This window comes from Geotrypetes seraphini, chromosome 5 (assembly GCF_902459505.1).
Source record: "Geotrypetes seraphini chromosome 5, aGeoSer1.1, whole genome shotgun sequence".
NCBI lineage: Eukaryota > Metazoa > Chordata > Amphibia > Gymnophiona > Dermophiidae > Geotrypetes > Geotrypetes seraphini.
Genome location: NC_047088.1, coordinates 9,440,572 through 9,549,226, shown reverse-complemented (window position 1 = coordinate 9,549,226; position 108,655 = coordinate 9,440,572). Strand labels below are relative to the sequence as shown.

Below are 108,655 nucleotides of genomic sequence, written 5' to 3'. Positions count from 1 at the left end.
CGTCCAAGTGCCGATAATCAAACCAAATTTTTGGATGTAGCCAGGGACTTTTTAGGCCTCTCTATGCCGCTGTGTGCCCAGAGCTGAAAGGGGCGTGGTGTGGTGTGGTGGTGAGGGCGGGATGTGGGTCGACCTACACTTAGTCATCCTGCAAGGATAATCAAATGTTTCATGAGACTTCCTAGACGAAACTTATACATTGTGAGTTAGACGATGTAAAAGCAGGTCTAAGTGCCAAAAAGGTATCTGAAGTGACCAGATAACCACTGCAGAAACAAAGTAAAGACCCCCAAACACTCCCCCGGTGTTCACTGACCCCCTCACACACCCACAAAGACCAGAATAGAAACGTGCGTACCTGTATCCGGAACATCAGCACCTGTTATAGGAAAGCCTAGTAGAGCTGCACACAGGTGTCTTAAATAGCCTGGAGGGGGGGGGGAAGGGGGCTAGTGAACCATAGTAAGGAGGACCCAGGCTCATAAGCCACTCTAACCACTACATTTATGGTGGAACATATGAACCTACCAACCCCTCCCCCCTTCCAAACCCTACTCTACTTCCATATAGGTGGCACCTGCAGTCCATAAGGGCTATTGGGGTTGTAGACAGGTGGGTACACTGCAGGGGTAGGCAATTCCGGTCCTCAAGAGCCACAGGCAGGCCAGGTTTTCAGGATTTCCACAATGAATGTGCATGAGATAGACAGAATGGCATGCACTCCCTCCTTGGTTTGCATTGTAGATATCCTGAAAACCTGACCTGCCTGTGGCTCTCAAGGACCGGAATTGCCTACTCCTGGTATAGTGGGGTTTGGGGGTCTCACCACAGCTTATAAGGGAGTTTTGCTGAGATGTTTATGTGGCACCCTTTTTGTGAAGTTCACAGTGGTGCCCTGTAAGGTGCCCACTGCTCTGTTGCCATGTCTGGATGGCCAGTCCATCACAATGCTGGCCCCTCCCACCTCCAAAAGTTCTTGTTCTGTGCATTTAGGACTTAGACAAATTTTGGGTTAAAAATGTGGTATAAAGATAAACGTAGTAGCGGTCTGGATGATTAAACACCTGGTAGGCGATTTTTTTGAAAAAAAAAAATTGACGTACTTTTCGAGAATGGACATTTTCCCCCTGCCCCCTACATCCCAATCGAACTTAGGTGTATGTTTTGATTATGCCACTTCACTGCTATTTCCACCTGCATCGTGAGGTCAAAGAGCTTTATGGCTATAGAAATATGACAGCAGTTAAAGGCCAAATGGTTCATCCACGGCATCCACTATCTCCTCTCCCTATTGGCTAAGACTCAACACTTGCATTGTGATGTCATAGAACTTTCTGATTATAGAAACATGATGGCAGATAAAGGCCAAATGACCCATCCACAGCGTCCAGTATCTCCTCTCCCTAAGAGATCCCACATGCCTGTCCCACACTTTCTTGAATACCACAGTCCTCTGTCTTGGGCACAGAGATACAAGAAAGAGACAAGGCTGAATATTGAACTCTTTATTCCAGTCTCAGGTTTTGTAATTGTAAAGATTTTTGAGTGTCCATTAAAAACACAAGTATTTCATGTGAGCGGGACTGTTGGAAAGTAATGCACAGTCCTTTCCACAGTGGACAGATAGGTAACCCGGCATTGGATCTTCTTGGCAGCCCCTTCTGAAGTAATAATTCGTTAGAGCTCACCACTAGTCCCTGCTTTCTGGTACTAATTATCTCACTTGCTTTGGCGTTGTCCACTCACACCTGGGCCACCTTTGTTTACAGTGCTGGCTGTGGCTTTTGTGGTCATCACCCCCTGCCCTGCAGGGTTAGTCCTTGACCCCTGTCTGCAGATGGAAGTCTCGTACCTGGAATCATTTCTTTGATTATTATCATACACAATCAGGTGCTTTTCTCATCCAGCTTCCTTCTCTGCCTTTTGCCGGCAGTTCAAGAGTTCACAGTCACTAGGTCTGAATTTCTCTAGCACACACTCTTAAAAAGTCCTTTTTATAGTCCAAGATGACGCACAAGGCTGGTTAATACCCCTATGCCATGGGGTGACTGAGAAAGCACTGCTTCACTTCTACTTCACAAGCATCCAGGACCCTTATTGGCCCCAACCACTCAATACGCAGACACAGTGCCCTGACTTCCCTACCACTCTCTGTGACTCCTCTCAGGGAGCAGCGTAAAGATAACTGCTGAAAGGAGGCAGCTTGGAATCGCTGGCGCCCAGTTCCTTCATACAGAGGGCACCGTGCAGCTATCGGCGGAGTCTGGGCCGGGCCCTGCTTCATGTGGGAGGTGGATGGCCTTCATGGGCTGCCACTCTTCAGTAGGGTTGGTGTGCATGGAGACTAGCGTGAAGCTCATTTTGATCTCCAGCTGGCGCTTCTTCTTCTGCAGGCACTGCTTCAGCCTCTCCTGGAAGGATGGGGTGGTGAGGGTGTACAGAATGGGGTTCAAAGCGCTGTTGATGGGCAAAATGAAAATGACCACCCAGGAGGTCACTATACCTGTTCCACAAAAAAAGACATTTAATAGACTGTGAAGGGGATTCGAAAGACAGTACAGTTGTGCAAAGGAGCCACTTCAGGGGAGTTCAAAAACCAAGAAAGTGATATTTTAAGCAGGAGAAAGAGAGTCTTTAAGTGCCTGTTTAACTGTATATTGCCTCAAAACTTCTAAAGCAGACTGAAGGTGCAGGAGAGCCTGAGATGGGCTGAAGAGCATCTAGCCACACATTATTCCTTAAACCTGTGGTGCAGTGGTTAAAGCTACAGCCTCAGCACCCTGAGGTTATGGGTTCAAAACCCCGCTGCTCCTTGTCACCCCGGGAAAGCCACTTAATCCCCCCCTTGCCCCAGGTACATTAGATAGATTGTGAGCCCACTGGGACAGATAGGGAAAAAATGAATACATTTATGTAAACCATTTGAGCTCCCCTAGAAGAACAGAATAGAAAATTGAATAAGTAAACAGTGTGAAAAAGTTTCAGCCTCTGATAACCAGAGCTGCTATTGTGATGTCATAATGCCTCATTCCACCAATAAGAGCCAACCTGGATTGTCCTACACTTGGCTCACTTTTGCTACATTTTGATTTCTAGAGTGGCGCAGTGGTTAAAGCTACAGCCTCAGCACCCTGAGGTTGTGGGTTCAAATCGTACACTGCTCCTTGTGACCCTGGGCAAGTCACTTAATCCCTCCATTGCCCCAGGTACATTAGATAGATTGTGAGCCCACCAGGACAGACAGGGAAAATGCTTGAGAACCTCCCCTGGGAGAACAATATAGATAATAGACTAAATAAAGCACAGGGTACAAAGAAACTAAACTAAACTAAACTAAATCTTGGGTTTATATACCGCATCATCTCCGCAGATGGAGCTCGACACGGTTTACAAGATTAGGGAAGGAACGGAACTCCAATGGAATTATATAAGTAAGAGAGAAGAGAGGTTAGGTGCGAGAGTGCCACGAAGGGGACGGGGTTACGTTTTGGAGAAGACCTGCAGATGGTCTGCTCTGGATACAGCAGAACTGCCCCTGTTAGCCAGATGTGTAAGTAGGCTAGGCTGTGACGAGCACTGAGCTCCACGGGGTTTCCGATCTGAACCTGACCTTTCTATGCCTACCTCTGCCTGCTCTGTAGACCCCACTGGCTACACCTGGTACAATTAAAGTGTTTCACATTTACTATATGCCCCTAGTGGGGTAATTGAGGGTTAAGTGAATTGCCCAGGGTCACAAGGAGCTGCAGTGGGAACCAAACCTCCTGGTTCTCAGTTCACCGCACTGACCGTTAGGCTGCCTCTTCAACTCACAAAAGTAGCAGCCACCGTGCCCATCTGCCCACCAGAAGCATAGCCAGCTTTTGTTATCAGGGGGAGCAAACCTTTTGCAAAAGGGGTGCCAGTGCAAGGCCGAAGGGCCAATCTACATAGGCACCATGTCATTCAAAATCCATTTGGAGGGGACAACTGCTTCCCTTACACCAGGGGTGTCAAAGTCCCTTCTCAAGGGCCGCAATCCAGTGGGGTTTTCAGGATTTCCCCAATGAATATGCATGAGATCTATTTGCATGCACTGCTTTCATTGTATGTTATGCATATTCATTGGGGAAATCCTGAAAACCCCACTGGATTGCGGCCCTCGAGGAGGGACTTTGACACCCCTGCTCTAGAGCAAAAGAATCTCCTCAGTGGTGTTACGAAGGTAAGTGGTGGTCGGGGTGGTGGCACTCCTCTCCCACCCTCTTCTGCACCCCCACCGCTCCTTCATGACCCCCCCATATCTTTTTAATTTTCCAAGCATGAGCAACATACACAAACCTGCCTGCATCATGTCAGCTATCCCTCTGACATCACTTCCTAGGGGCGGGGCCCGGAAGTGATGTCAGAAAGAGGCAACATCAACACGGGCAGCAAGTTTGTAATGTTGCATGCGCAGGGAGAATTAAAGAGGTACAAGGGAATTGAAGGGTTGCACGCGCATGGCACGAGGGTCGGGAAGGAGCAGGAGGTGCTCGGAGAGGACAAGTACCTCGCTTGGGGCGGACCACCCTCCTCTCTCTAAGAGATCCCTATGCCAAATACAAATTGCTCATCTCTCAACATGGAAAGCAGCTTTCTCAATATTGAAGGGGGTGGGAGGTCTCGGAACCCTCTGGCACCCACACAGCTGGACAGCATAGACTGGCTGAAGGTCATTCTTAAAATTCCACACTCGCTGCTTCTTGCCTTCCCACCTGGTACTTCCACCTGCATGAGGGAGATGGTTTTCAGCAGGAAGATGGGGATCCAGCAGAGGGCGTCGGTGAAGACGATGAAGAAGAAGCGCTTGGCGATGGCCACCTCCCGTGACAGGACACTGCGCTCCACCGTCTTTGCTCTCGTTTGGTGGATGGAGTAGAACATGCTGGTATAAGAGACAACAACGATGATGAAGGCCAAGAGATTCAGACCTAGTGCAAGGAAAGCAGAAGACGTCCTGAGTGTGAAAAAAGGGGAACGATGCACGGAAAATGTGACCTTTCTCTAATACAAGCAAACCCTCTTCTTGTTTATTATACAGAAACATAGAAAATGACGGCAGAAAAGGGCCACGCCCATTTAGTCTGCCCACATGAAGAGATCCCATATGCCAATCCCATCTTTTCTTAAAATCTGGCATGTTGCTGGCCTCGATTACCTGTAGTGGAAGATTATTCCAGCGGTCAACCACCCTTTCGGTGAAGAAATATTTTCTGGTGTCGCCATGAAATTTCCCACCCCTGATTTTCAGCGGATGCCCTCTTGTTGCCGTGGGTCCTTTAAGAAAGAAGATATCTTCTTCCACCTCGATACGGCCTGTGATATATTTGAAAATCTCAATCATGTCTCCCCTCTCTCTGCGTTCCTTGAGTGAGTAAATCTGCAACTTACCCAGCCGTTCCTCATACGGAAGATCCTTCCTCTGTCCCTAAGCTCCTGTACCTGGATCACTGGTAGGTTAAGTGAGTTGCCCAGGGCCATAAGGTTGCTGTAGTAAGAATCAAACCCAGTTTCCCAGGTTCTCAGTTCACTGAACTAACCATTTGGAAAGTCCTGCCTATGACCCGAAAGCCCAGTGAAGGTGAGAACTAGAAATGTGAAGTTTCATTGCCCCCAGCAGCCTTATACTAGTTTATGACTTAGCTCCGAGGTGGGTTTAATGATATTCTCATGTCTCAGAAGTATAGTGCTGTAGTCTTTTCCTGCCATGACATGTGAGCAATGCATTATGTGTAATATAGTCTCATCCATACTGCAGCCATCCCTTCTGACCTGTATAAGCTTGGTTTCTAGTGGTCTTTCATCTGCAAGACCTACCTTTTTCTCTCAGCTAAGCTTGAATGCTTTCTCTCACTGTTGTACTTCCTGGTCACTTCAACATGGGTCAGCAAAAGTGTGGCCTCTCTCTGTGACCTGTTGTCAAGCTCTGTTCTTATTGCTCACTTCTCTCCCCATCCACCACCCCTAACCTTAGGAGTACTCCCTGAGAATAGGGTTACCATATGGCTCCAGAAAGAGGACAAATTGAGACATCCAGGCTGCATTTTCATTGCTTTCAATGGAAGTAAAACCCGGATGTCATTTAAGAGTCTGAGGACAGCAGAAGCTTATCTGTTTGCTCAGGCCTTTATGTGGAACTTTAGGTGGGACCTGGGAGGAGGAGTTTGTTTTTATTGTGCTTTGAAGTGAGTCCTGTGTTGTTTTACGCTGGTGAGTATTGTATTGGTAACTAGCTGATGCCCCAGCGTTGCACGGGTATTTAATTATAGCAATAACACTGTAAATGGATTCAAATAAAGATACTTTATAGTGGTGAATGAAATTATTTTTTTACAGCTTAATAAAAAGTACAATATTCAAATTATAATGTGAAATATTTGACAAAATGAATACAATACAACTAACGCAAAACGTGATTATAAACAACATTTTTAGTTTCACCTCCTGGAACAAGAACATATAAATTGTTGGGTGAACCCACCCTTGAGCAAGCAACATAGAGTTGTGGGCCGCGAGACCCCCAGAATATATCACCTCAGGTAGTGAGGGATCTGCATACCAAGTTTCGTTCAAATCGGTCAAGCCGTTTTTGAATTATAGTGAGAATGGCAGCTGTTTACATTTTTTCCATTGACATGAATGGGTGAAATCTGATTTTCTGTTTGTAGCTCCGCCCACGTGTGCAGGTGGGCCGCGAGACCCCCAGAACATATCACCCCAGGTAGTGAGGGATCTGCATACCAAGTTTCGTTTAAATCGGTCAAGCCGTTTTTGAATTATAGTGAGAATGGCAGCTGTTTACATTTTTTCCATTGACATGAATGGGTGAAATCTGATTTTCTGTTTGTAGCTCCGGCCACGTGTGCAGGTGGGCCGCGAGACCCCCAGAACATATCACCCCAGGTAGTGAGGGATCTGCATACCAAGTTTCGTTCAAATCGGTCAACCCGTTTTTGAATTACTGTGAGAATGGCAGCTTTTTACATTTTTTCCATTGACATGAATGGGTGAAATCTGATTTTCTGTTTGTAGCTCCGGCCACGTGTGCAGGTGGGCCGCGAGACCCCCAGAACATATCACCCCAGGTAGTGAGGGATCTGCATACCAAGTTTCGTTCAAATCGGTCAACCCGTTTTTGAATTACTGTGAGAATGGCAGCTTTTTACTTTTTTTCCATTGACATGAATGGGTGAAATCTGATTTTCTGTTTGTAGCTCCGCCCACGTGTGCAGGTGGGCCGCGAGACCCCCAGAACATATCACCCCAGGTAGTGAAGGATCTGCATACCAAGTTTCGTTCAAATCAGTCAAGCTGTTTTTGCGTGATCGCAGCACATACACACACACATACATACACACATACATACCTCCGATTTTATATATATAGATCACATAGATCAGGTTAATCATCACATGTGCAGTCTACAAGTCCCAGGACATAAAATCCGCTAATTATTTACCTATGCAATTGGTGCACTTTCTTTTCTGACACTCGAGTGTCACTCTCAACTAGTCCCCCCATCCCCCCTTTCATCTGCTTGCCTCTGGGTTTCTCATTCACTGCTTCTCTTATTCTGTCCCCATTTTTATCACATGCACCACTTGTCTTCTCCACCGGTTCTCTCGCAGCTCCCTATCCGCCATACTGTTCTCAGTTCCAAATTGCAGTCTTCACCTGCAAGCGCATTCTCCGCCTGGCACTCTCCTTCCTCATCTGCTGTGCTTTGCATTCTCGGTCCCAGACCTTTCCCGCTACAACCTGCTCTAAACAGGCACCTCACGCCTTCACGTTTTCTTTCCCATGGGCCCGCAGCTTCGCAAAGGTCTCCCTTTCGTGGGAGTGACGCGCACAACTAACTTTGCAAGAAACATCTACAAATTCTCGGTTTTCACCTCCACAGTAACAGAGACTCTTTTGATCCACCGCCAGCTTAGACAATCGTCCTCCTCACCTGCCCCCTCTAGAAGTCCCAGATTCAGTCACTGCCCACCTTCCACAGACACCTGGAGGCACCTTTCTTCAAACTTGCTTTTCCGAACTCCCTGAGCTCCTGATCATTCACTGTTTTGGTATTCAGACTCTTCCTTTTTACCAGGAACTTATTTCGTACATTGTGTATGAGGTTCCTGCACCAAGGATACCTTGTAAATCCTTATTAGGGTTACCATATTTTTGCAGGAAAAAACATTTCTGCCCCCAACCCCAGCCCCACACAAACCTTGTCTCTTTGGGGGCCGCGTCTGGAGGACATCTGCACGTGCAGCCCCAATCTCAGAGCTTTTCAAAACCCAGACAAAATGCCGGGGTTTGGAATGCCGTCTGGATAAATCCAGACATCTGGTGACCTTGATCCTCATACAAATAAGCAAGCAAATACATATTTTCCGTGACTGTTCTATAACCTGTTTACTGGAAGAGTCTCAACAGCAGAACAATTGGTGTTTAGAGAAAAATGAGGTCAGAGAAAGACCATGAGGTCCATCCATGCCATCTGCTATCCCTACCTCTCCCTTACAGGTCCTATTCACACGTCCCAAGCTTGCTTGAATTCGGATACGATTTCTGTCTCTACCGCTTTCACTGGGAGGCTGTTCCGTGAATTCACCACGCTTTCCTGAAGAAGTATTTAATCAGGTAACTTCTGAGCCTGACCCCTTTCATCTTCATCCTACGCCCCTTCATTCCAGGGCTTCTTTTCAAATGAGGCTTGCATTTACGCCATAGAGGTATTTAAACATCTCTCCTACACAGCAACCACACTTCTCCAGAAATAATACAGTGACAATATTCTGCCTTAGGTATGAGTGTTATTAGAATACTAGTAGAATATTTTCCTGTACTCAGGAACATCCTTCCTTACCTAGGAATATACTGGCAGCGTACTCTCTGGCTGCCTGCTTCTCTGTCACTTCAGAATGGAGTGGGAAACAGACTCCATTCCTGCCATAAAAGTTGCCAAATGATTCCTGGCTGAAGAACGGGATTATGCTTATGAGGAAGCCCAGTGTCCAGATGGCAGTGTGCGTGGAAAGCATCTGCTTTTTCCCCACCCGGTGATGGTTGAAGGGGAAGACGATGCAGAAGAACTTCTCCAGGGTCATGTAGGTAAGGAGCATGACCGAGACCTCTGAGGACAGCATGGCCAGCGAGCCGATCATCTTACACTGGTTGCTCTCCATCCAGGCGTGAGCGTACTTGTTATATTCCCCGTGATATTTCCGGTCATAAGCCCCGATGAAGAAAAGGTAGAGGCCCATCAGACAGTCTGCACCTGCATTGCCAAACAAGACAAAAATCATGTACACTTTTAGGGAGGGAGGCTACAGAGGCTGAAAGGAAGGCTCGGTTAGGGTTTGGGAACAGGTCAGTCAGAGCTTTAGGACAACTAAAGGGAACAAGTAAGATTATGGGAGGCCTCAAACCAGGTAACAAGGAACAATCAGGGTGGCCTAAGAAATCGGTGTCAGGTCAAAAGCGCGCTGGGACAAAGGCGCGCCCAGACAATTGAGCGCAGCGCGGAGGCGCGCGCCGCTCTAAATTACTGTTTTTAGGGCTCCGACAGGGGGGGGCGTGGGGGGAACCCCCCACTTTACTTAATAGACATCACGCCGCGTTGTGGGGGCGTTTGGGGGGTTGTAACCCCCCACATTGTACTGAAAACTTCACTTTTTCCCTGTTTTTAGGGAAAAAGTAAAGTTTACAGTAAAATGTGGAGGGTTACAACCCCCCAAATCCTCCATAACGCCGGCACGATGTCTATTAAGTAAAGTGGGGGGTTCCCCCCACGCCCCCCCCTGTCGGAGCCCTAAAAACAGTAATTTAGAGCGGCGCGTGCCTCTGCGCTGCGCTCAATTGTCCGGCCGCGCCTTTGTCTTTCGCGCCGTTGTCTATCCTCCCATAATTCTGACTGATTTCTTGGTTCATAGACAACGGCGCGAAAGACAAAGGCGCACCCGGACAATTGTACCTGCAGCAAAGGAGGATTGAGTGACTTGCCCAGGGTCACAAGGAGCATTGCAGGCCTTGAACCCATAACCTCAGGACACCAAGGATGCAGCTCTAACTAGGCCACGACTTCCTCCTTATGACCCTTGTATGTGTGAGCGTGTATGGGAGAGGGAGAGAGGGGGTGGTACACAGAGTTCTGGGGGGGTATAGAGAAAGGAAGGGGGGTAGTTTTCATAGCACTGAGATTTGATGGACCGGGTTTGTGTGAATGAGGAGGGATGTGGTTGTGAAACACCATGATTTTGAACTTGAATATAGTGTCTAGGGGTAGAGGGTGGAGATGGATATAGTTTTAGTTACTGTACCTATTATATATTTTAATTAATTGTAAACCACTTGGATATCACCTGGATTAGTTATATATCAAATAAGGCTGAAACTTGAAGCATGGGGGTGTTGGTACGTCATGACTAGAGAAAAGAGGCTGAAGCAAGCTCAACAGGCATTGACGGTGCAAAGAAGCATCAAATGGATTGATTGGCGCAACCCAATGCCATAATAATAATAGCTTTATTTATATCCCGTCATACCTTTCAGGTTTTTATGTCCCTTTCCATATGCGATATGGACTAACTACCTCCTCAAATTAGATCGTGTTTATTCCTTCAGATCTTTCGCAAAACCTTAAAAAAATGGATCTTTCTTTGTGATCTAATTATGTAAACCGAATCACGCTCCTATTCTTAGGAGATGATTCGGTACATAAGACTAAGAATTAGATTAGATTAGGTGCGGCTATGCTTTTCAGGCCAGGCTTGTTTTGATGGTTTACGTGCCCCCGACGCAGGCAGCTAAACTTAAAGGAACAGGACAATGATGTCTATCGGCATGTTTTTATATTTTGTTATTTTTTTGGGATTATCTGCTGGTCGACTACATTAGATTGGGCCAATCAATCCATTTGCTGGTACATCATGGCTTGAGTACAGAGATTAATGAATAGTGGATAGGAGGTGGGTGGGGGAGGGGGTGGTACAACGTGGCTTATGGCACAAAGATCTGATGAATATAGTGTGTAGAGCATGACAGTACACTCTAATTTATTTATCGATTTGATGTACTGCTTTTTTGTAAATGAGTCAAAGCAGTTTATCTTGCTGCCATCGTTTTCTGGGCTGTATTTGGGTAGGGGGCGAGGGTGGTACGCGCTAACTTACAGCACAGAGATTTGATGGACAGGGTGTGGCAGCAGTTCTCTGTAACAACGAAGGACCTCATGCAGATAACAAACAGGTTCCCAAAGCACGTGACACACGCCATGACCCAGACAAAGACTCGCAGAACAATGTTGGCCAACAGGTTTTCAAAGGAGGAGATGCCATCGGTGTTGGGTTTGCAGCTCCGGATGTGCGGCGCATGAGAGCAGTACTGGAACCTCTTGAAGTAACTGCAGACAAAGCGCCAGAGTTAGTGCGGACTTAGCGAGAGACTGACGGAGAGTTACCAGATTGCTGGAAATAAGGCAGAGTCGAGATAAGCACCACACCACCATAATCATGGCGCCACCATGAACCAGGCAAGAAACACAATTACTGTAAAACAGTGTTTCTCAACTCGGTCCTTGAGTAACCCCCTTGCCAGTCAGGTTTTCAAGATATCCATAATGAATATGCATGAGGTACATTTGCATAAAATGGAGGTAGTATATGTAGGATTACCAGATGTCTGGATTTCCCCGGACATGTCCGGGGTCTGGAAGGCTTTTCAAATCCCGGCACTTTGTCCGAGTTTTCAAAAGCTTCTAAAATCACTGTTGGGTAGAACGGTATGCGCGGATGCCATGTGATAACGTCACTGCTTCTCTGTACTGACTCAATCGCCCACTGAGCGATTGAGTCGGTGAGTTTCCATGCAAATGATTTGCATGCAAACTTGATAGTGAATCAATCGCTGTTTGAAAATCGGTCAACAGCAATTGAGTCACTCTAGTGAATCTGAGCCTTGGCTGCCCCAATGTTAAGCAATTAGTGGTCTGTAAAAATCACTGCTAACTGGCTAAGTTGACCCTTTGCTTTAACTCCAGCCCAGCCCAGTAGTTGGCTAAGTGCCACAGAATATCAGCAGGGTTTAACCAGGTAGGAGCCTCTTCTTTTGAATATCAGCCCCATGGTGTACAAGAGCAAAATCTGTGGCTCCTGCCTACGAACATTTACTGTGATGACAACATGGAAGGGTTCAGAAGTTAAATATCCAGGTAAGTTCTAAATGAATGTGATTGAGAAGGACCCCAAAATAGCAGGAAGAAGCTCCAAAAGGAAAGCTCTGACAAACTCATCAAAGAAAGCGCTCTGTGGAACCCTCTGATCCCCCTTCCTGGCCCTTCTTCCCTTTACGTACATGTGGGAGAGATTCACCAGTCTGGCAAACATGCGATTCTGAATGTTTGGAATTTCCACTCCTTCAAGACTCCTACAAGAGAAACAGAAACACAACTGGTATCTTAATGTACAGCCCCCTCCCAATTCCCTAAGGGTCTGCAGACTCTGCACAGCAAGGCCAAAGGTGAGAATGGGTGTGTCCATTGCAAAATCTGAGAGGAACTTGCTGTATGTATGTACTTGTTAATGACCACAGCTTATAGGTGCTGGGTCTGTGTGCTGGAGTACCCCAGCGTTGAAAATGCATCTTCATTGTGTCCAGGGAGGGATAGCTGGCACTGAGCTCATTGAGTTTTGAAATGGTGATTTCTTTGCTGCCACTAACTGATTATGTAACGAGGTACCTGCTGGGTCTGAGGAAGGCATTGATGTAGATAGATGAGGTGAGATTCTATGACGGCTCAGTTACTCCCTTGAGCTTCACTGGGATCTGCTATAACTATAAGCCTTTGTGAATAAAGGCAGGGTTGAATGGGACACAACATAGAAGGAATAAAAGACATAGGGTGTGAAGACATAGGGTTATCATATGGCTCCAGAAAAAGGAGGATAGATTGAGACATCCGGGTTTTACTCCCTTTGAAAACAATAGAAGTAAAACTCAGATGTCTCAATCCATCCTCCATTTCCTGGAGCCATTTGGTAACCCTATTAGAAGGTCTTGGGACTCTGTGCCTTCCCCGTCTCACACCCTGCCCGGTTACTCAGTAAATTAGAAAAGACACTCTGGACGTGGGCGAATAATTTGAGGAGAAGAATATTTAAACTTCAAGTCTGTACTTAGACCCCCAGACATTATCCCACTGAGGTGCAGTGTCAGCTTCCTTGGCAGGGCTGGTAAAAAAAATGCTTATTCCTTCGCCTTGTTGCAAAATGTAGTGGACTAGAGCCAGGCTTGGTATGAGCAGGTATGAGGAAAGAGAGTCGTTCTGCTATGTGCTTAAATTTATTTGGTGTCTCATTACGCACCCCTGCAGGGAAGCTGAATATATTACTCAGTTTTCTTCATTTGTAGGGTATTGACTCCTGAAGACCTCAAGTCTTAACTGCCTAAAACCTCCCTTAGCCATCCAGTTCCTTGATAACCACCAGAGGGAGAACTCATACCATCCAAAAGGATTGCCAGCTTGATGATAACTTCTTGGTCTTTTTCTGCCTCTTAGAATCTATTCACCCTCTCTTAGCTCATCTCTCCATGCCCCGTTTTCTTTGCTCTTCTCTCCATATTCCCTTTCTCTTTCCTCCCTTCCTCCTTCTCTCTGTCCCACATCTCCCTTTTCTTTCCTCCTCACTTACTACCCTTCTATAACAAGTTCAGGACTGCGATTATGGAGACTTACAAGGACTGGAGGTGGGTCAAGCTGTCAAACTGGTCCTCATGGATCTGCTTCAGAGGATTAAAGGAGATGTTTCTGCACAGAGACAGAGGGGCTTATTAGTGAATCTTGCAGAGCTTCAGGGACAAGAACCATTGCAACCATGATAACAAACGGTGAGATTGCTGGATTTATAGAGTGGTCTCCACTCTCCACGTTCTCATTCTGCACACAGGACGCCTCCCTACAGGCAGGATGGTCTTGAATGGACCATCTTCCTGTGCATGAAGAGACTGTCGTATCAATATTGAGCCAAAGCCAGGGGCCAGCACTGAAAATCCAGGTCTACCCACATAGCTATCCTGAGGGTGTGAGTTTGATCCCCACTGCAGCTCCTTGGGACTCTGGGCAAGTCACTTAACACTTCAATGCTCCAGGTATAAAATAAGGACCTGTCTAAAATATGTCAACCGCTTTGACTGGGTAAACCGCATGGAAAAAAACGGTATATGAAGTCCCACCCCCTCTACCACTAACTAGGCAGGGTCCTGACCATCTGGTTAGATATTTGGACACTAACACTAAGCATTTCCAGTGCCCGTACACAGTGGCGTAGCGAGGGAGGTCGCTAGCGATGGACTCTTCTCCGCCACTTGGGCACCCTCCAGACCCCCGCACACCTCTTGAAACGTTCGCCGGCATGAACAGCATCTTCTACCCGCTGCTTGCGCCAGTATCAGCTCCCTTCTGACAACACGTCCTGGTCCCTCGACCAGGAAGTGACATCTTTAGGGAGCCGACACCGATGCAAGAAGCTAGTAGAAAATGCAGCTCACACCGGCACACTTTTAAAGAGGTACGCGGGGAGGGGAGGGGGAGACGTGCCAGTACCCCCCCCCCCCTGAAGATGGCACTGAGTGGTCTGCTTCTGTTCCCCTTACACCACTGTCTGTAAAACTCTTGACTCACCAGACTGTGTCCTGGACCAACCTGGCATAGCAAATACAGTGCTGCAATGGTCAGAGGGGATATTCTGTGGCATTGCCAGGCTATGTTCTTAACGTCAGACCACCTGAGGGAGTTTAGGCTAAACTTCAAAGACCTACAGCAGTGGTATTCACTTCCACTCCTTGACGGCTGCAAACAGGTTGGGTTTGCAGCGTATCCCTAACAAATCTGCACAAGACAGATTTACAGGTCCACTCTTTCAACAGCATACAAATCCATCAGGTGGTAATTCCCTGGAAACAGCTTGAACTATGAGGAACTATATGACAATCCACTTGTGACCAAATTATGGCTGCAACCTGTACTAGTAGTCTCCAAAACTACCACTAGAGGGCATGGCTGCTATTGTGAACCTGAAGCCCGCACAGGCAGTAGTGACTGGGGATCATACTCTAGACCACCAGGACACCTTACAGGGAGGAGGGGTAGATGCTCATCAGGATGACATGCTTGGGGCAGTGTAGTGAGATGAAGGGAGATCATGAACAGGGCACGGGTTTGGTGTTCCCGTCTCCCGGGCACCCTCTGTGGCTGCTACAAGCAATCCGGCAGTGGAGACACTGGACTGCCTTGCCGCTATTCCCAGAACACTCACAGTAGCTGGAGATCTTGCAGTTGGCTGAACAGAAGTGGATGGAGCCTCTCTAGTTGGTTGGCCGACACATCTCTGGAAGAAGAAGTAGGAAGGATTAAACCAAGGGAGTCACTGGGTCACCAACTAGACTGAGGCCATGAAGGGCAGGTGTAGCCAGTGATGTAATAAGGGGGGGGGCAGGGGGCACTGTCTCAATGGGGGCATCGGCACCTCTCTGTCCCCCACCCCCATCCCACCTCATTCCTCTGTAGATCTTCACCAACATGAGCAACTTCTCCTGCCTATTGCTGGCGCTGGCCAGGTTCCCTCTGAATCACTTCTGGGTCACAGGCCAGTAAGTGACATCAGAGGGAAACCCACCGCTTGTATGAACAGCATCCTGGAGAAGCTGCTCGTGCTTGCAAAGATTTACAGAGGTACGTGGCGGAAGGGAGAACATAAGTGTGTTTAGTGGGGGAGGAGCACAGAAGGAGTGGTGGGAGGAGAGGAGGGTGCAGCCCCTCCCCCCGGGTGCTTTACATTTCATTCCATGGATGGACTTTGACTTCTACAGTAGTTCATTTAAGAACAGCAAGAGAAGAAATCCAGTGGTAAAACCAGGACTGGCTCAGTCTGTGCCTCTACAACAGTGGTTCTCAACCTGGTCCTCGGGACACACTTAGCCAGTCAGATTTTCAGAATCCGCATGAGGTCAATTTCCAGTTTATGCAAGTTTTGTTGTGGGTATCCTGAAAACCTGACTGGCTGATTGTATCCCGAGGAATTGGGTCGACACCAGTGACTACCACAATGACAGATTGCTTCGTGGAAATTTCCCTCAAGAAGTTTCATTATGGTAATCCTGAAAACCTGCAGGAAAGGGCTAGGGCTAGCTGGAAAATCATCATCAAGGTTTAACAAAGCACAGTACCGGGGTTCTGGTTGGTATCCCTCGTCTCTGGCCACCTCCTTCTCAGCATTTTATTTAATCTGTTTCCCCAGGGAGCTCAGAATAGTTTACAGTCAGGTACTCAAGCAGTTTTCCCTGTCTGTCCTGGGGGGCTCACAGCAACGGGGGATGAAGTGACTTGCCCAGGGTCTCAAGGAGCAGTGTGGGATTGAATCCACAACTTCAGGGTGCTGAGGCTACAGCTTTAACCACTGCACCACACTCGTCCCCAAAGCATTTACACTGATTTGGGGATGGAAAGCCAGCTTCAGCTCACTCGGGAGAGACTCTGGTTAGGGTTTGTTGGAGTTTACATTTCTGGAGGAAAATCTAAACTTCACTGGGGAACTGTTTATGTCTTTTGCACAAGTTATTGCTTTCTTAACTTACGAGGGTTGAATGAAAGGTAAACTGCCTCTATCACACATTTCTGCTAAGGATGGACACGTTTTTGAAAGCTGTTGCAAAAGGATGCACTTCTTGTGTCTTCAACCAGTTGTTCACAGTCCTTTCCAAGCTATTCCTTCAATTTTGAAGAAAAGATGAAAATCAAATGGTACTTAATCTGGGCTGTGTGAGGCCCAGTGTTGTCATGTCGCTACGAAATTTTCTTCTTGTGCTACCAAATTCTTCTCAATCATTCTTCCAGGGTTTTCAGGGTTGTAATATAACGCTTTGAGTAATCCTCCAATTGTCCTTTCTGGGTTTATCAGCCTCTCCCCTGTGAGACTCATCCATTGCAGCCACAGACTGTCCACGTCATTTTTGATCACACAAATCAGCCCTCACCAGTCCACGAGCTTTACAGGTTTTTGGCCCAGTCACGCACAGTACTCACATCAACACAGTCATCGCCAGAAACAACCTGCATTTCAATTGGAGGGACTCCTTCAGCAATCAGAAATTCTATCACGGCACATTTGCTTAAGTCGGAGGAAGAGTTTTTACTGCATGCTATTATTTCACAAGCAATAGAAAAACAGCCTCTTCACACAGACCCTTCTTGAGGCGAAGGAAGTGCGTAGTGCTTCAGTGCTGCCCTCTGCTGATGAAATATGGAGGTGAAGGCATTACTTTTCATTCAGCCCTTGTATTATCTGTTTTAGCTCCTATCTGGACATTGCTGAACTCTCCTCTTGCACATGCAGAATTATGGGCATCTTCTACCCTGCATTATCGCCAAGCCCCACTTTACAGATCTTCCTTGCATTTGTCTGATTTGGTTTTGTACTAGGAATAACTGTGTATTCGTGTCCACACTGAGAAAAATCACAGAACACAACTACATATAGGTTGAAGACTCACAGCTCCACAAGCTTGGTCAGCATCGAGAGTGCCCCCTGCTGGATTTTCCTTATCCTATTTCCATGCAGAATCCTGAAAGAGGAGAGAGAGACACACACATAAGCTGGAATCTGTATAGATGGACAAGTGGTTGCTGTTAACAGGCAGATGGTTTGAGGCATAGTTTGGGGTGGGCATGAGAGGCAGCAACCATTCCCACTCTCCAATGTTGCAGGTGCTGATGTTGAATTGGTTCCCCTCCTCCTGCTGCAAGTATGATGGCTTTGCCTTGTCCCCTCCCCCACCAAAGTAAGTAAGCAAGCTTACAGGAAGGGTAGGGGGGACTGGATTAGTGAAGGTCTTGGGGTACTATGAAGGCGATTAAGGGTAATGGTGAGCACAAGATTTGAGTAAGGGAATAGTGAGGAGGGACATAAGTGTTTCAAGGTTTGATTTAACTCTTCTAAATACACAAAAGCCATAGCAGAGAGGCTGAATGAATTCTTTGCTTTAGTCTTTATGGAAGATGTAAGAGCTCTAACTGAACCAGATATGGTTTTCAAGGGCGACAATGCAGAGGAACTGAAAGAAATCTTGGTGAACTTAGAAGATGTACTGAGCCAAATCCACAAGTTAAAGAGTGATAAATCACCTGGTCCGGATGGTATACACCTCAGGATACTGAAAAAAAACCTACAAGATATTGCTGATCTGTTGTTAGTGATCTGTAACCTGCCATTAAAATTGTCCATAGTACCTGAAAATTGGAGGGTGGCAGCGTAACACCAATTTTTAAAAAGAGTTCCAGGGAAATTAGAGAATGGAAAGCCAACTTCAGTGCCGGGCAAGAGAGTGGAAACTATTATAAAGAATAAAATTACATAACATGCAGACAAACATGGTATAATGGGTCAGGATCAGCATGGGTTCAGCCAAGGGAAGTCTTGCCTCAACAACTTGTTTCATTTCTTGGAAGGTGTGAATACATGCGAGCCAGCTGATGTAGTGTGTCTAGCCTTCAAGTCTGTTCAGTTCTTTGGTTTTAATAGCTAATGGCAATCTTTATTTTCTCTTCAGATCCAATAAATCTTTTGCCCTTAACAGTGAATGCCTTCATTACCATTGAATTTATGAGGCGTACGTGAAGTTTTTGCAAAAATGGTTTGATATGGTCATTATAAAATGACACGGTGGAAGTTACCTGCGGCTAGCCGCAAGTAGCCGCTGGTAACCCGCCAAAATGGTGGAGGGGGGAAAGGTGCTCACCGCAGGTGCGGAGTCAAGGCCATCCACCGCCCCGTGGAGCGGTGAATGGCCTTCTCCCCGCAGTTAAGGGAAGGAACACACGCGGTCACCGATCGCACGTGGCCCCCTCCCTCCTTCCTACTTTCCTACGAATCTATCTCCCTCCCTCCCCCTTACCTTTGCGGCACGTTTTAAGGTTTCAGGGTTCTTGTTGAAAGCCACCGGAGCCTACGTGCATCGCGTGCAACTTCCAGTTGCGTCAGAGGAGAAGCTTCTGCCCACACATGCAGGCGATGCACATAATCTCCGGCAGCTTTCAACAAGTACTCTGAAACCTTAAAATGCGCCGAGAAGGTAAGGGGGAGGGAGGGAGATGCATGGACCGCGCGAGGAGTGCCGAAGGGCAGTGAGGTGGCGAGAGGGAAGGGTGGATGCTGTGGAGATGGGGGACGGGGCGGTGAAGGGGATAGCGGGGACGGGGCGGTAAAGGGCACGGTGTTCTGGTGACGGAGCAGTGATGGGGACAGATTTTTTCCCCTTGTCATTCTCTAATGGTCATGTCACTTGCAACCTTTTATCAGCCCATGTCATGGCTCCACTTCTGTGGACTGGGCAGAAGTGGCTCTTGGTGGGATGTTCCTTGTGAAACCTTAGAAAGGGAGCTCAACTCTAAATGCTTCTTGTTTTCAGATGATGAGAAGAAGGTAGAGGTTTGTGATCCAGAACTCAACAATCTCTTTACACAAAACCAACTGGGCAGTTGGCTTTTATCCGGAATTTGTTTTCTCACTACGGCCTTGTTCAGGTCATGGAAAAATCTGAGAGCAGGGAAGACGGAGCCATAAGGAAGGCAAAGTCTCTAAATGAAGTATAGGCAGCTCTGCTCCCCCTTAATCAGGCTGACAGCTTTATGAGGAGATGAAGCAGGCTCCCTCCACCAGAGGGGCTCAGCCAAATTTCTGTTCCACTCTGCTATGTGTGTGCAGGTGGGGGAGGGACTATCCTGTGGAGATGGGACCAAGAGCTAAAGAGAGAGGCAAAATTGTTCATTTTTTTTCCTCCTCATACATAATTTGGAGAGAAGGCACTGGTTTTGTAAATTCTCCAGCAGACAATTTAACAGCAAAGCAACCTGACTCTGGTGAGGAGGGATTTTGCAAAACTTTAGATGTGAAGCCACTGAACCGTTAACAAACTATTTCTGCAGGATCTGTGAGACACAATGCTAAACTGAAAAGTGGTCCATTTCTCAAATAATGCCCCTGTTAAAAACCATGATGATTCAGCTGAACACTTCTCCCTCCGTATTTGCGGTTTCGATTATTCACGGTTTTTAGCTTGCTGGCTCCTCCTCCCAAATTACATCAGCTTGCATAAAGAAATCGCTGATTCCAAGCGTTTACAGAGAAAATCGCCGATTCCCAGCACTTTCTTCACCTTGTTTTGCCTCTCCTTCAGGAACAGGCCGGGCCTCCCACCATATTGTTCGCGGTTTCACTACATTCACGATGGTTTTTAATAGAAAACAGCAAATAACATATAAAAAGGTTATTCACGGTTTTTCTGTATTTGCGGTTCTGTTAATCCTCTATCATAGCGAATACGGAGGGAGAAGTGTACATCCATACTGTCCTTTTTGTTGTATCTATGATAGCATTATTGATTAATTGTTAATTGTCATTATATCGCTTTGTTGTTTTGCTTTTTTTCCCTCTCTACCTTTTCTTTTCTCATACATTTGACTCATGTTATCTTTTACTGTTGTATTCATTTATGTATGATCTATTTAAAGGTCAATAAAACTCAAAAAAAGCTGATTTCTCTGCCTTCAAAGTTCAAAGATTCTCTCCTGTGATGGAACATTGTTTTTGTAGGAAGGTGTACTGAATCCATCTGTGGATTGTGAAAAATTGCAGGCGGATCTTAGGAAATTGGAAGACTGGGCATCCACATGGCAGATGAAATTGAATGTGGACAAATGCAAAGTGATGCACATTGTGAAGAATAATCTGAATCACAGTTAATGGATACTAGGGTCCACTTTGGGGATTAGCACCCAAAAAAAGGATCTGGTTGTCATCATAGAAACATAGAAACATAGAAGATGACGGCAGAAAAGGGCTCCAGCCCATCAAGTCTGCCCACTCTGCTTACCCACCCCCTGTCTATGCCCTAATGACCCAATTTCCTTATCTTGACCCTCGTAGGGATCCCACGTGGGTATCCCATTTATTCTTAAAGTCTGGCACGCTGTCTGCCTCGATCACCTGCACTGGAAGCTTGTTCCAATGATCAACCACTCTCTCTGTGAAGAAATACTTTCTGGTGTCTGCAGCAGCCACTCTCTCCTCCTCTCCCTATTGGCTAAGGCTCTTAACATTTGCATCTCCTCTTCCTATAGGCTAAGGCTCTTTACACCTGCATTGTGATGTCATAGAACTTTCTGATTATAGAAACATAGAAACATGATGGCAGATAAAGGCCAAATGACCCATCATAGAAACATAGAAACATAGAAGATGGCGGCAGAAAAGGGCTACAGCCCATCAAGTCTGCCCACTCTGCTTACCCACCCCCTGTCTATGCCCTAATGACCCAATTTCCTTATCTTGACCCTCGTAGGGATCCCACATGGGTATCCCATTTATTCTTAAAGTCTGGCACGCTGTCTGCCTCGATCACCTGCACTGTAAGCTTGTTCCAATGATCAACCACTCTCTCTGTGAAGAAATACTTTCTGGTGTCGCCATGAAATTTTCCGCCCCTGAGTAGACAATACGATGAAACCTTCCGCCCAATGTGCGGCGGTGGCCAAAAAAGTATACAGGATGCTGGGAATTATTGAAAAAGGGATGGCTAACAAGACTAAGAATGTTTTAATGCCCCTGTATCACTTCATGTGCGACCTCATCTAGTCTACTTATCTCAAAAAAGATATAGTGGCGCTAGAAAATGTTCAAAGAAGAGCGACCAAGATGGTAAAGGGGATGGAACTTCTCTCATATGAGGAAAGACTAAAATGATTAGGGCTCTTCAGCTTGGAAAAGAGACAGCTGAGGAGAGATATGATTGAAGTTTACAAAATCCTGAGTGGAGTACAATGGGTACAAGTGGATCGATTTTTTTTCACTATGTCAAAAATTACAAAGACTGGGGGACACTCAATGAAGTTACAGGGAAATATTTTTTTCATTCAGAGAATAATTAAGCTCTGGAACGTGTTGCCAGAGATTGTGGTAAGAGCGGATAGCGTAGCTGGTTCTAAGAAAGCTTTGGACAAGTTCCTGAAGGAAAAGTTCATAGTCTGTTATTGAGAAAGACAGGGGGGAAGCCACTGCTAGCCCTGGATTGATACCACGGAATGTTGATACATCTTGGGTTTTGGCCAGGTACTAGGAACCTGCATTGGCCACTGTGAGAACGGACTACTGAGCTTGATGGACCATTGGTCTGACCCAGTAAGGCTATTCTTATGTTCTCAAGTTTCACTTTTTATTTATTTATTTTGTTTTATATCCCATCCTCCCAGAAAACTTAGGGTAGGCAACAAGTGAACATACACCGTTTCAAAACAGAAGATAGCCTATCTAGTATCTAAGGACATAGAGGGTTACAGCAATCGACAACACATGATTGAAACAATCTATATCACAAGATGGATCAAACAGATGAGATAATTGGGCTGTGGACATGAGGGGTCTTGGGGACACAAAAGGTCTTTAGTTTACATATGGCAGTGCTCAGGGCTCCAATACAAGAAACCTTACTCAGTGCATTTAAAGTGCTTTTCTTTTGAACCTTTATAAATAAATTTTTATTTCCAATTTCATTTTCTTATTATTATTGTCATTAACGTGTGATTTTGGAGCTTAGGGTTGGAGAACAAGGTCTGCTGAATGGAGGCATGGGTTTTCTTGTTATTCCAGAGTGCAATGCATGTGTTAGTCCTACCCCACCTGCTGGTGAATTTCTGGTACTACTCCGTACATCAATCTTGGCCCTCTGTTCTTACTGAACACAGGAGCACTATTTCTGTGTATGAGTGGACTGGCATGGGCAGAGATGGGTGGGAGTGGGGGGAGGGGAGTGTACTCACAGCACGGTAATGCACTGCTGGAACACTGATCTCCTAATGGTCTTCATCCGGTTCCCCTCCAGATCCCTGCAGTGACAGGAATAAATGTGGTCAGTTTCAGGGGTCTCTCAGCTTGATTCGCTCCCTCTTTGGATTTACAGTCGCTCTGCTGCTCCTACAATGGATTAGGATGATGCACAAGGCCCCCGAGATACAGAGCAGACAAGAACTCAGACTCAGACACCAGGTTGTCCAAGTTCAGTCTTTGAGGACTGCAAACAGACTAGGTTTTCAGGATTTTTGAATGCCCGCTACATCTGTTCTATGCAGATCTCTCATGAATATTCATTAGGGATATCCTGAAAGCATGGCCTGTTTGCAGGACTGAACGTGGACAAAGAGACCCATAAGTTGAAAGGTCGACTGTCACTATGCTCAGATCTGGCCAAGAATCTTGTGAGATAAGTGAAATCAAGTTGGCACATAACAGCATGAGTAAATAAAACAAATCGCCAGCGGCAGCAAGACCAAATGATATATCAGTAATAAACAGGGGTCCTGTCCTTACTGCAAGGCGAGGACCCTCCCCCTCCCCCCCTCCGTGCAGAGGACCAGTTCTTATTGTGACTACTGCTGGTGACACCCCTCTACTAACTACATTCCTTAACATTTGCTGGGATATACAGCTGTATCACACTCTCGCTGAGGTTGGCTTACTCCATGAGCCCAGGTTGCATATGGACAGGCACTACTTCGTCTGTAAGTTGTCCGGGTTTTGAAAAGCTTTCAGCTGGGAGCAGTGTCGGGAGGGCATCTACGCATAGCGTAGATGCAACACGGTAACATCATGTGCAGACATGCATGCATGTGATGCCATTCTGACACTGCTCCGAACAAGTAAACAGGTTGAGGGGGTGGGGTGGAACTAGGGGGCCTGGGGGCGTGGCCATGGGTCTGGATTTTACTTCCAAAGGGCTGCTGATTTCATATCCTTACCACGATTTCTGTAGCTGCTCTGAGCTCTATCGTAGGAATCCTGTCCCTGGAGATCTCCAGAAATAAGCTGCTTCCTTCCCTCAGCTATAATCACCTCTGAGGATGGAGCCCATGGACTCAAACCCCAGCCTTGTGTTGCACTAGAAGCAGTGCTGCAGCCCACAGAGAATTAAGAATCCAGAGGGCAGAGGTTAACACATTAACATAGAAAGATGATAGCAGATAAAGGCCAAATGGCCCATCTGGTCTGCCCATCCGCAGTAACCATGATCTCTTTCTCTCTCCGAGAGATCCCACGTGCCTATCCCAGGCTTTCTTGAATTCAGACACAGTCTCTGTTTCCACTACCTGTTCTGGGAGACTGTTCCATGCATCTACCTCTCTTTCTGTAAAAAAGTATTTCCTCAGATTACTCCGGAGCCTATCACCTCTTAACTTCATCCTATGCCCTCTCATTCCAGACCTTCCTTTCAAATGAAAGAGACTAGACTCATGTACATATATATCACATAGTTATTTAAACATCTCTATCATATCTCCCCTCTCCTGCTTATCCTCCAATGTATACAGATTGAGATCTTTAAGTCAGTCCCCATACGCCTTATGATAAAGACCACATATCATTTTAGTAGCCTTCCTCGGGACCGACTCCATCCTTTTTATATCTTTTTAAAGGTGCAGCCTCCAGAATTGTACACAATATTCTAAATTAGGTCTCGCCAAGGTCTTATACAGTGGCATCAATACCTCCTTTTTCCTACTGGCCATATCTCTCCCTATGCAACCTAGCATCCTTCTAGCTTTTGCCGTCACTTTTTTAACCTGTTTGGCAACCTTAAGATCATCACATACAATCACACCCAAGTCACCGCTCTTCTGTCGTGCACCGATTCACCAATGGACTGACGTTAATAGATTAGCTCTCAAAGTTAATAAATCAAATGTTATGCTCTTCCCCTGGAAAGATGGTCGTAAGCTCAAGTTCCCAATTACTATCAAGGGTTCCATCCTGCAGTCGATCAGTAGCATTAAGATCCTAGGGGTTATTTTTGATTACAAATTAACTTATAATGAACATATTATTAGTATTGTTAAATCAACCTTCTTTGGACTACGTCAAATTCATTCAGTTTCGAAATTCTTATGCCCTAAATCACTTAACACACTAATTCAGTCTCTGGTGATTTCAAAAATCGACTACTGCAATGCTCTATTTAAAGGAATTGCCCAAAAAGAAATCAGATGTTTACAGATCATTCAAAATGCTTCAATTAAACTCCTAACGAAAGCTACGAAATTCGACCATGTGACACCTCTCCTTAAGAAAGCGCATTGGCTCCCAGTTGCTCACCGCATAACTGCCGACTCTCAAATCTCTTCTTTATAAAACTCCCGCCTTCATTCACAGATTATTGATTCCCCACACTCCAACAAGATTACTTAGGTCAAACGGCCAACATCTATTAATTGTTCCCTTTCTCAAAAATATTAACACACGGCGGCAATTCATCTTTTCTGTCACAGCCCCCCAAATATGGAATTCCCTCTCTATTTACGTATGGGAAGAACGCAATTTAGACAGATTCAAGAGCAAGTTAAAATGCTTTCTTTTTAAAGATGCATTTGACAGCTAGAAATCTAGATTAGGAGCCTTAATTGAATCTTAGTTCCCAATTTTTTTTAAACCCACTGCTCTCCCCCCTCCTATTGTTTTTTCCCTTACTCGTCTTATTTACTTCAATAATAATAATAATAACTTTATTCTTCTATACCGCCACAATCATGCGACTTCTAGGCGGTTCACACCGAAGAGAGCTGGACAATCAGCGAGTTACAATATGCAGATAGTCAGTGACATTACAGTATGCAGAATCTTAAAAATAAGCGAATTACAGAATACAATTTCTTAAGAATTTTCTAGGCGGTTCACATCGAAGAGAGCTGGACTATCAGCGAGTTACAATATGCAGAATTTTAAACATGTATTTCTTTCCCCATTTTTTCCTTTTGTATTATATGTTCTGTCAGGTTAGTCGTATTTATTTGGTTTGTTTCCCCCATAAATTTGTAACTTTACTGTTTTGTACATCACTTAGAATTTAATAAGCGATTAATCAAATCCATAATAAACTTGAACTTGAAACTTCACCCCCTAAATTGTACTGTTCCCTTGGGATTTTGGAGCCCAAATGCACGACCTTGCATTTTTTAGCATTAAATTTTAGCTGCCAAATTTCAGACCACTATTCAAGATTCGCTAAGTCTTTCTTCATGTTATTCACACCATCCAGCATGCCTACTCTATTGCAGATTTTGGTATCATCCAAGGCAAATCTTACCCGACAACCCTTCCATAATATCATTCATAAAAATGTTAAAAAGAACAGGCCCAAGAACAGAACCTCGAGGCACACCACTGGTAACATCCCTTTCCTCAGAGCGATCTCCATTGATCACCACCCGCTATCACCTTCCACTCAACCAGTTCCTGACCCAGCCCGTCACTTCGGGGCACTCAATTTATTTATTAGACGTCTGTGTGGAACACTGTCAAAGGCTTTGCTAAAATCTAAATACACCACATCTAACGTACATCCTGTATCCAATTCTCTGATCACCCAGTCAAAGAAACTGATCAGATTTGTCTGACAAGACCTACCTCTAGTGAATCTATGTTGTTTCTAGAGTCCTGTAATCCACAGGATTCTAGAAACTTGACCATTCTCTCTTTTAAAAGTGTTTCCATTAATTTGCATACCACATAAGTCAGACTTACTGGCCTGCAATTCCCTACTTCTTCCTTCCTCTGTTGTGGAGAGGGACCACATCTGCCCTTCTCCAGTCCTCGGTTACCACTCCTGACTCTAGAGACTCATTGAAAAGGTAAGTCAGCTGAGCCACCAGAACTTCCGCAAGTTCCTTCAGCCCCATCGCTTTGTCTACCTTTATTTTAGCTAGCTCCTATGAACACAACCCTCTGAAAATCAATCAGGGTCTATTACTCTTCCATCCCTATTCACATTTGTCTTCTGCGGTCCTGCTCCTGGCGCTTCAGCCATGAACATAGAACAGAAATATTTATTAAGCAATTCATCCTTTTGTTTATCAGCTTCTACATATTTCTCCCCTTCATCTTTGAGCCTCACAATGCCACTTTTGCACTTCTTCCTATCACTGATATTTCTAAAAAAATGTCTTGTCTCTTCGTTTTACCGTGTCAGCTATTTTTTTCTTCCATTTGCATCTTTGCTTTCCTGACTACACGACCAGCCTCTCTTAACTTTTCCAGATATTTTTGCCTGTCTTCCTCTTTCTGCTTCTAAAATGTTATTTTCCTTACAGACTCCTCTACGATTGTATAAGTTTATTCATTTAGATATAATTTATATTCTAATATGGAGGTTATTTCAGAAGCATGTGTACATGTAACTAGCACATTCACAACTTTTATTCTTTCCTCATATTCTTTCTTTATCATCTTGGTCGCTCTTAAGAACATAAGAACATAAGAAGTTGCCTCCACTAGGTCAGACCAGAGGTCCATCGCGCCCAGCGGTCCGCTCCCGCGGCGGCCCATCAGGTCTATGACCTGTGAAGTGGTTCCTGACCATTTCTATAACCTACCTCTGCTTCTATCTGTACCCCTCAATCCCCTTATCCTTTAGGAACCTATCTAAACCTTCCTTGAACCCCTGTACTGTGCTCTGGCCTATCACAACCTCCGGAAGCGCGTTCCATGTGTCCACCACCCTCTGGGTAAAAAAGAACTTCCTAGCATTTCCCCTTTCAATTTCTCCGAGTGACCCCTAGTACTTGTGGTTCCCCACAGTCTGAAGAATCTGTCCCTGTCTACCTTCTCTATGCCCTTTGAACCTTTTCTAGTGCTGCTATATCTTTTTTGAGATAAGGAGACCAAACTGAATTCAATACTCAAGGTGAAGTTGCACCATTGAGCGATTATAGAGGAATTATAACACTCACCCCCCTCTTCTCGAAACTGCACTGAATGGCCTGTACTGCTCCCGACGCTCATAGAGTTCAGTGCGCCATTCAGTGTGGCTCTCTGCGCTAGAAACTGCTTGTTTACCATCCCTTTTCTAATAATTCCTAGCATCCTTGTTTGCTTTCTTGGCCGTCGCCACACATTGAGTGGAAGGCTTCAGAGTATTGTCCACGATGGACCCTAGCATCCAGTAACTGTGATTCAGGTTATTCTTCCCAATGTGCATCACTTTGCATTTGTCCACATTAAATTTCATCTGCCACTTGGACACCCAGTCTTCCAATTTCATAAGGTCTGCCTGCAATGTTTCACAATCCGCATGCGTTTTAACAACTTTGAACAGTTTAGTGTCGTCTGCAAATTTAATCACCTCACTCGTCGTTCCAATTTCCAGGTCATTTATAAATAAGTTAAATAACACCGGTCCCAGTACAGACCCCTGAGGCACTCCACTGTTTACTCTCCTCCATTGAGAAAATGACCATTTAAGCCTACCATCTGTTTTCTATCCGATAACCAATTCCTAATCCACAACTGAACTTTGCCATGACTCTTTAATTTTCTCAGGAGCTTCTCATGAGGAACTTTATTAAAAGCTTTCTGGAAATCTAGATACACTACAATATTTGAAAGTCAAACTAGTTCTTCCTTCGATTTCAGAGGGTTAACTGACAAGAGTTTCAGGATGCGCTTGATCTGTTTCTGGTTTGCCATCATTGTGATTCAGACTGAGATGAAAACCTGTCACTAAAGATTTTCTGCAGGCACAGAAAGGGGAAAGTCATGTAAGTGGACACAGAAGCAGAACCATCGAAGCATTGGTGAAGGCAGGGACTCTGCTTCAGGATAAGGGTGCTGTGCCCTACCTCTGGGCTACAGGCTGCTAAGTGTACAGTGACAAAATAGTTAGGACATGGGGTGTGGAGACAGGACAGGAAAACATAATGGCTGGTTTGGATGACTGTAGCTATATAGATGCCCTGAGACAATCCCATATGCACAGGAAAAAAAAAAAAGAAGAGCTTGCAGAATGTCTCAAGGCGGGAGACAGTAAAAGCAGGAAAGATCTGAGATGCACTGGGAAGCTCTGAGATTTAGACCAGCTGCACGGGTCCATGAGCATTGAGCCACTCTGAATGGGAGAGGGCCCCTGGGAACTTACAGCCAGTTCAGCTGAGGCATTTCTGCGCAGATGGAGCTCTTCGGAAGTTCACTGATGGAGTTGTTTAGCATGTAACTGGTGAGAGATGGAGAAAAGGTATAACCACAGAGAAACAGCGCTGCGTACGTCTAGCAAGTGTTTAAATGATAGGATATTTGAAGATGAGGAATGGCACATTTTTCTTTCCTAATACGTGTTCCTCTCTACCTTGAAAGAAGGCAAGAAAAGAGGCCATTTTGAATGTCCATGTCACTGGCTGTTTGATTGGGTGTAATAGGTGACCCCCAAAACACTCTGGGGTGCTGGAATCAGAATCCCACAAGTCATGGCCACTTCAGTGTGTGCACACTAATTACCATAGACATAACAGAGACATTTACTAGAAGCAAATCAGATTTTTAAAATTAAGAGTGATATTTTGACCCCCCTTTGTATTTTAATTTCAAAGTGAATTTTTTTTTTTTTTCAAATAATAAATAAATAAAGCACAGAACAGGGGACTAGGGAGGCCTTCAAGGAGCAGAGAGATGTTCTGCTCTATTTACGAAGTAAAGTCAAATGACTTACGAGAAACATGAAAAAACAATTCAGAGTGATTTAACTGGTCAGAAACAGTTCCTAGCTAGCTAAAAATCACTCGTTTTTGGTGGCAGTTAACCAGTTACGTCCGCTGAAAATGTCCGGTTAGCTCCTATTTCTAAACTGTCTATTTTGGGGGCATTCCAGGAGCAGAGTCAGCACTTAACCAGTCAAATTATAGAAATAGGACCATATAAACTTCAGTCCTATCTTTACACAGTGTGCCATAACTGGTTACGTGTTTAACCAGCTATGGTTTGGCTGGCTCTGTAGACCCGGAAATTCAGCGCTGCAGCATGGCCCAGCATTGAATTTCTAGGCATAATGCCAGTGGCGGACATAGTGGTATAGCCAAACAGCCAATCTGGAGCGGGCCTGAGCCCAAAGTGGACAGGACTCCCCCCCTAGGTTTACCATATGGCTCCACAAAAAGGAGGATGGATTGAGACATCCAGGTAGGGAGAACGAGAGGGTGGTCTCTAAAGTTAAAAGGGGATAGATTCCATACAAACGAAAGGAAATTCTTCTTCACCCAGAGGTTGATGGAAATCTGGAACGCTCTTCTGGAGGCTGTTATAGGGGAAATCACCCTCCAGGGTTTGAAGACAAAGTTAGATAAGTTCCTCCTAAACCAGAACGTACGCAGGTAGGGCTGGACTCAGTTAGGGCACTGGTCTTTGACTTAAGGGCCGCTGCGGGAGCGGACTGCTGGGCACGATGGACCACTGGTCTGACCCAGCAGCGGCAATTCTTTTGTTCTTATGTTTTACTTCCATTGAAAGCAGTGGAAGTAAGGAGGACAGAATGAGACATGTAGATTTTGGAAGTAAAACCTGGATGTCTCAATCCATCCTCCTTTTTCTGGAACCATATGGTAACCCTATTCACCCCCCTCCCCCCTCCCCTGGCCTATGTAGCAGTCTCTAACCATCCCCCAGCCCATGCAGGGAAAGAGACAGACTGCATGGGCTAGGGGTGGGAAGGGAAGGGAGGAAAAGAGAGAGGGTGGACAAGCCTAAGCCCAAACTGCTGGCTGAATATTGACCTCCATGATACCAGGGAGATTTGGGATTGATTCACAGTCCAGCTTCTGCATCTCGTGCCAGCCAAAGTTGGAGATGCTGCATTCATAGCCCTGGGGAGAGAGATTTCCTTCTACATCATGCAACAGCAACATCTAGTGGCTGGACTTAGAATGCACATATATCATCTGCAAAGAGCCATGTTCTGTGGCTCTAGCCAAGGGCTGTCACTATAATGGCTGGATTAAATGGCACAGAGGTGACATGGTAGGAAAACCCCAGGGTTAGTGGTGCTATAGCTGGTTCCAATTGGGCTGGAGAAGGAAGAAAGCTACCAGGTCCATAAAACAAAGAACAGCATAAATGTGACAGGGCCTAGATGCAGGAAGTGTCGCTCCAAGCTGAGGGGTCAGGAGAATTTTGCTTCACTATACTCTGTACCTCAGGATCCAAAGATCCCCCCCCCTGCTGTTCAGAGGGGGGCAACACAGTACAAGTCAATGAGAAGAGAAACTCTGCCATCTCACTACTATCCCCAGCAAAGGACGCTCGCTGTAATACTTACAGGAAATATAGCGACTGCAGTCCTGTGAAAGAGCCTGCTGTTATCTTGGTAATTTTATTATTGTCTAAAATACTGGGATAAAAAAATAAACAGATACAATGAAAGTGAGACATCAGGTTTCTGAGATAAGAAATGCCTCTGCTGAAATGAAGCACAATCCAATCTCAAGCGTAAAGCACTGGAGGAAAGGCAGAATTCAAACCCTCCAGCGGAGGAAGGAGAAGAACGGCATTTTAAGGAAAACTATGAAACACACTGAACAGACCAGCTGGGTTTTGATTCAAGAGCTGTCAGCGAGGGAACTGAACCGAGTAGAGTTGGTGGCAGGCTGTCCAGAAGGATGGGCTGAGGTACAGCTTGTGGAGGTAATTTATCTCCCTGTCAGGTTTACGATATCAAGACTCATTTGACAAACCTCTAATCTGAAGGGCTTCTTATCTTCAAGTGCAATTTATTCTTGATTTGAACATTCTACTCTCTAGAATAAACCTGGAGCACCCAATAATTAATGACTAAATAATCAGTATAAGACATTTTAAGGCTCCCTTTTACTAAGCTGTAGTCGAGGTTTCTGGAGCACTAAATGCGCCAATGCTGTTCCGACACTCAGAGGAATTCTATGAGCGTTGGAGCAGCGTTAGAGCTCCGGGCTGCGGTAGAAACCTCTACTACAGCTTACTAAAAAGGGATGGGGGGAGGGGGTAAAATAGGAAGGAACCCGCCAGCAAGAATCCCTACCAGGCATTGTCCTGGGACAAAGATTTAAATTTCTTAATTACGACTCCCAAGACTTACTTAGATTTCAGAAGGCATATCTGTTCACCAAGTATACAGAAAACTAAGTCATTTCATTCAATTGCAACAACTTTCTCTTTTGTAAAGCGCAGAGAGCTTCACAGTCCTGCGGTATATAAGCGAAATGTTATGTTGCCACAGATAGCAAAGTCTAAACCCTTCATTAGAATGTGCAAATTAGGTGCTCTTAATGAGGCTTCAAAGATCAACTGACAACATCCCATTTATAGAATGTGGAAAAATACCCTCTGCTTAACAAAAACAATCTACCCCTCCAAGTTAGCTTATCCCAAGTTGATCTTAAGCGTAGTTCTTTAGGTTAGTCAAAAAGTGTAGTCCCAACCTGTGTCAGTTCTCTCAGTACAGGGGTGGCCCTATCATAACTTCTCTTCCCTAATTGATTCCTTTGCAAGTCTACTTCCCTCCCCCATAGGTCTTTGCCCAGCCATAGGAGCAGCAGCAGACAGCTGTTCAGGCCTGTGGGCAAGGGACTGAGCCAGTCCAGGCTGTGCTCAGAGAATGGTTAAGCTCTGGAACGCATTGCCAGAGGTTGTGGTTGAGAACCGCTGCTCTAGAGAGAGCGTGTGAATCTTGTGTTGGATTTTGATTTTGGAGAAACAGAACGTCTGCAGATCACATGGTTGAAGAGAGGATGTCAGGATCTTGGTGAAGCCCTGAGCTCTCGGGGGAAGTGTACAACCTCACGCTTGAGAGTTTCCAATCAGTGAGGGCAAGGAACCTTACTGCCTGGAAAGTCAACACACAAATGTTAAGGACAACATGAGACCTCTGAAGCAGAAAGGCTTTCTGGAAGTCTGGTACTGCTCTGGCCTCTCCCACCTCTTCTGGGAGACTGCTTCATGCATATATGAGTCTTTCCTTATTGAAGTCACAGCCTGATCTCTTGTTCTAGAACACTCTTTCCACTGAAAAAAACCCAGCTGCTTCTTGCATACTTTTCAGGTATATGGGTGAATCTATCATTTCCTCCCATTCCCCTTTTAGATAAAGACCTGGAAGGGTGAAAAAGTCCCAGGGGGATATTTTAGGGTCCTTACCCTTCTAGGCCTTTATCTTGATCAAGACGGCCTGATACAGAGGACCTTAATGCAGCATATAACCAATACATTGGGCTTAATCTAAGAAGAGACCCTTACAGCCATTCCAGTTCATGGAGATCCTTGAATACTCCGGGCTTAAGAGCAGTAATGCGATTGTGACTCAGAAATCTAGGGGGTAAAAAATATAAAAAAAATATCAAAATCAGGAGTTTGTGTCATGAATGCCATGCTACTACATTTTCCAGATTAAGTTACACATCTAGAGATTTGCTAAAGCTTTGTCGCCATCTGGTGGAAAGAAGGTGATAACAGTTAATTAGTGTTCTCCAAACTGCTTGTTTCTTTATTAGCAACAGCAGATCCAGAGGAAAGCAACCTTCCCTACCACCATGAGCCATATTTGAATCTTTACCTGCTGTAAGGCCACACAAATAGTAGTCCAAATCCTGAAACACATTTGAAAAGATGTAGTGAAAGCTGGGGCTTGTTTATGGACACTTCCAGGTGGATCCAAGACATTCATTATGAGCACTTTTTTAAACTAGATTCAAATTCAGGAAACTTTATTGACCTGATAGTTTGTGCACATATTGAAAGGCACTTTAGGAGGACATCTAACTCGGAACAGAGACGTCCAAGTTGGTACTTACCAAGGGCGCTTCTTATTTAGAACTAGGTTTGTCAACAGTAGAGCCTGTTCTAAAATACGGGAGAAATGGAGGTCCATGTGCTGATCACGTTCAGCATGAGCATACATTTTACAGATTGGAATATCTAACATGAATGGTGCAAAACAAGGGACATGGCTGTCAATATGGCATCGTATCTAGGGTTACCATATGTCTGGGAAAACCCAGGCGTCCTCTTTTTAGAGGACTGTACAGCTGCCCAGAGGGATTTCCCAAACCTGGCAGTTTAACAGGGTTTTGGAAGTCCTGAGCTCGGAGGCTGCATCTGGAAGCCTTTGCGCATGTGTGGCCATCACCGTGATGACATCATATGCACGCGCACATGCGTGTGACATCATTACGTCAATGTCCACGCATGCGCGAAGGCTTCTAAATGCGTCCTTCGAGCTCGGGGAGGTTTGTGTGGGTGCGGGGCAGAAGGAGGAATAGAGCGGAGCCAGAGGGGGAAAAGGCGGGACTGGGGGGTAGAACAGGTGGGGCCAGGCATCCTCTTTTTTCAAAGAGGAAATCTGGCAACCCTAATCATATCCATATTACAAAATGGCCATATAGAGGTCCATGTGCCAGAACTTGAACATTTATATCAGCCATTTTAGTACCTTGAAGCCCAATATCCCCTGTCAATTAGGCATTTTGGGCAGGGGGATTAAGGGAGTGACTTCCTTTAATTTCCCCGCTTCTCCCTGGAGAAGCGGAGACTTAGAGGAGACATGATAGAAACCTTCAAGATCCTGAAGGGCATAGAAAAAGTAGACAGGGACAGATTTTTCAAATTATGGGGAACCACAAGTACAAGGGGGCACCGGAGAAATTGAAAGGGGACAGGTTTAGAGCAAACGCTAGGAAGTTCTTTTTCACCCAGAGGGTGGTGGATACATGGAATGCGCTTCCGGAGGCTGTGGTAGGCAGGAGCACGTTACAGGGCTTCAAAGAAGGTTTGGATAGGTTCCTAGAGGACAAAGGGATTGAGGGGTACAGATAGGAGTAGAGGTAGGTTATAGGGATAGGAGTAGAGGTAGGTTATAGAAATAGTCAGGGACCACTGCTCAGGCAATAGGCCTGATGGGCCGCCACGGGAGCGGACCACTGGGCGAGATGGACCTCTGGTCTGCCTCAGCGGAGGCAACTTCTTATGTTCTTATGTTCTTAAGTGTTTCTCAAATCAGAGCATTTTTGTCAGGGGCAGCAGTCTAAATACAGGTGTCCATCTTTTTGGACATAGAGGTCCCTGATTCTTCTGAAATCAGACTGGGACGTCCATATTTTGACCTCCTCTCTAGTCCTGCCCAAAACATGCTCAAACCAGGCCCTGCTCCTATATGGATGCACTGCAGTTCTAGACATCCCTATCTCAGCTTTATAAAATCAGGATTTGGATGTTTCGGGGTATCTAAAACACAAAGAGATCTTCTAAAACTATGGGCCATTGCCACAGTAATTCAGGAGCGAAGCCAGTCTTTGCTCTTAAGGTATTATCCCTAGGTAGGGTAACCAGATATCTAGATTTACCTCTTTTTAGAGGACTGTCCAGGTGTCCAGACGGGATTTCAAAACCTGGCAGCTTGTCTAGGTTTTGAACAGCATTGAGCTTGGGACCGCGTCTGGAGGGTGTCTGTGATGCGTCATCATCACATCTCTGCGATGAGTCATCCCATCACATTCACACATGCGCAGAGAGCCTCCAGACAGGGCCCCAAAGAGACAAGGTTTGTGTGGGGCCAGGGTTGGGGGAGGGAAGAATTGGGCGGGGTTGTGGGCAGAACAGGGCGGGGCTGGGGGGCCACACATCCTCTTTGTTTGAAGAAAATTCTGGCAGCCCTATCCCTAGGGTTAGAGTAACTCAGGCAATTAACAGCCATACTATGATTAGACAGGCACCTTCGTTGTAGACTAAAACGTCTCAAAAGTACTCACAGCTTCCTTAACTTGAAGAGCCCAGAAAAGGCTCGGGAGGAGATGGCATGAATCCTGTTACGCTGCAAAAGGCTATTAAACAGAAAAAAAATCCATTTTAAAACATGAAGCACTTCTACAGCATTATAGGCTAGAGCTGACCATATTTGATAATTCCCAAGGAGTGTTCTTACCTATGTTCTCATTACAAAGCATTTTGGGATCAGTAGTTCTGGTTTTCCTATTGAAGAAGGTGTTTATTATGGAATGAGATAAAACCCAGCAGCTCTTTTCAGACTTTGTTCCCAATCAGAAGCAGAGGTAACAATTGTAGAAAGGAAGCATTTAAGCAATCAATGGGGTAAAGATGTTGTCGCCAAGGAATGAGGCCTAGATGTTCCAAAAAATCACATAAAAAACCAATGGGCTGCTATCACAGCCATTATAGTAGCGATTTTAACAAAAGCGAGTCATTCTCCAAAAAATGCTCATGCAAATGAAGTTGGTGGAGAGGAGCGAAGACTCATTATATTTGCATGTGCCCATTGTTGGTTATAGTGATGGGCACATATGCCAAATAAATGAAAAACAAACAAACCCCACAACAGTTGGAGAGATGCCCAATGTCTCCTGCCACCAACCGATACATGCCCCTAGCAGCGGGAGAGATGCCCAGTGTCTCCCACTGCCAACCAACACCCTCGGCAGTGGGAGAGATGCCCAATCTCTCCCACCCAACCAAAACACCCTACCCCGCAGTGGGAGAGATGCCCAGTGCCTCCCACCAACAACCAACATCCCCCAACTCCCCTCGGCAGTGGGACAGATGCTCATGCTCTTCTGCCGCCATGCAACCCCTCCCCATGTCTTCAAGGACCCCCACCCTCTCCCCCTTACCTTATTTTCATATGAATGGCTGAAGGGATGCCTACTCCCTCCAGCCAGCTGGCCTGCTTCTTCAAAATGGCGGGCTTTTCCCTCCCCGGTGCATCATGGGATGCACCAGGGAGGGGCCTGAAGCTCTGATTGGCCCAGGTTGTATAAGGCCTCTCCTATGGGTGCTACGCCACTGTCCTTATCTGCCTTGTTTTGCAGTGATTCACATTAAATTTCATTTGCCCTTTCCCAGTTCTCCAGTCCTGGAAGGTGAATGCTGCAGCTACGGCTGGGTTGACTTTAGGGTTAAGCAACAAAAACAAAAAGAGGGGTCCAACCTTATCTGCAGAAAAAACACCAACCAGGAACAAACAAAACAAACTGCAGATATGTGTACAAGATGCAGGCAAAATTTATTGTGACAATAAAAATCTATTGAAATAAAACACCTTTTACCAAACAAGGTGTTTTATTTCAATAGATTTTTATTGTCACATTAAATTTTGCCTGCATCTTGTACACATATCTGCAGTTTGTTTTGTTTGTTCTTGACTTTAGGGTTACCATATGGTTCCAGATAAAGGAGAACAGATTGAGACATCCAGATTTTACTTCCAATGCTGTCAATGGAAGTAAAACCCTAAATTAGGGTTACCATATTTTTCTCCAGGAAACCTCAGACACATGACCCTACTCTTTTCTGCCTCCAGACCCTCCCTATTTTGCCCCAGCCCTGCCCAGTTCTACCTCTAGCCCCGCCTCTACAAAGCCTCCTCTCTTCTTCCGGATGAGCCCCAGCCGTGTCTGGAGGGCCTGAAGCATGTGCGGATGTGTGTGACATCATCTGTACATGCTCAGAGGCCCTCCAGATGTGGCTGGAGCTCATTGGGGCTTTCTAAAACCCGGACAAATGCCAGGCTTTGGAAAATCCATCTGGGCCATGTTTGGATTTTCCCGAACATCTGGTAACCCTACCCTAAATGGATGGCTTATCCTCCCTGAGCCTCTTATAAAGGGTTCCTCTAGGCCAGTGATTCCCGACAGGGGCGCTACCGCCCACCGGTGGGCGCTGAGAAGTCTAAGGGGGGCATTTTGTGTCCAAGTCATATTGAGAGGGCATTGAGGACCAGCCACTGCCCCCTTGAGCAATTGACGATTCCAATGGCCACTGATGGCAGCACTATCATCTTTGTTTTGATTCTTCAACTTTTTAACGCTTCAACTTTTTGCTGCCATGGCAACGTTCTCACCAAGTCCCGCGCGACTGCCCCAACGCATCTCCTCTGACTCATGCCGCCCAGGCGGAAACAGGACGTGTTTCAGATGAGAAGCTGTAGGGTAGTCGTGCGGGACTTGGTGAGAACGTTACCATGTCCAGACACCTCAGAAAGAGAAAACTATGAAGAGCGCCCGTGAAGGTGAGGAGAAGGGAGGAAGGTGGCCCGATGAGGGGAAGAGGTTGAGTGGCGCTGAAGGGAAGTGAGGAGGGGTGAGAGAAGGAAGCAGACGCTGAAGGGAAGAGGAGAGAGAGGAAGAAGAAGATGCAGGATGGAAGTTTCATCACATCAAGCTCAGCTCTCTCACTAATGTTATATTCATTTTTTTAATAACATTTTTTAAATCATACTGTGAGCAATACGTCAATATTGTTATCATCTTCTAATAAAAGAATTTAAAAAATTTGTCCTTGTTTTTCAATATATAGTATGTAGAATATTGTTTACCCAAGGGGGTGCTATCAAATCATTCACTGAAAAAGTGGGCTCTGATTCAAAAAAGGTTGGGAACCTATGCTCTAGGGGCACTGGAAGGAGATTTCGGATAAATTCTGGGCTAGATCTCATCAGTGCAAGAGTTCCGAGTATTGTGGAATCAGTTTTCTTATTCTGTTATTTGCATAGAACTGGAAGGTTTTGCGGAATAATAATAAAGTGTTATGTTATATAACACCTTCCAGGGGAAATGCTGGAAATACCTTCAGTTTGAATTAATGAGGGCCAGTTCAACTCTTTACTGGCATAAAGGAGAGCCTCCGAGCTGCCTGGGAAGGAGTTCTTACAGGGGAAGAGGCAGGACCCAGAGCCAAGCACTGCACATATAATATCCTCTATTATTTCACCACACACACATTGTATTCCTTGTATACTTACAGAGCCTTCAGGCCTTGGTATCTGATGAACTGGTGGTCAGAGAGTAACTTGATTTTATTATTCTGAAGATTTCTAAATAGAGAAACAAAAAAAAATAGAATCATATTTTTTTAAATATATAAAAATGATACCTAGAAGCTTGCTTCAAAGACTAGCTCAGTCCCCTGAACTCCTGGTGCAGAATCGACCCTGTCTCATGAGAGCCCTACAGCCTCTGGGGTAGCTGTCAGGGAACGGTTTGCTGAATCCAGCATCCTGCCTCCGGTAGAACCCAATTTAGATTGCAATTACATGGCAGACACAAAAAGGAGATCTATTGCCAAAAGCCCCTCCCCACACACACACCCCCTTCTTCAGAGCGGAAGAGTGGAAATGGGAAGGCTTTGGGAGGAGAACGGGAGTTTTAAGTGTAGTGGGGGTTCCCCCCACACCCCTCAATGGGAGTGTGAGTGTGTTGGGGAGGTTTCCCCCAAACCCCCCCAGACCACTAACGTGAAGGCATAGGGGTGGTGAGTGGGCGATGCACATATCTCCTGCGCTCAAATGTTGGGGCGGAAGTGTAGGCGCGCGTGCATTTGTCAGGCCACTGTTGGAAACAGGATACTGAGCTTGATGGACCTTCAGTCTGTCCTAGTATGGCGATTTTTATGCTCTTATGAACTGCAGGGCTGTTAATAAGTAGGGTTACGAGAAGTCAAGGTTTCCCTGGACATGTCCTCTTCTTGAGGCCTTTTTATATTACTCTTTTTCTCTGGGGAAACTGGACATCTAGAAACCCTACAGTAGTGGTCTTCATTGCAAGGCCTACAGAGACCTTCTGGGAGGCTCACACACCTATCAGGAGTCTCCTCCTCCCCTGGTGAGATCCGGTGCTTGCTCACCATTCTCATTCCCAGCAGTGCAGCTCTGTCTCTTTGGGTAGCCTGCACTATGAGTGAAGTAAACACACTGCCAGCGACCCTGAAGCTTTTCCTCCACTACTGCTTCCAATTCCTACATAGGCAGGAAGCAGTAGCAGAGAGAAAGCTTCTGGGTCACCGACGACATTGTGTTTAATTCACTCACGTTGCTGGTGGTCTGAAGAGTTACAACAGCACCACTGGGAAGAATGGTGAGCAAGCACTGGATCCCACAGGAGGGGAGGAGAATAGCATGGGGAGGTTAAGAGAGATGCTGGACCATGGGGATGGGGAGGAAAGGGGCAGATAGAGATGCCAGACCATGGGAGAGGAGGGGAAGGAAATGGAAGGAGAGAGATATCAGACCACTGGAAAGGAAAGGGGGGGGTGAGGAAGAAGAGAGATGCCAGACCAGGGAAAGGAAGGAGGTGGGAGAGATTCCAGACTAAGGCAGGGGGAGTGAAAGGGAAAGACAGAGAGATGCCATACCACAAAGGGGGAGGAAGGAAAGGAAGGAGGGGAAAGAAATGCCAGACTGTGAGAAGGAGAGGATGAAGATTCCAGACCATAGGAGGGGGACATGGAGAAGACAGATGTCAGATCATAGGAGAGGGAGGAGATGGTACACAGGGATGGAAGGAAAAAGGGAGAGAGAGGGAGGACATGATACACAGGGATGGGACTGGTGGGGAAGGGAAGAGAGATGGAAAAAATGCTGTTTATGGATAGATTGGAATGGGGGAGAAGAAAGAAGGAGGAGATGGCATAAATGGATTGAGGGGAAGGGCAGAAAAAGGGAGGAGATAGTGTACATGGATTGAGGGGAAGGGCAGACATGGAAAAATAGATGTGACGAGGAAGTACAAAAATGGAAGAAAGTTGACTATTAAAAGTTAATGCCAATGATGGATGTAGACTTACTCCATCCTATATGTCTATGGGTAAAATACTGTTTCTCTCAGCAGATTGATTTGGTTTCTAAACGCTCAGAGATATGAAACTCTAATGTGGAGCCGAAGCCTCCGAGTTCACCTTCCAGTCATAGCGTCATAAATTATAATCAATCTCTGAGACAAAATAGTAAGTTCCCTTATTCTTCTATAGTCTCTTGTTTTTATATATTTTTTCTTCTTTTTCTTTTACTTATATTTATTTCTTCTTAATTCTTCTTACCCAATTAAAGTTGTAAAGTAATAAAAAATCAGATGACGATCATTAATCAGATACAAATCTCAACTTAACTTTAGTATATTCCGTGGTCCAATCAATCTGCGGAGAGAAACAGTTTTTTAGCCATAGACATATAGGATGGAGTAAGCCTTATTGTTTGGACTTTAAGCACTTGACTTATCTCCTGTTCAAATTGCATTACTCTGTGCTTAGTTAAAGATGGATGTAGGGCAGAAAGTGAAGGAGAGAAAAGCAGCAAATGGATAAGGCGGCTCTGGAAACAGAGTTAAGAGCACAGACAGAAGGAAGTGAAACCAGAGACGAGGAAAAGATGAATAGAAAAATAAAATCACCAGACAACAAAGGTAGGAAAAGCGATTTTATTTTCAATTTAGTGATTGAAATGTGCCAGTTTTCAGAATTTACATCTACTGTTCATGTTTTGCACTGTTCAGGACGAAATGCATTTCTTTCTGTTTCTCTGTTGTACTGCCTGCAGAGCCTGGCATCGTAGGGTTTCGTTTGGGTATATTAGGACTTTAAGTTTGTGGTCTGTGTTCTGCATGTGTGACCAAGGCCAGGTGATCTGGTAGGAATGAAGGTTGACAAGCGTTATTGGTGTCATGGCCCCAAGTAGGAAGAGATTTGTTGGCAGTTTGTCTGGGTTTTGGAAGGCCCTGAGCTCAGGGCTGTGTCTGGAGGGCCCCTGCACGTGTACAGACATTGACGAGATGATATCACAATCATGTGAGCATGAGCATGATGTCACGGTGTGTGAAGGCCCTCTAGTTCTGTCCGGAGCTCGGAGGAAATGTGTGGGGGCAGGGCTGGAGGCAGAACGGCACAGGGCCATGTGTCCTCTTTTTAAAAAAAAGGAAATCTGGTAACCCTATTAATAAGTATTTTTTGAAACTGTTTCATGGTAGTTCTATTATAAGTTTCATTTTGCTGATTTTGAGTTTACCTTATTCATTAAATTTATGTTTATATTTGGTCTTTTTAGTAATGTAATGGTGTTACCAAATTGTAAGTTTTATGTTGAATTATATTAGGTGAATCTCTTCACAAGACAGTAAGTAAATAATGTAAGGGTCAGAATTTGACTGTAACTTGAATAGCCAACACTAGGGATAATATCTTCAATAACTATTTACAAATCCCTTCCACAACACTCAGAATTCCTACGAGATTAACAGTCTCAGGGTAGTGAAGGATCCTTCCAGAGGCAAGTCTGGAGACTAGAGATGTCTCTCCCTTGGGTGTAGTTCTTCTGCTGGGCTATTTTAGCATCTCTTATCGCTTTCCCTTCTTTCTGCTCTTCTCAGGCACTGTTAGAAGATGGGATCGCCATGCTGCAACATTTTGATAGACTCCAGGTCAGTGAGTGTTAGGTCTAGACCAGTTTTTCCCCCAGTAACGAGGCTACTGCAGCTTGGAGGATTCATATTTCCAGTGCAAAGGCTTGGAGGTGCAAGCCAAGCCAAGACCCTCCCCTATATCAGCCCTGTCTTCTTTCCAAGGGCTGGACCCTCCCAACCAGTCAGTTACACAGGGAAGTTACAGGGGTTTGTTAATTAAAAGTCAACATCTGTTTCTCTGGTATTGCTGATCAGGCTGTCTGGGTACCTATCTAACTCTTAAAGTACCAAGAATTCTACCACAACTACTTTTTACATATTATTTCTAAAGTGCTACCAGCAGGATCCTGGCTCCAGCAATACTTTAGGACGACACCTCACTTTTACCTCAGATGTCACTTAAATCCTCTGCTCTTAACATAGAATCCCATCCCTTCAAGGCAGGTGGCACTGCCATCACAAGGCGTAGAAAGCAGGCCTGGGCCAGGGGCAAGAGGACATCCCTGCAGCCTGGGGACCTTTTCTTCCAGCCTGCTTTGCTCTGCTGTTCCAAAACCTTCTGCTTTGACTGCATCAAAGAATCTCAACTCAGGGAAGTGAGATCTATGGCGATGTGGGTCGAGCTGCGCAGGGTGTCCAGCTGCGTTTGTGCTCATGACCTCAAACGCTCTGAGTGGTACCGAAAACAGAAATGCACGCTGATCATCTCCAGCATTGCTGCGGACAAATCTATTTCACGTTTAACGCCACTGGGAGAGCTGCAGGTGCAGAAGCCCAGGCTGTGTAGGAAGCACACGCTGGAACTGGGAATAATGGGAACTGGAAAAGCCAGAAGTGCGTTTGATGTCACTGCTGTCACTTTCAGATGAGGCCCTAATGCCGCTTCTGCCTTTTCAGGAGGAAGGAGGTACTGAATTTAAATGAAATCAACCTCTGTCCCAGCATTAGGGATCTGACTTTTACAATCAAATGATAACACAGCAAAATTCAACAACATCAAACAAAAAATGGTTAATAAAGTCAAAACATATTTCTTTAAGAAATATCAAGGCAACTAGAGACATGTACCCAGCTGCTAGCCTAATTTTGTCCCACAATATGTCTGCCAAATGCCCCCAGCCTTCAGCAGTTTCATTTAATTGGCCTCTAATTGGATGTCCACTAACTTGGTGCGTGCCCTAAGGCCTCTATACTGTCAAGAAAGTTTAACATTCTCTGATGTTGCTGGAATATTCTTCCTCCATGACTTCTAGGCCATTGCCCGGGGCGCTGATCAAAGCTGGCTCATCAGTCTCAGCTATCAGAGTTAATGAGCTCAGGAACAATCCCTTCTGCACGTTGACGTGAAACAATTCCACTTACAGACTGGCTGTTGGTTGTGTGTAAAGAGAAAAGAGGACAGACAGCCAAGAGAAGAGCTGGGATTAGAACAGACAGACACAGAGACACAAGGGGTCAGCGCAGAAAGCGTCTGCAAGTCCAACCACGGGGCTACTGAGGAAAGGCTAAAGCAGCTAGGGCTCGTCAGCTTGGAGAAGAGATGGATCAGAGACAGTGGCGTAGCGAGGGTGAGAGGCCCCTCCCCTTCCCTTCCCTTCCCTTCCCCCGCATCTCTAGCTGTTCACCGCCATGAGCAACAAGAACTTCAACATGCTCCTCGCGACCCCGTCGGCTCTCCCTCTGACGTCACTTCCTGTGCGCCACACCCAAATTGCAGCCTGACTTCTACTGACCTTCCATAAACATTTAGGGCCAGATTCCGTAGGCAGCGCCTAAATTGGGCAGCCATCTACAAGAACGGCACTGGCTGCCTGTCGTTCACGCTTAGGCGCCGTTTAAAGAATCATGCCTAGGCATTGCCTACCAGAAAATTCAGGCATCTGCAATGCAGGCCAGGGGGTGGGAGGTCTGTTTTGGTGGGGGTGGGCGGTTGTGAGGGGGCTCAGAATTAAGGAGAAGATAAAAATACTGATCCCCCTTATGCGGGTCCCAGCCAACTTTCAGCCGACACATTACATTGCATTAGTGACTTCTATTCCGCCAATACCTTGCAGTTCTAGGCGGATTACAAAAGAGGAGAACTGGACATTTCCAGGGGAATTACAGAATAGGGAACTGAGTCTTTGCCGAGAAATTTACAAGATTGGGAATAGTTAAGGTGAGGTATTAGTTTGTCTTGATACATTTTCTGAATAGCAGGGTTTTAATTTCCTTTCAGAATGTTTTGTAATCAGTCGTTGTTATCAGTATGTTGGAGAGGTGGTGATCTAGTTTCGCTGCTTGCGTTGCTGGTAGGCTGTCATACATCTAATTGCGTAGTGTGCCTTTAATTGGGGGGTGAGTAAATGGGGTCTGTGTCCCGGATTTGTTCCGGTTTAGGCAAACATTCAGGTAGGTGGCTGCTGAGACGTATACTGTATATTCAATGCAGTGCCTGAACATGGCCCTTGGTTTCATAGGCGCCAGAACTGTGGCCTCCCCCCAAATTTTAACCCTGGTGGTCCAGGGGAGCAGCGGGCAGGAGCGAGCTTTCCAGGCTCCTGCCTGCTGCTAACCTGGTCGGTGGCAGCTGATTTCTTCTGCCGCTGAGTGGCAATCAGCTGGAGCGCACTTTGGCACTGCCTGTTCGGCGCTTAGCGGCTTCTTTGACTGGTTCCCGTTCCGCTGCCTATGCTTGGTCTAATTTAGCCAATGAGGGTCAGTGTATAAAAAACGCAGACCACCACCAGCTCCCAAATGAACAGAATGTGTTAAATAGTGAGGAAGGGCCGTGGCTTGCTGGTTGAGCTGCAGCCTCTGCACCTAGTGGCTGTGAGATCAAATCCTGGTGCTGCTCCCTGTGACCTTGGGCAAGTCACTTAATCCTCCAGTGCCCACCGCTTTGAAATGCCAAAGCCACAAAAAGGCGGCATCCAAGCTCCCTTTCCCTAAATATGCTTTACAGGGGGATGATGTTTTGTAGAATTAGCCCTGAATTGTCTGAGAGTGCTGGATGGATAACAGATGAAATATTGATAATCTCGGCCTGCATCATCGCCAAGTCTCTCCCGCCATCTTATGAGCAGCTGTTGCTGCTCTGGGGATCGGTCAACGAGAGGAGGAAAAGGTCTAAACTGCCTGCAAGTACAAAGATTAGTACCCACAGAACTGCAAACAAGGGTAATGCCCCTCAGAGTTACCATCTGGATTTTTCCGTCAGCCGACACTAGCCTCATCTCATTTCCCCCTTTTACATATCGCTGTGTCCTGTTAAGTGTGATGCACCTTTACCTACTGAAGGCCAGAGCAGTTTTCACCTGCAGGATTTTTGCTACCTGCCTAGAAATTTTTGATATGCGATTAATCAAGTGTTTTAATAAGCTTGAAACCTGATCTACTTGAAAGGTTCCCTCTCCGTGGTTTGTTTTTGGTCTAATTGTGGAAGAAAAGTCATCGTTCCCCGCAGTAGCTGTACTAATACAGTGTTTTTCATTCTCAGTCCTCAAGGGCTGTCATTGGGTCAGGTTTTTAGGACATTCCTGATGAATATGCATGAGAGAGATTTGCATGCCTACTTCCTACATTGTATGCAAACCTCTCCCATGTATATTTATTAGGAGCATCCTGAAACTAGGGGCGTAGCCACGAGCAGGCCTACATAGGCATTGCCCACCCAATTTGGGCTTAAGCCCGTTCACCCAGCAGATACAGGCTGCTGGCAGAAGATCCTACACACTACCAGTGGCTGACCTGGAAGCATTTCCTCTGACGTAAAATGCAATTGCATCAGAGGGAAGGCTTCTGGGTCAGTAGCATGTAGGAACCATTGCTAGTGACCTGAAGAATAGGTACACAATCTGGAGGGGTGGGAAGGGAGGGAGAGTCTGCTGCATAGGCTGGAGGGAGTAGGAAGGGAGGGAGAGAGAGAGTCTGCTGCAAGGGATTGGAGAAGGGAGGGAAAGAGAGTGATGTCCACCAACCTTGGGCTCAGGCCTGCCCAAAATTGGCTGGCTACACCACTGCCTTAAACCTGACCCCTTAAGGGCTGGGAATGAAGATCTGTACTAGATGGTTTGGATAGGCTGGAGTGGGCTTTGACAGTATCGTGTGGACTTCTATGGTCTATGTCCCAGAAATGCCAAAGAGATCATTTTAATCATGAATTAATGAGTGTGACTGTTAGGCAGACTGGATGGATGGTTCACTTCTTTATCTGCCATAATTTAGTAGGTTACTAAGATAGGTAGACAGCCCTATGTCATCACAGATCAGCATGGGCAGTCCTGGTTTTATCTCATGACATTTGTGGATGTGTGGTTTTCACTTTTCTAAGAACAGCAAGTATGCAAACGGACACTTACAAATACCAGCAAGACCAGTTGAATGTTGTTCCAAAGGTCTGCAGTCACTTGAGCACCAGAGACTCAGAAACCAGTACCTGCGACAGTGGTGGAGAATAATACAGATGAATTCTGCTGCCCCCTATATTTTCCCTGTGGTCTCCTTCATATTCCCATCCCTTTGAGATCCCAGAAAATCCCTGTTTGTCTCCGGGGGTGTCCAAATGACCCCGAGTCAATTACTCACAGAATTGTGACATTGGAAGAAGCAGAAGGAACCATGTGCAGGTTCCGAAAGGAGCAATTGGTCATCTTCCCCGAACACTGGCATTTTTCTGGGATGATATCCAGCACTGAGAAGGAGAAGAACAGAAAGCAGTGGCCAAAATTACTGTACAGTAGGGGTTAGATTAAGGAGTATGGGCTGCTGAATCCATTCACATTTCATTAGCTACAAGGATAGAAAGGACCCGTATAACCATTAGGCAATCTAGGCAATTGTCTAGGGCAGCATCTTCTAGGACAGGGATCTAAGTTCAAACCCAGTCCCGAAGGTCCACAACTCAAGCTGGCTTTCAAGACTTCCAGGATTGCTTCCTGAACACCAGGTTGGGTTGTAGACCTTTTCTAGGGCATGGCACAAAGCTGAGACAAAAAAAAGACAAGAGGTCCTGACAATCGCATCAGCTCCAATCCACCGGTGCTTACTTTTACCTACAGGGAGGCTTCAAATAGTCCATTTAACTGAGCACATAGCTTTTATGAGTTACCTTCAAGCTACAATGAACAGAGCTTGACAAATAAGCAGCAGAACGTAAGGCAGCGTATTTGACGTGTAGATACCACAGAAGCAAGAAGTCGGTCTCAGCTTCTCAGAGGGGGGTATCAGGCAGCTGCACTTCTGGATTTCATATACAACCAGATTCATGAAGGTTAGGGTCTGGATAATCTATTCTAATCTGACATGAGTACTTTTTTTTTATTCTGCTTTACTAAATGGCTCAAGACAGATTACAATAGAAAAAAAAATTGGGAAATCCCTATATATTAGACACAACTATGAAACTTCAGCCCCAGTGGTGTAACGAGGGTAGGAAGCGTCCCACACCATCTTCCTTCCCTGCCCCCCATACTTATGCCCTCCTTTTCCTCATGTACCTCTTTAAATCTTGGCCAGTGCCAGCAACTTTCAAGCTTACAGAGCATGCCAATGATGGCTTTCTCTCTGATGTCACTTCCTGGCCCCGCGACCTGGAAGTGAATCCAGAGGGGAGCCAGGTTGGCGAGCAGCATACCAATGAAGTTGCTTGTACTGGAAAGATTTAAAGAAGTACCTGTGGGGAGGGTGTGTGTGGAAGGAAGGCATGAGTATGGGGGGAGGGCAGAAAGGTGCTGGCACCCCACCAAGACAGTGCCTGAGGAGGTCCATCCCCCTGCACTACGCCACTGGTCAGCCCATATCTCTAGTCCTCAAAAGCCCAACCATTTAGGATCTCAGAAGGAGGCCCTCTCCCCTGTAAGCGCTCCACATTTTTTATTTTTGTCTTCCTGTTTACACATACGAAAACAAAGATGAGTAAGAGAAGGCAGAATGTGGTTAATAGAAGGTTCCAAGGCTGATGACAGCCTACTTTTGTCAGTGAAGCATAGTGGAAATAAGAGAGAAAGATGCTGGACAGAGGGGAGAGGGAGAGATGCTGGGCCATGGCAGGAGCAGGAAGTGACTTGGGCATGATTAGCAGCCAGCAGAAAATCGCCAGAACAGTCTCTTAGGTGCTCAATGTTTAAGGCTTTCGCTTTATACTTACTGCAGTCTCCAGCTTCCTCTTCCAGAGTTGATCCGCTTCCTCTGGAACTCAGAATGTCATCCATTTCTTTCGGCCATCCATAGATATCAACTAGATAGAACAGAGAAGGAAAAAAGGGAGGCAGTTTCATTCACAGCAAGGACAGCAGAGTTCCTCCGTGATTAGTTTTATAAGCGATAATGCAGAGGGGACAGCAGATAAGGTTTAGTAGACAATGTGTCTAATATTGTTACAGGATGGACATTTCTACAAAGGAAATTAAAAAAAATGAGAAGAAATCTCAAAGAACTTGAAGAATGCTCATGTGTTTGTCGTGTAAGATTTAATACAACGCAGTTGGTTTTAAGAAAGGTTTGGACAAATTCCTGGAGGAAAAGTCCATAGTCTGTTAGTAAGACATGGGGGAAGCCTCTGCTTGCTCTGGTTCGGAAGCATGGAATGTTGCTACTCTTTGGGGTACTAGAATCTTGTTACTTTCTGAGATTTCGGAATCTTGCTATTCTTTGAGATTCTGCATGGAATGTTGCTACTCTTTGGGATTTGGCCAGGTACTAGGGATCTGGATTGGCCACCGTGAGAACGGGCTACTGGGCTTGATGGACCATTAGTCTGACCCAGTAAGGCTAGAGACCCATGCACTCGTGGTTTGGAGATCCCAGGGAGCAGTGCCTGATGGGAGATGAAGTACTGATGTGACCTGAGCAGGGGAGAGACCGAAGGCACAACATATTTGGTGTTTTTTAAGGCAGCTGAACAGTGTGCCAGATCAGAGCTAGGATGTGCAGGAGGAGAGACATTAAAAAAGGGATGAGAATGTCTTGCTAGAGGTCACAGGTAAGCCCTGAACTGGACTACTGTGCCTGGTCTTACCTCCAAAAGATACAGCAGAAAAATACCAGAAAAAGGTACCCGTACAATGCAATAATGTTCAGGAAAATGTTCTATCTAGCGTATGGAAAGCTGTCTTGGTGTGGAAGGAATTGTGAGTCTGCAAGGTGCGAGTGCAGGTCACAGCAGTTGTGTCTCTTGCTTGCGACTTCGCCTAACTTCCCTGCACTACTTTACATATATCACATAGTCGACAATCAGCATTTCCTAGATTTAGCTCTGTACGGACCCTGAAAGTGGTGTTTCATATACACAGCTATAAGTCTTCCTTTCAGAGTGTAAACACAATTCACATCCATTGTACAGCAGCCTTCTTTGAAAAGAAATTTATTCCCTGCTTCATCCCTGCACCATGAAGTCTTTCCTCCCGTCTCAATGAGAACTAAGTGCCAGTCCCTCATTGCCCCCAACACTCCTGCCTCCTTGTCCTGTCGGAGAGTGGTCAGCATCAAAGACCGTAGCCTTTGGGTTGGGTGACCTCTGCATGACACCACTTTACACAGTGCTGGCATCGTGCTACCAATTTAAATGGCCATCTGCCTCTCTGAAGAGTGAGGAATGAAGCTGGATTTGCCAAATTTTCTTATCTTTCAGAGCATGGATTCCTTGTGAATATGCAGAACTGTAAAATGTGAATGTTTGACATGTCCTTCCTGGCAGGAACTGGGACCAAGTTAACTCTGTCCATGCTGGCATGCGCTGTGCATATCCACAGCTGGACCTGTCTCCCCTCTTCTCCCCCTCACAAATATCCCCTCCACTATCGAAAACTGAAGTCAAATTACTACAAAATGCTACATAGAACAATCAAGCTGACAGAATGCTTCAGTCACACATGGCAGGAATAGCTTTGGGGGGTGCAACTAGGGCAACTATCCCCTGGTGAGAGAGAGCCCTAAGCCAGCTGGAAGCTAAAGAAGCACAGCTTGGGTTTTGCAGTCCCCAGTTATAGAAACACATAAACATGATGGCAGATAAAGGTCAAATGGCCCATCTAGTCTGCCCATCCACAGTAACCATTATCTCTTTCTCTCTCCGAGAGATCCCACGTGCCTATCCCAGACCCTTTTGAACTCAGACACAGTCTCTGTCTCCACCACCTCTTCTGGGAGACTGTTCCATGCATCTATCACCCTTTCTGTAAAAAAGTATTTCCTTACATTACTCCTGAGTCTATCACCTCTTAACTTCATCCTATCCCCTCTCATTCCAGAGCTTCCTTTCAAATGAAAGAGACTCGACTCATGCACACTTATGCCATGTAGTTATTTAAACATCTCTATCATATCTCCCCTCTCCCACCTTTCCTCCAAAGTATACAGATTGAGATCTTTAAGTCTGTCTCCATATACCTTACGATGAAAACCACACCATTTTAGTAGCCTTCCTCTGGACCAACTCCATTCTTTTTATATCTTTTTCAAGGTGTGGCCTCCAGAATTGTCCACAATATTCTAAATGATGTCTTACCAAAGTCTTATACAGGGGCATCAATATCTCCTTTTTCCTACTGGTCATACCTCTCCCTATGCACCCTAGCATCCTTCTAACTTTCGCCGTCACCTTTTCAACCTGTTTGGCCACCTTAAGATCATCACATACAATCCCACCCATGTTCCGTTCTTCTGTTATGCTCATAAATTCTTCACCCCCTAAATTGTACTGTCTAGCACTAGCTCTAGCAGGATACATATTTCAAATCTGATATATTCTAATCTTAAAATTGAAAATAAAATTATTTTTTTCTACCTTTTATTGTCTTGTCATTTTATTCTTCAAATCATGTTGGTCTTAGGCACTGGTCTCTGTTTTCTTTTGTCTTCTCTTAACTCACTTGCCAGGGTCTCCTGACCATTTGACATTTCTTCTTTCTCCATGCTCACCATCCATCTTCTATCTCTAGTAGCCCTCACACTGTCTCTCCCTGAATGCCGGCAGCAAAAAACAAACAAACAAACACAACAAATCTGCGACTCTCCTGTGTTGGCCCCTTCTGCCTCCCGGGGCGGCCTACCGGCCAGCTGGAAGCTTCCTGCTTGTAGCGCTACTCTGGGACCTTCTTGCCGCAGAGTCCTTCCTTCCAATGTAAAGTTACATTGGAAGAAGACCTTTACCAAAGATAGCCTTTACCAAAGGATCACAAATAGAAATTGAACTCAGCAAATATTACAACACTGGAGAAATAAAAACAGATATGCACTTCTTTCTGTAGGGGGCCCAGGTCCGCCACAAATTAACCATTTCCCTTGCTGTGGCTGGCGGGGATCCCCAAACCCTGCCAGTTGAAGACCACCTCCTCCAGTCTGGCAGCTAGCGGAAATGTCTCTGAGCTGCCACCAGATGTAGAGCTTGGATAGTTCTGACTGCTGAACTAGAGGAAGAGATCTTCAGCCGGCAGGGCTTTGGGAAGCCCATCAACTTAGGTATTTATATTTTGTATTTGGGTAGGATGGGAAGAAAATTTAGTGCCTACCATTTTATTGGACTAATACATTTCTCAATTAGCTTTCAGAGGTCAAAACCTCTTTCTTCAGGTGTGTTACAGCACACCTGTCCCGACCTGAGGAAGGGTTTTGGTTTCTGAGTTAGTCAAAAAATGTATTAAAATTAGTCCAGTAAAAAGGACTTATTTCCATTTTCTATTTATAATCGTTTATGAACACAGCTACAATACTACTTTATCCTAAAGCAAATAAATAAAAGAAATATAATTTTTTTTCTACCTTTGTTGTTTGGTTTCTTCTTTCCTCATCTTCTCATCATTCTCTTCCTTCCATCCACTGTCTGCCCTCGCTCTGCCTCTTCCATATGGCATCTGCTCTCTTTCTATGCCTCTTCCAAAAATTGTCTCCCTCCCTCCTCCTCAATGGATTGTAGCATCTCTCTCTTCTCTTCTCTTTTCCTCCCCTTAGATCTGGTATCTGTCTCCTTCCTCCTCCCAGATCTGGTGCCTGTGTCCTACCCTTTCCCCCCTGCTCTGGCATCTCTCTCTCCTCTCCCTTCCTTTTCTTCCCTGGTCTTCCCTCTCAATTTATTTTCTGTCTCTGTCTAGATTAAATTCTTTCTTACTATTCAGACCTCAATTCCCCTCTTTTCATTGTGTCTATCTACAGCTTGCCACCTCGTTCCCTCTCCACTTCCAGTATCTAACTCTGTCCTCTTCACCCAATCCAGCATGTGCACTTTTTTTTTCTCCCTCCAACTTCCATCCAGCTTCTGCCCCCTCCCTTTCTCTCTCTCTCCCCCATTCAATATCTGCTCCCCTCTCTATCCTCCCCACATCTTTCCAGCATTTACTCCCCTCTCTCACCCCTCACCACTTCCATTCAGCATCTGTCCCCCTCTTTCTCCACACAAAAAACCTAAAGTGCCACTCAACCTCTTCCCCTTGTTGGATGACGTAGTGCTTTCCCAAATCAAAGTTTTGTCTCTCAGAGAGGCTCTGACGTGGCAGCCATTCTCACTAGTTGCATGCGGCTGCCCCGTAGCTTCTCCTCGGATGTGATCCGGTGGAAAGAACTGGTTTGAGAGAGAAAACTTTGGTTCGGAAAAGTGCCACAAAGGTGAGGGGAAGGGAGGGAGATGCCTGGATCATGGGGCCCCCTAGAGCTGTGGGGCCCAGTGCAGCTGCCTTGTTTGCCCTCCCCTAACGCTGGCCCTACCAGGGTCACCGGGATTTGATCTCACAAGTTCTGCAGGAAGAGGCAGCAGCTCTACCAGCGAGCCAGTCAGAAGAAAGAAAGATAGGAGTATGCCTGGAGAGAATAATTACCACAGTTTTCCTCATCAGCACCATTGGTACAGTCCTGAATGCCATTGCAGTGTAGCAGCTGGGGTAAGCAGACAGACAGATTGCCACAGGGGAAGTGTCCAACAGGGCAGCTTTCACTGTCCAGACTGGAAGAAATCATCAAAGTCTCTGAAACCAAAACAAGAGAAGGGTCTGAGGAATAAAGTACAATATGCAAGAATCTTTTAGGAAAAGCTCTGGGAGCAGGGCCAGTGCAAGATTCTGATGCACCATGAGAAGGGCCAGCCCTGCCACCAAGCAGTCTGCTTAGGACAATATGGCCATGTTTCACCCCCTTAGACAAGACATTTGCTTCAGAGGGTAGGGTGGCAGGTCAAGGCAGATCTTCAGAAGAGGCCTGTGCTGAAAGGCCCTGTCCATGCTGCTTCAGGCCTGAGAAGAGCTATGTCAGTGGCAGGCTTAGCAGGGGGAAGAGAATAGATGATGAAATGCTAGAACCGAGGGGGAGGGAAGGGGAGACGTTGCATTATTGGGGAAGGGTGTAAAGCACTGAGCTGTACCCGGTTCACCTAGGCAGTGTGTTAAGATACCTTTTGACTGGCACTGCCTGACTCTAAGTGGGGCAAGCACAAAGGTCCGAGCAACCTGGTAATGAAAGCTGGGTTGGGAGTGACTTTCTTTTGCAGGGCTAAGCTCAGTACAATAGCATGCAAATCATATGCAAATCATATGCATGCTAATTGTACTGAGTAGCCCGGTACAAGAGGGGAGGAGCATAACATAATTTATCCCCTCCTTTATCAACGCGTAGTGCAGGTTGTAGTGGCAGTAACTGCTCCGACGCTCAAAGGAATTCTATGCGCGTTGGAGCAGTTACCGCGTTAGTAAAGGAGGGGGTTATTTATTTATTAAAAAAATTTACATGCCGTATAAATCCTCTACAGTTTACATAGCAACATTCATAACTATTGGACAGTACATACATGTTCAATAATAGAAGGAAAAAACTCTTTGCTGTAGGAACATGGATGACAAAACAAACTTCATCCTCCTAGAAAACAGCAAAACTCCAGCCTTAACAAACCTAGTAATAAACTCGATCTCATGCCCCATTCATCCCACGCTAAAACTTCTTGGATTACTGATTGACAGAGGCTGTACCATGCAACCACAAATCAACAAAATAATAAAAACTATGAGAAACCTAAGACAAGTTCGAAAATTCTTTGACAGAAAACAATTCCAACTTTTGGTACAATCTCTTATCCTTGGATTAAAAGACTACTGCAACATGTTATACCTCCCCTGCCCAGCGGACATGATAAAGCAACTACAAACAATACAAAATACAGCCCTAAGACTCATCTACTCGCTGAAAAAATATGACCACATCACAGAGGCATACCACAACTCACACTGGCTCCCAATACAAGCAAGAGTACACTTCAAATTCTATTGCCTACTATACAAAGCTATTAACGGAGACAGCCCAGCCCACTGGAACAATCGACTAATTCAATCCACATCAACCAGACACAGGAGAACCCACTCACTATTCACACACCAATCGGCCATATACGGACATAGACCATGCATGCGGTCCCAGCACCGACCCCTGCAGAACTCCGCTCGTGACCCATAGCCAGTCTGAGTAGTGGCCCTTTACTCCAACCCTCTGTTTCCTGCCTGCCAGCCATCATCTGCCCTCTTCTCTTTCCCCAGTTCCATCATCTGCCCCTTCTCCCCACTTCCATCATCTGTCCCTTCTCTCTCTTTCCCCCCACTTCCATCAGCATCTGCCCCCTTTCGCTCCCTACAACCCAATTCCATGCAGTATCGTTCCCCCTTATGTCTCTTTCCCTGCAATTCCTTCAGCATCTGCCCCTTTCTCTCCCTCCACCAAGCATCCATAGCACCCTGACCCCCTTTGTCACCCTTCAGCATGATTCCATAGCACCCTGACCCCCCTTTGTCACCCTTCACCATGTTTCCATAGAACCCTGACCCCAAATATGTCAAACGAAGAAAAATGTACGACAACCTACTAGCCACCAGAGCAGCAAAGCTGGACAAGCAACTCACAAATCTGCTATCCTCGACCACAGACTATACAAAACCTTCAAAAAAGAAACAAAAACCCTACTTTTCAGTTACGGCTCCTCTAGCCTGGAACGCCTTGCCAATTTATTTAAGAGAAGAAAGAATTTTAGATAAATTTAAGAGCAACCTTAAGGGATTTCTTTTTAAAGATGCTTTTAGTGATTAATTGATTTTTTTTACATTTTATATTGAATCTTTTTTCAGTCCATATCAAATTTCCGTACCTCTCCCTATTGTTTTTATCCTTAAATGTTTCTTTTATATTGAATTGTATTTCTATCCATTACCTTACCTATTGTTGTCACATATGTTTATTGTTCTATTGTATATGTTTAGTCATGTTACGTATTTCAGACTATTTTGATTTGTTTTAAGTTGTTATAAATATGTATTTTTTACCCTAAATCTGTAATTGATGATGTACATCGCCTAGAACCTTGAATAGGTGATTAATCAAATCTTATCATAAACTTGGATTTATAATAAAATACATTAAACCTCTATAACAGAACCAGACCCGCCCCAAGCTTCACCCACAACACTATCTACAGAGCAAATCAAAAAGTATTCAAACCACTCACTAGGCATTTACTAGTATCGTGACAATTCTCGTGTAATCCCCCTTGAACCGCAAGGTAACGGCGGAATAGAAATCACTAATGTAATGTAATTGCAGGTAATTCCATTACACAATATCTCATCATAGGAAAGCATTTGCATTTCAGCATTTCCTTGAACCCTAATCTGACTGCACGTAAGCGCCAGAACTCCTGGCAAAGCTTTGCACCCCCCACTGACAGCCATTCACTTGTATATCGCAACTACCAGTGCGGTTAACAACATAATAAAATGGTGAATTATAATCCCAATATTTTAAAAACAAATGATCAAATAAGTATGTTTTTAACAGTTTTCTAAAAGCTGGATACAAATTAGAACTTAGGGCCTCTTCTATCAAACTGCGTTAGCACTTTTTAGCACAGAGAGCCTAATCTTTGCTCCATGAACTTTTGACAGCACTATATGGATAGTGGGTTGAAAATAGAGAATGACACAGGGACACATTTTTCCCTGTTCCCGCAGGAACTCAATTTCCCCGTCCCGTCCCCATTCATTTTGTCACTGTCCCTGTCCCATTCCTGTAAGCTCAGCATTAACCGCACAAGCCTCAAACACTTAGGATGTGCAGATGAGGACGGAGCTTAGGCATTGGTGGAATGAGGCATTATGACATCACAGTCTGAGCGCTAGAATGTTGCTACTTAGGATTTTAAAGCGTTTGACGCTTGTGCAGTTGAGGACAGAGCTTAAGAACATAAGAGCATAAGCAATGTCTCTTGGGTCAGACCTGAGGTCCATCGTGCCCAGCAGTCCGCTCACACGGTGGCCCAACAGGTCCAGGACCTGTGCAGTAATCCTCTATCTATACCCCTCTATCCCCTTTTCCAGCAGGAAATTGTCCAATCCTTTCTTGAACCCCAGTACCGTACTCTGCCCTATTACGCTCTCTGGAAGCGCATTGGCTAAGGCTCTTAACATTTGCATCTCCTCTTCCTATAGGCTAAGGCTCTTTACACCTGCATTGTGATGTCATAGAGCTTTATGGTTACAGAAACCTAGAAACATGATGGCAGATAAAGGCCAAATGGACCATCCACAGCATCCACTATCTCCTCCTCTCCCTATTGGCTAAGGCTCTTAACATTTGCATCTCCTCTTCCTATAGGCTAAGGCTCTTTGCACCTACATTGTGATGTCATAGAGCTTTATGGTTATAGAAACCTAGAAACATGATGGCAGATAAAGGCCAAATGGTCCATCCGCAGCATCCACTGTCGCCTCCACACCCTATTGGCTAAGGCTCTTAACATTTGCATCTCCTCTTCCTATAGGCTAAGGCTCTTTGCACCTGCATTGTGATGTCATAGAGCTTTATGGTTATAGAAACCTAGAAACATGATGGCAGATAAAGGCCAAATGGTCCATCCGCAGCATCCACTGTCGCCTCCACACCCTATTGGCTAAGGCTCTTAACATTTGCATCTCCTCTTCCTATAGGCTAAGGCTCTTTGCACCTGCATTGTGATATCATAGAGCTTTATGGTTATAGAAACCTAGAAATATGATAGCAGATAAAGGCCAAATGGTCCATCCGCAGCATCCACTATCTCCTCCTCTCCCATATGAACATAAGCAATGCCTCTGCTGGGTCAGACCTGAGGTCCATCGTGCCCATCAGTCCACTCACGCGGCGGCCCAACAGGTCCAGGACCTGTGCAGTAATCCTCTATCAATATCCCTCTATCCCCTTTTCCAGCAGGAAATTGTCCAATCCTTTCTTGAACCCCAGTACCGTACTCTGCCCTATTACGCTCTCTGGAAGCGCATTGGCTAAGGCTCTTAACATTTGCATCTCCTCTTCCTATAGGCTAAGGCTCTTTACACCTGCATTGTGATGTCATAGAGCTTTATGGTTACAGAAACCTAGAAACATGATGGCAGATAAAGGCCAAATGGACCATCCACAGCATCCACTATCTCCTCCTCTCCCTATTGGCTAAGGCTCTTAACATTTGCATCTCCTCTTCCTATAGGCTAAGGCTCTTTGCACCTACATTGTGATGTCATAGAGCTTTATGGTTATAGAAACCTAGAAACATGATGGCAGATAAAGGCCAAATGGTCCATCCGCAGCATCCACTGTCGCCTCCACACCCTATTGGCTAAGGCTCTTAACATTTGCATCTCCTCTTCCTATAGGCTAAGGCTCTTTGCACCTGCATTGTGATGTCATAGAGCTTTATGGTTATAGAAACCTAGAAACATGATGGCAGATAAAGGCCAAATGGTCCATCCGCAGCATCCACTGTCGCCTCCACACCCTATTGGCTAAGGCTCTTAACATTTGCATCTCCTCTTCCTATAGGCTAAGGCTCTTTGCACCTGCATTGTGATATCATAGAGCTTTATGGTTATAGAAACCTAGAAATATGATAGCAGATAAAGGCCAAATGGTCCATCCGCAGCATCCACTATCTCCTCCTCTCCCATATGAACATAAGCAATGCCTCTGCTGGGTCAGACCTGAGGTCCATCGTGCCCATCAGTCCACTCACGCGGCGGCCCAACAGGTCCAGGACCTGTGCAGTAATCCTCTATCAATATCCCTCTATCCCCTTTTCCAGCAGGAAATTGTCCAATCCTTTCTTGAACCCCAGTACCGTACTCTGCCCTATTACGCTCTCTGGAAGCACATTCCAGGTGTCCACCACACGTTGGGTAAAGAAGAACTTGCTAGCATTCGTTTTGAATCTGTTCCCTTTCAACTTTTCTGAATGCACTCTTGTTCTTGCAGGAATGGGGCAGGGACAGGAAAAGAAGTCTCTGGGGAGAGGGAAAAATTTGTCCCTGTCATTATTCAGACAGTGTAGCAAGGATGGAATGAGGACCTCTATCTCTAGTCTGCAGTTCTCTGTGACATTCAGCCTCAATCCCTAGAGCTAAGCAATTTCAGCTAGCACAAGGGCTGTCCTAATTGCTATCCAGAGTGTACATGAATATCACCAGTAAATGTACAGCCCAGCAATCCTATGTACATTCAGTGGCACTGCAAACCACAGAGGCTCAGTAATATATAGGCAGTCCCCGAGTTACAGACACCCAACTTAAGTACAACTTGTACTTAAGAACGCAGTTGCGGCTTCACTGAGCAGCATTTCCAGCGGCACAGACTCCTACACTTCTCAGGAATGATGCATGGCCGCATTATGAACACTGGTAGGGACAATTTGGCCCTTTTGTCAGTTGGGAGCAGAAGTAAGAAGCAAGAATCTTAAAATCTACAAGTTCTGAGTTATATACAAATCCGACTTAAGAACAGCTTTAAAAACGTAACTTGTTCTTAACCTGGACACTGCCTGAAGTAGCAAATACACAATGAGCCGAGTATTACCATATAAATTGTAGAAATTATTCCTTATTGGTATACCAGTAAAGAATAATTTCTATGATTTATGGTGCTAATGTATTCTTTGCCGTTCACTGAACACACGGCAGCACTGAAAATTTGTGAATGATTTAAATGTTATGCTCGGGGTTTATATATTGATATATTGATAACAACATATATTTCAGAATCATGTCACAGTGCCTAAAAATTTGTTATATGTAATTTATGGAAGTAAACTTCAAAGAAAAGACATACATTTTTTAATGAAACCTGGTTAGCATTGGCTGAAGACTTTCAGAAATCCATCATTTGCCAGCAAATTTTCAAACTTTGTGGGAGGTGTCACAGCCGAGGAGAGCCTTGACGTCAGAGGGTAGACCTCTAGCAAGGAGAATACTGTTCGGTTTGTTAAATCTAGAACAGCAATGATGTCCGTGGCGGGAGTGAAACTATGGAATTATCTCCCTGGCATTCTGAGGACCTGTTCTGACGGGTCAAAGTTCAGGAGAATGTTAAAGGCCGAACTATACTGTATGCTGAGGCTTTTCTCTGAACTTTGCTGTGATCATTGTAGATTGATTTTCACTTCCTCTAGTTTTGGAGGTTAACTTTGAGGGGGCTATGGAAGTCGGTGAGTGTATTGTAACTGAAAGAGTTGTCAGAACCACTTCACAGGTCGTGGACCTGATGGGCCGCCGCGGGAGCGGACCGCTGGGCACGATGGACCTCTGGTCTGCCCCAGTGGAGGCAACTTCTTATGTTCTTATGTTCATATATGCTGTCTTGAACTATTGTGAATGTTTTACTGTTAACCGCTTAGGTACATGCAGCCTAGAAACAAATAAATAATGATATGGCTGGCTGGGACGAACCAAAACGATTCACCCGCACGATGAGGTGCCGCTGAAAAGTTCTCAGCCCAACCAACAACGTTGGGGCAGTCTCCATCGAGGGCTATACACTTAGGCCCTGATTCTCCAAAGTGCATCCCGATTTTAGGCGTCCTACAGCTGTCTAATCAGCCAATCGGGATGCACGTTTTTTTTAAAAAAATGCTCCCCAGGCAAGCCTGAAGGCACCTCCGGGAGCAAGATGCCTAAGCTCGTCTAAGGGCCTTAGGCGGGCCTTAGGCTGAACCTAGGCGGCCCTACGCATCTCCCTAGTAGAGGAGAAGCTTAAAATCAGGCCTTAGATTAAGTGGGGATGGGCGGACCCGCTATGCCTAAGGCCTGATTGGTCCAGGCTTCTAGAGCCTGGGCCAATCAGGCCTTAGGCTTCGGAGGGATGGGCCGGGAAAGGGCGGGCCCGCTTCATTTCAATGAGACGAGGCGTGCCTGCCGGCTCAAGACGTGCAAGACCCTTCTAAGAACAGGTTTGGTGGAGTGGAGGTTTGGGGGGGTTAGCGCCAGGGGGGGGGTGCGTCTTCGGGCAGGAGGGATTGGGCACCCTCCTGCCAGCTATCGATATTGTCGGGGGGGAGGAGGGGATCGGTAATGTCGGGGGGGGGGTTGGTAGTGTCGGGGGGGTGCGTCTTCGGGCAGAGGGTTTGGGCACCCTCCTGGTCAGGGGGCCGTGGCCCGCTATACTTATAGCGGCAGAGAGATCCCTTGCCGCGATAAGTGTAGCGGGCCGTGTCTAATCTAACCCGTTTCTCTAACCCGCGTCTGTAACATGGACGCCAGTTACAGAATCGGGGTTTAGTTTAGGCCGATTCTGAATAGGACGCCTCTCCCGGGCGTCCTATTCAGAATCAGGGCCTAGGTGTCTTGCGGGCCTCGCCTTCAATATAGGCGGCCTGCCTGGGGAGCATTTTTTTAAAAAAACGTGCATCCCGATTGGCTGATTAGACAGCTGTAGGACGCCTACAGCTGCCTAAAATCGGGACGCCCTTAGTCCAGTGATTTTCCACTTTTTTTTCGTTTTGTCGGAAAAATACAGAGCGAAAAAAGTGGAAAATCTTTAAACCCGCGGGTTAAAACCACAGGCTCGCATTGCGGGGAAAGGCCAGGGCTGCGCATGGGGCAGGGAGCAGGAGAGTCGGGGGCTCTATGAGCAATTGGATCCGGATCAACACATCAGATTCTTACCACAGTCTGCACCTTTTTAAAGTATGGCAAAAGGCAGAGAGGCAGGAGATTCGGGGCAAAGCAGGACGGCAGGAGAAAATTGCGGCAGAGAGTCAGGGCGGAGAGAGCAGGAGAGTCGGGGGGAGGAGGGGGGAACAGAGAGCTGGAAAGTCAGGGCAGACAGCAGGCAGAGAGCAGGAGATGCAGTCGGAAAGCCGTGAACGACTGGTCCCCAGCAGTCGCCTGTTTGTGATTGGCCAGCCCAGTCGGTGTTGCAGGATTTTTGTTAGTGAATCACTGCCTGCCTACATTTGAATGCCGTTCCCCCTCATTTGCATGCGTGGATTGGAGGATGATCGGGACAGAGGTTAGTGAATCGGTTCGCTAGTGATTCTAGCCCGAAATATAAGTATAAATGTAATCAATTACAAAATTCTCGCGCTACCAAGTATAACAAAAAGTGGGTTTATAGGCAGGACTTGTTGAAAGTCTCTTTGACAGGTCTGCTTTCTAGGAAACGGAATTCTCCAGCTTATTCTTCCACAGTAGAGAAGACTATTATTCTGTGCTTCATAATCTTGACACAAAGTATACGGTAATAGGGCTTTTGTGCGTAGGGATGTGGTATGACTTACACTTTTCTGTAATGCTGTTTCTCAACTTCTTCAAATCCTAAGCAAACAGATTTCAACCGAGCATCCCTGAACTCTGATCTATAGGGATTTTGAAACAGACATTCCAAAAACTGACATACAGTGTTCCCCTGGTCATTCGCGGTCGGCGATTTGCAGTCCCAGTCAATCTCAATATTTTCCGACTGCGAATGACCGGGCAGGAGAGGGCAGCCGGAGCACCGGCGAGTGAAGGAAATCACTCGCGGTATGCTCCGACCACCTCTTCCTGCATTAAAGTCGGGCCTCACCAATCAGAAGCTGCTTTGACATGCAGCTCCTGATTGGTGAGGCCCGACTTTAGTGCAGGAAGAGGCAGTCGGAGCATACTGCGAGTGATTTCCTTCACTCGCCGGCGCTCTGGCTGCCCTCTCCTGTCTCCCCCCGCTAAAAAACGTATTCGCGGTTTTTCAGCATTCACGGGGGTTCCTGGAACGGAATCCCCGCGAATTCCAGGGGAGTACCGTATATTCCAATCACAAAATAAAATGGCTTTTTCTACCTTTGTTGTCTGGTCATTTTATTTTTCTAATTGTGCGCTTAATTTTTAGGAACACTCACAGTCCACCCATGCTCCTCCCCTGGCTACACCCCCTTTTGAGATCACACATTAGAATTGGCGTACACCATTTTAAAGAGTACACCAGCCAAGTTGTGCATGCAACATATGGTGCTATATACAGAAGTGAGAGCCTCGGTTATGTCCCGCCCATGCGCTACCTCCGTGTACGCCCCCTTGCAATTATGCGCTATGTAAATTAAGTGGGTATTTGCAGAGTAGCACTTCAGTGCCATGCTAGCATCTAAGCAGGGCTGAGAACTTTTCAGCGATCCCTTGTACTGTGATGTCATAATGCCTCATTCCACCAATGCCTAAGAGCCAACCTCATCGGTGATATCACAATGGCTTGGTTTCCCTATACTTGGCCCATTTACTAATGTGGAATAACTTGTAAGTTTCCTGGCACCACATCATTCTCTTCTTGGCTGTGCTGAGAACTTTTCAGTGGCCCCTCGTTTGTAATTTTTAAATACTGAAGCCAATTTTTATAATATGCAGTTGCTGTGTGAAAACTGAGCAGTATATTTATTATTAGTAACAGACCTTTTATTGGGAAACAGAACTCGCTGGATTACACTGAAAGTAGCAAATTATCTCCGACTGGTGACACGCAGAATCCAGCAATACAGTGCAGAATAAAAGACCAGACATTGCACACAGAAGAGACTGCTACCCTGTCATATCCGCTCCCTCTGGGGCTCGCTGTTTGCTAAAAGCATGAAACACCATTGATATGTGCTAGAAATCCTCATGCATCAGATGTGTGTAAAGGGTAATAAATGAAATCAGAACAAAAAAAAAAGAAAAATTTAATACATTTTTACCTAGCTATAAGCAGCTAAAACCCCCTAATACAGAAAGTGTAGGAGAGGAGGAAGCAAACACAAAATTTTTTTTATAGCAATATCATATTTCACATCAAGTAATTACACAAAATAGAACCTATCGTTTTATATATAAAGAAAATAATTGAGAAGAAGGAAAAGAACAACACACCAGAATCTACGAAAGTGTGCAAAGTAGAGGCTGCAAAATGTAAAACCATAAGAAAACAAAGCATCGAGTTTGCCCTTCCTCCCTATTCTTAGGAAAGCTCTTCATTAGTCTTACGCACAGTAGGGGATACAGGAATCCCAGCTGTCACCCTGTAGAAGCCAGAAAAGAATATAATTGCGAAGGATCAAGAAAAACACACTTCGCTGCTTAAACCTTGATATATCAAGACCCAATAAACATAATGTAAAAATAACGCAGCCATTATAAAGCTGGCACTGGTCAATGTTTTTTATGTCTGCCGTTGGCTGTATTCCCAGATATCCCTATTTAGGGAAGCTTTTTTTTCTTTTTAATAGATGAGGAGCTCTGTTTAATAGGGAGAAGTATGTGCTGGATAAGTAATTTCATGTCATATTAATGTTTGCTATTTTATATTATTGATTTCATTTGTATTTTATGTTTGTAATCTTGTAATCTAAGTTCCCTCTAAGCTGAGCATACGAGCAGTCGCTCATTCATAAAATACTTGCAAATCTGGAAAACTTTTCAAACTTGTTGCTCACATCAGAAACAATTTGCCTGCACCTGGTGGTGGATGCCTGGAATGCGCTCCCGAGAGAGGTGGTGGAGAGGAAAACTGTGACTGAGTTCAAAGAAGCGTGGGATGAACACAGAAGATTTAGAATCAGAAAATAATATTAAATATTGAACTAGGCCAGTTACTGGGCAGACTTGCATGGTCTATGTCTGTATATGGCCGATTGGTTGAGGATGGGCTGGGGAGGGCTTCGATGGCTGGGATAATTTAGAAGGGCTGGAGTGCGCTGCTTTGATGGAGACTTCAGTAGATGGAACCTAAGCACAGTATCGGGCAGAGCTTTGGTTTCTGGCCCAGCAATAGCTAAGAAGGAAAATTTAAAGAGTAGGTAAGGTTGGGCAGACTAGTTGGACCATTTGGGACTTTATCTGCCGTCATCTACTATGTTACTATGTTCCCATTATCAATCTGGCCGCAGCATTTTGTACTATTATTGGGAGGATCAGCAATCGGTATATGAGACTGTAGCATTTGCTTGTTGTCGTTATTAATATTGGTTGGAATTTTAAGTATTTCTACGCATACTTAAGAACGTATTACTAGTTTGCTGTTTTTAATTTATTTTTAGTTGAAAAATAATTTTTAATAATTTTTTTTAAAGCAGTTTTATGTACTCCTTCTTCCTTTACTGTTCTTTTTTATAATTAAAATTGTCGTTCTTTGACTTTTCCATTTCTCTTTGTTTTATAGCCTGTATACCGCGGTATAAAAAATGACTTTAAAAACAAGACTTAGAGGAGACATGATAGAAACCTTCAAGATCATGAAGGGCATAGAAAAAATAGACAGGGGCAGATTTTTCAAATTAAGGGGATCAACAAGTACAAGGGGGCACTCAGAGAAATTGAAAGGGGAGAAGTTTAGAACAAACGCTAGGAAGTTCTTTTTCACACAGAGGGTGGTGGATACATGGAACGCGCTACCGGAGGATGTGATAAACAAGAGCACGCTACAGGGGTTCAAAGAAGCTTTGGATAGGTACTTGGAAGACAAAGGGATTGAGGGGTACAGATAAGAGTAGAGGTAGATTATAGGGATGGGATTAGAGGTAAATTAATCAGGGATCACTGTTCAGGCACTAGGCCTGATGGGCCGCCGCGGGAGCGGACCGCTGAGCAAGATGGACCTCTGGTCTGACTCAGCGGGGGCAACTTCTTATGTTCTTATGAACATGTGGTGTGAGTGGATGGTCAGTTGATATAGTCATTAAGGGCCAGATTCTGTATACGACACCCACATTAGGTGCTAGTAGGGGCTCTAATCAAGGATGCCTAGTGACGCCTATCTTCGGAATCTGAACGCTAATTTTTTTAAATTTGGCTTAATTGGTGTGGTAATTGACCATGCCAGTTTTCGGCCAATCCCTCCCAAAATTAAATTACCAATTAAGAGTTCTGTGCGGAACTCTTAGGATGCATAGTGACGCCTACCTGAAAAGTAGGGGTGGGGTGGAGAACAGGTGGGGTAAACTTAGGTGCCAGTGAATAAACTTGGCTGAATGTACCGGAGCCTACCTCTATGGCACCTAGCAATGCCAAAGTCTGCTTAAGTGTCACTATGTGTGATTCTATAAGCGGTGTCCAGCAACTGATTGACAACCGCACGGAGCGTGCTTAGGAGCCCTAATGGCTCGGGAGAAGATCCAGGCTTCCACATGCTTCCTGAAGTAGAGCTGGTCTTGAGTTAGACATAGCCCCTTAGAATAAATTACAGAGTGTGAGAGCTACTCCCATGAAGGTTTGCTGGCGGGTGTCACTTCATACAATTTGCTTTGATGGAGGCACAGATAGCAACCCAAATCATAGCTACCAGATGCTAGGGTCCACCTTGGAGGTTAGCACCCAAGAGAAAGATCTGGGAGTCATTGTAGACAATATGCTGAAACATTCCACCCAATGTGCGGTGGCAGCCAAAAAAGCAATCAAGATGCTAGGAATTATTAGAAAATGGATGGCCAATACGACTAAGAATATAATGCCTCCATGTCGTTCCATTGTGCGACCTCGCCTGCAGTATTGCATTCAATTCTGGTCGCCTTATCTCAGGAAAGATATAGCAGAAGTAGAAAAGGATCAAAGAAGAGCGACGAAGATGATAAAGGAGACGGAAGTTTGGTCTTGATATACCGCTTTTAAATGCAAATATATACAGAATTACAATTATAGAGAAATTGAAAAATATAAAAATGGTAGGAAACAAACTAACATGAACAGGAAAGACTGAAAAGGTTAGAGCTCTTCAGCTTGGAAAAGAGACAGCTGAGAGAACAGAGAAGCGCTGCAGGACCTCAGGAAACTTGCCTGTCTCTAGCATTCAAAACACAGTATTGAAGCAATGCCCCCTACTGGCAGTAATGCAGTTGGAGGACTCCTGCTCAGGTTAGGGAACAGTGCAGTAACCCTAGCCCATGCAGCTCTGCTCTAGGTATGCTTAATACTACCCCTCACCCCCTTTGCAGGTCCTTAAGAAACAACCCCTTTTATGGGTAAGAAAGAGACCTGAGGATCAGTATCTTAAAGAAACTGTTTCAAATCAATTCCTATCAAAACCCAAAAGAGAAATGTGACCATGATAGTTCTTTGTAAAACTACTTGAAATTCCAGTGAGATTAATTCACAAGATAAATTTAATTCAGCTTCTGCGTCATTCGTTATTGATTGCAACTGCTTAACTGGAAGATAACAAACCTTCTCTATGTGAGGGAAGGCTTTCTTAGGAATTAGTAAACACCCATGCAAAGGCTCTGAGGCTGCGATATTTCAGGAAGTTTGCCATATTTTCCAGTCTTCTCTGCATTCCAACATTGTCCTGAATTTATTGAACATTAATCTCTGTTCATTCAGTTTCTTTTTTCATTTCTAAAGTACTTTTCTGTGTGTGTGTGTGGGGTGGGGGTGGGGTGGGGGGGGGAATCTCCAGTGTTACTGTAAATCTTCCTTAGGGAATGGCAAAGGGTTACGTCCTCAGGGTGACTTGAAATTTCAGATGTCTCTGCTGATGCTACCGTTAGGTTCATGGAAAAAGGGAAAAATCCAGCCTACTTCTCACAATACTCTTACATGGCAAGTGACTCTCCTAGAGGTAGAGAACAAAGGATGAGATGGTGATTAGAGAATGACATAGGGACAAATTTGTCCCCATTTCCGCAGGAACTCAATTTCCCCATCCCTGTGAGTTTCTGTCGCCGTCCCTGTCCCATTCCTGTTTTAACTGCACAAGCTTCAAACACTGTGTGGTGGACGGAGCTTAGGCATTGGTGGAATGAGGCATTATGACATCACAATCTGAGCTCTAGATTGTTGCTACTTAGGATTTGAAAGTGTTTGAGGCTTGTGCAGATGAGGACGGAGCTTAGGCATTGGTGGAATGAGGCATTATGACATCACAATCTGAGCTCTAGAATGTTGCTACTTAGGATTTTAAAGTGTCTGAGGCTTGTGCAGATGAGGACGGAGCTTAGGCATTGGTGGAATGAGGCATTATGACATCACAATCTGAGCTCTAGAATGTTGCTACTTAGGATTTTAAAGTGTTTGAGGCTTGTGCAGATGAGGACGGAGCTTAGGTATTGGTGGAATGAGGCATTATGACATCACAATCTGAGCTCTAGAATGTTGCTACTTAGGATTTTAAAGTGTTTGAGGCTTGTGCAGATGAGGACGGAGCTTAGGTATTGGTGGAATGAGGCATTATGACATCACAATCTGAGCTCTAGAATGTTGCTACTTAGGATTTTAAAGGGTTTGAGGTTTGTGCAGATGAAGATGGAGCTTAGGCATTGGTGGAATGAGGCATTATGACATCACAATCTGAGCTCTAGAATGTTGCTACTTAGGATTTTAAAGGGTTTGAGGCTTGTGCAGATGAGGACAGAACTTTCAGGAACGGGGCTGGGACAGGAAAAGAACTCGTGGGAATGGGACGGGAAAATGAGTTCCCGGGTCACTCTCTAATGATGGTTTCTCAGTCCCAGTTAGCTGGGGTTTGGTTTTAGAAGTTTACAGATTGATAATTAATTGAAGATCAGAGTTTTTTTATGAATGTAACAAAATGTAATTTTCCCGCATTGAAATAATTCAGTTCGTGATCTGACAAACGAGCAACAGAAGAAACAATGAACATGTACTGCAATGTGAAAAAAGCCTGCCAGTCCCTGCCAGTGACTCTCTTCTCAGTGGCATTGCTCATGGTACACTTTATGGGCAAGATGCACTTATAATTGCGCTGCTTGTCAATTTGCTGGTAAATATATAAACAAGTGCTAGTGAGGACGAATTAGGAGCATTGACTCACTGAATATAAGAAAGGATGGAGAATAGATATTCTCTTTCCATTAGATGTCTGCTTTAGATTGGTCAATGGACTTAGATCTCACATCAATCTGAATAAATAATGATTATTCACTTTATACACTGCATAAATACATTGTAGTGTCAAAATGATTACAATCACAATTTCAATAAAAAAAATATTACAAATATACAGTACCATTATAATAAAATCTACATCTCATCAACCAGGAAAAGAGTGTTTTCATATGTTGGACCTCTTCTCTGGAACCCTTTTCCTGGTTGTTGTAAGCCTAATAACATCAGGGCCTGGGAGTTGAGGAAATTCTTTTGTGAGAAACTTAAATCGCGACAAGTTGCCAGAGAAGTAACCTGGGCGTCCCAAATGATTTGAATTGCATACCAAACACAAGGTCTTCAAAGTAAGACAAGGCTGCCACAGAAGGTACAATACTGGTATATGAAAAGATCTCAGCCCAACCAAGTAACTTTCTCAATTCTGAGCTTTATTTTGCCACTGGAGCTGAAAAGAGTGGGATCTTATTTCGTTAAGTGCCAATTTGCAGAAACAAAATTCTATGTGTTGACATTGTTTCAGATCATTGAGTAAACCATATCCACGTCATTCTCTTCCTGGTTGGGCTGAGAACTTTTCATCAGCCCTTCCTACGATGGTAGGCTAGATTACTGTAATTCTCTTTTGATTGGTTTGAGTAAAATCAGCCTTCAGCGTTTCCAGTTGGTTCAAAACACAGGAACAAAGAGATCTACTCATATTACAAAGGGGGGGGGGGTGAAAAGTTCTGAGTTCTCAGCCCAACTAACAAGAGAAAGATGTGAAGCCATGAAGCTTACAAATGATTCCACACTTTTCTTGACATTTTTCATTAAATTCATATCATTGAAACGAAAACGGTCAGGAAAAGTGTGGAAGAACTTGTAAGCTTCATGGCTTCACATCTTTCTCTTCGTGGTTGGGTTGAGAACTTTTCAGTGCCCCTCATAGTGACCAGTGGATGCACCAGCTTTATCAGGTTGCTTTTTGGTCAGCACCAATTTCAGTTGTCGTATCATTTGAAGAAAAAAAAGCAAGATGTTACAGGTTAAACTTCAATATATCATCATATCAAAAACCCAGAAGACAATATTTCCCTGTGTGGTGGATGTATAATTTTGATATTTCAAATGATATTTCACCACTGAATATCCACATACTACTTTAAAGTTTCATGTTTTTTGTGCTTGATTCTATAAATGCGCCCAACTTCACCAGTCAGCGTAGTCGTCAATCAACCACACGATGCCATTTAAAGAATCACATGTAATGGTGCCTAAGTGGGCCTAGGTGGCCGCTACGTATCCTATTGGTAGGCGCATTACATTAGGCCAGGGTTTTCCTAAGACAATGCCTAGCGAAGCCTAAGTCATCCAAGCCCATTGTCTTCCCCTAATCACGCCTACTTTTCAGGTAGCTGTTGTTAGGTTCACTAGGTGCATTGACTTAGGCGTTGGTAGGTGTTGCACTGTATTCCACACAACTTAAATTGTTTTTTAATTTTTTAATCATTTTTTAATTGCATGGCCAATTACCACACCAATTAAAAAGTATCATAACATAATAAATGATGGCAGATAAAGACCCAAATGGTCTATCTAGTCTGCCCAGTTGGTACATGGTTAAGTTCAATTGTCTTTGTTCATTGACGTTTTGGGGTCATAGACCACAGAAGTCTGCCCAATAACGTGACCAGGTTCCAAGCACTGGAGTCGCCATCGAAGCCTACTCCAGCCCATCCAAACCATCCCAAATTACTGGAGAGCCCATCAAAGCCCTAAGCTAAATAGCTATATGCTGGACACAAACCGTTCAAGTCTGCCCAGTACCGGCCTTAGTTCTTCTAACTTTACCCTGCATTTTCTGATCCGAGATCCTCTGTGTTCGTGCCACGCTCTCTTGAATTCTGTCACTGTTTTCTTTCCCACCACCTCCCTTGGAAGGACATTCCAGGCATCCACCTCACTCCCCTCTTCCATCTTCCAACCAAAATCTGCTTGCCATCCCTCCTTTAAGACATATTAATACTACGAGAAACAAAATCTTTTCCGTTACTGCCCCCTCGCTCTGGAACTCAGCCCCGAACTATTTAAGAGAGATTAGCACTATCGCTAAGTTTAGGTCCAGTCTAAAAACTTTCTTTTTAAAGATGCCTTCGAGGTCTGACCTCCCTTTTAAGGCTGTTTTAGCCCATTACTGCCCCAGCCTTTGGCTGACCCCTCTGTCCCCTCGCCTTTTTGGGTTTTTTTTTCCTTTTTTTTATTCTTTCCTATCCAAACTACTGTAGTTCCTATCCTGTTCCTTTCGTGCCAGCTGTCAAGTTAGGCCTGTACGACTGTTTTTCTGTGTTGTTGATTTCTTTGTCCTATCCTGATTTATTATAACTACTGCCTTGAATTTTGATAATAAACTTGAAACCAGGTGCCGTTATAGAATTTCCCCCTTTGTGCATAAAGTGCGTCAATAATCATGTGTGAAGTTAACTAGGTAGCAGCAGAGTTAACTCACACGGATCGGAACCTGTCAAGATATTCAGCAGCTGAGTATGGCAGTATCCGGACAGTGCCGGGGCTGTCCAGGAGAGTCAGTAGAACAGGCAGTCAACAGACGACTGGAGGATAGCGAACGTCACCCCAATTTTCAAAAAAGGATCGAGAGGGGAACCGGGCAACTATAGACCTGTGAGTCTTACGTCTGTCCCCGGCAAGATGGTTGAAGCACTGATCAAGGATAGCATAGTCCGGCACTTGGACGCACACGACTTGATGAAACCCAGTCAACATGGATTCAGGAAAGGGAAATCATGTTTGACAAATTTACTCCAATTTTTTGAGACCGTGAACGAGCAAATTGATAGTGGGAAGCCGGTGGACATAATATACTTGGACTTCCAGAAAGCGTTCGACAAAGTTCCACACGAAAGACTTCTCAGGAAACTACAAAGCCATGGCATAGAGGGGGATATACAAAGATGGATAGGCAAATGGCTGGAAAACCGAAAGCAGAGAGTGGGCATAAATGGGAAGTTCTCCGACTGGGAGAAAGTGACTAGTGGTGTACCCCAGGGCTCGGTACTTGGGCCGATCCTTTTTAATATTTATATCAATGACCTGGAGGAAGGAACATCCAGTGAGATCATCAAGTTTGCAGATGATACAAAACTATGCCGGGCGATCAGATCGCAGGAGGATAGAGAGAAACTCCAGAGCGACTTGTGTCGGTTGGAAACATGGGCAGAGAAATGGCAGATGAATTTCAATGTGGAGAAATGCAAGGTAATGCATTTAGGCAATAAGAATAAGGAATACGAGTATACAATGTCAGGTGCAACTCTGGGGAAGAGTGAACAAGAAAAGGACCTGGGTGTACTGATAGATAGGACCCTGAAGCCGTCGGCACAATGCGCGGCAGCGGCAAAGAAGGCAAATAGAATGTTGGGCATGATAAAGAAAGGAATCTCGAGTAGATCGGAGAAAGTTATAATGCCGCTTTATAGGGCAATGGTCAGACCCCACTTGGAATACTGCGTCCAACATTGGTCTCCCTACCTAAAGAAGGATATAAAACTGCTGGAGAGGGTGCAGAGACGAGCAACAAAACTGGTGAAGGGTATGGAGAAACTGGAATACGAGGACAGACTTATAACACTAGGATTGTTCTCCCTTGAGAAAAGGAGACTGCGTGGGGATATGATCGAGACCTTCAAAATACTGAAAGGAATCGACAAAATAGAGCAGAGAAGATTATTTACATTGTCCAATTTGACACGGACTAGAGGACACGTAATGAAGCTAAGGGGGGACAGGTTCAGGACTAATGTCAGGAAGTTCTGCTTCACTCAGAGAGTGGTTGACACCTGGAATGCCCTCCCAGAGGAGATTATGACGGAATCGACCGTCCTAGGCTTCAAGAGCAAACTAGATGCATATCTCCTTAAGAGAGGCATATAAGGATATGGTGGACTATAAATTAAGCCAGGTGTACACCTGGCAGGGCCTCCGCGTGTGCGGATCGCCGGACTTGATGGACCGAAGGTCTGATCCGGAGAAGGCAGTTCTTATGTTCTTATGTTCTTATGTGATTTTTCAGTTCACTAAATGGAGAAATATCCAGTTAAAGTTAGGAGAGCAAAATGGCTGTCCAGAGTCTGCCTGGATAACCGCTGGTGCCCATCCAATCCTCGAATATTCAGCACCAGTTTCCAGGGATAGTCCAGGGCTAAATATTCAGCTCGATAATGATTGCAGAGGACATCGAGAAGGTCATTAATATATGTAAACTGCCCCTCACCTGAATTCCCCAAATCTGGCCCCCTTTCTAGACAGAGAATTTGGGAAGTATAATCATTTATATGTCCTAAGGAACTTGTGTGGCTGATGCTTCCACCGCCTGCAGCATACGTGTTTACACTGCGTCTTTTTGAATTATGATTCCATTTTTGTCTCCACCACCTGTCCTCGGGGCTTTCTTTCCTCTTTTCCTTAGACCCTTACAGCTTCCTTTCCACTGTATTAAACCGTCCAAATATCTCACCCATTTCTTTCTCCTCATCCCATATGTTTATTTGATGCAGACACTGTACCATTTTGACGGTTCTTCTCCGGACCACCTCTAGCTTTTATCTCGATCCTTGATTTTTGTGATATGGCCTTTAAAACTGAACGGAGTATTCTAAGTGAGTCATCTTCAGAGACCTGTGCAAAGCATTATCACCTCCTTTTTGCCTCTCTGTGGAGCTGAGCATCCCTCTGGCCCTCTCTACTGCTTTGTCACATTTGCTTTTTTTCTGAAAACCATCAGACACGATAATCACAAGATCTCTCTCAAGGTCAATGTGCATCATTTTATTATATCACTCATTTACCCCTTCACACAAAGTCCCTTTGGAGTTTTGCACCTCAAATTCATCACTCTGCTCTTATTTTCATGGGTCACTTCTTAAGCTTCTGTTCCCTTAGAAGTGTCCATTCAAAGATATACAAATTTTTCCTTCTAACTCCTCACAAAGACGTTGAAAAAAATACCATAACTGAACCCTGAGTAGATCCACTAATTACGTTTCTCACCTCTCTAGTCTACCTCTTAATTTCTAATTCAGTCACCTTGCGACCTAGGCTGTTTATCTGGGGCAGTATTAAAAGCTTTGTTGAAATCCATGTAAATCATATCCATCCTGTGCCCAGTATGGCAATTCTGGGTCAGACCAATGGTCCATCAAGCCCAGTAGCCCGTTCTCACAGATACCAATCCAGGTCCCTAGTACCTGGCCCAAACCCAAGGAGTAGCAACATTCCAGCATCTCAAGGAATAGCCAGATTCTGGAACCTTAATGAGAGCAACATTCCAGAGCTGAGATTGTGATGTCATAATGCCTCATTCCACAGTGCCTCAGAGCCAACCTCAGCAGTGATGTTACAATGGCTTGATTGTCCTATACTTGGCTCACGTAAGAATATAAGAATAGCCTTACTGGATCAGACCAATGGTCCATCAATTCTCTAGTCACCCAATTGAAAACATCAAATAGATTCATTTGACCCAATCTGAGCCAGACAGCCTTGGATCTGATTTATTTAGTTGGAACAGACATCATTTCAGTAGTAGTTCAAGGCGAGTTACATCCAGCAACAATAGGTAATTTCCTGTCCATGGAGGGCTCACGCTCTAAGGGTCTTTTTACCAAGCGGTACTAAAAAGTGGCTCGCGCTATCCCCAGTGCTGGTCTTTCCTCATTGGGTACCACCCTATCTTGACCTTCCACAGGCAGAGCAAAGTCTAGTAGAGAGTAATAAGAAGGAAACAAAAAACCTGCCCTTTTAGGGTCTCCTTTACTGCTGACCCAAGAACTGGAAGATTCAGTGTACAGGGACAGACTTAAAGGTCTCAATATGTATACTTTGGAGGAAAAGTGGTAGAGGCAAGATATGATAGAGATGTTTAAATACAAGGGTCATTCAATCATTTATCTACCTCCTAAGGAAAGAGTTTTCAATTTTGGGTGTTTTATTTTTCATTATAGTCCCCAATAGCTCCATACACTTCAGTCACTTTTCCTGCAATGACTTTAACCCCTTTGAAAAGAATAATTCTGTTTGACCTTCAAACCAGGATGCCACAGCTTCCTCGACATCTTCATCACTTGAAAACCGCTGTCCACCGAGAGGTTTCTTCAAAACTCAGAACGGAAAATAATTTGAGGGAGCCAGGTCAGAACTGTAGGGTGGATGGTTCAGCTGCTGAAACCCACATTCTCGTATGGCAACCTGTGATTGTCATGACATATGCACCGGCGCATTGTCATGAAGAAATAGCACACCTGCTGTGAGTTTACCTCATCTTTTCTCCTTGATTGACTCCCACAAAGCGATCATTGTTTTGGCATAACTCTCCCTGGTTATGGTTGTTTTGTGTGGCATAAACTCCAGAAGCAAAAGTCTTTCATCAATCCAGAAGACAGTTGCCATAAGTTTGCCTGCAGATTTTTCTGTCTTGAACTTTTTTGGGGGTGGAGGGGGTGGGGGGTAACTTGTGCTTCCACTACATTGACTCCATTTTGGACTCAGGATCTCTGTGATAGACCCAAGTCTCATCCCCAGTTACCAAACAATGAAAAAAAATTCTCTTAGTCTTCACGAAGCATCTCCAAGTTCTCCTGACAACACTAGAGCCTCATGGCCTTCTGACATGGCATCAGTATTTTTGGAACCCACCTTAGACATGCCCAAATTTTCATGAATTATTTTCCAAATTGTAACTGCTGAGATTCAGGAAACCTTAATTCATCTGACAAAATTAAATCCTTGGCTTTTTTGCAAATTTCTGTGAAAGTTGCTTCCACAGGTCAACTTCAATGGACTCTCCATCCCACTTAAACTGCTTGCTCCAAAATTTTACTTTGTAGGATGATGAGGCAGACTCACCATAAACTGCAGTCATACATTCATGGATCTCCTTTGGCTTTTTCTATTCTTTTGTGAGAAATTTTATCACTGAACGATGCTCCAGATCTAGCAGTTTTCTACTTGATTCGCATGAGGACTCTCCTGACATCCTGCTCTTGGAAAGTTAGACTCGCACTGAGCTGCAACTGTCCATGAGTAACCTCGCGACATGTCACAACATGCTTGCTACTTTCGTTCATACTCGGGTAGAAAAATTATTGAAAGCCCCTCATATGTTTCCTTGGATGCACTGAAATCAGAGAATGCAGGCCAGGGTTTTGAAAGCCTGCATTTCCAGCGCCTAGTCTTTCACGCGAATTGTGGCGCATTTCCGGCATGGACCATGCTTACTTTAGTTATAGGCACTGGCAGGAGCCTCCGAAGCCAAAATTACCGCACCGCTTCGGGAGGTACAGGTAAGCGGCTACGTTTTTTAGTTAAATTGGATGCTAAGTGGATTTTATGGACCCCATCTAACTTAAAGCGCCTTCGCAGTGGCTGCTAAATTCTGACACGTTGTTAATTGTATCATTTGAATGAAGTCATTTTCCTGTTTTTAACTCAACCATTTTTAACACTAGGTAGTAATGCTGAAATGTCTGCCATTAAATGTTGTTTAATAGTAATTCCTTAATATGATCAGTAAATAAATGCGTAAAATTTCTCATTGAAATTCAAAGCAGTTGCTAAGAAAACTGTGAAAATCTCTTTTTTGCCTCACCCTGAAGAACAGAGCACAGAGCAGATACTATGTAACCAGTAATTAGTGTCAATTAATACTTGTTAAAATTAATTATTGAGTGTTATCACAGTTAAGCCAATTACTGTATACATATATCTGAATTCTGTGCCTAAAATTTGTGGGCCCAATTTTGGGTGATCTACATATTTTGGGTGATCTACATAAAATTCAAGTCACCCCCTCAGTGTAAGTTAGGACTACCTGTGATGTGCTGTCATCTCTGTGAGGGAGGAGGACCCAGAGCAGAACATGTCATAGAGGTTAATGAATGACCTTCAAAAGAGGGTTTTAATCCTGGAAGCCACATCTTTCCGCACAAAGGAACTCAGTAATGAGCTTTGCAGGCCAGGACATTAAAGAGGTGTGTGAAAGCTTCTGCCTGTAGTTTATATTCTGAGAACAGAGCACTTAATTTTAATTGAGGAGACAGTACATCTGGTGTTTCTCTGGGGAGAGAGGGAAGGACAGCTTTTCTGGGAGGGGATGTTAAGATCCACAGATCTCCCGCAAATGTCCACAGATGTCACCCCCAAAGTAACCTCAGCTGCAAGGCGGTGAGCTGCTTCCTGGCGAGAGAACTTTCAGCTTTCTCCAGACTGCTTCGGGTTTGCCATCTGGCTCGAGTCTTCTCAGGACATGCGGATCCAGTCCTAACTGGTGAAAGTCTTAGCTGACATTTACCCCTGGATTCTAACAATGGCGCCCAAATGTGCGTGCTCTTGAGATCCGCATGCAAATTAGTTAACAAGCCCAGCATTAATAATCAGTAATTGACTGCTAACAATCAATTATAAACATTAATTGGCACTGATTTGGATTTGCGCATGGATCTGGCAGTGCGTGATTGTGTAACAATCTACAGTCAAGGCCTCTGGCACGCAACCCCAAAGGGAGCAGGGCCATGAGAGGGCCAGAGGCATTCCACAAATTTGTAGGCAGTGTTACAGAATCTGGGGGGTATGTACCCCCACGTTGACTGCCAGGATTTACACCGAGTTTCAGCTAATGTTCTCCAGCGCCTAGTTTTCAATGCCATAATAGCTGGATCTGGGGTGACCGAATTGCATCCTTTCCACTCACCCCCATCACCCATGTCCCACTTATGTTCAACCACATATGACTCTAGAGAGCCCCAACCATAGAGTCTACAGTAATTAGGCACCAGACACAGTTTTGGTGGAAAACTGGCCACAGCTTTGTTTATATGGAAAAGGCAATTACTACTACTTCTACTCTCCATTCAGTTGTGTCCGACCCTTGGGTACTCTATTGGCCAATCCTCATCATGCTTCCCTGTTTTCCATGGCTTCTTTCAATTGCTTGACGTTCATTCCCTTGTCATTCTTGATGGTATCCAGCCAACAGGCCTTTGGTCTCCCCTGTTTCCTTTTGCCACTGACCATTCTGAGTAGCACCTCCTTTTCTGGTGAATTCGCCCTCATCAAATGTCCTAAAGAGGTCAGTTTCTCTCTAGGGACAATTCTGGGCTTATATGATCAAGAGCATCTTTGTTGGTGATCCTAGCTGTCCATGGGATTTGTAGAAGTCTTCTCCAGTTGCCGTGTCAGCTAGAGCCTGAGGATAGAAACATAGAAACATAGAAGATGACGGCAGAAAAGGGCTATAGCCCATCAAGTCTGCCCACCCTACTGACCCATCCTCTTAAGTCTATACCTAGCGACCAATATTCCAGTTCGACCCTCGTAGGGATCCCACATAGGTATCCCATTTATTCTTAAAGTCCAGCACGCTGCTGGCCTCGATCACCTGCGCTGGAAGCTCATTCCAACGGTCAACCACTCTTTCTGTGAAAGAAATACTTCCTGATGTTGCTATGAAATTTCCTGCCTCTGAGTTTGAGCGGATGCCCTCTAGTGGCAGAGGGTCCCCTGAGAAAGAAGATATCATCTTCCACCTCGATACGTCCCGTGATGTATTTAAATGTCTCAATCATGTCTCCCCTCTCCATACGTTCTTTTAGAGTGTAGAGCTGTAGTTTGTTTAGTCTCTCCTCGTACGAGAGACCCTATAGCCCCGAGATCCTCCTGGTGGCCATCCGTTGAACCGATTCGATTCTAAGCACATCTTTACGGTAATGTGGCCTCCAGAATTGTACACAGTATTCCAGATGAGGTCTCACCATGGTTCTGTACAATGGCATTATGACTTCAGGCTTCTTGCTGACAAAGCTTCTACTGATACATCCCATCATCTGCCTTGCTTTAGATGAAGCCTTCTCCACTTGATTGGCAGTTTTCATGTCTGCACTGATGATTACTCCTAGGTCTCGTTCCGCCGAAGTACAAGTCAAAGTTTCTCCATTCAAGGTGTAATTTCTGCATGGATTACCGCTACCGAGGTGCATAACCTTACATTTCCCTGCGTTAAAGCCCAGCTGCCAGGTCGAGGACCATCTTTCCAATGTAAGCAGGTCCTGTGCCATACTATCCTGTAAATTACATTCCCTTACTATATTGCATAGTTTAGCGTCGTCGGCGAATAATGTTATTTTACCCTGAAGCCCCTGAGTCAGATCCCCTATGAATATGTTGAAAAGGAGTGGGCCCAGGACTGAACCCTGCGGTACTCCGCTGGTCACCTCCGATGTTTTAGAGAGGGTACCGTTAATCATTACCCTTTGAAGTCTTCCACTTAGCCAATCATTGACCCAAGTAGTTAGTGTTTCTCCTAACCCCATCGATTTCATTTTGCTCAACAGCCTGCGGTGTGGGACGCTATCAAATGCTTTACTGAAATCCAGGTACACGATGTCCATAGACTCTCCCAAGTCTAGCTTCCTTGTCACCCAGTCAAAGAAGCTGATGAGATTAGATTGGCAGGACCTACCCCCGGTGAATCCATGTTGATTGGGATCCCGTAGATTTCCCTCAGACAGGATCGTGTCTAATTTGCGTTTAATTAAAGTTTCCATGAGTTTACACACTATTGATGTGAGATTCACCGGTCTGTAATTCGCAGCCTCTGCCCTGCAACCCTTTTTGTGCAGAGGAATGACGTTGGCTGTTTTCCAGTCCAAGGGTACTCTCCCCGTGCTTAGGGAGAGATTGAAGAGTGCGGCTAGCGGTATCGCCAGGACATCGCACAACTCTTTGAGCACTCTTGGGTGCAGATTGTCTGGTCCCATGGCTTTATTTACCTTTAGTCTTGACAGTTCGCTGTAAACTTCACCTGGTGTGAACTCAAAATTCTGAAACGGGTCATCCGCACTTGACTTAGCCTCTAACTGAGGACCGTGTCCTGGTGCCTCGCAAGTGAAGATAGAGCAGAAGTATTCGTTCAGTAGTTCAGCTTTATCTGAATCTGCTTCCACGTAATTCCCATCCGGTTTGCTAAGGCGTACTATCCCGTCTGTGTTCTTTTTCCTATCACTAATATACCTGAAGAAGGATTTGTCCCCCTTCTTAATGTTCTTTGCTAGAGTTTCTTCCACACGAAGTTTGGCCTCCCTAATTGCTGTTTTGACCGCTGTAGATCTGGTCCTATATTCCATGATGGCTTCTCTTGTTTCCGTACGCTTGTAGGAAAGAAATGCTTTTTTCTTCTCCTTAACAAGGTGCGAGATCTCTGCGGTGAACCATTGGGGTTTATTGTTTCTTTGTCGTTTATTTACTGATTTTATGAAGCGGCTAGTTGCTTCATGTATGGTTGATTTCAGTGTTAACCACTTAGCTTCTACATCATCGGTCTCCACTTGGTCCTGCAGCGTCCGATGGATGAAATCTCCCATGCGTGCGAAGTCTGTGCCGCGGAAATGGAGTACCTTTGTTTTTGTGTTTGATCTAGGGAAGCCTTTCCTAAGGTTGAACCATACTATGTTGTGGTCACTGGAGGCTAGCGTATCTCCTACTGAGACCTCTGAGACGCTTTCCCCGTTGGTGAGTACCAGGTCGAGGATCGCCTGGGCCCTAGTGGGCTCCATCACCATTTGTTTGAGACGGGCTCCCTTTATGGAGTTTAATAGCCTCCTACTAGCGCTGGTTGTTGCTGAAAGTGTGCTCCAGTCTGTATCAGGCATATTGAAGTCCCCAAGTAGTACAGTGTCTCCCCTTAGAGTGATATTCTCAATGTCTTCAATTAAGTCTGTGTCCATGTCATCCAGTTGTCTAGGGGGTCTGTATACCACACCAAGATACAGGCACTTTTCTCTGCCTCTTGCCAGGTTTACCCAGAGGGATTCCCCTGTGTATTTGACATCTGTAATCCTGGTGGTTTTGATGTCCTCTTTAATATATAATGCTACCCCCCCCCACCTAACTTACCCTCTCTGTCCCGACGAAGTAAGTTGTAACCAGGTATAGCCATATCCCACCCATGAGAGTCCGTTAGCCAAGTTTCAGATATCGCCGCCACATCTAGGTCAGCATTCCTTATTTCAGTCTCTAATTCTAGAAGTTTATTACCTAAACTGTGTGCATTAACATACATAGCCCTCCACTCTTTATGTTTGCTAAATCCCTTTGATACTTTTTCTTTTTCTACGTGAGTTGGTGTGACCCCTAGAGAACTGTTTGCAGTGTGGGTACTTACCTCAGAGCTTTGACTCATCTCATCAGGATAGTTCCTTACTGCGCTGGTATGTGAGTGGGTACCCTCCATGCTCCCTTTTTCTGGTCACCTGACCGGAAGCAATTTGCTCACTTCCAAATAACCGCTCATCACCTGATGAGCTAATACCCTGTAGCTCGGGATTACGGCAGCTGCGACAACCCAAGGCTCCAGCACCCCCCTTGAAATGAGACCCTGATACAAGGGGGTGGGTGAGAGGGAAAGTCGCCTCTGAGGCACAGGGAAGAATCCCACACCTCGGCGGCAAGAGCTTTATATCCACCACACCCATAATTCCCTGCTCCTTCCTCCCTTCCAATCCCTTTGAACTTATTTGCATGAAGCCAAATTTTAGCTTGCATTTACCTACCGCCCCCCCCCCCCCCTCTTCAAATCCACCCTTCCTAACAGGCCTTCAAGAGGAACTCCATGGGCGACTAACTTGGGCCACCCAGTCCATTTTTATAGTTGCCCATCGAGACTATAGTAGTCTTCAATGCCATTTACTGAATCTGGGTCAGGAATTCGGATTTTATCCCCACCCCCATTTAAAAAAAGCACTAAGAAAACAAGCAATGAGGCATTAACATAGAACAAAAATCTATTCCAGAGAAAGGAAAATGGTAAAACCAGAGGGCATAATTTGAGTCTGAGAGGTGGTAGATTCAAGAGTAATGTTAGGAAATTCTTCTTTACGGAGAGGGTGGTTGATGTGTGGAATGCGTTCCCGAGGGAGGTGGTGAAGAAAACAGTGGCAGAGTTCAAACAAGAGTGAGATGAACACAGAGGATCTCGAATCAGAAAATAATGGGTCTACATTGAAGGAACTAAGGCCAGTACTAAGGCGTGTGTCCTGTATATGGATATTCAGTTGAGTGTGGGCTGGGGAGGGTTTCGATGACTGGGATGGTTAAGATGGGCTGGAGTGAGCTTTGATGGAGATTCCAGTAGATGGAACCTAAGCACACTACTGGGCAGAGCTCTGGACTTCTGGCCTAGAAATATCTAAGAAAAAGGACCATTTCGACTAAATTAATTTATGGAGCATGTATGGTTGGGCAGACTGGATGGACCACTCGGGTCTTTGTCTGCCGTCATTTACTATGTTACTGTGTAAAAGAGGAACCTGAGAAGGATGTCACAGAGACCCACTGCATAAAGTGAGGATGAGGTCAAGGCTTTTCTATTATCCTCCTTGAGCTAATACCGAAAAGCCAGGAGCTAAATCCAAATCCCCCACCAAGACCTGCACGGCCAATTCTGCATTCTCACAGGATTCTTCTAGGATGGGTGATGTTGACATAATCATGATTTTTTTTAGTTTAATGAGGAAACTTTCAAGGGAGGGGAACCCTAGGGGCATGAAAAAGCTTTTTCTTTGGGGGGGGGGGGGGGGGGAAGGTATAGGTTTGCAAGGCTGAAAGTTTCCCTAATGCATGTCCCTGCATCAGCCATGAATCACACTTAAACTGTGCTATAATGTAGTCTGTGTGCATGGATACTTTTTTTTTTTTCATTTTGTTGTGCTTGGTTTTGTGTCACTTCTATGTTTAAACGTGCTAAAGCCATGTAGCAAGACAGTAACAAAGGGGGGTTCTTGGCAAATGTCACAAAACCCCAAATAGCACGAGATCTCTCATAGTTAAAAATGGCAGCAGATCCCTTTTGTAATGCAGTTGTGAATTCAGTTCAGCTTCTGCCTCTCGACTCAGACAGTTTCACTTAAATATTCTGATATGATCACATTTTGCCCATAAAATCCCGACCTGACAGAGGAGGTTTTGCTCTCCAGAAACTTGTCATAAAGTGGTCCAGATTTAGCCATCCGATGGTAAGCGTTTTGCTCACTGCCCATGGACCTGTCTGGGCTCTGACTTTGACTATCCAGTTCTTTCCAAGCCAGGTAACAGATAGCTGCTTCAGTCGATATTCAGCACTTAAGTGACCATGGGTTACTGTCAGTGTTATGGCGAGGGAGGTTGGTACCTGGGGCGGTGGTGCCCGGAATCACCACGCCGTGCACCCCCACTCTTCCCTGACAATTAGGCGCCCCCATGTACCTCTTGAAATGTTTACAGGTGCGACCAGCATAAGAACATAAGATCAGCCTTACTGGGTCAGACCAATGGTCCATCAAGCCCAGTAGCCCGTTTTCACGGTGGCCAATCCAGGTCACTAGTACATGGCCAAAACCCAAGGAGTAGCAACATTCCATACAGAATCTCAAAGAATAGCAAGATTCCGGAATCCCAGAGAGTAACAAAAGATTCCAGAACCCCAGAGTAGCAACATTCCCTGTTACCGATCCAGGGCAAGCAGTGGTTTCTCTCGTGTCTTTCTCAATAACAGACATAGTAACATAGTAGATGACGGCAGATAAAGACCCAAATGGTCCATCCAGTCTGCCTAACCTGATTCAATTTAAATGTTTTAATTTTTTTCTTAGCTATATCTGAGCAAGAATCCAAAGCTCTACCCGGTGCTGTGCTTGGGTTCCAACTGCCAAAATCTCTGTTAAGACTTACTCCAGCCCATCTACACCCTCCCAGCCATTGAAGCCCTCCCCAGCCCATCCCCCACCAAACGGCCATACACAGACACAGACCGTGCAAGTCTGCCCAGTAACTGGCCTAGTTCAATCTTTAATATTATTTTCTGATTCTAAATCTTCTGTGTTCATCCCACGCTTCTTTGAACTCAGTCACAGTTTTACTCTCCACCACCTCTCTCGGGAGCGCATTCCAGGCATCCACCACCCTCTCCGTAAAGTAGAATTTCCTAACATTGCCCCTGAATCTACCACCCCTCAACCTCAAATTATGTCCTCTGGTTTTACCATTTTCCTTTCTCTGGAAAAGATTTTGTTCTACGTTAATACCCTTCAAGTATTTGAACTTCTGACTCATATCTCCCCTGTCTCTCCTTTCCTCTAGTCTAGGGTATACATATTCAGGGTTTCCAGTCTCTCCTCATACGTCTTCTGGCGCAAGCCTCCTATCATTTTCGTCGCACTTCTCTGGACCGCTTCAAGTCTTCTTACGTCCTTCGCTTTTCCTCCAGGAACTTTTCAGAGCCTTTCTACAAACCAGCTATGTTGTCCGCTCTTACCACAACATCTGGCAATGCGTTCCAGCGCTTAACTATTCTCTGAGTGAAAAATGTTTTCCTCCTATTGGTTTTAAAAGTATTTCCATGTAATTTCATCGAGTGTCCCCTAGTCTTTGTCATTTTTGACGGAATGAAAAATCGATCCACTTGTACCCATTCTATTCCAGTCTGGATTTTATAGACTTCAATCCTATCTCCCCTCAGCCGTCTCTTTTCCAAGCTGAAGAGCCCTAAGCTTTTTAGTCTTTCCTCATACAAGAGGAGTTCCAATCTTGGTCGCTCTTCTTTGAACATTTTCTAGTGCAGCATCTTCCACCCGTTGCTTGTATAGGCGTCGGCTCCCTTCTGACATCACATCCTATTCCATGACCGGGAAGTGACGTCAGAAGGCGAGCAGCAAGTGGAAGATACTGCTTGTGCCATCAAACATTTAAAGAGGTACGTGGGGGACAGAGAGGAGGTGAGGCACTGGCAGCCCCATAATGACGGCGCCAGGGGCAGTCTGTCCCCCACCCCTTGCTTACTACATCACTAGTTACCATATAAAAATAGACAGACTTTTATGCAATTCTATTTATGCTGTCAACCTGGTCATTTAAGCGCCCAAGTGCTGTCTCGGCTCCCAGAACTTCCCCAACAGAGCCAGCTTTGTGGCCAGCGCTAACCGCAATATTCACAGTTAAGTGCCACTGAAAACTAGTGACTAGCCCCGACCAAGCAATTTAACAGCTGGCTCAGTAGTTTTGAATGTCAGCCCTAAATGTTTTAAATTAATCCAATAGAAAGGTATCACCTTTTATTAGCAGTGAAACATAAAAGTTAAACCACGCAAGTGTCCATAGTGTCCCCACAATTAACCTTTGAATGTCAGCTTTGAAATGCCAAAGCCACAAAAATGCGGTCTACAAGTCCCCATTCCCTTCGCTTTTATGAGGGGACTTCCTGGGCCGCTGTAATCTTTACTCTGCCAAGAGATCACAGTGCTTTCTGCTAGATAACACTGAACCTATTTTCACCGATCTGTGATAAGAATTTTTAATCTGTCAACATCCGCACTGTCTGCAGCTCTTCCAGAGTCTTTTGTAGGGGAAAACACCCTCCAGGGATTCAAGACAAAGTTGGACAAGTTCCTGCTAAACTGGGACGTACGCAGGTGAGGCTGGACTCATTTAGAGCGCTGGTCTTTGACCTGGGGGGCTGTCACGTGAGCGGACTGCTGGGCAGGACCCAGCAGTGGCAATTCTTATGTTACAAAACATGCAGAATTGTACATCAAATGCATTTGAGTGGAGGAGTAACTATGGTTAGTGCAAAGGACTTCTGATTCTAGGGAACAATTCCCACTGCAGGGAAGTTACAGGGAAATACTTTCAAAACCAATAGGAGGATATTTTTTTTTCACTCAGACAATAGTTAAGCTCTGGAACACGTTGCCAGAGGTTGTGGTAAGCGGATAGCGTAGCTGGTTTTAAGAAAGGTTTGGACAAGTTCCTGGAGGAAAAGTCCATAGTCTGTTATTGAGAAAGACATGGGGGAAGCCACTGCTTGCCCTGGATCGGTACCATGGAATGTTGCTACTCTTTGGAATTCTAGAATCTTGTTACTCTCCGGGATTCCGGAATCTTGCTATTCTTTGAGATTCTGAATGGAATGTTGCTACTCTTTGGAATTCTAGAATCTTGTTACTCTCTGGGAATCCGGAATCTTGCTATTCTTTGGGATTCTGAATGGAATGTTGCTACTCTTTGGAATTCTAGAATCTTGTTACTCTCCGGGATTCCGGAATCTTGCGATTCTTTGGGATTCTGAATGGAATGTTGCTACTCTTTGGGTTTTGGCCAGGTATTAGGGACCTGGATTGGCCACCGTGAGGAAGGGCTACTGGGCTTGATGGACCATTGGTCTGACCCCTTATGCAGCTCCTTGTGACCCTGGGCAAGTCACTTAATCCTCCATTGCCCCAGTACAAAAACTTAGGGGGTCTTTTACTAAGGCCTGCTAGCCGATTTAATGCGTGCTAAATTCCATTATATTCTATGTCACACTGGATATAGTAGAGGGTGTGTGTTGTCGTAGCTTAAAGGGCAAAGAAGTCAAAGTAATACTGTATAACTGGATAAGACATCTCAGTATGCAAATAAGCAAAATATATATCTGACTTGTAAAATAAGTAAAGTGTTCACATACACTCAGAATTGTGAAATGTGACCAAGAGCGTTAGCTCCTATAGCCAAACCCACCGCCCCATCACTGTGTAGGACTTATTTTGAAAATGACAGACTGTTCAAGTGCTCAACTAATTTTCAATGGCAAAAGAGAGAAAGAAGTTCCCACTTAGCTTTCAACTGGGTCAGCAGGTCCCGACATGGACCATGTTTCGAAATTCTTTCTCAAGGGGCCCAGAGGGTGATGCAAACTGCTCAAAATGCCAAGGAAATAAGGGTAGTGTGATACGGGCAAAACACCTTGTGATCATATACATAGCGTAACTTTATTTCACTGCTTCATTCATATGACAGCTAAGGACATGTTAGCATTTAGCGTGTGCTAAATCCTAGCACACATTAGTAAAAGACCCCCAGAGATTGTAAGCCCACTAGGGATAGTCATGCTAGTGACTGCCACGCAGCAAAAGCCCTGTAAATCCCTATGGGTTTAGGGGCAGTTATCACAGTGGCAGCCACTAGCATGGCCTTATTAAAGGGAGGTGGGGATGTACCTGCATATAATGTGTACAGTGCTGTGTATGTCTAGTAGCCATTTAGAAATGGTTAGCAGTATTAAAGACAAAATAAAATTAAAATACAATATATAAAAGACAACTTGGGTTTCTCTGACTAGGGACTGTGTTATACGGGATGCAAAGTGCTGGAATGTAGCAGTTAATTCTCCAAGCAAGGCCGAGATTAATGTCCTCTGCATCTACAAACATAATAAATATGTCAGAGGTTCAAAAGATGCACCTAAGTGAGGGAGGGAAGGATGAACCTCTGAAATGAAGCTCTGGTTCCTTTGAGAAAGGGAGGGAGGGAAGGAGGGAGACCTTGTGAGAAGGAAGAGAGGGGTTGATGCACAAAACTATATCTAAGAGACACTGACCACACAGCTTTCCACATAAAATTAATGTGCATGCAAATTTCTGCCACGTTAAAATTGCACATCGCAAAATGTCCCACTTCTTCACACACTGACAGAAGGAGGGGGAGGGATATTTAAAAAATTGATTTTTGTCTGCATCAATCCCACTATTCCTGGTAGCCTCCTGTCCTCTTGCCAGACCCAACCCTCCTGCCCCTGACTTAAAAAGAAACTTCTAGTGTCTAGTAACATCCCCAAACCTTCTGACATGATCCTCCTTTTCATTGACAACTTTAAAAAATTCCCCTGGTATCTATTGGCAACCCTCCCTCCTGCGATCCAACTCCCTGTCCCCACTATTTAAAATAAAAATTCCCTAGAGTCTAGTGGCCACCTAGAGTATCAGATAAGGGAAAAATGTCCTTATTTGGCAGACTGGCCCCACCGAGTGTGGTCAGGTGCCACCTTTTTCTAAGAGGCAACACCGGAGGTAGGAGCAGGTGGCCATTGCTTCTGCCTTTTCGAGATACACTATGGGTAGGGACCTGGGGGACCCAGGAACTGGGTGCCATTAGATAGCCAGGAATTTATATTTTTAAGTCATGGGCAGGGGAGCTAGACTACCAAGATGCGGGGCCAATGCAGAAAGCTATATTTTGGGGGCTGGGGTTTGAGTCTGGGGATCTCCTTACCCTTCTCTGCTGCCTTAGACCTGGTGGTGGACATCAGCATGGACCTTTAAAATGACTCTGCATTGCTATGAATTAGGTAATAGCCACCTTCCCATACATTCTGGTCTGCCTACTAAGGTGCGCATTAACTCCCCCTTTTTACAAAGCTGCATTAGACTTTTTTTATCTGTGGCTGTGGTGGGTGACAGGTAGCAGGAGAGAGTAAGATAAATGGTTACTATGGATGGACAGACTAGATGGGCCATTTGGCCTTTATCTGCCATCATGTTTCTATAATCAGAAAGTTCTATGACATCACAATGCAGGTGTAAAGAGCCTTAGCCTATAAGAAGAGGAGATGCAAATGTTAAGAGCCTTACCCAATAGGGAGAAGAGGAGATAGTGGATGATGTGGATGGGCCATTTGGCCTTTATCTACCATCATGTTTCTATGTTTCTATAATCAGAAAGTTCTATGACATCACAATGCAAGTGTTAAGAGCCTTAGCCAATAGGGAGAGGAAGAGATAGTGGATGCTGTGGATGAGCCATTTGGCCTTTATCTGCCATCATGTTTCTATAATCAGAAAGTTCTATGACATCACAATGCAAGTGTTAAGAGCCTTAGCCAATAGGGAGAGGAGGAGATAGTGGATGCTACAGATGGGCAGACTTGATGGGCCAATTGGCCTTTATAAGAACTTAAGACTAACCTTACTGGGTCAGTCCAATGGTCCATCAAGCCCAGTAGCCCATTCTAACGGTGGCCAATCCAGATCCCTCGTAGGTGGCCAAAACCCTAAGAGTAGCAACATTCCATTCAGAATTCTAAAGAATAGGAAGATTCTGGAATCCCAAAGAGTAACAAAAGATTCTGGAACCCCAAAGAGTAGCAACATTCTATGCTACCAATCCAGGGCAAGCAGTGGCTCCCCCCATGTCTTTCTCAATAACAGACTATGGACTTTTCCTCCAGGAACTTGTCCAAACCTTTCTTTAAACCAGCTACGATATCCGCTCTTACCACATCCTCTGGTAACATGTTCCAGAGCTTAACTATTCTCTGAGTGAAAAAACATTTCCTCCTATTGGTAGTAAAAGTATTTTCCTGTAACTTCATCGAGTGTCCCCCTAGTCTTTGTAATTTTTGAAGGAGTGAAAAATTGATCCCCACCTGTACCCATTCTACTCCACTCAGGATTTTGTAGACTTCAATCCTATCTCCCCTCAGCCGTCTCTTTTCCAAGCTGAAGAGCCCTAACCGTTTTAGTCTTTCCTCATACGAGAGGAGTTCCATCCCCTTTACCATCTTGGTCGCTCTTCTTTGAACCTTTTCTAGTGCCGATATATCTTTCTTGAGATAAGGAGACCAGAATTGAACGCAACACTCCAGGTGAGGTCACATCATGGAGTAATACAGAGGCATTAAAACATTCATAGTCTTGTTAACCATCCCTTTTAAAATAATTACTAGCATCTTGTTTGCTTTCTTTGCCGCCACCGCACATTGGGTGGAAGGTTTCATCCAGTAACTGTGATTTGTAAGATACTGCATGAATCCCTGGACCTGTTGGAAGAGTGTGTCAATCAAAGAGGAGGGCGGGCCAATCACATGTGCTGTAAAGGAAGAAGGACTGGTCTCAGATGAGGTTTTTCTTGTTGCAGGACAGTTCTAGGGAGCCCACGTATATTACAAAAAGGAAGGAAACCAATGGCTAAAAGAGAGGCTCAGCCTGGAACAGGAACAAATCCTGGAGCGTTGCAAACCAAGCTGCATTTCATTTTTTTTTACCCAAGAAAATGCTGGACATAAATTATACAGAAGGGGTCAAGAATGTCTGTTGGGGGGGGGGGGGCAATGCAACTCTCCCAAAATGTAATGAAATGGGACCAGTGGTGTAGTGAGGGTAAGAGGCGACCCCCTCCTGCCCTCCTCTCCATGCCACCACTCCTTCCGTTCTCTCTCCCCCCATGACTCTTAATCTTCGCCAGCGTAAATGGCTTCTGAAAACATGCTCCTCGCACCAGCGTAGGATTCCCTCTGACCACTGTTCAGGCAGTGGGCCTGATGGGCTGCCGCGAGAGCGGACCGCTGGGCGAGATGGACCTCTGGTTCTTATGTTCTTATGATGTCACTTCCTGGCCCAGTGACCCGGAAGTGATTCAGAGGGGAACCAGGCTGGTGCGAGCAACAGGCAGAAGTTGCTCGTGCTAGTGAAGATAATACGAAGGTACATTGGTGCAAGGGTGGCAGGGCGGTGCAGAGAGGTGCCAGCACCCCTACCGACTTGGCACCCAGGGAGGTCCGCAACCCCACGCACTACGCCACTGAACAGGACCTTATTTTGTATGGGGGCGTAACTAATATAGTAGACTCTTAGTTAACCAGCATGGGGATTGACAGATGCCGGATAAATGTAGTTTCTGGGTGCTTGAGAGTTACTATTAAAAATAGGCCTAGCTAATACTATACCCCATACTATGCCATACCATAAACTGTTCCAGATAAACTATCGGACATATGGTAGGCAAAGCGTGGGCATACTCAGGTGTGGCGTGCCAAGTTTATACTTAAATTTCTGCCAGAAATTGATTTTATTTTCATTTTTAAAGTATTACAGTATTTCTTAGATTTTTTTTTTGCTGGTTACTTGAGAATTCTGGTTGCTTGAGTTCCAGTTAACAGAGAATCTACTGAAAATGCTAAGTTCAAAAATTACTCTCTGCTCCCATTAGACTTATCTTGCTCATCCAGCTTGTAATAGGGTGCATTCCTTTGAAACAACATTTCTCATGTCGTTCCATGTCACTGGCAAAAGAAAATGAGCAGAGCCCTCCCCCCCATAACATTTCATGTCTTTACATGCTTTCTCAGCAGGGTGCACTATTTCAAGACTGCACGCTGTTTGCGATGCGTACATCACATGTGCAAACCATTGTGCAAGTGTGAATATATGTGCACTCTTGGGAAAGAGAGCACATTCTTTGTGAAAGATTGTGCAGTGTGTGAATAGTATGCACAATTTGTGTACAATGCACACCATTATATATGTGTGCACCATCTGTGACCAGTGCATACTCATCATAAAAGCGTGCACTCTTTCTTGTGCAAACCATTGTGCAAGTGTGAATATATGTGCACTTTTGGGAAAAAGTGCATTTCAAAGACTGCATTGTTTTTGATGAGTGTGCACTGTTTCCAAAAGAGCACACACTATTAATGGTATTGTTCCCATGATGCCAAAGTGACCCCCCACCCCAAGACAAACATTCTCAGAAAAGGCAAGAGAAACAACACATACAATTTTGGGCTGCACATCCCTAGTTTGCAGTACTGGAGGACAGAATCGCTACTGTTTGAAAGATCAAGATTTTAAAGGTTTGGGATTGAAATCTCTTTTTTTCATTTTGACTCTGCAGTTTTGGTCTGCACTTTGCATTTCCATCTCATTTCACCTACAGACCCGGGAGCCTTCATTCATGGTAACCCCTGGGTTTTTCTCTGCCATTTTACCCTTCACTGCCCCCCACCTGTCTATCCCACCCATCCCAGTAACAGTCTTTTGTCAGGTTTTGGCTCCTCTTGAAACCTTGTGTTACAAGCACATCCTATACTTGACCACAAGGTGTCACTACAGAACAACAGCTGAGACTCCCTCCCACAGGCTACCAGTGCAGCTTCTTCAGCATTCCCAGCCCCAAATGGTCCAAGGGGTATAAAGCAGATTTAGGAACTGAATGTACTTCTCCCATATAGTACTGTGCCCCACTGCCACTACACTATATGGGTTGCTGCTCCTAAAAATCAGATTTTTGAATGCTGAAATTGGGTGATGCCTCCTCATTGGACTTATATATATGTATGTATGCATGGATTAAAAAATATCCAGTCACACAGAAGGACATAATCCTTTTCTTCTTTTTTTTTCTTCTTTATTTATAATTTTAATAATTGACAATAATTACAGGTCACTAAAAGAAAACATGCAGTGTAAATTGAAATTAAATCAAAATTCCAAACAACTAAAGAATATCAAAATATACATCGCATTATTAGTCCACAATTTTAAGAGACGAGGCTGATGAAAAAGACTGACATAAATCATCAAGGCAATTAATATAAGGCAAAAAAAAAGATAGGCGTTTTGAGTGCTCTTGAACCAATATTTTCAGCTTAACAAGAGAACAAGGAAGCTCATGAAGACTCTCTATCAGAAATAAATTTAGATAACACATAATCCTTTTCTTGTGACCCAGACACATATGGGTAAAGTAGGCACACAGAGATTAAGTCTTTCATCCAGATGGCAGAACAGACACTAGGACCTTTGTGGGAGAGTGTGGCACAGTGGTTAAAGCTATAGCCTCAGCACCCTGAGGATATGGGTTCAAATCCCCACTGCTCCCTGTGACCCTGGCCAAGTCACTTAATCTCCCCATTGCCCCAGGTACATTAGATAGATTGTGAGCCCACCAGGACAGACAGGGGAAAATGCTTCAGTACCTGAATACATTCATGTAAACTGTTCTTAGGGCCTCTGGGAGAACAGTATAGAAAATTGAATAAATAAATATTTATTGAGTACTTTTATATACCACCAAAGTCTAGGTGGTTTCCTGTATCAAAACAATCATAAAATTCCGTAAAATAGACAAACATAACATCACACATTATCCACATGAACAAGATCATAATTCACAATTCGCATACATTGTGGCGGGCACATATCCCAAAACAGCGTGGAATCAATTATATCTCACTTAAGACCTAAGCGGTTCACAAGGTACATGCACAATTTAGAAACAGTACAACAAATGTTAATAAATATTAAAATCTCTCCAAATGAATGACTTTCAAGAAAAGGCCTCTACAAATAATGTGGTCTTTAACACTTTTTTAAAATCTCTGAATATCAGACAGCATCCTAAGTGACCCGTTCAGATTATGCCATAATAGCACCCCTGCCACTGAGATTGCTGAAGCCCTCCTTTTTGCATAATGTTCGCTTGTTAACCCTTCACTAACTACCAGCAGTGTCCCCTCTGACGTCCAGGCTCGACCTGACTGATATACTTTCAGCACCTGGGGATATTCAGGTGTATCGCTTTCAAGATCAGAAGAACTTTATAAATTTCACCGGTAGCCAATGAAGCTGTTTCCATAAAGGTGTGATGTGATCAAATCTGCCTCCTCCACAGATCAACCGAGTTGCCGCATAACTCTTACCAGCTGTGGTATAATTACTACATCACCCTAAACCCGAAACAGGCTGAGAGGGCAAACGGAGCCCCAAATAAAGTTCATTCTTTGACCTATTTCTTCCATATAACATACGCATTCACTCTTAACATAGTAACATAGTAGATGTCGGCAGATAAAGACCCGAATGGTTCATCCAGTCTGCCCTACTTGATTCAATTTAAATTTTTTCTTCTTAGTTATTTCTGGGCAAGAATCCAAAGCTCTACCCGGTTCTGTGCTTGGGTTCCAACTGCCAAAGTCTCCGTCAAAACCTACTCCAGCCCATCTACACCCTCCCAGCCATTGAAGCCCTCCCCAGCCCATCCTCCACCAAACGGCCATATAAAGACCTTGCAAGTCTGCCCAGTACTGGCCTTAGTTCAATATTTACCATATTTTCACGCATATAACGCGCGCGTTATACACGGTTTTTACAAACCGTGCATAACCTTGCGTGTTATACGTGTGAGCGCGTTTTACAAATTTTTTTTACATAGTTCCCCCCCCGACGTCCGATTCACCCCCCCGCAGGACCGCTCGCACCCCCACCCCAAAGGACCGCTCGCACACACCCGCACCCCCACCCCGAAGGACTGCTCGCACGCACTCCCACCCGCACCCCCACCCTGAAGGACCGCTCGCACCCCCCACAGCCTCCCGACCCCCCCCCTCATCATGTAGAAGCTCCTACCGGTGTCCTGCTGCTTCCTCTTGGCGGTCCCGGCCCTTCTGTGAGCCCTGCGTCTGCGCTGCTTCGTCTTCCGGTGGTCCCGCCCTTTCTCTGGGGGAGAGGAGAGTCAGGGCGGGGGAAAGGAGAGTCGGGGTGGCCAGTGGAGAGTCGGGGCGGGCGATTGGAGAGTCGGGCGGCGACGGGAGAGTCGGGGCAGCATGCGTGGTATACGGGTGTGCACGGTATATACATTTTTTTAACATATATGTCGGTTTCCCGCGCGCTATACCCGTGTGCGCATTTTACACGGGTGCGCGTTATCTACGTGAAAATACGGTAATATCATTTTCTGATTCTAGATTCTCTGTGTTCATCCCTAGTTAAAATCCTTAGTTTCTTCAGAATGCATCAGTTACTTTTTCCTCCGAAGGAACCTGTAAGGTTCTTATACATCACTTCTGCATAATCCCTTCACTGCTCAAGTCAAAGGTACCCCAGACCAAACAACACCAACCTCACTTTACCGAAATAACGCAATTTTCCCCTATCTCACAAGCATGTTAACTGTGTGACAGTGTCCACGGCAGAAGGAAATGCTGCAGAAATATTGCCAACGGTAACATCATTCTCCAATACTTGCACATTTACGTCTAAGGAGAGATTCATAAAATAGATCAGACCTCATTAAAGTGAAGCACATCTATCCAGTGGAAGAAAAGCCCCAGCCCCTTACATTACTTCCTTATTAATAAAGTAATACGTAAATATATCTACTTACCTGTAAGAGTTGAGAAAAGAGGAAGACAGAGAAGGAGCAACATCTTGCTCTAAGCCTAGTACAGCAGTAACAAACCCCAGCAGAGAAAGTGCAGAGGAGACTGAGAAGAAGAGACTCCCAGAGGGGCGGAGAGAGACTAAAGGCTCAGCACCTCTCCACACAATGCACCCAGCGCAGAAATCCAGGAGCAGGCATGCAAGGCTGGAGTGTGGCACAGTCACGCTCTTCAAATACTGATTCTGCATGGAGTGAGGAGCACTGGACGCAAGATATGGACTGAAATATGCCGCATCACTGCACTGATGTCCTATTATCACTGCACTATACTCTTTAGCAGTGGTCTCAATCTTGCGGCCCGCCAGGTAATATTTTGAGGCCCTCGGTATGTTTCTCATAATCACAAAAGTAAAATAGAAGAGTTTCTTGATCATATGTCTCTTTAGCTATAAATGACAATATTATTATTAAGACTTAGCCAAAAGGAAAGATTTATAAACTATAAAGAGTTTTACCTCATGGAAAATTGTCATTTCTTTAATAAGACATTAACTCTTTTTTCTGAGGCCCTCCAAGTACCCACAAATCCAAAAAGTGGCCCTGCAAAGGGTTTGAGTTAGAGACCACTGCACTGTAGAGAACCACTGCATTATTGTGCTCTAGAGAGAAAGACAAAACCACTGCACAAGCTACTGTACTCTCTAGAGAGCCACTGCATTGCTGTGTCCCACAGAAAGGTCAAAGCACTGCAATAACTACTGGAGTCTATTGAGAATCAACCCACTGCGGAACCTCGGCTCATTCCAATTATTCCGAAAGCATCTGAAAACCTGGCTTTTCTCCAAAACGTAAACCTATTTAAAATGTAAAGCTAGCTATCCCTCTTCATAACCTCTAATTTCTTATTATGTCCTTCCCTCATTTATTGAATTACCTGTAAACAGTGCCGAGCTCTATCTTTATGGAGATGATGTGCTATACAAACTTAAGGTTTAGTTTCTCTTCCTCTTTCTCTCTCTCTTTTTTCTCTCTCTCTCTTCTTTTTTTTTCTCTCTCTCTTTTTTTCCTCTCTCTCTTTCTCATTCTCATTAAAAGGCGTGATGTATGCAGGTAAATTAGGGAATCCCTTTTCTTCAAATTCACTGAGCTTTGGAATAACCTCCCTGCCCCGCTGCGGAACCCAGGCTCATTCCAATTATTCCGAAAGCATCTGAAAACCTGGCTTTTCTCCAAAACATAAAGCTATCTATTTAAAATATAAAGCTAGATATATATCCTCTTCATAACCTCTAATTTCTTATTATGTCCTTCCCTCGTTTATTGAATTACCTGTAAACCGTGCCGAGCTCTATCATTATGGAGATGATGTGGTATACAAACTTAAGGTTTCATTTCATTTCATTTCATCAATGTATTACTACAGTATGTACCAGAGATAAAAGAATGAACCCCCTGCTCTCCATAATCACTGCACTATTAGGTACCACAGAGAGAAAGACAAAACCTCTAATGTACGCCAAAAGCGAGCCACTACATTACAAAGAGTGCATCACCCCATTATCCCCACCTTTTACAAAACCTTTTAACTTTAGAGAGTGCCCTCTCGTTCTCCCTACCTTGGAGAGGGTGAACAACCTGTCCTTATCTACTAAGTCTATTCCCTTCAGTATTTTGAATGTTTCGATCATTACTCATGGAAGCCTCTAATCCCCTGTGCACAAGAAGGGGGCAATGAAGGGGTTAACCTGCAGAAATTTGTGACTATATCTCCATAGTGCACAGAGATGGAATTTCAGAGCAAAAAAGCCAAAGAAAAGTACAGAAAAAAAACCCAAAACAGTTCCAAAAAAGTTTATCCTAAAAAATACCAGTGCCTCATGAAGTTCTACCCCTGCTCTGCCCAGCCCAGGTGGGGCAGGATCTGACCAGGATGTCAAATCATCTGTGTACATTTGAACAGAGCTTGGCCAGGGAGGGACGTGACAATATCCTAAGAGACCTTCAACCAATTACCTACTCCTTCCACCCTGCCCATCAAAATCAGTGCAGCAGTCAAGCAGGGGCCTCATAGAAGGTGCCACAAAAATCATGAACACCTCTCTTTCTAATGGGCAACTACCAAGGCATTTAAAAAGGTAGTGGTGCATCCTTTGCTAAAGAAGAACCACCTTGACCAGGACAAACTTGAAAGTTGCCAGCCAGTAACTAACATTCCGTTTCTAGGAAATGTTCCACTCAATGACCGGCTAGAAGAGAGAAACTGGCTATCTGGATTCAGACCCGGTTATGGAACAGAAACGGTCCTTGCATTCCTTCTAGATGGTCTAGGGGACACTCGATGAAGTTACAGGGAAATACTTTTTAAAACCAATAGGAGGGAATATTTTTTCACTCAGAGAAAAGTTAAGCTCTGGAACGCCTTGCCAGAGGATGTGGTAATCCTGTATTGGTAGCATGGAATATTGCTACACCTTGGGTTTCGGCCAGGTACTAGTGACCTGGATTGGCCACCGTGAGACCGGGCTATTCTTATGTTCTTATCTTCACAGGGGATTTGCCTCAGTGTTAGTATTGCTAGATTTCTCAGTGATATGCTAGCATGAGTGGCAGAAACAGGTGCCTTTAGAACAATTCTTACTTGATTCAGGTCCTATCATTCGGAGAACAGTTCAGACCGTTCCGCAGTACCCTCATCGCTCGCATGGGCACAGACCTGTGGGGTACCACATGGATCGATGCTGCCACCTGTTCAATATCTACCTCAAGCCAGTAGCCCAGGTGATTCCGTCGATGTGGACGATATGCAGCCCCTCATCCCCACTGAACCAGACTTACCCAGAGCCTGAACCAACTGACTACCTGTCTAGCATCAATTCATGAACAAATTGCCTGAACCCAAGTAAAGCTGAGCTTCTATGGATCCTAACACTCCACCTCAAATCACGAGTCAGGAGCTTTGCAATACAGTAAGAATCAACATTTACTCTGATTCCCCAAATCCAAGCAACTGTCAAGAGCTACTTCTAATTATCTGTGACAACTATGCTGCCTCTCTCCTTATATTAAGAAAACAAGTCTTGTCTCAGTTGTGTATGCCATGATACTAGATTACTATAATGCACTCTACCAGCTCCAATTGATTCAAAGTGCTGTAGCAAGACTAATAGAAGTTCGTAAGCAATGTGACCATGTCGCACCATTTTTACAAAAACATTACTGGATACCAGTACATCATAGGGCTAAATTTAAAACTCAACATCTTATCTTCAAAGCCTTTAAAGGAAATCACTCCAAATAATTGAAGAACAGGCTCGCCCTCTATACACCTGCAAGGATGCTAAGGCCCCCCCCCTAAGGAGTACTTCTATCCTAACCACACCATCTCCAAAAGACACCACACGATGTGGTACCCACCAGCGAGCCTTCTCCAGAGTAGCCTCCACACTCTGGAAAGCATTTTGTGAAAGGCTTCACTTCACAGAAGGCTATCTCTACTTCAGGATGCAGGTGAAAGCTTAACTCTTCACCCAGGCCTTTGCAGGAAGATGTAACTAACTTAATAGTCACACACATGGAAGAATTGACACCAGCTGCACCTACTGTAGCAGGACATATTGATTCACTCCCACCCTAGCAGAGATCATGAACTTTCTTTAAATTAGACCTCTTACTTTCTTACTCCTGTTACTCTGTTTTATCTATCTACTGTATATGTTCCATTTCCACTGCTTTATTGCGTATTGTGTTGACATAGTAATAATGTAAGATGCTATGCCATACTACCATATGGAGGAAGGTGTGGCTCACTAGTAGAGCTTCTGCCTCTGTGGGATCAAATCCCGGTGCTGCTCCTTGTGACCCTGGGCAAGTCACTTAATCCTCCAGTGGCCACTGCTCTGAATGCCAAAGCCACATAAAAGCAGTACAAGTTCCCATTCCCTTTTATCAAGCCCAGTATCCTGTTTCCAACAGTGGCCAAACCAGGTCCCAAGTACCTGGCATAAACCCAAAGAGTAGCAACATTCCAGAGCTGAGATTGTGATGTCATAATGCCTCATTCCACCAATGCCTAAGAGCCAACCTCATCAGTGAGGTCACAATAGAAACATAGAAATAGACGGCAGATAAGGGCCAAGGCCCATCTAGTCTGCCCACCTTAATGTCCCTCCCCTACCTTCACCCTATGAATAGATCCCTCCCCTACCTTCGCCCTGTGAATAGATCCCATGTGACGATCCCATTTGGCCTTAAAATCAGGCACGCTGCTGGCCTCGATCACATGCATTGGAAGACTATTCCAGCGATCAACCACCCTTTCTGTGAAAAAGAATTTCCTGGTGTCACCTCGTAGTTTCCCACCCCTGATTTTCAACGGATGCCCTCTTGTTGTCGTGGGACCCTTGAAAAAGAAGATATCTTCCTCCGCCTCGATGCGGCCCGTAAGATACTTGAACGTCTCAATCATGTCCCCCCTCTCTCTGCGCTCCTCGAGCGAGTATAGCTGTAATTTGTCAAGCCGTTTTTCGTATGGTAGATCCTTGAGTCCCGAGACCATCCGGGTGGCCATTCTTTGCACCGACTCCAGTCTCAGCACATCCTTGCGATAATGCGGCCTCCAGAATTGCACACAGTATTCCAGGTGGGGCCTCACCATGGATCTATACAGCGGCATAATGACTTCCGGCTTTCGGCTGACGAAACCCCTGCGTATGCAACCTATGACTTGTCTTGCTTTGGATGAAGCTTGCTCCACTTGATTGGCAGCCTTCATGTCCTCACTGACGATCACCCCTAGGTCACGTTCTGCTTCAGTTCTTGTTAGGATCTCTCCATTTAGGGTGTAAGTCTTGCATGGATTTTGGTTGCCCAGGTGCATAACTTTGCATTTTTTGGCATTTTATGGCTCACGTAAGAACATAAGAGCTGCCATACTGGGACAGACTAAAGGTCCATCAAGCCCAGTATCCTGTTTCCAGCAGTGGCCAACACCTGTGTAGACACCCAAAGAGTAGCAACATTCCAGAGCTGAGATTGTGATGTCATAATGCCTCATTCCACCAATGCCTAAGAGCCAGCCTCATCAGTGATGTCATAATGGCTCACATAAGAACATAAGAGCTGCCATACTGGGACAGACCAAAGGTCCATCAAGTCCAGTATCCTGTTTCCAGCAGTGGCCAACACCTGGGTAGACACCCAAAGAGTAGCAACATTCCAGAGCTGAGATTGTGATGTCATAATGCCTCATTCCACCAATGCCTAAGAGCCAGCCTCATCAGTGATGTCATAATGGCTCACATAAGAACATAAGAGCTTCCATACTGGGACAGACCAAAGGTCCATCAAGTCCAGTATCCTGTTTCCAGCAGTGGCCAACACCTGGGTAGACACCCAAAGAGTAGCAACATTCCAGAGCTGAGATTGTGATGTCATAAAGCCTCATTCCACCATGAACCTAAGAGCCAGCCTCATCAGTGATGTCACAATGGCTCACATAAGAACATAAGAGCTGCCAAACTGGGACAGACTGAAGATGTGGCTCACTGGTAGAGCTGATGCCTTAGTCTGCACCAGAGGTTGTGAGATCAAATCCTTGTGACCCTGGGCAAGCCCACCACTTTGAATGCCAGTTTTGAAATGCCAAAGCCATAAAAAGGCAGTATACAAGTCCCCATGCCCTTCTCTTCTCCTACTTTGATTGTGTAGGAAATTAAGAATTGTTCAGAACACTTGATATTTGGATTGAAAAAAGCAACCATGTTAGTCCCTACCACAGAATGGAGGCACGAATAATGTTTAAGCTGGTTTGGGGATTAGCTCCTACCTATCTTTTATCTCATTTCGTGCTACATAGTCCTACAAGGATAACCAGAAATTGTCATTTATTTGCATTACTGGGATAGGACTCTCATGTACCAAGCAAGTAAACAGCAGTCTTGGAGCCAGGCTGACCTACGGCGCCTTTAGGAAGGAAATGAAAACGGCAGAGTTTGATAGATTTATCTCCTAAACAGAAGTTACACTAAGGGCTCCTTTTACGAAGCCGCGATAGCGGTTTAACGCGTGTAATAGCGGGCGCTAATTTGCCAGCCACGCTAGCCGCTACCGCCTCCTCTTGAGCAGGCGGTAGTTTTTCAGCTACCGCACGCTAAAAATGTGCGTGTAATAAAGCCGCTAACACGGCTTCATATAAAGAGTCCTAAATCTACTCATTTTATTCTGTCTATTCTTGAGCAATATTTTGCACTTTTATCATTTGTATATTGTAATTCACTGATTGTCCAGCTCTCTTATTATGGCGGTATAGAAGAATAAAGTTATGTTATATGTTATGTTATATTATGTAATTTGAATATTTTTACTGCAGAGATTCTCTGTTGCTTATACAGTGGAACCTTGGTTTACGAGCATAATTCGTTCCAGAAGCATGCTTGTAAACCAAAATACTCATATATCAAAGCGAGTTTCCCCATAGGAGATTCTCGGCGAGAGGGAGAATTAGAAGGCAGAGGCAGGAAGATCTTCAAGTGGCACCGGCACGTCCTGTAGGCTGTGTGCAAGTGGCAGATGGGGGGGGGGGGTAAGTTCAAGTTGTTCGGGTAGGGGGTGCAGGTTCGCACGGGGGGGTGACGGTTCTCGGGGGAGGCTTTGCGAGCAGGGGGGAGCGATGCCGGTTCTCAGGGGGGGGGTGCTTGCAAATCGAGTCAACACTCAGTTTGCGAGACAAGTTTTGCAAGAATGTTTTGCTCGTCTTGCAAAACACTCGCAAACCAGGTTACTCGCAAACCAAGGTTTGACTGTATTTGACTTATTCTTGCTCTAGAATTGCCTTGAATGAATTCCTTCAAAGAGGAGGTAGATAAATCCTAAAAACTAAATATATCGAGACGTGTCCACATCACAGTACTGCTGTATTCCATATAGAGATAGACCAATTCTACATAGGAACACAGGTGCTTACTTTCCTTGATAGAATATTGAGGCATCACATGCGTAGGGTTACTAGATGTCTGGAAAAACCCTCTTTTTAAAGGACTGTCCAGGTGTCTGGATGAATCTTCAAAACCTGGCAGTTTGTCTGGGTTTTGGAAGGCTCCGAGTTTGGGGCCACATCTGGAGGGCCTCTGAGCATGTGCGGATGTGACACAATGATGTCACAAGCATGCCTGTGACATCATAGTGTCACATCTGTACACGCTCGGAGGTCTTCCAGACACGGCCCGGACTCAGGGAAGAAGAGATGAGGTTTGTGTGGGGTCGGGACCATGTGTCCTCTTTTTTTCCATGAAGAAATCTGGCAAGCCTACACATGCGCAACGATGGCATAAGCATTTATGAATGTCACAGAGCTGGTGTACACATGTGCACTTGGGCTCTGTTGCAACAAAAAAGCTCTGTGGAGAGTTGATGTTTCAAGATGTGGACTTTATTGTAAGTTCAACTTAATAATCCACATAATAACATCTAGGACCCAACACAGTCGTGTCTTCCTCAGGGGTCCCTGTTGGTGCTAAGATAAGAACTCGTGGATTATTAATCAGTCTTAAATGAGCAGATTCCGCAGTAACTCCGGCACTCAGGAACAGGGTGGCCGGCTGCAGCCATTGAGTTGGAGTGAAAGCCCCTGTAGGCAGTTGGAGGTGTTCTCCCTTTGGAATTCAATGGCTGAAAACCAAATAAGGGTGCAGGTTGCTATATCCACAAAATGTGTGAGACCTCTGAGGAAGACCTTTTTGGTCGAAACACGGACCATGTTCGGTTCTCCTCATCAACCATAATTATGGATTTACTTCAATGTTTTTTTTATAATTGAGACTTTTTGTTTTAATAAAAGCCTATATCAGTAACATGTAAATGTTAGCGTCTACTCTACAGATTGGTAAATCCATGAGGCGCTGCCTATTCTAGTCATTTATCTGAAAAGCAAGAACCATGTTTTGCTGGTGTGCATTTTCCAGAGCATAAGCATGGGCGGAAACTTACACACGTTCTGGCTAACATTTGGCCTTAAATGTAAATTCAATTTCTGCTACAAGTGCTAGTTTCCTATACAGAATAGGCTTGGAACGAACAAAAGGTAACCCTCTTATCCTAGTTGCCCTGTTAGGAATTCCTCGCTCTAGTGTGCAACTTTGAGTAGCAGAAACAATATTTTTCCATGCATACACAGGATTAGCTGTGCTTTTTCAGGAAAAAGTGCAGCATATCTGATGGATTTAGAAAGTAACGAAATCAGAAAGCAAGGACTGGAAATTGCAGAGAGCACAGCACTGCTACTCCCCTGCAGGATTCTCCCATCACTATTGTTATACAAAATCTTTGAGACCCTGGACAAAGTCACTTAAATCCCCCAAATGCCCCAGGTGAGCCCACCGGGACAGATAGGGAAAAATGAATATAAATACAAATGGTATATAAATGCTTAAAAAAACCCAATCACTTATGTGGTTGTTATGGACCAGGGCTTCCAATGACTTCCATCTTTCTTTCGTCTATCTCCCACTTTTTTCTAGAGAGTTGTGCGGGGACAGAAATCCCGCCCATCCCCACCAGTATCCCGCCTGTCCCTGCCAGAATCTCCTCTGTCCTCACCTGTCCCCATGAGAAATCCCCTCCATCCCCACCCATCCCCGCAAGGAATCTCCTCTGTCCCCGCCCGTCCCCCCCATCAAAGTTACCTGTCCCCATAAAAAGCAGCAATTACTTCTGACAGTTTTGATTTTTTTTTTTTAAGTCTTAGTTTATTTAAACCAACAATAAAATACAATATAAACAAATAACAGTGAACAGAAATAAGGAAAAAATTAGAATAGACATTAGGTCATGTGACTGTAGGGTCGACCATTTCTTGTTAAAAGAAATAAGAGTTGGATTTTTTGGCAATATAAAGCTCATATCTGTAGAGCAAACAAATCTGGTTCCACCATCTGGCAAAGGTAACTTGTGAGAACTTCTTCCAAGATCCACAAATGGTTTTTAATGCAGCAATGAGTAAAGAATCAAACAATAAAGCATCAAAACCATTTAAAGCAGAATTGAGAGAGGCACTTTTCAGAACAAGGGTTGCATAAGAAAAATGTGCCAAAAGCAAACTGAGCAAGTACAGTGGAACCTTGGTTTACGAGCATAATTCGTTCCAGAAGCATGCTCATAAACCAAACTGCTCGTATATCAAAGCAAGTTTCTCCATAGAAAGTAAGGGAAACTCGTTTGATTCGTTCCCACCTCCCCCCCCCCACCTCCCGAGGCCAGCAGCACTGCTCTATCCCCATGCTCAAGAAGGGCCCCCCCCCCCGCCATGATCTGGCATCCCCCATGCGATTCGGCATCCTCCCCCCCCCGCCACGATCCAGCATCCCCCACGCGATCCGGCACCCCCCCACACCGCGATCTGGCACCCCCCACCCACCCGAACACTTCGCTTACCCTCCATCTGGCACCCGGCACCGGCACATGCCGGTGCCTAAAGATCTGCAGTCCTTTTTGCTGGGCCTTGAGCATCTGCGCATGCTCAAGGCCTTGAGTTCCCAGTCTCTCTGAGATTGTTGGTTTAAATAAACTAAGACTTTAAAAAAAAACTGTCAGAAGTAATTGCGGCATGTCCTGTGCGTTGGTGCCGGTGCCGGGTGCCAGATGGAGGGTAAGCGAAGTGTTCGGGTGGGTGGGGGGTGCTGGATCACGACGTGGGGGGGGGGGTGCCGGATCACGGGGGGAGGCGCTCGTACATTGAGGCAAGCTCGGTTTGCAAGGCACTAATTTTGCAAATGTTTTGCTTATCTTGCAAAACACTCGCAAACCAGTGCACTTGTAAATCGAGGTACCACTATACTTCATTTTGTACTAAACACAATTGGTGGCATAACCATGAGAGGGGGCTGGGCTTCCCACTTTAAGCTTAGCCCCCCTCAAAACATCTCCCTTGCTTTAGCTGGTGGGACATTTTGTTTTCCCATCATCTTGGTCCCCGGTTCTGCTTTTGCCTATCTTCTACTAATTCTCTTTCCAGGCCTCGGGAACCCCGGTTCCATCCCCTTGGGAGTCCCGTGAGCCTTGGGGGGGGGGGATCCCCGTAGACCTGTGGGAATCCCCGTGGGAGTCCCATAGATCTGGGGGGAGATCCCTGCGGGATTCCCGCGGGATTCCCACAATCCCCATTGCCATGCAGACCTCTACTTCCCTCCCCTTTCTCTACTTCCCTCTTGCCCTCATCATCGCATTCTGTGCCCCTTTCTCTGGCCTTTCCTTTTCAAGGCTGAAAGTTGCAGGAGATTCTGAGTTGCTCAGAGGAAGGATCATTTGCTAGACTGACTCCTGCTTGTCCTGGTCTTTGAGACAGCTCAGGATGGAGATGCCTCTGTAGCCGTGTGAAAGCTTCTGGGAGCCCCAGCCAAGGTCGGTTCTCTGGTTGAACATTCCCAGTGGTGCTTTGCATTGCGTTTGGTCTCTGGCCATAGGAGCCAGCGTTGTTGTGGATGCTTGAGCCACCCCCATTACCGAATAAACTCCTTGGTTGTATCCAAGAAGAGGTGATTTCCATTAGGTTTAGCTCCTGTGTCTCTGACTGGTCCTTTTTTAATGGGATTCTCTAGGAAACAGCCACTTCGCTCCTGCTCCGTTTCTTTTCCAGTTCACAGGCAGCTGCTTTCAATCAAGCAGAATTTTCCAGTGGAATCTGACAACTGGTCCATGGTTTCACTCGCTTTTTTTCCTGCTGAAAATGTTTGTAAATAGCATTCCAAAAATGAACGGCAGTTCTAGGATTCTTCGCCCTTGGGCAGCAGCAGGGCCGTAAATCTGCTGCATGTATTTTATGGCTGTTCCTTAGTTTAAAAAAGATTCATAAACGTCACGTTTCTTTTCTCTGCTCGTGGCTGTAAATCCTTGCTAGCTGAGTGAAATGCTTTCAGCAGCTGGGGGGGGGGGGGGGAGGCTTCTGGTAAGAGAAGAGCCACGCTGATCAAACAATCTCGGAGGGGGGGGGGCTGAAATGATAACAATATAAGAATTGCCATACTTGGACAGACCAAAGGTCCATCAAGCCCCTTTTATCCCTCAGTTGTCTAGCGGTCCAACCACTGCTGGCACTCGGAGATGTTTGAGAGGAAGGATATCTTGGGAAGGGCTGACATTCCGACTTTACTGCAAGCCGCCGCTGGGATTCTGGCCCGAACCATCTCTCACACCACAGGAGGCAGACAGCTCTTCCTCACTTCCCTCCCTTGGGATGAGGGTAATGATATATGGAACAATGACAACTTTATGATGAGAGGAGGGGATGGTGAAGATAAATCAACTTTTAAAGAACAGTAAGAAGGAGCTTGCTCTCGTAGCAGATGCCAACATATTTCTGTATGCAGAAGAAACCTTCCGGGCCTCTGCCCCAGTTTAGTGCCTGGAGGGAACCAATGAGGAAGATGGAAGGCCTACACAGAATGGGTTTCCCACTTTGGGACTCATCGGGATGCTCGGTTCTCAGCTCTAGGAGCTAAGGGAAGGAGAAAGTACAGGGTCTGGTTCACAGCTGTCCCCTGACACCAAGAAAAAAAGGAGAGACTGGCTCCCAAAACAGGGTTTGCCAGCCTAAATCCATCTGTCCCCTGAGGCAGAAAATGCTGTAAAGAGGAAGACTGGTAGACAGATCATCTGATTTGATTCTGGTCCTCTAAAGAGAAAGAAGTATGAGTCTTTGGGATTAAATGCTGGGGATAGTGGATCTGGTGAGTACTCAAGCCCTGCACAGGACAGGAGGTGGGACCGAACCCCTTGGGGGCATCCTTCCCTTTCTGGAACCAGCTATAGACTGCAGAAAGACAAATCAAGGCCCTGAGAGACAGCCCTGCAAAGAAAGAATTGAAAGGACTGACTCCCAGTGCAAATGCTGACAGCCCAATGCTGAAAGGAGTGAGTCTTCTTTACATATGCTGACCGCCTCTCTGGTCGTGCCCTGAATGAGTTGGGACGGTAAGCTGCTGAACTCTGGTAGGGAGAGAATGTGAGATGCAACATCCAAGGGGGGGGGGGAAGGTGACAGGAGATGCCTCTGGGGGGAGGGGGAGTCAGGTGCTGGACACCTTGGGAAAGGTGAGGGGGAGATACTGGACATGGAGGGCCTTGATCTGCTCCTTGGTAGTGGTGGATGTGAAGGTTCATCTAGGCTGCCAGATACCCTTGGCTAGCCCTACCCTGTTCTGACCGCCTTTCTCCCTATAGATTTGTGATGTCTGCCTGGGTGCCCTTCTGCACCTTACTATTCAAACACACTGCAATATGCAGAACAGAGAAGCCATAAGGTAAGCCAGGATCATCTTTAAATCCTCTTAAGACATGGCAAGTCTGTGGGAGAGCACAGCATCGACGACTTTATGGTGAGATTACTACAAGGAAATCTTAAAACAATCCAGGAACAGGAGACCTTTGAGGTGAAAAGGCTGAAATATTTTGACACCCACAAGAGGACTTAACAAAGGGTTTCCTATCACATTTTAAACCCTAACAATAGCATCTACTGCTTGGACACCCTCAGATCTCCCATCCATCTCTCCGTTTCTCACTTCACCACAACCCCTATCTTTCCTTGAGAGAATATCACTTATATATTCTGAGATTTGGCATCTTTTTGCTCACTTCTGACCTAAAGAAGGCATTGTCTTTGAAAACTAGTAAAAAAAAAGTATTAAATCGGTCTAATAAAAGCCCTCATCTTATTGTCTTGCTTTATCACCTTAAAAGTGGACTGTATCTACTACACCAGAGGTGCCCACACTTTTTGGGCTTGCGAGCTACTTTTAAAATGACCAAGTCAAAATGATCTACCAACAATAAAACTTTAAAAAAACACAAAGCACACTGTATGCAGAGAAAATGTTAATTATCATTTATATTCCATGGGTTTTCAAAGAGGTCAAGGCAGATTATGTTACCTCAGGAACAACTATACAAAAATAGACAAATATACCCCCTCCCTTTTTACTAAATTGCGATAGCATTTTTTAGCGCAGGGAGCTGCGCTGAATGCCCTGCGCTGCTCTCGATGCTCATAGGCTCCCTGTGCCAAAAACCGCTATTGCGGTTTAGTAAAAAGGGGCCATAGTGCAAAATATAAACAGCAGACATGCGGTTTAGTAAAAAGGGGCCATAGTGCAAAATATAGACAGCAGATATAAATTCTCAAAACGGACACATTTTGATCACTAAATTGAAAATAAAATTATTTTTCCTATCTTTGTTGTCTGGTGATTTCATGAGTCTCTGGTTGCACTTCCTTCTGACTGTGCATCCAATATTTCTTCCCTTCTTTCAGCCTGCTGTATGCTTCCAGACCTCATTCCCTCCGCCAACTTTTTCTTCCTCTCTCCTTTCTTTCTTTCTGTCTCCATGCCCCCTTTCTTTGTCTTCCTGTCCCCCCTTTCTTTCTTTCTATCTGTCTCCCTGCTCCTCTTTCTGTCTGTATCGAGGTGGAAGAAGATATCTTTTTTTCTTAAAGGGCCCACGACAACAAGAGGGCATCTGTTGAAAATCAGGGGGGGGGGGAAATTTCATGATAACACCAGAAAATATTTCTTCATCGAAAGGGTGGTTGATCACTGGAATAATCTTCCACTACAGGTAATTGAGGCCAGCAGTGTGCCAGATTTTAAGAAAAAATGGGATTGGCATGTGGGATCTCTTCATGGAGGAAGTTAGGGGGTGGGTCATTAGAGTGGGCAGACTAGGTGGGCCGTGGCCCTTTTCTGCTGTTATTTTCTATGTTTCTGTTTCATTCTCTCTCCATGCTCCCTTTCTTTCTTTTTCCCTTCTTTCTTTCTGTCTCCCTGTCTGCTCCCAAGCCACTGCCACCGCCATTGGGGAACAGGCCTCCAAACCACCACCGTCCCAAGCTCTCCCTGCTTCTCCACACAGAAGCATCAGGCCGACCTGATTTCCTCTCCCCGTCATTTCTGAAGTCGGAGAGGAAGTTCTGGGCCAGCCAGGCAGCGATTGGCTGGCCTGGAACTTCCTCTCCGTCAGAATTGACGTCAGGGGGGGAAGTTGGTCGTCTCAGCGCTTCTGAGTCGGGAAGCAAGTAGAACGCGAAGGCAACGCAATCAACTCGCGTTGCTTTCGCAATTGACCCTTTGGGCACCTCTGTACTACACGATTGAGTACGGAATTCAGTTTAATACACGCCTTCTTTGATCATTAAGAGGCCTTTCCACTAAGGTGTGGTGAAATCTGGGGTTAGCGTACAGGAAAGGCCCATGCTGCGGGCGAAACCCAGCACAACTGAGGAGTTGTGAAGATGTCAGCACTGCCAATGAAGCATACTTTGAACTGTATACCCGTGGCTGAATTATTGACATCTTATCTGTCATTGTCAAGGCCTTTTGGGGCTCTCTCTCCATTGTGCTAAACCCAGACTTAGCTCAGCATTTTTATTTTTTTTTTGTAGATTGTGTGCACCACACCTAAAAAAAAAAAAAAGTAAGGCTGGAGCACTTACCACCCCCTTATTTACGAGGCACTGTGTGCTCCCACATTAACCCTTTATTATCCAGGCACCACATACGTAGATACACTATCTAGATAATGTGGGAACGCCCACTCTCTGCATATGACTATTTAAAAAAATTGTTATGCCTGCTTCGTGCCCACAAATACTGCAAAATACTTTAGCGTTTGTCCTGCATTAAGGCCCGCATTCTATACAAAGTACCATTGTCAGTGGCCACCTTAATAGCGGTCGCTGATCGCATGC

At 45.1% G+C, this 108,655-nt stretch overlaps 1 protein-coding gene across 1 annotated transcript; it reads right to left on the bottom strand.

Annotated features, from left to right (window-relative positions):
- Positions 1-1,586: 1,586 nt before the first annotated feature.
- LOC117361057 (relaxin receptor 1-like) lies at positions 1,587-93,989 on the bottom strand. The gene is made up of 18 exons (XM_033945877.1): positions 93,925-93,989; positions 52,864-53,010; positions 48,204-48,293; positions 46,643-46,748; positions 38,650-38,721; positions 35,645-35,716; positions 33,138-33,209; positions 31,186-31,257; positions 29,020-29,094; positions 22,880-22,945; positions 17,560-17,631; positions 15,327-15,398; positions 13,748-13,819; positions 12,367-12,438; positions 11,187-11,416; positions 8,882-9,292; positions 4,737-4,952; positions 1,587-2,503 (listed from the first exon to the last, which is right to left on the bottom strand). Exons 1-18 carry the CDS (start codon positions 93,965-93,967, stop codon positions 2,229-2,231), a joined length of 2,235 nt encoding a protein of 744 aa, XP_033801768.1. The 5' UTR covers positions 93,968-93,989; the 3' UTR covers positions 1,587-2,228.
- Positions 93,990-108,655: the final 14,666 nt, after the last annotated feature.

Coding starts and splice junctions, on each gene's coding strand:
- LOC117361057 (XM_033945877.1), bottom strand. CDS start 93,967: ATGTTGCTCCTTCTCTGTCTTCCTCTTTTCTCAACTCTTACAG. Junction 15,399..17,559: donor CTGACCAAGCTTGTGGAGCT/GTGAGTCTTCAA, acceptor TTCTTCTTCCAG/AGATGTGTCGGCCAACCAAC. Junction 11,417..12,366: donor CTGGTGAATCTCTCCCACAT/GTACGTAAAGGG, acceptor CTTTGTCTGCAG/TTACTTCAAGAGGTTCCAGT.